Source organism: Salvelinus fontinalis, chromosome 18, assembly GCF_029448725.1.
Source record: "Salvelinus fontinalis isolate EN_2023a chromosome 18, ASM2944872v1, whole genome shotgun sequence".
Classification (NCBI taxonomy): domain Eukaryota; kingdom Metazoa; phylum Chordata; class Actinopteri; order Salmoniformes; family Salmonidae; genus Salvelinus; species Salvelinus fontinalis.
The window spans coordinates 1,706,139-1,823,396 of record NC_074682.1 but is presented as its reverse complement, the minus strand read 5'-3'; the positions used below and the strand labels follow the sequence as shown (position 1 = coordinate 1,823,396).

Sequence of the window (117,258 nt, the reverse complement as noted above, 5' to 3'; positions counted from 1 at the left end):
GCCTGCCTTGGGGGAGGGACAGGCCACAGCACGAAGCATGTTCAGATCTCTCCCCCCCCCAAATACACTGGAAGTTGTCATGGGGTGAAGGCCTATTGTTTGGTGCGCAAAGCCCTCTTCATGGCCAATTATGTGTGAAACACATCTCACTGACCTAGAAATCCCTAGGACATGATTAAAACAAACCCAGGTGTCATAACATAAAATTGCTTTGATATCATGTGAAGATTAGACTACAAAAGGAGCATGAAAAAAAGGAAATTGTGGGAAAGTGTTTATGATTATAGGCCAAGGTCATTACAATGTAATTTGTGGTGAATTTTTCTCCACCAAAAAATGCAATTATTTAAGGTGCGTGTTCGGGCATGCGCGCATCCATGCCATCAGTGCGAGTCTGACGATGATGCACGCGCACAGGAGAGTAGCCTCGGTTCCTCCCTCCTCTCGAATGTAGTATGGATTTTAGAAGGGTTGTCGAAAGGATAAACAATAACATGACTTACTTAGCCTATTAAACGCCGCATGTTTAGTCTATCACGTTGTGAATTCATTACATTTTTTTTGTATTAAAATCCGTGCTCTTTTTAAGATCAAAATGCCGGAGTTTATCTCTGTCGACGGGTTTATCGCCGAGACCTTGGAGGACTATAGCTCTCCTACAACCTCGTCCTTCACCACCAAAATGTCAAGTTGTAGAAACGCAGTAGACAACATCGAGGAGGTAAGTTAATCGTTTCTGTACATTATGGCTGTCATAACCTGTAATCATTTGAGAAACACTCTTTTCACGTCACTTCGATACAGAAACGAATGGGAGTTTTTGGGAGGCTTGTCAAGGTAACGTAACGTGCCCAGCACAAAGGTGTGCTATACAATTCAGGCATCAACCAACTGACGTTATCGCTCAATCTATGGACTGGGGTAGTAGACAAAGCGCCTGACGGCTTTCTTTGTGTCGGCCGCATCTTTTTTCTCGTTTGTTCATGGATTGATTTAATTCCACAATACATAAGCATGGTCTTTGTCACGAAAAGGCTCAATGTTGCATTAGATTTCACCAATATGCGTAAAAGCATCTACATTGAGGTGATGTCCTTTGTTTATCAGATTGTGTCGCTCGTGCTCATTGTATGGAACGCGAGGAAAATCATTCAAATGTATTCTATATCAATAACCATAATAATAACCACTGCTATTATTTGATGGTGTGCAGGCAAAACGTCCTATTTATGTTGCCTTTGAATCCATTGTCACTGGTTTTATTGTTGGACTGAGAACGTAATTTTACCACTATACTCAACAGTAAATCGACTGCTGTAGCACAGTCGATTCGTTAGGAAAGTGATGAAATTAACCATTTAGACAAATACGCCCATGGCATAGAAAAATGACAACACAACTTTGTCTACTCAATTTTTCTATCCTAGATATCAATTCAATAAAGTTATTTTTATAATAGTCATAATTTACACTGCAGTTTTTATGATTTTGATTCAAGCTACTTCTCATAATAGGAGGCTATCAAGGCCCATATAGCAATATATATATAATATATAATATAATATATATAATATATATATATATATATATATATATATAAAAATCGGTCTTTTCTTTTAAAGATTAATTCATTAATTAAAGATTTAAAACCATTATTTAGTGTAGGCCTACTGTATATCTATCCATGATCATAAATGCTGGACAGCTGTTTTTGACCAGCCGTATTTGACATCCCAGATACCTCAGAGGTAATGTTTGAATTTTTTTTGTACTTTTACCCCTTTTTCTCCCCAATTATATAATATCCAATTAGTAGTTAGTCGCTGCAACTACCGTACGGACTCGAGAGAGGCGAAAGTTGAGAGCCACGTGTCCTCCGAAACACGACCCTGCCAAGCCACACTGCTTCTTGACACACTGTTCACTTAACCCGGAAGACAGCCGACACCAATGTGTTGGTGGATGAAACGCCGTACAACTGGCGACAAAAGTCCGCTTGCACGCGTCAGTCAGCCAAACCCTCCCCTAACCTGGACGGCGCTGGTCCAATTGTGCAATGGGTGTCTGAGCTGTGTGCCAGTAGTTTAAACAAACCGCTTGGTGCATTCAGCTTGTCAACACTTCTTACAAAAATAAGTATTGATCAAGTCAATCTCTCTTCCACTTTGAGCCATCGGAGATTGACAAGCATATCATTGTTAGCTCTCCGTGTACGTTTAAGGGCCAGCCATGCTGCCCTGTTCTGAGCCAATTGCAATTTTCCCAAGTCCCTCTTTGTGGCACCTGACCACACGACTGAACAGTAGTCGAAGGTGCAAATAACCAGGGCCTGTAGGACCTGCCTTGTTGATAGTGTTGTTAAGAAGGTAAAGCAGAGCTTTATTATGGACAGACTTCTCCCCATGTTAGCAACTGTTGTATCAACATGTTTTAACCACGACAGTTTACAATCCAGGGTTAGTCCAATCAGTTTAACTTCTTTGGGATATGTGGGACGGTAGCGTCCCAGTTGGCCAAAAGCCAGAAAAAATGTAGCACGCCAAATTCAAATATATTGCTATAAAACTCAATCTGTCATGAAATCGCACATGAAAGACACCAAATTAAAGCTACACATGTTGTGAATCCAGCCGACATGTCTGATTTCAAAAAGGATTTACGGCGAAAGCACACCAAACGATTGTTAGCTCAGTACATAGCCACAGAAAAACACAGACATTTTCCCAGCAAAAGATAGTAGTCACAAAAAGCAGAAATAGAGTTAAAATTAATCACTAACCTTTGATGATCTTCATCAGATGACACTCATAGGACATCATGTTACACAATACATTTATGTTTTGTTCGATAATGTGCATATTTATATCCACAAATCTCGGTTTACATTGGCGCCATGTTCAGAAATGCCTCCAAAATATCCGGAGAAATTGCAGAGAGCCACGTCAAATAACAGAAATACTCATCATAAACTTTGATGAAAGATACATGTTTTACACAGAATTAAAGATACACTTGTTCTTAATGCAACCGCTGTGTCAGATTTAAAAAAAAAACTTTACGTAAAAAGCACACCATGCAATAATCTGAGACGGCGCTCAAAAATAACAACATTTCTCTGCCATGTTGGAGTCAACAGAAATACGAAATTACATCATAAATATTCCCTTACCTTTGATCATCTTCATCAGAATGCACTCCCAGGAATCCTAGTTCCACAATAAATCGTTGTTTTGTTCGATAATGTCCATTACTTATGTCTAAGTAGCTACTTTTGCTAGCATGTTTAGTGCACATGTCCAAACGCTCGCGCAGATGCAGGAGAACTCGGACGAAAACTTCAAATAGTTCTATAACAGGTCGAATAAACTGGTCAAACTAAGTAGAGAATTAATCTTCAGGATGTTGTTATCATAACTATCCAATAACGTTTCAACCGGAGAATTCCTTTGTGTCTATAGAAGTTATGGAAAGCAAGACGATATTGTTTGGAACGCGCGTGACCAGGAACTGGCATTCTGCCAGACCAATGATTGAAACACCTCCCATCCGGCCCCACATCACACTAGAGGCTTCATTCCACGATCTACAGACTGTTAACATCTAGTGGAAGGTGTAGGAAGTGCAAACAGATCCATATCTTACAGGGAATTGAATAGGCGATGAGTTGAACATTGACCATTCTCAGAATTCTCACTTCCTGTTTGGATTTTTTCTAAGGTTTTTGCCTGCCATATGAGTTCTGTTTTACTTACAGACATCATTCAAACAGTTTTAGAAACTTCAGAGTGTTTTCTATCCAATAATAATATGCATATATTAGCATCTGGGACAGAGTAGGAGGCAGTTCACTATGGGAACACAATTCATCCAAAAGTGAAAATGCTATCATAAAGAAGTTAATCACCTCTACTTGCATAATTTCACATTATTCATTACAATATTTAGTTTAGGTTTAGGGTTTAGTGAATGCTTTTAGTTTTTAAAATATTTAGGACGAACTTATTCCTTGCCACCCATTCTGAAACTAACTGCAGCTCTTTAAAAAAAAAGACCCCTCACGATGAGACAAGGATATCCTTACCGGCCAAACCATCCCTAACCCGGACGACGCTAGGCCAATTGTTCTTCGCTCTGTCACCGGCTGCGACAGAGCCTGGGCGCGATCCCAGAGTCTCTGGTGGCACAGCTAGCGCTGTCAGCCTGTAACCAGTGCCTGCAACCTGGATCAGGCTTTCAGTCAACCTACCAGGGTAGTTCCAAACAGCACAGGAATTAAATCGTCAACATGTATTGATCACTTCTTTACTAATGCTGTAGACATTTGCTTTAAAGCAGTATCCAAATCCATAGGATGTAGTGATCATAATATAATAGCACTAAGCTTTTACCAGGTTCACTTTATATAAGTCCACATCTACTAGTTTTTGTAGTTCAGAATATGTATGTTTTATAAGAAAATGACTGTAAAAACGGTTAAATTCCCTTGGATTTATGAGGAATTCAGATATTGTATTGTTGAGAGGGATGAGGCAAAAGGTATGGCAATTAAGTCTGGCAGCCTAACTGCTTGGCAAACGTACTTCAAATTTAAGAAATCATGTGACTAAACTAAATAAAAATAAAAATGATCTACACTATGAAACAAAGATACGTTATATAAAGAAGCTTTGTGGCACCTTAAATTAAATTTTGGGGGAAAAAGCCTCCTTCATTCGTTGAATCAAATGGCTCGTTCATTACAAAGCCCACTGATATTGCAAACTACTTTGACTTTTTCATTGGCAAGATAAGCAAACTTAGGGATGACATGCCAGCAACAAACACTGACACTACACATCCAAGTATATCGTACCAAATTATGAAAGACAAGAATTGTACTTTTGAATTCTGTAAAATCAGTGTGGAAGAGGTGAAAAGAATTGGCTATCAACAATGACAAGCCCCCGGGGTCTGCCAATCTGGATGGAATATTACTGAGGATAAGAGCAGATGATATTGCTACTCCTATATGCCACATATTCAATTTAAGCCTCTTAGAGAGCGTGTGCCCTCAGGCCTGGAGGGAAGCTAAAGTCATTCCGCCACCCAAGAATAGTAGCCCTCTTTACTGGTTCAAATAGCCGACCAATCAGCCTGTTACCAACACTTAGACAATTTTTCCAGAAGTTGGGCAATGCTATTTCACAGTAAACAAATTGACAACAGAATTTCAGCATGCTTATAGGGAAGGACACTCGACAAGCACAACACTTACACAAATGACTGATTGGCTGAGAGAAATTGATGATAAAATGATTGTGGGAGTTGTTTTGTTAGACTTCAGTGCAGCTTTTGACATTATCAATCATAGTCTGCTGCTAGAAAAATGTATGTGTTAGGGTTTTACACCCCCTGCTATAATGTGGATAAAGAGTAACTTGTCTAACAGAACACAGATCTTTACCATTCTTTAATGGAAGCCTCTCAAATATAATCCAGTTAGAATCAAGTTAGAATCAGGAATTCCCCATGGTAGCTGTTTAGGCCCCTTGCTTTCAAAATTTCTACTAACGACATGAGTAAAGCCAGAGTGTTGTGTATGTATGCGGATGACTCAACACTACCCACGTCAGCTACTACAGTGACTAAAATGACAGCAACACTCAACAAAGAGCTGCAGTTTCAGAGTGGGTGACAAGGAATAAGTTAGCCCTAAATATTTCTAAAACTAAAAGCATTGTATTTGGAACAAAACACTCACTAAACCCTAAACCTCTACTAAATCTTGTAATAAATAATGTGGAAATTGAGCAAGTTGAGATGACTAAACTGCATGGCTTAACACTAGATTGTAAACTGTGGTCAAAATATATTGATGCAGTAGTAGCTAAGATGGGGAGAAGTCTGTCTATAATAAAGCGATGCGCTGCCGCCTTAATAACACTATCAACATGGCAGGTCCTACAGGCCCTAGTTTTGTAGCACCTTGACTACTGTTCAGTCGTGTAGTTAGGGGCCTCAAAAAAGGACTTAGGAAAATTGCAATTGGCTCAGAACAGGGAAGCACGGCTGACCCTTGGATGTCGACAGAGAGGTAATATTAATAATATGCATGTCAATCTCTCCTGGCTCGAAGTGGAGGAGAGATTGACTTCATCCCTACTTTTATTTATTAGAGAGATTGACATGTTGAATGCACCGAGCTGTCTGTCTAAACTACTGGCACACAGCTCAGACATCCATGCATACCCCACAAGACATGTCACAAGAGGTCTCTTCACAGTCCAACTACAGAGCAGACTATGGGAGTCACAAAGTATTACATAGAGCCATGACTACATGGAACTCTATTCCACATCGAGTATCTGACGCAAGCAGTAAAATTAGATTTAAAAATAACAGATAAAAAAATGACCTTATGGAACAGCAGGGACTGTGAAGCAGCACAAACATTGGCACAGACACATGCATACACACGATAACATACGCACTATACATACAAAGGGATTTAGTACTGTAGATATGTGGTAGTGGTGGTGTAGGGGCCTGAGGGCACACAGTGTGTTGTGAAATCTGTGAATGACAAATAAACTTTGATTTGATGTATTTTATTAAAAAAAATTAAAAAAAAGTTGTATAAACGATCTTAATTTTGATGGACACCAGGAAGAGTAGCTGGTGCCTTGGCTAATGGGGATCCATAATAAATTCAAATACACCCGATGAGCGTCCGAGCTGGTGTAGTACGATTTGATCTTAATCTTGTATTGACGTTTTGCGTGTTTTATGGTTCATCAGAGGGCATAGCGGGATTTCTTATAAGCTTCCGGGTTAGAGTCCCACACCTTGAAAGCAGCAGCTCTACCCTTTTAGCTCAGTGCGAATGTTGCCTGTAGTCCATGGCTTCTGGTTGGGGTATGTACGTACGGCCACTGTGGTCGATGACATCGTCGATGCACTTATTGAGGAAGCCAATGACTTATGTGGTGTACTCCTCAATACCATTGGAGGAATCCTGGAACATATTCCAGTTTGTGCTTGCATCTACTTCATCTGACCACTTTTTTTATTTATCTAGTCACTGGTGCTTCCTGCTTTAATTTTTGCTTGTAAGCAGTAGGGTTGGGCGATATGGCCAAAATATTATATCACGGTATTAAAAAATAAATGGACGGTATGACTGTTTTTGACGATATTTTTTAGTTTTTGAATAATAGAAGTTCTACATTTGCTTTATTAGTAATGAGTGATCCTAGGGTGGCAACACATACATTCTTAGTGATTTCAATGAGTATTTCTCCATTGTGATTTGTTTTATACTGTTCAATTCAACTAAAACCAAAACAAATTTCAGCACTTTTATCATTATATGATCATTATATGTTAATAGAAAATTACTCAAGTAAAAGTGAAAGTCACCCAGTAAAATACTACTTGAGTAAAAGTCAAAGTATTTGGTTTTAAATATACTTAAGTATCAAAAGTAAAAGTATAAATCATTTCAAATTCCTAAGCAAAGCCAGATGGCACCATTTACATTTCTTATTTTTTATTTACGGATAGCCAAGGGCACACACTCCGACATAATTTACAAACAAAGCATTTGTGTTTAGTGAGTCCTCAATATCAGAGGCAGTAGATGACCAGGGATGTTCTCTTGATAAGTGCGTGAATTTGACCTTTTTCCTGTCCTTCTAAGCATTCAAAATGTAGCGAGTACTTTTAGGTGTCAGGGGAAATGTATGGAGTAAAAAGTACAGTATTTTCTTTAGGAATGTAGTAACGTAAAAGTTGTCAAAAAAAAAGGTAAAGTACAGACACCAAAAAAACGACTTAAGTAGTACTCGGAAGTATTTTTACTTAAGTAGTACCACTGCTCAATTGAGAATTTCCACACTGCCACGTAGGGGTGCACGATATGGGCAAATAATCTAGGATTTATGTTTAACCAGATGTTGCAATTACGATTTGACTTGGGAATTAGAGCAAAACTGTTGGAATCATGGAAACAGAATGACTTCTAATTATATAGTTAGAATATAACAGTGGGCACTTTGAATACACAAATTAAAATGCCAGGGAGGTGTTATTGTGACCGGGTAGGAACTTAATTGTTGATACGTGTTTCCTAGGGGACGCTATAAGCTTTGGCTACATTGCATGTTTTCTCTTAGCTACTTCTTGTAGCTAACATATTCTTGCTTTGCATATTCCTCTTTAGAAGATTTAGAAGATACTGTTACACAAACAACATCCTGATTTAGGTTGTATTAGCTAGCTATGTTTGCTCTTACTCAGTACATTTATTAGCTAGTTAGCTAGCTATTAGCATTAGCGTCTCACAAGATTTAAGGCAACTTGCTAAGAAAAGACAAACTAGCTGTTTGCTGATGTAAGAAACACAAACGAATAGTGTCATTTATATTAAGAAGCTAAGTGAAAACAGCATTGTTGTCATCAACATTATTGCATGTGCTGCATTGACCATGCAGACTGAACGCAATTGTCTCGTGGTTGAGGAACATTGAATTCGCTTCTTGAGTGACAGGGCTAGGCTAGGTCTGTGTGGAAAGAGGTGTAACCGATGTGAAATGGCTAGCTAGTTAGCGGTGGTGCGCGCTAATAGCGTTTCAATCGGTGACGTCACTCGCTTTGAGACCTTTGGTTCCCCTTGCTCTGCAAGGGCCGCGGCTTTTGTGGAGCGATGGGTAACGATGCTTCGTGGGTGATGGTTGTTGTGTGCAGAGGGTCCCTGGTTTGCGCCCGGGTTGGGGCGAAGGGACGGACTAAAGTTATACTGTTACAGAGGCACAGGGAGAAAGAGCAGAGTGAGATGACTCCAAGTAGGGAAGTAAACTATAAAAATGAACATTACACATGGCGTGTCACATTTAACAAACCAAACATTCAAATATCGGTAGTGAAGGTAAAGTAAAAACCCAAACCGGTCCCTGCATCAAAACCGGTATAGCATAAAAAAAACAGTATACTGCCCATCCCCAGTAAACAGGAATTAGGAGGATAGAATTATGGTCAGATTTGTCAAATGGAGGGCGAGGAAGATCTCTGTATGTTTTTATTTTTTATTTTTTTTATTTTACCGTTATTTTACCAGGTAAGTTGACTGAGAACACGTTCTCATTTGCAGCAACGACCTGGGGAATAGTTACAGGGGAGAGGAGGGGGATGAATGAGCCAATTGTAAACTGGGGATTATTAGGTGAGCATGATGGTTTGAGGGCCAGATTGGGAATTTAGCCAGGACACCGGGGTTAACACCCCTACTCTTACGATAAGTGCCATGGGATCTTTAATGACCTCAGAGAGTCAGGACACCCGTTTAACGTCCCATCCGAAAGACGGCACCCTACACAGGGCAGTGTCCCCAATCACTGCCCTGGGGCATTGGGATATTTTTTAGACCAGAGGAAAGAGTGCCTCCTACTGGCCCTCCAACACCACTTCCAGCAGCATCTGGTCTCCCATCCAGGGACTGACCAGGACCAACCCTGCTTAGCTTCAGAAGCAAGCCAGCAGTGGTATGCAGGGTGGTATGCTGCTGTCTCTGTGTGCGGAGTAAAGGTGGTCCAGAGGTTTTTTCCCCTCTGGTTGCACATTTAACATGCTGATAGAAGTTTGGTAAAACAGATTTAAGTTTTTCCCTGCATTATAGTCCCCGGCTACTAGGAGCGCCACCTCTGGGTGAGCGTTGTCTTGTTTGCTTACGGCAGAATACAGCTCATCAAATGCTGTTTTAGTGCCAGCCTCAGACTGTGGTGGTATGTAAACAGCTATGAAAAATACAGATAAACTCTCTAGGTAGATAGTGTGGTCTACAGCTTATCATGAGATACTCTACCTCAGGCGAGCAATTGCTTGAGACATAGTCCGCCGCCCCTTGTCAGACGCCGCTGTTCTATCCTGCCGGTACAGAGTATAACCAGCCAGCTGTATGTTGATAGAGTCGTTGTTCAGCCACTCTAAGGTAACCTGCTTAATTGACGTCTTTAGCCATGAAGTACTTCGAAAGGCTGGTCATGGCTCACATCAACACCATTTTCCCAGAAACTCTAGACCCACTCCAATTTGCATACCACCCCAACAGATCCACAGATGATGCAATTTCTAATGCACTCAACACAAAGGAACACCTATGTGAGAATGCTGTTCATTGACTACAGCTCAGCGTTCAACACCATAGTGCCTTCAAAGCTCATCAATAAGCTAAGGACCCTGGGACTAAACACCTCCCTCTGCAACTAGAACCTGGACTTCCTGACGGGCCGCCCCCAGGTGGTAAGGGGAGGTAACACATTGGCCCCTCAGGGGTGCGTGCTCAGTCCCCTCCTGTACTCCCTGTTCACTCATGACTGCACGGCCAGGCAGGACTCCAACACCATCATTAAGTTAGACGATGACACAGCAGTGGTAGGCCTGATCACCGACATTGACGAGACAGCCTATAGGGAGGAGGTCAGAGACCTGGCCGTGTGGTGCCAGGACAACAACCTCTCTCTCAACGTGATCAAGACAAAGGAGATGATTGTGGACTACAGGAAAAGGAGGACCGAGCATGCCCCCATTCTCATCGACGGGGCTGCAGTGGAGCAGGTTGAGTGCTTCAAGTTCCTTGGTTTCCACATCACCAACAAACTATCATGGTCCAAGCACACCAAGACAAATTCCTATTTGAAAAGGGCACAACAAAACCTATTCCCCTTCAGGAGACTGAAAAGGTTTGGCATGGGTTCTCACATCCTCAAAAGGTTCTACAGCTGCAATATAGAGAGCATCCTGACTGGTTGCATCACTGCCTGGTATGGCAACTGCTCGGCCTCTGACCGCAAGGCACTACAGAGGGTAGTGTGAACGGCCCGGTACATCACTGGGGTCAAGCATCCTGCCATCCAGGACCTCTACACCAGGCGGTGTCAGAGGAAGGCCCTAAAAATAGTCAGACTCCAGCCACCCTAGTCATAGACTGTTCCTTCTGCTACTGCACGGCAAGTTTTACCGGAGCGCCACAACGTGAGTTTCTACTGTAAGTGTTATAACTGCTGCCACAACGTGATGTATCAGACTCAAAAATATGTCTGTGGGTGAATTGTTTTACCTTAAACAATAACATACTACACACACCATACTATGTCACATTCTTAGTGTACGTTTTTGTTTGGGTCAGTCTTATACAGTCTAATATGTGTTTGGTTTTCTGAATTAGGCTTTGACATGTTGAATTGCCTCTTTATTGGTTGTATTTTTCTGTGTAGAGCAGAAAAGCAACGGTAGAAGCATGTTTCATTGACCATAGCCTTTTATTCAGAAGCCTCTTCACAAGTCACCACTTTTTTATGGATGCGATCAATCATCAAGCCATGCACATCAAAGAACAAAGTTTTAAGATTAGCTGTGCTGGTTTATTGTTGGGCTTATATATGGTGAAATGCATGGTTAAAAGGGGAAAAGAGCAGTGAATTCTTGTAGGGCTGGGCGATATATCTTATTTTAAAGGGATAGTGCGAGATTTTGGCATGTAAGGCCGTTTTTGGCTTTGTCTCTGCATGCTTTGAAGGAAGTTGAAATTAGTTTCATGAGCATGCTAGCTGTTCAGGTAGACTTCCAGTCATTGCGCTAATCGTAGTTAGCAATGGCTCGTGAAAGTACCTTCAACTTCCTTCAAAGCATGCAGAGACATAAAGATAGTCAGATGAGCTCATGGATACCATAGGTAAGCAGAAAAGGGGCTTAATTACCAAAATCGTGCACTATACTTTTTGGGGTGGTTTCCCGCACACAGAATAAAGCCAAGTCCTGGACTAATAAGAAAGCTCAACGGATAATATCCATTTTAAAGTGTTTTTTAGTCTAAAACTGATCTTAATATGTATCCGGGAAACCGCCCCTCAAGGTGTACCAGTATGGATACACATACCGTTATGAATTTTTACAATACTATTTATAATTATATTTTGATACAGTTACTAAATAAATAAAAATTCGACACATTGGACTACTTCACTGTCAATTTTAGCCTAGTTTGGTTGAGAACCAATCAGAATAGAGAAAGCCCATTAAATCCACTAAGAATTAATTTGTTGCCATGCTAGGGTCATGTACTACTCATAAAACATATATTTAGAACTGTTTTCAGAAACATAAAATACAATTCTGGCCAAGCCCTAAATGATTGTTTTGTATATGTTTTACAGGCGTTGGACTGTGACAGAACAGTCTTGCAGAAAATGAAGAAAGCTGCGAAAGCCAAGTATGCTTCAGGTCAAGGTAAAACACAATCATATTGAATAAATCATCATTTTGTTTGGTACATTTAATAGAACTGGGGAACAGTGCAAAACAAGTGCCAATTGTGCCTATTATTCTATGTGATTTGCAGCACACATAATAGCACCTTTTATCCAAGATCTATAGCACAAATGGTAGCCGTTACCTAGAGTACCGTGTAGGAATCATGTGGGCCTGTTAACACTGATCTAGTGAAACCTGTCATCTGCTGTTATGTATGTGTGCTAAACGTATCGTCCCTTTCTCCCTTATAGATCATATCTCCCATCTGGAGCTGTACATCAGTTCCATGGAGAAACTGGTTGTGAATTTCCGCTCCAATGGAGAGAAGGAAGTGGCCTCTGCCTTCACGAAGTTTGCTGAATTTTCCAAAGAGCTGTTGACGCCAATAAAGAACTTGGTGAGAGAGAAGATTGCTTTCGAGAGTATAAACAAACAAAAAAACGATTAGAAAAGGTCAGACATCTCATTAGGCGAGAAGAGAACTCACTTGGCAGATAATGTGCGTTGCTTTTTGTTTCAGTCCTCTTTCAGCTCTCTGTGATAGTATCTGTGATACTTTGTCTCATTCAAAGTTCTGACGTAAACCTCTCAAACTTGAAAAATCAGTTAGAATGTGTTTCTGTTGTGTCTACTTCAAAGCTCCTCAGTGACAGTGTGACATTGTGCGTATTGTAACCCACCACAACTGGACGTGAACTGAGTGTGTCTTCCCATCAGTTAAAGAGCATGCTGCACAACATCAACTTCTTCCTGGACTCTCTAGTAAAAGGAGACCTGAAAGAGGTCAAAGGGGTAAGTCTAAAATGTCAAATAGCTGATCTTGCCTACCTCAATATCATTGTCGTATTGCTTATTTGTGATGACCACTTTAAAATAATGCAACATTTCTGTTCTCTTCTCCGTCAGGATTTGAAAAAGCCGTTTGACAAAGCATGGCGGGACTACGAAAATAAATTGTGAGTGTACATCTGCCCAATAGCTAAATGGTCCTGGTGAGGGACCAATGATTTTACCTGGCTTTTACATTTTCACACCAGTGCCAAATGATGCATTTGCTCCATATCAAAACAATGCATTGCATTCATACTTCCTACAGTCAACTGAAATATTGCTGTTTTTTTTTCTTCTTCTGTATAGCTGTTTTAATTAAGTAGACACAACAGGCTGGTTTATTGCCAGGCCAATGGGCTGGAGGATATTGTTTTGATTTGTGGTGCAAGAGTTATTGTTCATGTCACAAATTTGGTCCAAGAGACAAGAGGCAAGACAGGAATGTCAGTGTTCAGCCATGGCCAGCAAAGAGCCCGGATCTCAATCCCATTGAAGCACGTCTGGGACCTGTTGGATCGGAGGTTGAGGGCTAGGGCCATTCCCCCCCAGAAATGTCTGGGAACTTGCAGGTGCCTTGGTGGAAGAGTGGGGTAACATCTCACAGCAAGAACTGGCACATCTGGTGCAGTCAATGAGGAGGAGATGCACTGCAGTACTTAATGCAGCTGTTGGCCACACCAGATCCTGACTGTTACTTTTGACCCCCCCTTTGTTCAGGGACACATTATTCTATTTCTGTTAATCACATGTCTGTGGAACTTGTTCAGTTTGTCTCAGTTGTTGAATCTTGTTATGTTCATACAAATATTTACACATGTTAAGTTTGCTGAAAATAAACGCAGTTGACAGTGAGAGGACGTTTCTTTTTAAGCTGAGTTTAGAATAGCAATTTTGTCCAATTCTCTCAACTTTATGAATCAACCAACCGTAATGAGCGGTACCAGTGTGTTTATCTCTTTGACTGACCTGAGAGGAACTACTATTATATTGTATCACTCAGCACCAAGATCGAAAAGGAGAAGCGGGAGCTGGCCAAGCAGTATGGCATGGTGCGCACAGAGGTGAGCGGGGGAGAGATCGCAGAGGAGCTGGAGAAGGAGCGCAGGATGTTCCAGCTACAGATGTGTGAGGTGAGCGGGATCTACTGTATAGAGGGGTTCTTATTCAAATTATATGGGGGAGTCTCAAAGTTTTGACATCTGATTAACAGTTCTGGCTTTGAGCTTTGGCCAACATTTGTGCCTTCTGAGAATGGGGTGTTACCTCAGGGTTTGACCTCTTATCCCGTAATGACGTAGAGTTTCAGATATGAAACCTTTCTGAATAGCTCCAGGGTCTTCCATTGGAATCTGTAGTTTCTCTTTCTTAACGATTGCTCGACGGACACATTGGCTAATTCAATGGATGAGTAACTCAACCAAAAGAAACGTTTGCTTCTCCTCTGTGTTTCTTGTAGTACCTCATCAAAGTGAACGAAATCAAGACTAAGAAAGGTGTCGACCTGCTTCAGAATCTCATCAAGCACTATCACTCCCAGTGCAAGTAAGGCAATGTGGTCTCTGTCTAACTAAAAGTCAGGGGGAGAAAAAGGGGGAGAAATTAACTTCTCAGCTAAACGTGAGTGTGTCTCTCTGTTGCTCTGAGGTTTATTGAGCAAAAGGAGAACCTTAGGTGGTAAAAATAATGGGGAGAGTGGAGTGATTGTATACTGTACTGTAAGTACATTGAAAAAAAGCTATTGCCTAATGATCTTACTTCTGCTTTCCTGAAAAAGCCAGTAACATTTTCAATCATATGACTTTATATCTTATTGAAATATGTAAATAATGTCCGTCCCACATACTGTATTACTGTGCTAGCTCAAAGTGTTTTATAAAATACATAACACTTATGGTTTATCTAGATTATGATATAATAAAACCTGTTGGGGAAATTCAGGCTTGGACTCCAGAGGGTTGATACACGTATTGATGCATTATATTGAGTAAAGGGTGATTTATTAAAAAATGCTTTTGAACAAGATAAGTGGTTGCGAAATGAGTTGACATAATGGTTGCGGTTTTAGATTTGCCCGAGGGTCATGCAGTAGCAGTATGATGGCATGATCATATACAGATAACCAGATGAGAACCAGCCTATTGTAGAACTCATTTTTCAGTAGAGCTTCAATTGCGTGTGCCAAACACATCAGTTAGATGTTAAACACAATATCCTCTGTGACTGACTCTCCCTCCCCTCTATGGCCGCCATGCGCCATCATATGTGACCAGAATCGGGAAACATGCTAGCCCATCCTGCAACACATCCAAACACTCATTCACTCATTCTCACATACACTCACACATACTCTCACATACACACACAATGTGGCAATAAACTGATATTTCCTTTTGTCAGTTTCTTTCAGGAGTGCCTGGTGGCCACAGAGAAGCTCAAGCAGTATATTGACGAGCTCACAGGAGCGCTGGGCACTGTGAGTGGCATTCCACAATGAATGTGTGTCTAATTCATTTTATTTAACCTTTATTTAAGCAGGGAGTATATTGAGACCACGGTCTCTTTCACAGATGAGCCCTGCACATTCTGGTGTTCGATCAAATGGCAACTTGCAACGGTGATGTTCACTACAAACACCACCTACTGCAGTCTCAGAATGAGCAGTTTGCAATCAACTGCGGTTTTGCTTTTCTGTTGCAACCATCCCCCACACATCTGATTGATTTTGGTTTTGCTACAAACCCGCCTTGAACAGATGTAAGGATTCTCTCCAGAAACCATATAAAAGATATAATCTGAACTAATTTTTTTACTCCTGTCATCAGTAGTCAGTGACTGTCCTCTCTCCCAGCTGTTGGGTTCCATTAAGATTCTATTGAGATAAACAGCCCACGCTGTTAGCCCTTTACTCACATTTAGAGTAGATAGAGATAATCAGCTCAGTTAGCCTCGAAACCACTACAGCTCTATTCAGAGAGCCATTCACGCTGCGCTATGGGCAGAAAACTTGCACATGTGACTGAAGCAGGGCATCTGCATTCTGAACACTCCCCACCCTACAGCTCACACAGACAGTACAGCCCTTTGATCAACAACCAACTGGATCAAATCCATCAGAGTAGACACTGCACAATGGTTGTTCGTGTAGATCATAGTGAGCCAGTAAACGACCAAACGTGCTCTGTTTGACTACTCTATGCTGCACGGTGAAGGGCTATGAGGACTTTTGCTGTCGGAACACCTGTAATGCCTCTGGCAGATTTCCTTGGGCTAAATTACAAATGTTTTACCCCTAGTCTCTAGCTCCTACCCCCTAAACACTGCTGTAGAACTGAAATGTTTGGATGGGTTTAAGCAATACATTTTCACAACCATTGGGTATTAAAGGAAGATTTTTATACTCAACGAGATTGTTTTAAAGCAGCCATTCACGCAATCAATTTGTGCGACCTGGAATGTGTTTGGAGGGAAAGGATGTGAGGGGTGGTGTGTGTGGTCTAGAGTGTGTGTGTGTGTGTGTGTTTGGAGGTGATGATGAGGGTATTATTGAATGTGCTCTGTCTCTGTCCAGATCAAACACAGACAGGACGAGGAGAAGAGACAACTCTGCTCTCTGAGAGACCAGCTCCGGCCCTCACTGCAGCCTGAGCTCAAAGAGGTGAGGGCACACACACACACCATACATATAGGTTTGATTGAAATTCTAAATGTGCCTGTCTATGTAAAAAAATGTGACATTTGAGGTTGTTTAAGAGTAATATATATATTTTTAAATGCTTCTTGAGTAAAGCATTTATCTTCCATGCTCATATGGGGTGAGTAGAATCTCACTAAATGTGGATGTTGTAATTCATTATATAGAAGTATTAACATTGTGGTTTTATTTCAATCCTGCAAGTCGTCCAGTCAAGGAGAATAAGTTGAATTTGATTTACTTGATATGTACAGTACTTGCATATGCTAAAAAATTAAGTTAATAACCAAAAACCTGGAAATGCAGTGCATTCGGGAAGTATTGAGACCATTTGACTTTTTCCTCATTTTGTTATGTAACAGCCTTATTCTAAAATGTATGATTGTTTTCTCCCCCCTCATTAATCTACACACAATACCCCATAATGACAAAGCAAAAACAGGTGTTTAGAAACTTTTGTAAATGTATAAAAACGGAAATTAGACATTTACATAAGTATTCAGACCCTTTGCTCCTTTGACAGTGATTACAGCCTCAAATCGTCTTGGGTATGGCTCTACAAGCTTGGCACACCTGTATTTGGAGAGTTTCTCACATTCTTCCCTGCAGATCCTCTCAAGCTCTGTCAGGTTGGATGGGGAGCGTCGCTGCAAAGCTATTTTCAGGTCTCTCCAGAGGTGTTCAAGTCTGGGCTCTGGCTTGGCCATTCAAGGACATTCAGAGACTTGTCCCAAAGCCACTCCTGCGTTGTCTTGGCTGTATGCTTAGGGTCGTTGTCCTGTTGGAAGGTGAACCAGTCTGAGGTCCTGAGCGCTCTGGTAGCAGGTTTTAATCAAGGATCTCTGTACTTGGCTCTGTTAATTTTTCCCTCGATCCTGACTAGTCTCCCAGTCCCTGCCTCTTAAAAACATCCCCACAACATGATGCTGCTACCAACATGCTTCACAGTAGGGATTGTGCCAGTTTTCCTCCAGATGTGACGCTTTGCATTGAGGCCAAACAATTCAATCTTGCTTTCATCAGACCAGCGAATCTTGTTTCTAATGGTCTGAGTCCTTTAGGTGCCTTTTGGCAAACTCCAAGTGGGGTGTCATGTGCCTGTCAAATGCATACTGAGGAGTGGCTTCCGTCTGGGCACTCTACCATAAATGCCTGATTGGTGGAGTGCTGCGGAGATGGTTGTCCTTCTGGAAGTTTCTCCCATCTCCACAGAGGAACTCTGGAGGTCTGTCATGGGTACCACCACCTCCCCCGATTGCTCAGTTTGGCCAGGTGGCCAGCTCTAGGAAGAGTCTTGGTGGTTCCAAACTTCTTTAATTTAAGAATGATGGAGGCCACTGTGTTCTTGGGGACCTTCAATGCTGCAGAATTGTTTCGGTACCCTTCCCCAGATCTGTGCCTTGACACAATCCTGTCTCGGAGCTCTACGGACAATTCCTTTGACCTTATGGCTTGGTTTTTGCTCTGACATGCACTGTCAACTGTGGGACCTTATACAGACCGGTGTGTGTTTTTCCAAATCATGTCCAATCATTTGAATTTACCACAGGTGGACTCCAATCAAGTTGTAGAAACATCTCAAGGATGAAACAGGATGACCCTGAGCTCAATTTTGAGTCTCATAGCAAATGGTCTGAACACTTTTGACAATAAGGTATTTCATTTTTAAAATTAAAAATAAATACATTTGCAAACATTTCTAAAAACATTTTTTTGCTTTCATTATGGGTTATTGTGTGTAGATTGATGAGAAAAAAATAATCTTTGATCAATTTTAGAATAAGGCTGTAACATAACAAAACAAAACATTTTTACATTCAAGGGCTATTTGTACTTTTTATGAATCACCCTTTAAATTTTTTTTTTTTAAACTTTTGATTTGTATATGTTATGATGTTATGGCTGATCTTAGTGGTATATGACAAGAAGAGATTGTCTGACCTACCACTCAGCTACTACTGTACTTGCATGCATACGTTAATCTGTCTTGTTTGTCACATCACATTTCTGCTTTCCGTGTTCCTCACTGCTTGAGTCACAGGATCTAGATATCGAAACTTGAGTCATGATATGTTAATATGGAAATGTCAAATAAAATAAATGTTTATTGGTCACATACACATGTTTAGCAGATGTTATTGCAGGTGTAGCGAAATGCTTGTAAAGGGATAAATGGTGACTCTCTGTACATTATAGAAAATAATGGATGACGTGGTAGGGAATCTTGTAAATGACCTCCATCTCTTTGTCAAACCCAGGACTCCTTGAGCAAGCAGACATTCTACAGCATGCACCAGCTGCAAGGCAACAAACATTATGGCACAGAGAAAGCGGGATACCTCTACAAGAGAAGTGACGGGTATGAACACTTTATCTGTGTGAAAGTCATTATCCCAAGCAGAATTGTCATACCTACAGTGGCAAGAAAAAGTATGTGAACCCTTTCGCATTACCTGGATTTCTGCATAAATTTGTCATAGATGAAGATCAGATAACATTTTAAGTCACTACAATAGACAAACACAATGTGCTTAAACTAATAACACACAAACAATTATACATTTTCATGTCTTTATTGAACACACCGTGTAAACATTCACAGTGCTGGGTGGAAAAAGTATGTGAACCCTTGGATTTAATAACTGGTTGACCCTCCTTTTGGCAGCAATAACCTCAACCAAATGTTTTCTGTAGTTGGCGGAACAGACCTGCACAACGGTCAGGAGGAACTGTGGACCATTCCTCTTTACAAAACTGTTTCAGTTCAGCAATATTTTGGGGATGTGAACTGCTCTCTTGAGGTCATGTCACAGCATCTCAATCGGGTTGAGGTCAGTACTCTGACTGGGCCACTCCAGAAGGTGTATTTTCTTCTGTTGAAGCTATTCTGTTGTTGATTTACTTCTGTGTTTTGGGTCGTTGTCCTGTTGCATCACCCAACTTCTGTTGAGCTTCAATAGGAGGACAGATAGCCTTACATTCTCCTGCACAATGTCTTGCTGAACTTTTGCATTCATTTTTCTGTCGATGATACTAAGATGTCCAGCCCCTGATGCAGCAAAGCAGCCCCAAACCATGATGCTCCCTTCATCATACTTTACCGTTGGGGGAGGTTTTTATGTTGGTGTGCAGTGCCTTTTTTTCTCCACACATAGTGTTGTGTGTTCCTTCCTTCCAAACAACTACATTTTAGTTTCATCTGTCCACAGAATATTTGACCAGTAGCGCTGTGGAACATTTTGCGAACTTCAGACATGCAGCAATGTATTTTTTGGACAGCAGTGGCTTCTTCTGTGGTGTCCTCCCATGAACACCGTTCTTGTTTAGTGTTTTACGTATCGTAGACTCATCAACAGAGATGTTAGCGTGTTCCAGAGATTTCTGTCTTTAGCTGACACTAGGATTCTTCTTAACCTCATTGAGCATTCTGCGCTGTGCTCTTGCAGTCATCTTTGCAGGACAGCCATTCCTAGGGAGAGTAGCAACAGTGCTGAACTTTCTCCATTTGTAGACAATTTGTCTTACCGTGGACTGATGAACATCAAGGCTTTTAGAGATTCTTTTGTAACCCTTTCCAGCTTTATATAAGTCTACAATTCTTAATCTTAGGTCTTCTGAGATCTCTTTTGTTTGAGGCATGGTTCACATCAGGCAATGCTTCTTGTGAATAGCAAACTCAAATTTTGTGAATTTTTTATAGGGCAGGGCAGCTCTAACCATCATCTCCAATCTCGTCTCATTGATTGGACTCCAGGTTAGCTGACTCCAATTAACTTTTGAAGTCATTCGCCTAGTGGTTCACATACTTTTCCTAACCTACACTGAATGTTTAAATGATGGATTCAATATAGACAAGACAAATACAATAATTTGAGTGTTCTTAGTTTAAGCACACTGTGTTTGTCTATTGTTGTGACATAGATGAAGATTAAATCACAATGTATAACCAATTTATGCAGAAATCCAGGTATTTCCAAAGGGTTCACATACTTTCTTTCCACTATACAAGTGAAATCCTATTTATACTAGACGGATGTAGTATTACTATATGTATAGTGAGAATTTCATTTGAGCTTCCGTACAATTACAGCACAGTACCTCAGTCAGTTTGTAGGCTGAAAAATGTTCACTCTTGGTATTTGTTCCGTGTAGGTTGAGAAAGATGTGGCAGAAGAGGAATTGCACGGTGCAGAACTGCTACCTAACTATTGCACATGGAACTGTGAGTTCAATGTTGTGGATTATCTTCTGACACAATTGATGATAACCTGGTACCAAATAGTGCCTGGTGTGGCTTTTTTAATGAATTCCAAAGAATCAAACGTGATAGTAATAACATACGTGATAACCATTCTACCATGTCATCTCTTAGTAAATACCTGCCGATTTCTGTACCCTAAAATAAAGTGCAACTAATGCTTAAAGTGCAACTGACAGCATTTTAGCAACATTAAATATTATACAAATCTGGTCATATACACCAGCAGGAAGTAGATGACAATTTTGTTTTTGTTGCATTTTCTGACAAGCAAACACTTAGATATGGTCATTTTCACGTGTTTTCATAAATTCTTAGTATAAGTAATTCCTAAACATTCTAAGGCATTTGTGAAAATTCTATAGCAATATAGAGTGGGAATTTGGACAATTGACACTGCAGTAAGTAAATAACACCTAATAAAGACATCTGTCTCGTCCAGAACCAGAGTCTACGCAGACCGATGCGCCATAGCCAATCAGAGGTACAGTAGGCCTATATGCAAACAAGCTGTTTGCAACAAGGGCATGCCATCATTCTCTTTGAACTGGACTATGTGTTTACAGGCAGTTGCAACATCCGACTTTAGATCATTACAATGCATTCGGCAAAAGCCACAAAATACACTTGAGATGATTTCTGCAAATATGTAGCTAAATACCACGGGAGTCCTCTTACATTTGGGAATTTTGCAGTCCTATTTATCAAACAACCATAAAAAAGTATGCTATCTTTCCTTATATGCACATCAACAAGATCAACTAATGCTAGCCAGAAGAAGGTGAGCTAAAATCAAATGAAGGAACATTTTAGATAAGCCCTCTCAAACTTTTTCAGCTAGTTGGCTGTCAAAATTGCACTGGATAAACGATGGAGAAAAGCCTCCTCGTCCTTCTGCAGCTTGCCTGTCAATGCATGCGTTGTCTCACCCAAGCGAACTGGCTAAAGTTGGCTAGCTATCTAAATTCATACACAAACGAGAACACCTCAATGACCATTTTACTCGCCCAAACAGAGCTGGTTAGGCTGTTTACATGTTATGCAGAGCGTTTGTGACTAACTTGGTTACGTTTACTGATGCCGGTCATATTCAGCAGAACTTGCGTGTTCGTAAATTCATCAGTTTTTCTGCGCTATGGCACACTCAGACGAGAGTGCTCTGAAATCGGAGTAGATGGCTAGCAAGAGTGAATTTGCGACACATGAGATAAGCTAACTGGATAAGAGTCGTTCAGCATAGCTAGCTAGCAATGCGATTCACATTTCTTGCTAGCTAATCAAATGACACGTGCATCATTAGCTGTTTAGCCACCGAAAAACGATATGAGGAGAAAAAGTCAGTCACTCACCCACTCCAATGACATGACGTCCTCTTAGCAGCTAGCTAAACGCAGCAAAAATTAAACGTCCCTTTTTCAGAACCCTGTCTTTCACATATAATTCGTAAAAATCCAAATCACTTCACAGATCTTCATTGTAATGGGTTTAAATACTGTTTCCCATGCTTCTTCAATGAACCATAAATAATTAATGAACTTGCACCTGTGGAACGGTCATTAAGACACTAACAGCTTAGACTGTAGGCAATTAATGTCACAGTTATGAAAACTTAGGACACTAAAGAGGCCTTTCTACGGACTCTGAAAAACACCAAAAGAAAGATGCCCTGGGTCCCTGCTCATCTGCGTAAATGTGCCTTATGCATGCCTCAAGGAGGCATGAAGATGTGGCCAGGGCAATAAATTCCTATGTCCGTACTGTGAGACGCCTAAGACAGCGCTACAGGGAGACAGGACGGATAGCTGATCGTCCTCGCAGTGGCAGACCACGTGTAACAAAACCTGCACAGGATCGGTACATCCGAACATCACACCTGCGGGACAGGTACAGGATGGCAACAACAACTGCCCGAGTTACACCAGGAACGCGCAATCCCTCCATCAGTGCTCAGACTGTCCGCAATCGGCTGAGAGGCTAAAACTAAAAGATGATTTACCTTAATTGGTTGAGATCAGAGGGACCTCGATTTAACCCGCTCGCAGGATTGCTTTGGTTCTTTTAGATGTTAGCAACGAAGTTAGGAAAGTTGGAAGCTTGGGTAGTATGGCTTTGTAAACAAAAAGAGAGTAATGAATTGATTTACGGGCCTTTAATGAAGACCAGCCAACCTTTTGATACACAATGCAGTGGTGAGTATTAAAACTGTCACCAGTGATCAAACGAATGCTGCTATGGTAGACAGTATCCAAAGGTTTAAGAGTAGTGGCTGCTGCAATCTGGTAAATGGTGTCACCATAATCAAGAAATGGCAGAAAAGTTCACGGTTCAAGTTAGTCTTCCTGCTATTTAGGGAGAGGCAAAATCTATTTCTTAAAAAGAAGCCCACTTTAATTCTTAGCTTTTTAACTAGCTCATCTGTATATCCTTCAAAATGTGGGCCGCGGTCCGCCCGTTCCTGCTCTTATAGTGTTCACAATTTCCAGCCATGAAACAGCATTTGAATGTCATTGAAAGCAGTGTTTTTTTAACTGTACACATTTTAAACCAACTAGGGCTTTCTGTAAGGTAACAAAGTCAGATTTCAGCTTTTAACATAGCTTGGTCAACAGTTGGGGCAATGGCATACATAATTGTCGTCTGCAGGAGGGACTTCCCTGGAAGTAACCATGCTATCCTTTCCTCAGCCCAACAAACCACCAGCCAAACTCAACCTGCTCACCTGCCAAGTCAAGCCCAGTCTGGAGGACAAGAAGTGCTTTGACCTCATTTCTCGTAAGTCAGCCTCCCTAAACAGGATTGAAAATATACGTACAATGTAACTTTCCGGTCTAATTTACATCTGTAATTTGTTCTCCTCTGTTAGTCTAACAACCAAAATTCAATAAAATGTTTTAGTCCAAATAATTTGGAAACATCGCTGTTTGAAATAATCATGCCTGTCAATAATAATCATAATTATTGCGAATGCCATATAAAACACACACACACACACACACACACACACACACACACACACATACACTTTGTCATGCAGACTTTGCTATGTTCCGGGTAGCCTCGGATAATAATATTGATGTATACACAGACACAGTGACATAGTTCATCAGGAAGTGTATAGGGGATGTTGTTCCCACTGTGACTATTAAAACCTACCCAAACCAGAAACTGTGAGTAAATGGCAGCATTGGCGCTAAACTGAAAGCGCAAACCACCGTACTTAACCATGGCCTGGTGACTGGGAATATGGTTGAATACAAACAGTGTAGGTATTCCCTCCGTAAGGCAATCACACAGGCAAGACGTCAGTACAGATACAGTGGAGTCGCAATTCAACGGCTCAAACACGAGAGGTATGTGACAAGGTCTACAGACAATCACGGACTACAAAGGGAAAACCAGCCACATTGTGGATAATATCTTGCACCCAGACAAGCTAAACACCTTCTTCTCCCGCTTTGAGGATAACACAGTGCCATCAACGCGACCCGCTCCCAAGGACTGTGAGCTCTCGTTCTCCGTGGCCGATGTGAGTAAGACGTTTAAGCGTGTTAACCCTCGCAAGGCTGTCGGCCCAGACGGCATCCCTAGCCGCCTCCTCAGAGCATGCACAGACCAGCTGGCTGGAGTGTTTGCGGACATATTCAATCTCTCCATATCCCAGTCTGCTGTCCCCACTTGCTTCAAGATGTTCACCATTGTCCCTTTACCCAAGAAAGCAAAGGTAACTGAAATAAATGACCATCGCCCCTTAGCACTCACTTCTGTCATCATGAAGTGCTTTGAGAGGCTAGTTAAGGATCATATCACCTCTACCTTGCGTGACACCCTAGATAGAGCCACAGATGATGCAATCGCCATTGCACTGCACACTGCCCTATTCCACCTTGACAAGAGGAATACCTGTGTAAGAATGCTGTTCATTGACTATAGCTCAGCCTTCAACACCATAGTGTTGATGCTCGGGGCCCTGGTCCTGAACCCCGCCCTGTGCAACTGAGTCCTGGACTTCCTGACGGGCCGACCCCAGCTGGTGAAGACAGGATACAACACCTCCACTTCCCTGATCCTCAACACAGGCCCCCCACAAGGGTTCGTACTCAGCCCCCTCCTGTACTCCCATGACTGAGTGGACACTAGAGATGAAATGGTATGAAAATTTCATATCATGATTATAGATACCAAAAGTATCACGGTTATCAGTATTATCACGGTTTTGTTAGAATGTGCTGGAAATGATAAAAAAGTACTGATACACACACTGAAATCATTTCACCAAGTTTTATATTGAAAACCAGCAAACAACAAATAAAATTAGCAGCACTATGCACTTTTTGTGTGCATAAACATTAAAATAATAACATTAACATTAAAGATGGCACCATATGGCCATGAGAGGTAAGTTTCCCTAGTGCAGGTTTAAATGAACACAACCTTAAGTAAGCAAATCAAGTAAACAAACAACAAATAAAATGAGCAGCACTCACTTTGTAGTGAGGCATGGCAACCTTCATCAGCCTCAGAAAGCTTCAGGCCTCTCAACAATTTGAAATGGCATCATGTCCTTTGCAATGTAATATGAAAGGGCTGCAGTGAGGTCCTGAGCATTTTTTTTGATGTGGGTGCATAAACAGCCTGTCTTTTTAAATGCTTGCTCAAGTGTCTGTGTCACAACTGTAGAGGGACCAGTAGCATCACTGGGTTTGCCTGCTCTATAAACAAGGGAATAGCAAATGTATTATTATTATGTTATAACACAAAAATGTGTTACATTATTATTCACTTACCCACCCACACAGTCTATCTTCTCTGTTGCATTTGAACATATGTAATGACCCCATGCACAATTTACATAAATACAAATTAGTCTTAAGACAGTGATAGTAATTGCAATGAGCCCAACAATTGACATAAATATGGGAGTCTTGTATAGGAGTCTATAGTGTTTCTCCTGTTGGAAAACTTTTACAACCAAGTCGACGACTGCCAGATTTTAAATGAACAAAATATGTTGTTTGGGTGACTAAACTACATAACGTGTTATCGTGTGCAATGGGCAAATGAGTCCTCAGACACACGACGCGTAGAGCAGCAGAACAACGTGTAGTGTTTTTACAAGAGAAGGTAACAGTGAAAGCTTCAGTTTACATTATTTACATTTACATTACATTTAAGTCATTTAGCAGACGCTCTTATCCAGAGCGACTTACAAATTGGTGCATTCACCTTATGAAATCCAGTGGGACAACCACTTTACAATAGTGCATCGAATCTTTTAAGGGGGGGGGGGGAGGGGGGGGTTAGAAGGATTACTTTATCCTATCCTAGGTATTCCGGTGGGGGGTGGGGTTTCAGGCGTCTCCGGAAGGTGGTGATTGACTCCGCTGACCTGGCGTCGTGAGGGAGTTTGTTCCACCATTGGGGTGCCAGAGCAGCGAACAGTTTTGACTGGGCTGAGCGGGAACTGTAATTCCTCAGAGGTAGGGAGGCGAGCAGGCCAGAGGTGGATGAACGCAGTGCCCTTGTTTGGGTGTAGGGCCTGATCAGAGCCTGATCAGAGCCTGAAGGTACGGAGGTGCCGTTCCCCTCACAGCTCCGTAGGCAAGCACCATGGTCTTGTAGCGGATGCGAGCTTCAACTGGAAGCCAGTGGAGAGAGCGGAAGAGCGGGGTGACGTGAGAGAACTTGGGAAGGTTGAACACCAGACGGGCTGCGGCGTTCTGGATGACTTGTAGGGGTTTAATGGCACAGGCAGGGAGCCCAGCCAACAGCGAGTTGCAGTAATCCAGACGGGAGATGACAAGTGCCTGGATTAGGACCTGCGCCGCTTCCTGTGTGAGGCAGGGTCGTACTCTGCGAATGTTGTAGAGCATGAACCTACAGGAACGGGCCACCGCCTTGATGTTAGTTGAGAACGACAGGGTGTTGTCCAGGATCACGCCAAGGTTCTTAGCGCTCTGGGAGGAGGACACAATGGAGTTGTCAACCGTGATGGCGAGATCATAAGAACGGGCAGTCCTTCCCTGGGAGGAAGAGCAGCTCCGTCTTGCCGAGGTTCAGCTTGAGGTGGTGATCCGTCATCCACACTGATATGTCTGCCAGACATGCAGAGATGCGATTCGCCACCTGGTTATCAGAAGGGGGAAAGGAGAAGATTAATTGTGTATCGTCTGCATAGCAATGATAGGAGAGACCATGTGAAGATATAACAGAGCCAATTGACTTGGTGTAAAGCGAGAATAGGAGAGGGCCTAGAACAGAGCCCTGGGGGACACCAGTGGTGAGAGCACGTGGTGTGGAGACAGATTCTCGCCACGCCACCTGGTAGGAGCGACCTGTCAGGTAGGACGCAATCCAAGCGTGGGCCGCGCCGGAGATGCCCAACTCGGAGAGGGTGGAGAGGAGGATCTGATGGTTCACAGTATCAAAGGCAGTCGATAGGTCTAGAAGGATGAGAGCAGAGGAGAGAGAGTTAGCTTTAGCAGTGCAGAGCGCCTCCGTGACACAGAGAAGAGCAGTCTCAGTTGAATGACTAGTCTTGAAACCTGACTGATTTGGATCAAGAAGGTCATTCTGAGAGAGATAGCAGGAGAGCTGGCCAAGGACGCCACGTTCAAGAGTTTTGGAGAGAAAAGAAAGAAGGGATACTGGTCTGTAGTTGTTGACATCGGTGGGATCGAGTGTAGGTTTTTTCAGAAGGGGTGCAACTCTCGCTCTCTTGAAGATGGAAGGGACGTAGCCAGCGGTCAAGGATGAGTTGATGAGCGAGGTGAGGTAAGGGAGAAGGTTTCCGGAAATGGTCTGGAGAAGAGAGGAGGGGATAGGGTCAAGCGGGCAGGTTGTTGGGCGGCCGGCCGTCACAAGACGCAAGATTTCATCTGGAGAGGGGAGAAAGAGGTCAAAGCACAGGGTAGGGCAGTGTGAGCAGAACCAGCGGTGTCGTTTGACTTAGCAAACGAGGATCGAATGTCGTCGACCTTCTTTTCAAAATGGTTGACGAAGTCATCCGCAGAGAGGGAGGAGGATTCAAGAGGGACGAGAAGGTAGCAAAGAGCTTCCTAGGGTTAGAGGCAGATGCTTGGAATTTAGAGTGGTAGAAAGTGGCTTTAGCAGCAGAGACAGAAGAGGAAAATGTAGAGAGGAGGGAGTGAAAGGATGCCAGGTCCGCAGGGAGGCGAGTTCTCCGACATTTCCGCTCGGCTGCCCGGAGCCCTGTTCTGTGAGCTCGCAATGAGTCTTCTAACCACGGAGCAGGAGGGGAGGACCGAGCCGGCCTGGAGGATAGGGGACATAGAGAGTCAAAGGATGCAGAAAGGGAGGAGAGGAGGGTTGAGGAGGCAGAATCAGGAGATAGGTTGGAGAAGGTTTGAGCAGAGGGAAGAGATGATAGGATGGAAGAGGAGAGAGTAGCGGGGGAGAGAGAGCGAAGGTTGGGACGGCGCGATACCATCCGAGTAGGGGCAGAGTGGGAAGTGTTGGATGAGAGCGAGAGGGAAAAGGATACAAGGTAGTGGTCGGAGACTTGGAGGGGAGTTGCAATGAGATTGGTGGAAGAACAGCATCTAGTAAAGATGAGGTCAAGCGTATTGCCTGCCTTGTGAGTAAGGGGGGAGGGTGAGGTCAAAAGAGGAGAGGAGTGGAAAGAAGGAGGCAGAGAGGAATGAGTCAAAGGTAGACGTGGGGAGGTTAAAGTCGCCCAGAACTGTGAGAGGTGAGCTCTCGGGGTGTGCGAGAACACGTGGGCAGACGAGGAGAGAGCAGTAGGAGGAGCAGTGTTATCTGTGGTGATCCATGTTTCCGTCAGTGCCAAGAAGTCGAGGGACTGGAGGGAAGCATAGGCTGAGTTGAACTCTGCCTTATTGACCGCAGATCGGCAGTTCCAGAGGCTCCCGGAGACCTGGATCTCCACGTGGGTCGTGCGCGCTGGGACCACCAGGTCAGCGTGGCAGCGGCCACGCGGTGTGAAGCGTCTGTATGGTCTGTGCAGAGAGGAGAGAACAGGGATAGACAGACACATAGTTGACAGGCTACAGAGGAGGCTACGCTAATGCAAAGGTGATTGGAATGACAAGTGGACTACACGTCTCGAATGTTCAGAAAGTTAAGCTTACGTTGCAAAAATCTTATTGACTAAAATGATTAAAATGATACAGTACTGCTGGCTGGTAAGTAGGCTATTACACTATTACATTGACTTTGTTTGAAAGTGTTGCTGGCTAGGTAGCCTCGATAATTACTCTAAACTACACAATTATCTTAGATACAAAGACAGCAAAGACAACTATGTAGCTAGCTAACACTACACTAATCAAATCGTTCCGTTGTAATGTTTCGGTAGAAGTTGGCTAGCTGGCTAGCTAGCAGTGATGACAACGTTAGGATGACAAATAGCTGGCTAGCTGACTTTGTTTGAAAGTTGAGCTGGCTAGGTAACCTCGATAACTGGCTAGATAATTACTCTAAACTACACAATTATCTTAGATACAAAGACAGCAAAGACAACTATATAGCTAGCTAATACTACACTAGTCAAATCGTTCCGTTGTAATGTTTCGGTAGAAGTTGGCTAGCTGGCTAGCTAGCAGTGTTGACAACATTAGCAGTTAGCAGTGTTGACAACGTGGCTAGGTAACCTCGATAATTACTCTAAACTACACAATTATCTTTGATACAAAGACGGCTATGTAGCTAGCTAAGAAAAAAGTGCTAAGATCAAACAAATCAAACCGTTGTACTGTAATGAAATGAAATGTAATGAAATGTAATACTACCTGTGGAGCGAAGCGAAATGCGACTACTTGCTCCAACCCGGAAGTGAAAAAAAAAAATGAAAAAAAAAAAAAAATCTTGACAAGCTATTCGCAAGTTAGACAGACAATCCATGACATTTTCCCCCCTTCCAAAGTCCCCACATCATGCATTGAGCTAAAAGTTAACTTACCTTGCATTCGCTATAAAGTGGAGGTCACGAAGATGACTCAAGAGATTTGATGTTGCCCCTTTTCACAGCGTTTTCTTTTTGTTGCTTGTTCTGCAGACTTTTTATTATTATTTTATTATTTATTACAAAAAAAACACAAGGAAAGGGTAACATTAAAGTATTAGAACATGAAGGACAAACAATACAGCATCAAGACACTATCAAACATGTATCAGTCTTTCCGCAACAGAGCCATCCTTATGTGTGAGGGTGCGTGCGCATGATAGAGATATAAAATATATGTCGTAGTTTCCTTTTCCATGATCACAGTCTTGTGAAACCCAAACCATCCAAGATCCCCCCACAGTTCCCCAATAGCTGTCCCTCAACCATTCGAGACCCCTCCCACAGTCGCCCCCCCCCCCCCCGGGAAAAAACCCCTAATACAATTAATACCATTCCCCACCCTCAACACCCCACAGCAAACAACAATGCAAAAGAATTCAACAAAATAATACATTTAACACAAAGGACAACTGAAATTGTAACAGCAATGCCAACTGTATATGTTTGTGTGCATGTCTGGCACTATTACATGTATGTGTGTGTTCTTGTATGTGTTTGTTTGAATGAGAGTGTGTGTATATGCATGTGTACAAACACATGCAAGGCATCAGCCTCTGGCAAACCGGCATTAGTTGTTAAAACCCTGCCACTTAGTGTCATTCCAATGTACTTTTGTAATGTTTTATTTTGACTTTTTTTCCCTTTATCTTTTGACCATCTCTCTCTCACACAGCAACTCCACGCCCACTTGTCTCCAATTCCACATACCTTCCCAGCCCATCCCATCTATCTCTGCTGGCCACCCACTTCGTGTTTCTACGCAACACATCTTTCAACTATGCTATGATGTTTAACGTACAATTTCAATTTATCTAATCGACTAGAATCTACAGATTCCGTGTTGAAAATAAATACTTTTACTAAGAGTATTAGTAATTGACTGACCCGGTCTCTCCAGATCTCCTAACAGTACTATTTCTAGGGTCAATTTTAGATCAATGCATTTTCAGCCATTCCTGAACCTGAGACAAGAAACAGGCTACCTGAGAGCAATACCAAAATAAATGGTCTATTGATTCTGTATCCTCACAACAAAATCTGCAGAGCTTCGATGATTTTATGCCCCAAATATTCAACATTTTGTTGGTGGCAAGAATTCTATATAATATTTTCAGCTGAAAAGCACGAAGTCTTGCGTTGTTTTATAGATCAACTCATACACCCTGTACCATGGAATCGGTACATCAAAAATCTCTTCCCAACTATTTTGCAATCTGTATGGCACAGTTGTCAACATCCTGGTCCTCAAATGAAACTGGTATACATTCCTTTTTATGCTATTTTTATTCCTCTGCCAGTTTTGATTCTTTATATTGTGCAGACAGACCAGTTCACTACCTCCTCCCGCTGCCACCTGCCTCCTCCATTTTTGGGGCAATGCTGTAATCAATTGGTTGTACTCTTGGATTGAGCAGACCTTCCCGTACAACTCTGATAACTCCATGAAGGTCATAACTCTACCATTACAATTTACAATATCATTTAAGAACAAAATACCCTTTTCAAACATCTTTCCCATAAATACAGGTATCTTATCAACCAGCACATTTGGTAACCCTGCAGACAGAGTTACCATCTTCGATTAACTTTTCCTCTGCACTAATGTAAAACCCAAAATAGGACCACACTTCAGATTTGGTTCTCTCTAAGAAGGCGGAAAAATCTCCCGAGCGCTGTCACTGCCTTCCTCCATGTTTTCACACAAAACCCACATTGCATGCTGCGCCGGCGTCAAACTGTTGCTAACTTTGGTTGATGCTGGACAGTATTTACCGGGAGTTTTTCAAACCGTGGTAATCAAACACGTTTTTTAATGATAATAAAAATTTGAAACGGTAATACTAATCGTCAGGAATTTTACTGTGGATTATCGTGAAACTGGTAACCGTTTCATCCCTAGTGGTCACGCGCCTCCAACTCAATCATTAAGTTTGCAGACAACACAACCATAGTAGGCCTGATGACCAACAATGACGAGACCGCCTACAGGGAGGAGGTGAGGGACCTGGGAGAGTGGTGCCAGGAAAATCACATTTGATTTGACTATCTGAAATGGTCGACCCACACAGACAGTGTGGTGAAGAAGGCACAACAGTGCCTTTTCAACCTCAGGAGGCTGAAGAAATTTGGCTTGTCCCCTATGACCCTCACACACTTTTACTGATGCACAATGGAGAGCATCCTGCCTGCCCTCCAGGACACCTACAGCACCCGATATCACAGGAAGGCCAAAAATATAATCAAGGACATCAACCACCCGAGCAACACCTGCACCCCACTTTCATTCAGAAGGCTAGGTCAGTACAAGTGCATCAAAGCTGGGACCGAGTGACTGAAAAACCACTTCTTTCTCAAGGCCGTCAAACTGTTAAATAGCCATCACTAGCCGGCTACCACCCGGTTACTCAACCCTGCACCTTAGAGGCTGCTGCCCTATATACAGTTGAAGTTGGAGGTTTACATACACCTTAGTCAAATACATTTAAACTCAGTTTTTCACAATTCCTGACATTTCATCCTAGTAAAAATTCCCTGTCTTAGGTCAGTTAGGATGACCACTTTATTTTAAGAATGTGAAATGTCAGAATAATAGTAGAGAATTATTTCTTTCAGCTTTTATTTCTTTCATCACATTCCCAGTGGGTCAGAAGTTTACATACACTCAATTAGTATTTAATAGCTTTGTCTTTAAATTGTTTAACATGGGTCAAACGTTTCGGTTAGCCTTCCACAAGCTTCCCACAATAAGTTGGGTGAATTTTAGCCCATTCACCTGACAAAGCTGGTGTAACTGAGTCAGGTTTGTAGGCCTTCTTGCTCGCACACGCTTTTTCAGTTCTGCCCACAAATGTTCTATAGGATTGAGGTCAGGGCTTTGTGATGGCCACTCCAATACCTTGACTTTGTTGTCCTTTAAGCCAGTTTGCCACAACTTTAGAAGTATGCTTGGGGTCATTGTCCAATTGGAAGACCCATTTGCGACCAAGCTTTAACTTCCTGACCGATGTCTTTCAATGTTGCTTCAATATATCCACATAATTTTCTGCCTCGTGATGCCATCTATTTTGTGAAGTGCACCAGTTCCTCCTGCAGCAAAGCACCCCACAACATGATGCTGCCACCCCTGTGCTTCATGGTTGGGATGGTGTTCTTCAGCTTGCAAGCGTCCCCCTTTTTCCTCCAAACATAATGATGGTCATTATGGCCAAACAGTTCGATTTTTGTTTCATCAGACCAGAGGACATTTCTCCAAAAAGTATGATCTTTGTCCCCATGTGCAGTTGCAATCCGTAGTCTGGCTTTTTATGGCGGTTTTGGAGCAGTGGCTTCTTCCTTGCTGAGAGGCCTTTCAGGTTATGTCGATATAGGACTTGTTTTATTGTGTATATAGATACTTTTGTAGCTGTTTCCTCCAGCATCTTCACAATGTCCTTTGCGGTTGTTCTGGGATTGATTTGCACTTTTCGCACCAACGTACGTTCATCTCTAGGAGACAGAACGCGTCTCCTTCCTGAGCGGTATGACGGCTGCCTGGTCCCATGGTGTTTGTGCAGATGAATATGGTACCTTCAGGCATTTGGAAATTGCTCCCAATGATGAACCAGACTTGTAGAAGTCTAAATGTTTTTCTTCTGAGGTCTTGGCTGATCTCTTTTGATTTTCCCATGTTGTCAAGCAAAGAGGCACTGAGTTTGAAGGTAGGCCTTGAAATACATCCACAGGTACACCTCCAATTGACTCAAATGATGTCAATTAGGCTATCAGAAGCTTCTAAAGCCATGACATTTTCTGTAATTTTCCAAGCTATTTAAAGGCACAGTCAACTTAGTGTATGTAAACTTCTGACCCACTGGAATTGTGATACAGTGAATTAATCTGTCTATAAACAATTATTGGAATAATTACTTGTGTCATGCACAAAGTGGATGTCTTAACCGACTTGCCAAAACTATAGTTTGTTAACAAGAAATTTGTGGAGTTGTTGAAAAACGAGTTTTAATGACTCTAACCTAAGTGTTTGTAAACTTCTGACTTCATCTGTACGTAGACATGGAGTCACTGGCCACTTAAATGATGGAACACTAGTCACTTTAATAATGTTTAGACACTGCTTAACTCATTTCATATGCGTATACTGTATTCTATTCTATTGTATTTTAGTCAATGCCACTCCGTTGCTCATCCTAATATTTATATATTTCTTAATTCTATTATTTTACTTTTTAGATATTACTGTACTTTTGGAGCTAGGAACTTAAGCATTTCACTACACCTCCAATAACTTCTGCTAAATATGTGTATGTGACCAATAACATTTGATTTGATGAGAGCTCCTTTCATTTAAATGTGAAACATGTTCTTTGGATGCAGACATTCTGATTTAACATATTTTCTCTTGTGTTCTAGATAATCGCACATATCACTTTCTTGCTGATGACGAGCCAGTGTGTGTTGCGTGAGTAACCTTTCTATAGCAGGAACAGGCAACTTTGTTGGGGGTGGGGGCCACAAAAAATCTTAACTCATCGTAAGGGGCCGCAGTTGCTCGCTGGTCTTTAAAAAAAGTATTAGAATTTTTTGCCCGTTTTTTTTTCTCCCCAAGTTCGTGGTATCCAATTGATAGTTACAGCCTTGTCTCATCGCTGCAACTCCCATATTTTTTTGTTCTGGGCCTAGGTAACCACAGGTTGTTTTCCTCACAGGCAAGCGGGCCGTGACATTCTATCTAATACCGACTGGGACTATGGAATAGACCTTTACTTTCCCTCTTCTTTTTTATCATGCAGGTGGATCTCAGTGCTGACCAACAGTAAGCAGAAAGCCCTTAACGTGGCTCTGGATGAGCGGAAGTCCAGTGGAGACAACAGTGTCGAGGACCTGACCAGAGCCATTACCGAGGATATCCGCCGCATGCCCGGCAACAACATGTGCTGTGACTGTGGGGCGCCAGGTCAGACCATGCCTACAATGTGCTGCAGCCGGTTAGGTGTCAGTTCTATTTCAAATCAGTCAATTGGGAAAGTAAACTGAAAGTACAATTTCTCAAACAGGAGTTTACTTCCTCAATTGAAATGCAATTGACCCCAGCTCTGGTGTGCTGTCAGAGGAAGATTAGATTTGTCAGAGGAGTTTGGTTCCCAGCAGTTAGGGTGCAATGTATTTCTATTTATTATGGATCCCCATTAGGGCAGTTTATACAATTTTAAAACATTTCACAACACACTGTGTGCCCTCACAGGCCCCTGCTCTTTGTTGAGTGTCGGTCATTTCAGAAACTCTGGCTTTGTTCAAAGTCAGTGGCATGTTGTTAGTAAAAATTGAAAAAAGCAAGGGGCCTAAACAACTACCATGGGGAATTCCTGATTCTAACTGGATTATATTTGATAGTCTTCCATTAAAGAACACCCTCTGTGTTCTGTTAGATAAGTAACTCTTTAACCTCATTATAGAGGGGGTGTAAAGCTTTAACACATACGTTTTTCCAGCAGTAGACTATGATCAATAATGTCAAAAGCTGCACTGAAATCTAACAAGACAGCCCCCACAATCATTTTATCATCAATTTCTCTCAGCCAATCATCAGTCATTTGTGTAAGTGCTGTGCTTGTTGAACGTCCTTCCCTATAAGCATGCTGAAATTCGTTTGTCAATTTGTTTACTGTAAAATAGCATTGTATCTGGTCAAACACAATTCTTTTGTGTATGGTGCAATGTGCACCTAGCTCTGTTGACCCTGCTTAAGAACTGACCTCTATTTGTTTGGATTGAAAATGTTGGTGTTGCTTCATGGGCCTTTGCACCCTGACCAGAAAAAATAACCTTGGAGAAACACTGTAAATGGTTTCTCACAAGTGTTAGCGTGCGACTGTCTTCCACAAGGCATCGTTTTGCAAATGACAAACCTTATACTGTCGGCATACTATAAACTATGCCCACGTCTCTCTTTAGACCCAACCTGGATCTCCACAAACCTGGGCATTCTGACATGTATCGAGTGCTCTGGGATACACAGAGAGATGGGCGTGCACTACTCCCGGATCAAGTCCCTTTCCCTGGACAAGCTGGGTACCTCAGAGCTAATGGTGAGTGCCTCTGAATCTTTAGTTGGACAAAACAACTATGAATGTTAAGAATACCATATGAAGGGTAAGACTAGGTAAAGGGTGAATTTGAAAAGTACTCTCAGAATAAACGGTTAGAATAGTTCCCCAAGGGTGTTCATTTTCTCCTCAATTTGTGATGAGGTGGAATGTAACAATAGTGATTTAAATGCAATTAAATATGCAGCAGACATGGCATTAATTGCATGCTTTGAGGACAAATAAGTTATTGATTTAAAAAAAAATCTATTCAACAATAACTCAGTGATTGTCACCAACTGGATCAGTGTCCTGTATGCTTCAGTGTTTGATGTGAAATCAGTTTTAGTAGTTGGTCAAGCTCCTCTCAACTCTATTGTGAATGGTTTTTCATGATTTTTTCCCCCCCTTCTCTTTTTAAGCTGGCAAAGAACATGGGCAATTCAGGCTTCAATGAGATAGTGGAAGCCAATGTCCTGAGTCCCTCACTGAAACCCACGGCAGAAAGTGACATGTGAGTGACGAGCAGGGCTGGAATTACTCCCCAGTCCTCAAACTGCAACCAATCACCTACAGCTGTATGATTCCCTAGAACTGCTCAGCTTGCTATGGGACTTTAGAGATGGCTATATCAAAGTTAAGCCTAATCTTATTCCTCCGAACTCCTTTAAAAGATAACTCGTGGAACATTTTATACATTACATTTTTATAAATACATTACGTTTTGGAGCATGCATTGAGATTTAATAGTGCGCTGTGTTGAAAAGCTCACTGTCAAAAATATATTCTAATTGTATTTTGATATTTACTATTTCAAACTATGAGAAAATAATTAAGATGGGACAGTGTGTTGGGATAACATAAAAAATGCTTGACATGTCTGTGAACCCCTTATTAGTAAGGTCCTGTCTAGTGGTTACTGTGTGTCAGAAAAGCATAACTACAGCCTTGTTACATGTGGACGTGCGCCATAAGCACAATCCATTTCCATTAAGAGAGTGACACCCCCCCCCCCCCCTCAGTGCCGCCAAGCGTTTTTATATGGGGAGAAATCAGCAAGTTGACGGTATGTTCTTTCACCAAATGGCATTGGCTGCTTTTGTCATGGTAGCCTGTCACAGCCACGTTCCCACTGCATCAGAACAGCTGGAGCTACTTCTCACTGTAACCTTGATGTTTCCCCCGTGGACTTTTATCACACAGAGAACACAGCCACTGCTACTTGTTCAGAGCAAGGGCCAGAGATTGGGCTACACAGGGACAGATTAAGCAATTTGCTGACAGAACAAGGACCTGGTGTAGGCCCTATGCAAGTACTGACCTTGGAGACCCTGACCCTGCTAGTTTTAACATTAATGGCAGAATTGTGACTCACACACTGATGTTCAGTTCATATTTGCATGAGTGAATGTACCCATGAACTGAAAATGTCATTCTTTCAGTGCTTTTAGGAAATAGTAGTTTCAACAGGGGCTCCCGTGTGGCACAGTGGTCTAAGGCACTGCATCTCAGTGCCAGAGGCGTCACTACAGACCCTGGTTCGATTTCAGGCTGTATCACAACCGGCCGGGATTAGCAATCCCATAGGGTGGCGCACAATTGGCCCAGCGTCGTCGGGGTTAGGGTTTGGCCGGGGTAGGCCGTCATTGTAAATAGGAATTTGTTCTTAGTTCTTAACTGACTTGCCTAGTTAAATAAAATAAAAAACAGACTTACTGTTTGTCTTAGATGTTGATCATAGTAGCCTACTATCTCTCATTGAAATGTATGAATGGCTGTTTTTTTACTCTTCATATGGCTCTGATTTCCTAATTGCAATACCCATCTGTATCGTGTAATGAGTGCGTCCTCCCTGCCTCTCTGTATCATTAGGATGGTGCGTAAGGACTTCATCCTGTGTAAGTACATGGAGTGTCAGTTTGCCCAACACAGCAGCAGCTCCTTTTCCACTTTGAGAAGGAATTTACAGGAGGCGGTGTGCAGCCGAGACATCTTCAGCCTGCTCCAGCTCTATGCCGTGAGACTGGACCTCAGCCAACCTCTGGCCAACCCTGTGCAGGTAGACCCAATGACTAATCTAAACTCTAACCTGATAAACTTAGTACCTAACACTGACCTCATCCAGCCTTTAGCCAGCCCTGTGTAGGTACGTACTGTAAGTATACTTACACAATGACTAACCATCACCCGAGACAAAACCTTACTCCATACCCCTGTGCATGTAGACCCAGGCCCTGTCCAGAAACAACCCCCAAGACACCTGTGGAGTTCTGAAAGTATTTGATAGGTTTACATATATGGTGATAGCTCCATCCTGTCCTCTGATAGGCTAGGTGGAATTTTAGCCACATTGCTTACGCCTGTCCTTCCCTCTGTGTCAAGTGGGTAGGGGATAGGGATTGGTTCTGGACAGGGCGCCGGACTCTTAACATAACCATAACTCAACCCTCCCATGTTTGTAGGAGAATGGGGAAACTGCACTCCACCTGGCTATCCTGCTGGCTGATAGGACCTCGCTTCACATTGTGGACTTTCTTGTTCACAACTGGTAAGTCATTTTATGCAGCATTAATACAGATTTTTTATTTCAAGGGACAGTCAAGAGAGCTGTAATGCATGAAAAAGGAAACGGAAGAATGCCATTAGTAATGTCTCTATATTCCTATAGCTCAAAGGGACAATCCCATCCAATGTGGCCCTTGCCCTTTGTTAATTCTAAACTGTTAACTGTGCTCTGAACTCTTGCATGATGTTTGTTGTGGCTTTAAAGAGATTCTCTGGTACTTTTGTATACTTTGTAGACAGTAGTTCTGAAAGTAGCACCCACGAGCCAAAGGTGGCCCCCCAAAAATTGCGTACTACGTCACATATGTGCTGATATGTGCGCCACGTCAGTGCTCTCTCTCTCTCTCTTACTCTCTGCTGTTTCCACTGAGCTGTTGGGCCCGCCCTGCAACCTCATTGGATAACGCTGGGCAGGTATCTTGATAGCTGCCACTCTTTATCCACAATATAGCAGGGGGTGTAAAGCCATAACACATATGTTTTTCCAGCAGCGGACTACGATCGATAATGTCAAAAGCTGCACTGAAGTCTAACAAGACAGCCCCCACAATCATTTTATCATCAATGTCTCTCAGCCAATCATCAGTCATTTGTGTAAGTGTTGTGCTTGTTGAATGTCATTTTCTATTAGCATGCTGAAAATGTATTGTCAATTTGTTTACTGTGTAATAGCAGTGTATCTGGTCAAATACAATTTTTTCCAGAAGTTTACTAAGAGTTGGTAACAGGCTAATTGGTTGGCTATTTGAGTCAGTAAAGGGGGCTTTACTATTCTTGGGTAGCAGAATTACTTTAGCTTTCCTCCAGGCCTGAGGGCGCACACGTTCTAGTAGGCTAAAATTGAAGATGTGGCAAATAGGAGCGGCAATATCGTCTGCTATTATCCTCAGTAATTTTCCATCCAGATTGGCAGACCCCGGTGGCTTGTCATTGTTGATAGACCACAATCATTTTTTTACCTGTTCCACACGGATTTGACTGAATTCAAAAGTATATTTCCTGTCTTTCATACTTTTGTCAGATATACTTGGATGTGTAGTGTCAGTGTTTGTTGCCAAGTGGAATAATCAATTTCATAAAAGTTTCAAGTGCAGTGTCTGGTTGCTCTTCATTACACACCACAGACCAGCAAATATTCTTTACATCATCAACATGTGAATCGCTACAAAACTTACTGTATGACCTCTTATACACTATATTAGGCCCAGCCTTTGGAACTTTGGTTTTCCTAGATATGGCTACTATATTGTGATCACTACATCCTATGGATTTGGATACTGCTTTAAAGGAAATTTCTGCAGCATTACTAAAGATGTGATCAATGCATGTTGATGATCTCATTCCTGTGCTGTTTGTAAATACACTGGTAGGTTGACTGACAGCCTGAACCAAGTTGCAGGTACTGGTTATTGTTTGTAGTTTTTTCTTGAGTGGGCAGCTTGATGAGAGCCAATCAATATTTAAATCACCCAGAAAATATTATTCTCCGCTGATTACACATGCATTTCACAGATATTATTCATATACTGACTGTTAGCTCTTGGTGGTCTACAGCAGCTTCACACACGAATGAGCTTAAGGTGAGGCAGATGAACCTGTAGTCCTATTACTTGGTTCTGAATATAGACCGCAACACTGCCCCCGTTGGAATTTCCGTATTTTCGGTAGATGTTATAACCGTGTATTGCTACCACTGTATCATCAAAGGTATTATCTAAGTGAGTTTCAGAGATAGTCAGAATATGAATGTCATCTGTTACAAGCACGTTATTGACTTCATGGACCTTGTTTATCAGGTTGCTTATGTTAATATGGGCTGTTTTCTTGCACTTTTCTGGGTTGCTTGATTGTTTTTAATGCTTTACTGGGAAGCTTATCAGAAGTAGACTTGCTCGTGTTACTTATATTGGAGCTGATAGTGCAGGGTGAGCTGCACACAGTGGTCTTCCTACTAGGGCACACCGCCTCAGTGCAAACCGTATAATTCTGGTTCATAGGCTCATGATTACTGCATACAATAGCTGTAGGATCAACAGAGGTATTCAGGGCAATTAGAGGGACATAAATTAAGTTACTTACGTTGTGTCTGGCAAAGCCCCTAGGATAATTTACATTTGATGCCGCATTATGACGACTCATTGTCACAATGGTAGGGATTAGCTGAGCTGGTCTTGGGTCATTGATAAGTCATTGTTTCAACGCTGCTTTGAAATGCGTGGACAGAGTTCCAGGAGCCAAGGTGATTAGGATGGACTCCGTCATTCCTGTAGAGCAGTGGATCCCAAACTTTTTATTGTCCCGTACCCCTTCAAACATTCAACCTCCAGCTGCATACCCCCTCTACCACCAGGGTCAGCGCACTCATAAATGTTTTTTTTTCCATCATTGTAAGCCTGCCACACACACACAATATGATACATTTCTTAAACACAAGATTGAGTGTGAGTTTTTGTCACAACCCGGCTTGTGGGAAGTGACAGAGCTCTTATAGGACCAGGGCACAAATAATTTAATAATAATAATAATTTTGCTCTTTTATTTAACCATCTTACATATAAAACCTTATTTGTTCATCGAAAATGGTGAATAACTCACCACAGGTTAATGAGTACGGTGTGCTTGAACGGATGCTCGTAACTCTGCAATGTTGGGTTGTATTGGAGAGTCTGAGTCGTAAATCATTTCCCACACACAGTCTGTGCCTGTATTTAGTTTTCATGCTAGTGAGGGCTGAGAATCCACTCTCATAGCCAAGGCAGGATACTCTGAGCGCAGCCCAATCCAGAAATCTGGCAGTGGCTTCTGATTTTAATTCAATTTTCACAGAACCCCTTGTTGCATTTTCGATGAGGCGCTCTTGTTCAGATAACGGTAGGTGGACTAGAGGCAGGGCATGAAAGGGAAAAACGAATCCAGTTGCTTGTGTCATCCATTTCGGGAAAGTACCTGCATAATTGCACACCCAACTCACTCAGGTGCTTCGCTATATCACATTTGACATTGTCCGTAAGCTTGAGTTCATTTTCACACACAAAATCATACAGTGATGGAAAGACCTGTGTGCTGTCCTTGTTAATGCAGACTGAGAAGAGCTCCAACTTCTTAATCATAGCCTCAATTTTGTCCCACACATTGAATAAATATAGTTGCGGAGAGTCCCTGTAATCCTAGATTCAGATCATTCAGGTGATTAAAAACATCAACCAGATAGGCCAGTCGTGTAAGAAACTCGTCATCATGCAAGTGGTCAGACAAGTGAAAATGAGGGTCAGTAAAGAGAACTTTAAGCTCGTCTTTCAATTTAAAAAAAAATTGTCAATACTTTGCCCCTTGATAACCAGTGCACTTCTGTATGTTGTAAAAGCGTTACATGGTCGCTGCTTTAACAAAGTTAACCATTTTCACTGTAGTGTCCAAAACGTCTTTCAAGCTGTCAGGCATTCCCTTGGCATCAAGCGCCTCTCGGTGGATGCTGCAGTGTACCCAAGTGTCGTTGAGAGCAACTGCTTGCACGCACGCGCGCGCATTACCACTCCACTATGTTTCCCTGTCATGGCTTTTGCACAATCAGTACAGATACCAACACATCTTGACCACCAAAGTCCAGTACTTAAAAAAAATATCCTCTCCTGTTGTCCTGTTTTCCAGTGGTTTGCAGAAGAGGATGTCTTCCTTAATTGACCCCACATAAACGTGCCAGGCCCACCACGTCTGTTGCCTCATCCAGCTGTAACGCATAGAATTCACTGGCTTGTATGCGAAGCATCTCCTGCCATGTCACTGATGCGCCGTGAAACAGTGTTGTTTGACGAAGGCGTTGTCTGTGTTTTTCTTGGGGCCTTTTCCCCTAGCATTGTCCCAGCCATATCCGCGGTAGCAGGAAGAATTAAGTCCTCCACAATAGTATGGGGCTTGCCTGTCCTAGCAACTCGGTAGCTCACCATATAAGACGCTTCTAGCCCCTTCTTATTAATCTGTTGCTTTTATAAATGTCTTACTACTCAAAAGTCGTCTTAATTCTCACTCAAAAAACTTCTGTGGCTTATTTTTCAAATTGGCATGTTTTGTTTCTAAATGTCTGCGCAAGAGTGAAGGTTTAATCGACTTGTGAGATAGTACTTTTGCACATATAACGCACTGTGGCTGAGGAAAGGCACTACTCCCAATATGAGTGAACCCCAAATCAATGTAGTTCTCATCATATTTGCGCCCCATCGATGTTCCATCGTCCCTGTCTGTTGTTCGGTGCTTTCCCGTTTAAGGGGGCAGTAGCTCTTCGGCTGCATCAGATTCACAACTGTCAGTGTCAATGCTAGCTGGGCTAACAACAAATGTAGATTTACTGATGCCAGCATTGGATGTGCTTCTGTAGAAGCAGAACAACTTGTGCGCGTACCCCTGGTAGAGTACCTGCTGTAGAGTACCTTCTGTTTCCAGAAGGTGTCAAAGTTATCTATTAAAGTGATTCCAGCAGAGCTACAGTACAGTTAGCCAGATGTGTAATGCCAGCAGCCTGCTGAATCGTTCACACCCTCGGCCCAACGATGGTACTGAACTTGAAATGATTGGCCGTTTTTTGGAGTCTTTAAATGCTAAAGTCAGTTCTTTAAAATACATTTTCAGATGTTCCGAGCTAGCCCTTCTGATGTCGTTCGACCCCACATGAACTACGACCAACTTCAGCTCCCGGTATCTCAAATCAAATAAAAATGTATTTGTCACATACATGGTTAGCAGACGTTATTGCGAAGGTAGCGAAATGCTTGTGCTTCTAGTTCCAACAGCAATATCTAACAGGTAATCTAACAATTCCACAACAACTACCTAATACACAAATCTAAGTAAAGGAATGGAATAAGAATATGTACACAGATGCATATATGGATGAGCAATGACCGAGCAGCATAGGAAAGATGCAAGATGGTATAAAATACAGTATATACAGTGGGGATAACAAGTATTTGATACACTGCTGATTTTGCAGGTTTTCCTACTTACAAAGGATGTAGAGGTCTGTAATTTTTATCATAGGTACACTTCAACTGTGACGGAATCTAAAACAAAAATCAAAAAAATCACATTGTATGATTTTTAAGTAATTAATTTGCATTTTCCCTCTGCTGTTTCCTGAAGTCCACGATCATCTCCTTTGTTTTGTTGACGTTGGGTGAGAGGTTGCTTTCCTGACACCACACTCCGAGGGCCCTCACCTCCTCCCTATCCCCACCTCCTCCCTGTCTCGTCGTTGTTGGTAATCAAGCCTACTAATGTTGTGTCGTCTGCAAACTTGATTATTGAGTTGGAGGCGTGCAGGGCCGCGCAGTCATCAGTGAACAGGGAGTACAGGAAGGGTCTGAGCACCCACCCTTGTGGGCCCCCTGTTTTGAGGATCAGTGAAGTGGAGATGTTGTTTCCTACCCTCTCCGCCTGCGGGCGGCCCGTCAGGAAGTCCAGGACCCAGTTGCACAGGGCGGGGTCGAGACCCAGGGTCTCGAGCTTAATGACGAGTTTGGAGGGTACTATGGTGTTAAATGCTGAACTGTAGTCAATGAACAGCATTCTTACATAGGTATTCCTCTTGTCCAGATGGGTTAGGGCAGTGTGATTGCAATTGCGTCGTCTGTGGACCTATTGGAGCGGTAAGCAAATTGGAGTGATTCTAGGGTGTCAGGTAGGGTGGAGGTGATATGATCCTTGACTAGTCTCTCAAAGCACTTCATGATGACAGAAGTGAGTGCTACGAGGCGATAGTCGTTTAGCTCAGTTACCTTAGCTTTTTTGGGAACAGGAACAATGGTGGGCCTCTTGAAGCATGTGGGAACAGCAGACTGGTATAGGGATTGATGGAATATGTCCGCAAACACACCAGCCAGCTGGTCTGGGCATGCTCTGAGGATGCGGCTAGGGATGCCGTCTGGGCCTGCAGCCTTGCGAGGGTTAATATGTTTAAATGTTTTACTCACATTGGCCACGGCGAAGGAGACCCCGCAGGTTTTGTTAGCGGGCCGTGTCTGTGGCACTGTATTGTCCTCAAAGCGAGCAAAGAAGTTGTTTAATTTGTCTGGGAGCAAGATGTCGGTGTCCTCGAAGGGGCTGGTTTTCTTTTTGTAGTCTGTGATTTCCTCTAAACCCTGCCACATACGTCTCGTGTCTGAGCCATTGAATTGCGACTCTACTTTGTCTCTATACTGATGCTTAGCTTGTTTGATTGCCTTGCGGAGGGAATAGCTACACTGTTTGTATTCGCTCATGTTTCCGGTCGCCTTGCCATGATTAAAAGCAGTTTTGCACGATTGCTGCCATCAATCCACAGTTTCTTTTTGGGGAAGGTTTTAATAGTCACCGTGGGTACAATATCACCGATGCATTTGCTAATAAACTCACTCATCGAATCAGTGTATACATCAAATCAAATGTATTTATATAGCCCTTCTGATATATCAAAGTGCTGTACAGAAACCCAGCCTAAAACCCCAAACAGCAAGTAATGCAGGTGTAGAAGCACGGTGGCTAGGAAAAACTCCCTAGAAAGGCCAAAACGTAAGAAGAAACCTAGAGAGGAACCAGGCTATGAGGGGTGGCCAGTCCTCTTCTGGCTGTGCCGGGTGGAGATTATAACAAAACATGGCCAAGATGTTCAAATGTTCATAAATGACCAGCATGGTCAAATAATAGTAATCACAGTGAACAGGTCAGGGTTCCATAGCCGCAGGCAGAACAGTTGAAACTGGAGTAGCAGCACGGCCAATGTTGTCTGAGGCTATCCAGAACATATCCCAGTCCACGTGATCGAAGCAATCTTGAAGCGTGGAACGACCAGTGTTGAACAGACCTGAGCACAGGCATTTCCTGTTTTAGTTTCTGTCTATAGGCTGGGATCAACAAAATGGAGTCGTGGTCAGATTTGCAGAAAGGAGGGCGAGGGAGGGCTTTGTATGCGTCGTGGAAGTTAGAGTAGCAATGATCCAGAACGCTGCCAGCCCGGGTCGCGCATTCGGTATGCTGATAAAATTTAGGGAGCCTTGTTTTCAGATGAACTTTGTTAAAATCCCCAGCTATAATAAATGCAGCCTCAGGATATATGGTTTCCAGTTTACATAGAGTCCAATGAAGTTCTTTCAGGGCGGTCGAGGTGTCTGCTTGGTGGGGGGGATATACAGGGCTATGATTATAATCGAAGAGAATTCTCTTGGTAGATAATGTGGTCGGCATTTGATTGTAAGGAATTCTAGGTCAGGTGAACAAAAGGACTTGAGTTATTGTATGTTGTTAGGATCACACCACGACTCACTAATCATAAGGCATACACCCCGGCCCTTCTTCTTACCAGAGAGATGTTTGTTTCTGTCGGCGCGATGCGTGAAGAAACCGGGTGGCTGTACCGATATGATAACATATCCCGAGTGAGCCATGTTTCCGTGAAATAGAGAATGTTACCAATCTCTGATGTCTCTCTGGAAGGCAACTCTTGCTCGAATTTCGTCTACCGTGTCAACATTCGTCTACTAAGTCTGCCCCTTATGCGGCGCCGTTGTTTTAGATTGCCTACTGGGATCCGATCCATTGTCCTGGGTGGTGGTCCAAACAGAGGATCCGCTTCGGGAAAGACGTATTCCTGGTCGTAATGTTGGTAATTTGACGTTGCTCTTATATCCAATAGTTCTTCCCGGCTGTATGTAAGACTTAAGATTTCCTGGGGCAACAGTGTAAGAAATAATACATAAAAAACAAAATACTGCGTAGTTTCCTAAGAACGCGAAGCGACCATCTCTGTCGGCACCATCTTCAAGAATGAAAGGATCCGGCGGCGAGTGGGTAATTTGCCTTTATCATCAGTCCTATTAACCAACATACAATCATTGGAAAATAAAATAGACGAACTACAAGCACATATATCTTAACAAATGGACATTAAAAACTTTAATATCTGACGTGTCACCGAGTCGTGCCTGAACGACGACATGAATAACATTCATCTGGTGTGCTATACACTGCATCGGTAGGATAGAACAGCAGCTTCTGGTAAGACAAGGGGTGGCAGTCTATGTATATTTGTAAACAACAGCTGGTGCACGATATCTAAAGAAGTCTCGAGGTTTTGCTCGCCTGAGGTAGAGTATCTCATAAGCTGCAGACCATACCATTTACCGAGAGAGTTTTCATCCATATTCTTCGTAGCTGTCTATTTACTACCACAAACCGATGCTGGCACTAACACCGCACTCAATGAGCTGTATACGGCCATAAGCAAACAGGAAAACGCTCATCCAGAGGCGGCGCTCCTAGTAGCCGGGGACTTTAATGCATAGAAACTTAAATCTGTTTTACATCATTTCTGCCAGCATGTTAAATGTGCTACCAGAGGGGGGAAAAAAATCTAGACCACCTTTACTCCACACACAGAGACGCATACAAACCTCTCCCCCTCACTCAACGAGCTGTGTAAGGCCATAAGCAAACAAGAAAATGCACATTCAGAGGGGCCGTTTCTCTACATTTTATAAAATCTGTTTTACCCTTTGTTGCTATAACTGGTAAGGCTTTCCACTAGATGTTGGAACATTGCTGCGGTGACTTGCTTCCATTCAGCCGCAAGAGCATTAGTGGCTCGCATTCGGCCAGGTCTCAGTGCTCAACCTCACTTCCAATTCATCCCAAAGGTGTTCAATGGGGTTGAGGTCAGGACCCTAATCTGGATATTTATAAGTAATCCCATTACGACTTCCGTCGAACCATCAAACAGGCAAAGCGTCAATACAGGACTAAGATTGAATCCTACTCTGCCGCACGATGGATGTGGCAGGGCTGGCAAACTATCACGGATTACAAAGGGGGACCCAGCCATGAGCTGGCTCACTTGTTTCAAGCATAGTCTCCGTGCCCCAAAACACCAAGGTATCCTCCCTAAATGACTATCGCCCCGTAGCACTCACATCTATAGCCAGGAAATGGTTTGAAAGGCTGGTCATGGCTCACATCAAAACCATCATCCCAGACACCCTGGACCCACTTCAATTTGCATAACTCCCAAACAGAACCACAGATGATGCAATCTTAATAGCACTTCACATTGCCCTCACCCACCAGGCCAAAATGAATATCTATGTAAGAATGCTGTTCATTGACTACAGCTCAGCATTCAACACCATAGTGGTTGAAGTTGGAGACTTTTATCTCCCTCAACAACTTTAAAAATCTGCTATCCGAGCAGCTAACCGATCGCTGCAGCTGTACATAGTCCATCTGTAAACTACCCACCCAATTTACCTACCTCACCCCCATACTGCTTTTATTTATTTACTTTTCTGCTCTTTTGCACACCAGTATCTCTTCTTGCACATGATCATCTGATGATTTATCACTCCAGTGTTAATCTGCTAAATTGTAATTATTCGATTTATTGCCTACCTCATGCCTTTTGCACACATTGTATATAGATTCTCTTTTTCCTACCATGTTATTGACTTGTTTATTGTTTACTCCATGTGTAACTCTGTGTTGTTGTCTGTTCACACTGCTATGCTTTATCTTGGCCAGGTCGCAGTTGCAAATGAGAACTTGTTCTCAACTAGCCTACCTGGTTAAATAAAGGTGAAATAAATAAAAAATAGTCCCCTCCAAGCTCATCACCAAGCTCAGAAACCTGGGAGTGAACACCTCCCCTGCAACTGGATCCTGGTCTCCCTTACGGGCCGCCCTCAGGGGTGTGTACTTAGTCCCCTCCTGTACTCCCTGTTTACCAACGACTGCGTGGCCATGCACGACTTCAACGCCCTCCTCAAGTTTGCTGACGATACGCCGGTGGTTGGACTGATCACCAATGACAATGAGGCAGCCTATATGGAGGAGGTCAGAGACCTGACCGTGTTGTGCCAGGCCATAACCTTGCCCTCAGCGTCAGCAAGACAGAGGAGCTGATTGTGGACTACAGGAAATGGATGGGCGAGCACGCCGCCATCCACATCAATGGGGCTGTAGTGGATTGGGTCGAGAGCTTCAAGTTCCTTGGTGTTCACATCACTAAGGAATTAACCTGGTCCACACACACCCACAGTTGTGAAGAGGGGACGACAGCGCTTCTTCCCCCCTCAGGAGGCTGAAAAGATTTGGCATGGACCGTCAGATCCTAATAAAGTTCTACAGCTGCACCATTGAGAGCATCTTGACTGGCTCCATTACCGCACCCGACTGCAAGCCACTACAGAGGGTGGTGATTGTGGCTCAGTACATCACTGGACCCCTCTATACCAGGCGGTGTCCGAGGAAAGATAAAAAATGGTAAAAGATTCCAGTCACCCAAACCATAGACTTTTCTCTCTGCTACCGCACAGCAAGCAGTACCAGTGCACCAAGTTTGGAACCAACAGGACCCTGAACAGCTTTTACCCCCAAGCCATAAGACTGCCATAGATAATCCAATGGCTACCCGGACTACCTGCATTGACCCTTTTTGAACTACTTCTCTTGCACTGACTATGCACACACACCGGACTCTATGCAAAAACTCACACATACTTAACTGACACCCCAACACACACACTACATATTTTTTTGTAAATATACACTGAACAAAAATATAAACGCAACATGTAAAGTGTTGGTCCCATGTTTCATGAGCTGAAATAAAAAATCCCAGAAATGTTCCATTGTTATTATTATTTCTTAAAAATGTTGTGTACACATTTGTTTACATCCCTGTTAGTGAGCATTTCTCCTTTGCCAAGATAATCCATTCACATGACAGGTGTGGCATATCAGGAAGCTGATTAAACTGCATGATCATTACACAGGTGCACCTTGTGCTAAGGACAATAAAAAGTCACTTTAAATTGTGCAATTTTGTCATAAAACAACCACAAACCCTAATTGTAGTAAACTAATGGACAACAATACTTAGGCGTCTACTTCCAGCTTATACGTACTATATACATTTTAAGGACAGTATATTTTATATTAGTTATCTTTTTTTTTCTTTTTTTTGTCCCAGCCTCCATCTATCTCTGAAGACCATCCAGTTATGATTTCTAGCAGCCATATAGACTACATGACCAAAAGTATGTGGATACCTACTCATCGAACATCTCATTTCAAAACCATGGGCATTAATATGGAGTTGGTCCCCCCCCCCCCCCTTTGCTATAACTGGTGTAAGGATTTCCACTAGATTTTGTAACATTGCTGCGGGGACTTGCTTCCATTCCGCCGCAAGAGCATTAGTGAGGTTGAGCACTGATGTTGGGCGATTAGGCCTGGCTCGCAGTCGGTGTTCCAATTCATCCCAAAGGTGTTCAATGGGGTTGAGGTCAGGGCCCTGTGCAGGCCAGCCAAATTCTTCCACACCGATCTCGACAAACAATTTCCGTATGGACCTCACTTTGTGCACAGGGGCATTGTCATGCTGAAACGGGAAAGGGCCTTCCCCAAACCGTTGCCACAAAGTTGGAAGCACAGAATCATCTAGAAGGTCATTGTATGCCGTAGCATTAAGATTTCCCTTCACTGGAACTTAGGGGCCTAGCCCGAACCATGAAAATCTGCCCCAGACCATTATTCCTCCTCCACCGAACTTTACAGTTGGCACTATGCATTCGGGCAGATAGCGTTCTCCTGGGGTGTCCACATACTTTTGTGTGTATATATAGTGTATTTTCAACTGTGCTGTGATGTTTCACAAAAGTTCTGAACGTTTCTATTCTCATAGTTTCTACAGATTGTAAATTAAAGATAGAATTTTTTTGTTAAGAGTATTATTATATTCTTGATCGATTTGACTGACATTTCAAATTCACCTGGCAGTGCTTCAGAGTTAAATCCAAGTAAATATTGCAATTTTTTTGCCACTTGCGACCAAAAACAAGCAACATATGTGCAGTACCAAAACAAGTGATCTAATGATTGTCTCTTCGCAGCTAAATCTGCAGAGATGGGTTGGTTGTATCCCCATATACAGTATATAACATTATATTGGTTGCAAGGAGTAAATGTCAGTTGGCATTTAGAGGTTGAGACAACAGGTGGGGAGGGAGAGGGAGTGAGTGGGTCAAAAACAGCAGGTTCGGGACCAGGTATCACGTCCGGTGAACAGGTCAGGGTTCCATAGCCGCAGGCAGAACAAGAGTCATCAGGTCAGGTAGCCAGGTAGGCATTGGCTCAGGGCGAGCGAGAGAGAAATACTTAAGTTCACACAGGACACCAGATAAGACTGGCGCATAGATTAGATGTACTGCATGTCTTCTAAGTTATGGTACCATGTCAAGGATGCTGGCCAAACATGCCGAGTAGATAGTTGTTATTCATCATGGATTTGTCAGACAGTGGCTCCTGTGTTCTTCTTAGTCAGTCTAACATGTCAAAGGTTTATATCCCAGTGTATTGTATGAGTATAACTGTGTTGTGTTTTGATTTTATTACAGCAACAATCTGGATGTCCAGACTGCCAGGGGAAACAGTGCGTTGCATTACTGTTGTCTGCACAACAGAACAGAGTGTCTTAAATTGCTTCTCCGAGCCAAGGCCAACATACATAACAGTGAGTGTTATGAGTCGTCCCTTGCTAAAGACCAGGCCTGCACCCTAGTGGTCCTCTCCTGAGATCAGAAATGCCTTCTCTATTCAATGTCTATCCATGTTCTATCTATGCTTCTCTGTGTGAGGCATAATTCACTTTGACTGTAGTCCATGTCATGCATGCATTGATGTCAATGGGACTGTGATTTTTTTTTATTTTTTTACTGTGAATTAATCTTCTCTTAATTGATCTTCTTTTTAAAAAGCCTCAAGGATTTTATTTAACATTTTAAGGTCCCTTTTAGATGAGCCCTGTATAACACAATACACATCAAAATACAATATACACGTCAAACTACACATTCATATATACAATACACGCAAAACACAATCATAAAAAACAGACATTCTTCAGTAAAAAGGTCCCCTAACAACCATCTGAAATGCCCTAGAGGCACCAATTCTTACATTTGACATTTTAGTCATTTTAGCAGACGCTCTTATCCAGAGCGACTTACAGTAGAGTGCATACATTTTTTTTGACATTTTTTTTTTTTTGACATATTACATACTGAGACAAGGATATCCCTACCGGCCAAACCCTCCCTAACCCGGACGACGCTATGCCAATTGTGCGTCGCCCCACGGACCTCCCGGTTGCGGCCGGCTGCGACAGAGCCTGGGCGCGAACCCAGCCCAGCCTGGGAGCGAACCCAGAGACTCTGGTGGCGCAGCTAGCACTGCGATGCAGTGCCCTAGACCACTGCGCCACCCGGGAGGCCAATTATTCCAATTCTTCAAATTTTAAAGTGTATTGTAGATCATTCCTCACATAAGGTGCAAGAAATTTAAAGGCTGATTTACCTCACAGGCTGACTATACCGCTCACGTCGCGTGCGCTGCAAAATACATTTAGAAATCTATATTATTCAATTATTGCACCCACACTGCTCGCACGCGCCAACGAGCGTCTCCGTTGCCAAGGGCTAAAATAGAAGTCAGTTCTATTTGTGTCGCATATCGCGCTGCAAGTCCCGCCTCTCCCATCTCCTCATTGGATTATAGAAGCAGGTACCCACGTGCCATCACCTCATTGGTTATACCCACGTGGGTGACTGAAAGACGAACGAGGTCGGTGGCGGTAATAAACCTAATTTATGAAAGTTGCCAATCGCAATATAAAGTCCAGAGAAGAAAACTAGAAACGATTTGGTTGACCGTTTTATGTGTGGATTAATTGTCGGAGTAGAGGACCTTGTGCATTTCAGGTAAAATAACAACTCATTGTTTATATCCCAGGACAAATTAGCTAGCAACAGCAAGCTATCTAAATAGGACAAATTAGCTAGCAAGTGCAAGCTAGCTAGCTAAATTGCCATAAATGTATAATGTTTTTCGACCTGTCCCCAAATTAATGTTATTGGTTGAGTTTGTTTTGATATTTTAACCTGTGTGTCATGATCGTGTTTGGTGTGGGGGGACACAATACATTTATGCAGGATAGCGCACGACCAATTTGGGTTCCGTGTCACTCTGTAGTCTCCAGAGTTAACCAACCCTGTGAACAGGTTTGATAACTTGTCATTTTAAAGTCAGAAGGTTGTGGAGCAGGGCTTTGTAATCTACGTGACTTCAGAGGTCCAACCAACCTTTTGGTAAAGAATACAGTGACGAGTAATAAAACTGTCTCCTGTGATAAAACGAAGGGCGCTATGAAAAAGTGCATCCAAGGGTTTAAGTAGAGGCAGCTGCACTTTGATAAATAGTATCACCATAATCAAGAACAGGTAGAAAGGTTGACTGCACAATCTGCTTCCTGCTGACGAGAGAGAGACCAGATCTGTTTCTATAAAAAAGAAGGCCCACGTTAAATCTTAGTTTATTAACAAGCTGTTGTATGTTTTTTTTAAACGATAAATACCAAGGTATTTGTTTGCAGCAACTTGTTCGATTATTTAACCATCCGATGAGTAAAGAGAATGCAATTGAGACAATCTTAACAGAACTTGAAAACAACATGTATTTTGCCCGTATTAAGTACGAGTTTTTGAATCAGTAAGGACTTCCTGCACAACTGCAAAATCGGACTGTGGTCTTGTCACAGCCAGGTGAGCAGATGGGGCAATTACGTACATAATAGTATCAGCCGCATTTAGATTATATATATATTTTTTTACAGATTGACCAATAACATTTATATAAATAATGAAAAGATCATGTTCTAGTATCGAACCCTGCGGAACACCTTTATGTGCTTCAAGAAATTCTGACTTAACCCCATCAATCACGATGTCCTGAGTTCTGCCACTAAGATAACCATGAACATGTGTCGGAGCTCAGGCCTATCGAGGACAACTTATTTCATAAAATGTTAAACAGTATCAAAAGATTTTCAAAAGGGTTATTGAGCCCACAATGAATGGATCCAGCGAACATGGATCCAATTGGTTAGCCCTGTGGATTTCTTGTTGTCTATTGCTAGCAAAGCATCCAGGACTTTTTTTCTTCTGTAAATAGCCTAAAAGAAGCTTTGAAAAGCATTTATCTTATCATTCAGCAAGTTTTCCCTATCAAAATCCAGCCCGGTATCATTGTGAATAGACTTAGAAGTTATTTCAAAAAGAGAGCTCGCTGAAATAAAATGGTGATTAAATACATCAATGATAGCAATTTTTTGTGTCTGAATTAATGTCTTGTGACAGAGAGGAAGAAGTAGAACCCTTTAGGGATTTGACAGTTTTCCAGAATTTTGCCGGGTTCCCATTACAATCCGAAAGAGCGGTTACATAATCAGATTTAGCCTTTCTGATTTGTCTTACTCAATGATTCCTCAATTGCTTAAACGCTTGCTAGTCCAGACCTAATCCTGTGTTCCTGGCCTTGACCCAAGCATCATCTCGTTTATGAATGACTTCTGATAATTCTGGAAAGTACCATGCATTTGATCTACCTTTAACCCTTCATTATTTGAAGGGAGCATAAATATCCACAATAGCATAGAAAACATCTGCAAAAAGGCTGAGTGCTAAATCTGGTTCAGGGATAGCTGAAATACAATCCGGGTCATTAAAAAAAGATAATGTAAAAAAAATCCTGTTCACTGAAGTTTTTAAAGTTCCTCTTTGTGATGACACAAGGCTCTCTGACACAAACAACTGGTCAATGGTCACTAATATCTTGGTTGAAGAAACCAGTAGAAACATATTTCTCTGGTGTATTCGTTAAAACAAGATAAATCAGAGTTGACTTTGAAGGATCTTTAATGTTGGGCTGTGTCTGAAATTCCTTATCTATGAAATGCCCTGTCTGGAATGCCCTTAAGGCATTTGGAGATCATTCCACACGTAAGGTGCAAAAAAACTGAATGCAGATCTACCGTCAGTGGAATCGAAGGGATCTCCAGCGTTCGCCATCCCTGTGATCGGGTCTGGTGACTCGTATATCTGTAATTTAACAATGGAGTTTGGTATGGCTAAAGTTTGCACAAGATGGCCTTATAAACGAAAAGAGAGCAGTGCATTGATCTACGAGACTTGAGAGGGCCGAACCTAACAAAATGGCACTGATAGGAGACGTGAACAGGGCGACCATGTCTAAGTGTTATTTCTCACATTATCAGCTCAGAACATCCTTTGCACTATTACTTACAGCCAGAAAGAACTTTTGGAGATGAGAGCGGCTGTAACTCCCCAGAATTTCTACAAGAAATATGACTTTCCTGAATTGGACCCTTTTATTCGTACCCCCCAAGGCAATTCCACTTATCCCAGAGACTGCTCTAAGACTCTGATTCAGGAGGCGTGCATCCCATCCAACGCTTACCAGTATATTACTCGCTAATGGTCAGGCCGTGGACAATAAAGTAGACAAGCTCAAGGTGAGAATCTCCTTCGAGAGACACCAGGGACTGTAAAATACAGCCGTGGCCAAAGGTTTTGAGAATGACACAAAAAAAAATCACAACGTTTTCTGCCTCAGTGTCTTTAGATATTTTTGTCAGATGTTACTATGGAATACTGAAGTATAATTACAAGCATTTCATAAATCTCAAAGGCTTTTATTGACAATTACATGAAGTTGATGCAAAGAGTCAATATTTGCAGTGTTGACCCTTCTTTTTCAAGACCTGCAATCCGCCCTGGCATGCTGTCAATTAACTTCTGGGCCACATCCTGACTGGCAGCCCATTCTTGCATAATCAATGCTTGGAGTTAGTCCGAATTTGTGGGTTTTTGTTTGTCCACCCGCCTCTTGAGCATTGACCACAAGTTCTCAATGCGATTAAGGTCTGGGGAGTTTCCTGGCCATGGACCCAAAATATCAATGTTTTGTTCCCCCGAGCCACTTAGTTATCACTTTTGCCTTATGGCAAGGTGCTCCATCATGCTGGAAAAGGCATTGTTCATCACCAAACTGTTCCTGGATGGTTGGGAGAAGTTGCTCTCGGAGGATGTGTTGGTACCATTCTTTATTCATGGCATTCTTTATTCCTTGGCTGATAAGCAACCCCACACATGAATGGTCTTAGGATGCTTTACTGTTGGCATGACACAGGACTGATGGTAGCGCTCACCTTGTCTTCTCCGGACAAGCTTTTTTCCGGATGCCCCAAACAATCGGAAAGGGGATTAATCAGAGAAAATGACTTTACCCCAGTCCTCAGCAGTCCAATCCCTGTACCTTTTGCAGAATATCAGTTTGTCCCAGCAAGACAAAGGAGATGATCTTGGATTACAGGAAAAGGAGGGTCAATAAGGCCCCCATTAACCCGCCCCACTACAGCCCGATCGATGTTAAGATTTTCAAGTTCCTTGGTGTCCACATCACCAGCAAACTATCATGGTCCAAACACACCAAGACTTTCGTGAAGAGGGCGGAGACTGAAAAGATTTGGCATGGGTCCCCAGATCCTCAAAAGGTTCTACAGCTGCACCATCAAGAACATCCTGACCGGTTGCATCACCTCCTGGAATGGCAACTGCTCGGCATCTGAGCATAAGGCGCCACAGAGGGTAGTGCATACGACCCAATACATCACTGTGCCCAAGCTTCCTGCCATCCAGGACCTATATACTAGGCGGTGTCAGAGGAAGGCCCATAAAATTGTCAGACTCCAGTCACACAATTCATAGACTGTTCTCTCTGCAACTGTACGGCAAGTGGTACCGGAGCCCCGGATCCAAAAAGCTCCTTAACAGCTTCTACACCCAAGCCATAAGACTGATGAACAATTAATAAAATTGCCACCGGACTATTTACATTGACCCCCTGTGTATAGCCTCGTTATTGTTATGTAATCTTATTGTGTTACTTTTTATTTTATATTTTACTTTAGTTTACTTAGAAAATATTTTCTTAACTCTATTTCTTGAACTGCATTGTTGGTTAAGGGCTTGTAAGTAAGCATTTCATGGTAAGGTCTACCTGCTGTATTTGGCGCATGTGACAAATAAAATGTGATTTGATATGGATATCTCATTGGAGTGTGTTAAGTCTCTATATCCACTTTTTGTTGGATTTTCATTTTCGAGAGGTCAATTGAGATTCTTTATTTTTCTGCCTTGGGTTTCTCAATGAAGAGCAGCATCAAATCCAAAGAGCATTTATTCAAGACATGTTTTCATTTGCGCAAAAACTCTTAATAATTTTTGCCAAAAGCTGGTGCTTTGTGAATCCGTAAACACCTCTGAATGTGTTTCTAAGTCAATAGTATGTCTAGGAGCTCAATACTCATATTTTTTTGTGGATTCTGCACGTTCAGGTACTTGTGCCAGGTCATTAAACAGGGAGTGCGGTAGGAAAGTGTTTTGTGCTTATTAATCCGTAAAGGATAAAGGTTCTGCCGTATTAGCTCTGATTTCAGCAAACTAAGTCATTCTTCATTAATTCAAGTATATTCCAACAATAGTGGTAGATCCTCCTTTATGTTTAGTCAGAAATTGTGAGCGGCGTCAGGCCAGATAGACTGTCAAAATGCCAATAAATAGGTAAGCGTTCAGGTGGGCCTTAAGCAAACAAAAGAAAGGAGGGGTGCTCAACAACAACTGACAAAAATCTCGAGAATGGTTTACCAAGAAAAACTTCTAAAAGGACTAATTTGAGATAAAAAGGAGTTGTAATGTATTTCATTGTTGTTTTGTGCCACATGAAAATGAAGGCTTCATATATTGTGGCTCTGCCTACAAGTGGTTGTTGTGCCAGCCATTAATGCTTGATGATGATCCAGCTGTGCTCTTCGTTGTTTCTCAGAGAATGCGGTGGGCGAGACTGGGCTGGATATTGCTAGCAGATTAAAGAACACGCACTGTGAGGAGCTGGTGAGTCCACCCTGACTACAGCTGACTCACAGCTACACTGTTCAAGGACTAGGCGCTTTAAGTCATTTACTAAACCAATTCACTCGTTATTCATAGCACCTCCTTATCAATATATATTTTTTCTCCTTAGTCTGTGGACACCAAAGGAATCTTGATTTATTTTGTATTGATAGATTGATTTCCATAGCTTAGACAAAAAAAATTGTAAATTGCTTAGTGCAGAGGCAGTGACGGTTCCAGTCCAAGTTCATGCTATCCTCAATGTGATATATATATATTTATATATGGAAGGCAGTGGCTGCGTTTCTATATAGTATGATACATGATGATTGGCACGCGGCAATTCTCCTGTTGTGTGTTGTGTATCAGATCAACCAGTCCCAGAGTAACCAGTTCAACATGCACGTGGAATACGAGTGGCAACTGCGTCAGGATGATCTGTACGAGAGTGATGATGACCTGGATGACAAGGTCAGCAATATTATGGTCATGTTCATTTGGGGTCAAATGGAGGAAAAAACTGAGTAAAACAGGGAGGAGCTATTTGGTAAATTAACACTTTTTTGGGGTATTAAATGTTTTTAAATGTATGTTTTCAGTTGCATGCCCTAATCAATACGACCGAGTCCTTCACAACTCTATGTTGTCTGCTGCGATCCTGATTCTGAGGCGGTAGTTAGTCAGAAAGATTATTTGTAGCAGTCTATTATTACTGTCTGTTATGACTGCTGAGTATATAGAGCGAGACCGAGAGTGTTTTGTTTGTTTGTTACTTACTTAGACAGGTCCAGTACAGAAGGGCCGCTCTTCTCGGCCCTTCAATCTGTACCAGACCCACACCAGCTCCTCCACCCTGGACCGAGGAGGAGGTGGACTCTTCAGTGTGGGTCGCAGGCTAGCACTGGCCCACAATCAGAAGCGGGAGGTGTACGCTAGTCCATGCCCTCACACGCGCAGCTTGGACAGCCCCCCGCCCGCTCCACTCTTCTCACCTGCCCCGTCTCTCCCTTCTAGGGTCAAAGGTGAGTCCCACGCCGTCTTCTCTTCTTCAACCCAGACTGTAGTTTTCTAGGATTTAGAACCGGACTATATCTATCCCATATTAATAATTATGTATGCATTTATCTCTCTGATGAGATAAATGCATAAATAGAGCTGGAATGGCTTTCGACGAACTCTGACTGCTTTCCCAGTTTATTCTACCTGTTTGCCTTTTACCAGGGTGGGTGTGAACCGTGTTTACTCAACCTTCACCAGGGTGTGTCAGAACTGTGTTGTCTCAACCTTTAAGTACAGTTGAAGTCGGATGTTTACATACACCTTAGCCAAATACATTTTAAACTCAGTTTTTCTCAATTCCTGACATTTCATCCTAGTAAAAATTCCCTGTCTTAGGTCAGTTAGGATCACCACTTTATTTTAAGAATGTGAAATGTCAGAATAATAGTAGAAAATTATTTTTCAGCTTTCCCAGTGGGTCAGAAGTTTGCATATACACTCAACCAGTTTTTGGTAGCATGGCCTTTAAATTGTTTAACTTGGGTCAAATGTTTCAGACAGACTTCCACAAGCTTTTTCCCACAAGGATTGAGGTCAGGGCTTTGTGATGGCCACTCCAATACCTTGACTTTGTTTTCCTTAAACCATTTTGCCACAACTTTGGAAGTATTCTCCGGTCATTGTCCATTTGGAAGATCCATTTGCGACCAAGCTTTAACTTCCTGACTGATGTCTTGAGATGTTCCTTCAATATATCCACATCATTTTCTGCCTCATGATGCCATTTATTTTGTGAAGTGTACCAGTCCCTCTTGCAGCAAAGCACCCCACAACATAATGTTACCACCCCTGTGCTTCACGGTTGGAATGGTGTTCTTCGGCTTGCAAGCCACCCGTTTTTCCTCCAAACATAACGATGGTCATTATGGCCAAACAGTTCAATTTTTGCTTCATCAGACCAGAGGACATTTCTCCAAAAAGTACGATCTTTGTCCCCATGTGCAGTTGCAAACCGTAGTCTGGCTTTTATATGGCGGTTTTGGAGCAGTGGCTTCTTCCTTGCTGAGTGGCCTTTCAGGTTATGTCGATATAAGACTCGTTTTTACTGTGGATATAGGTACATTTGTACCTGTTTCCTTCAGCATCTTCACAAGATCCTTTGCTGTTGTTCTGGGATTGATTTGCACTTTTCGCACCAACGTACGTTCATCTCTAGGAGACAGAACGCGTCTCCTTCCTGAGCGGTATGACGGCTGCGTGATCCCATGGTGTTTGTACAGATGAACGTGGTACCTTCAGGCGTTTGGAAATTGCTCCCAAGGATGAACCAGACTTGTGGAGGTCAACAATTATTTTCTGAGGTCTTGGCTGATTTCTTTTGATTTTCCCAAGATGTCAAGCAAAGAGGCACTGAGTTTGAAGGTAGGCCTTGAAATACATCCACAGGTACACCTCCAATTGACTCAAATAGATGTGATTTTCTGGATTGTTTTAAATTACAGACCCTTACATGTAGTAGGAAAACCTGCAAAATCGGCAGTGTATCAAATACTTGTTCTCCCCACTGTATATGAGCGTAACCACGTGACAAATAAAATAACTCGATCACTTTTTTGATGTTTGCCGTCTACTGTATTCTCTCTTATGAGTAATGTAAGATATGTAAATATTATTAAAGTGGCATTGTTTAAAGTGACTAGTGATCCATTTATTAAAGTGGCCAGTGATTGGGTCTCAGTGTAGGTAGCAGCCTCTGAGTTAGTGATTGCTGTTTAGCAGTCTGATGGCCTTGAGATAGAAGCTGATTTTCAGTCTCTCAGTCCCAGCTTTGATACACCTGTACTGACCTCGCCTTCCGGGTGGTAGCGGTGTAAACAGCAAGTGGATCGGGTTGTTGTTGTCCTTGATGATCTTTTTGGCCTTCCTGTGACATCGGGTGCTGTAGGTGGCATGGAGGGCAGGTAGTTTGGCCCCGGGTGATACGTTGTGCAGACCGCACCACCCTCTGGAGAGCCTTGTGGTTGAGTGCGGTGCAGTTGCCGTACCAGGCTGTGATACAGCCCGACAGGATACTCTCAATTGTGCATCTGTAAAGGTTTTGGCTGACAAACCAAATTTCTTCAGCCTCCTGTCGTTGAAGAGGCGCTGTTGCACCTTCTTCACCACACTGTCTGTGTGGATGGACCATTTCAGTTTGTCTGTGATGTGTACGCTGAGGAACTTTAAAACTTTCCACCTCCTCCACCGCAGTCCCTTCAATGTGGATAGGGGGGTGCTCCCTCTGCTGTTTCCTGAAGTCCACGATCATCTCCTTTGTTTTGTTGACGTTGAGTGAGAGGTTGTTTTCCTGACACCACACTCCGAGAGCCCTCACCACCTCCCTGTAGGCTGTCCCGTCGTTGTTGGTAATCAAACCCACTACTGTTGTGTCGTCTGCAAACGTGAGGATTGAGTTGGAGGCGTGCATGGCCACACAGTCATGGGTGAACAGGGAGTACAGGAGGTGGCTGAGCACGCATCCTTGTGGATGTCGGTACAAGAACTGTTTGTCGGGAGTTTCATGAAATGGGTTTCAATGGCAAAGCAGCCGCACAGGAGTCGCTGGAGCGCGATGAGACAAGGATATCCCTACCGGCCGAACCCTCCCTAACCCGGACGACGCTAGGCCAATTGTGTGTCGCCCCACAGACCCCCCCGGTCGCGGCCGGTTGCGACAGAGCCTGGGCGCGAACCCAGAGACTCTTGTGGCGCAGCTAGCACTTCTTGCCTTTGACGAAATGATTTTGTTGGCACTCCAATATGTTCCATAAACATCACAAATGGTCCTTTTGTTCGATTAATTCCGTTGATATATATCCAAAATGTCCATTTATTTGGACCGTTTCATCCAGAAAAACACAGCTTCCAACTATCGCCACTTCTCTACAAAATATATCAAAAGTTACATGTAAACTTTACCAAAACATTTCAAACTAATTTTGTAATACAACGTTAGGTATTTTTAAATGTTAATAATCGATCAATTTGAAGACGGGATGATCTGTGTCCAATACAAAAGAAAACAAACTGACGCAACTTTTTTTCGTAACGTGGCTCTCTCAAAGAATTTACTTAATGTGACCCTCATTTACGATAGCCCTACTTCTTTAGTACACAAAGGAATAACCTCAACCAATTTCCAAGGACTGGTGACATCCAGTGGAAGCTGTAGATACTGCAACTAAGTCCATTAGAAATCTGGAGTCTCTAAAAAAACTAATTGAAAAGACAGTGACATCAAAAAAATACAAATTCTGAATGGTTTGTCCTCAGGGTTTTGCCTGCTACATAAGTTCTGTTATTCTCACAGATATGATTCAAACTGTTTTAGAAACTTCAGAGTGTTTTCTATCCAAATCTACTAATAATATGCATATCTTATATTCTGGGGATGAGTAGCAGGCAGTTGAATTTTTGCATGCTATTTTTCCGAAAGTGAAAATGCTGGCCCCTGCCCACAAGAAGTTAATGCCCATGATTTTGGAATGAGATGTTCGACGAGCAGGTCATGTAGTGTACACCTGTATGCAGATGGCACTGCTGTGTATGCTATTGCCCCCACGGGTGACCAGGCTTTCTCGGAGCTTGAGTTGTTTATTTTTATTTTTACAGGGACAGTGCACATTAATCAACATTTCAGTAAAAGTGCTGGTTTTAGCCAGCCGGCTAATTTTCAACTACAGTCCCTGGGCAGGTTATTAAAAACAATTAAAATACAGACAATCAATGAGCAGTAAGCACACGCAGAGCAACATAGGACAAGCAAGACATAGCATGCAGACAGAGCAACATAGCACAAAAAGCAACAAGACAAAATCCATAAAAGCAACAAAGTGTTTCCACACCTCACAAGCTACAAAGACAACATGGAAAGCGGCAATACACAGCTCGGGATTATGTTCACAAATCTGATTGACCTTTAGCCATGTCTTCATGTTTTTTGTGAAAGTGTGATAGGTGGTGCAGTGTATTCCAGACATGGGAAGCTCTAACAGAGAAAGCAGATTGACTTAAGGTGCTTTTCCTTAAGGGAACTATACAGTCACCTCTCATGGCAGACCTTGTGGATCTGCTGCCATATGTTTGGGTTTTCTGTTTAATGATTTAATGAGCCAGGCCATTTTTGATCTTGAATACAAGACATGCGGCGGTGTATTGCACAAGATTTTCGCAACTCAGGAGTTGATGATGGCTATTGGCCTTCCTATCAAGCACTTTGAGAGCCTGTTTGTAGACCGACTGAATGGGTTTTAATGTTGTACAGCAAGCTTGCGCCCAACTAGTCAAGCAGTATGTTAAGTGGGGGAGTATCATAGATTTGAAGTACAGTTTTGCTACCTCTGTAGTCAAACAATTTCGTAAAAATCGGAAATTAGCCAGGTTGAATTTTGTTATTTGAATTACCTTTTCACATGCTTTTTAAAAGAGAGGTTGGAATCAAGTATGATGCCAAGGTACTTAAAATCGGATACCACCTGGAGCTTCTCCCCTGACACATAGACATCTGGCTCAGTAGCATCTGCTGCCCTCTTTGTGAAGAACATGCAGATATTTTGTTTCACATTGAGATGTGCAGCTTGTTGTTTGCTCTTTGCATGCACATATATCACTGTATCATCTGCATACATTTGAAATTCAGACGAGGGACAGACAGAAGGCAGATCATTAATGTACAGGCTGAACAGGAGGGACCCCAGTATTAACCCTTGGGGCACACTTACATCATAGCTAAGAGTGGGCGACAGCTCCATTCTCACTGACACACTGAGTTCTGCCTTCAAGGTCTGATTTCATCCATCTCAAGGCATCGGGGAAAAGTTGACCTTGAACAATTTTGTGATGAGAACCTCATCACAAAACCTTTTTTATCAACATGTGTTTTTTGTCAGAAAGGCCTTCTGGAACATGTGAACTTTCATGTGCCCCAATAACAGACTTGTATGCCATCTGTAAATACAAATAAAAAGCCTAGTAGGTTTAGCCACGGAAAAAGGCAGGAACCTTCCTGCTAGCCATGATTGGACGAGATAATGGTTGGGATAGACATACCAAGAGATTAGTTTTAATTGGTCTTCCATTAAGCACACTTCTGTCAATAACATAAGCTCCTTAGTTTGTGTAGGTTATCCTTTCTAACACATTTATTTTGAAAGATAACACAACTGCATACGTGTTGCTAATGCTCTCCACTTTCTGGACTACTGAGTTTTGAAATCAGTGGAAGAGAGTCTAGCTAGTTGCGTTTTCAGATATACATTTCTCATTTGGTCAAAGTCCTTTTCATTGTAAGTTGAACCGTGCTGTTAGTTAGCTAGCTAGCTAATTTTAGCTGGCTGGCTCGCTAGCTAACATTACGTGTATGATCTGTGTAGTTATGTTATTTGTATCTCAGAGCCATTTGCATTGCTAGTTATAGCTTAATGTTACCTAGCTAGCTAAGATTGAACCTAGCTAGTTGGTTAGCTTTATCTACAAGCAGATTCATGCAGGGTAGTAACGTTATGAGTTGGGATTATGGTTAATTGTTTAGCTAGTTATCTACATGTCTAAACAAAATACTCCACTATGCAAGTAACCATTTCACTGTACCGTTTACACCTTCTGTATCCTTTGCATGTGACAAATAAACTTTGATTTTATTTGATAGTGTGTGTGTGTTAGGTTCTAAATAAACAAGAGTAAAAGTTATGGACGACTAGTAAAGCTAAAACCAAGTTTATTCACCCACTGGGTCAAACAGCTGAAAAAGACAGACATGTTTACGCAAGTACATATATTTATACCCTCTACTGGGCGGAGTTAACTCCTTACACATCTAGACAGCCAATACATCTCTGTTACTAGGCAGTAACTTTAGTGGTTCCTCTCATTGGTGTAGTCATGGCCCTGCCTCCTATGTGTGTATGTCATAGGACTGTTCCTCTTTACTTCATCTGACCTGACCTCTGCCCACATTCCTCACTCCTCCCTAACTCACGGCTGTCCTACCTTATCAGTTACCTGAAACCAGGCTGTGGCCCTTCTCCTTTCCGTAGGATACCTGAGATTTAACAATAACATGTTCTTCCTGCACTCCCTTTTCTCACGCAGTAGATTTCCATACCCTCAGTTCTAATATGGTAACATAAATAAGGATATTTCAAGTTTCAAGTTTAGAAGTTAAGAACCAACAGTCCCCCCTTTTTAACAGTAACTTCATACTGTTACATAAACTTGGAAATCACTTATATGAACAAAAAATTTAACGTTAACAAAATAATAAAACATGATTGACATTCACAACTGATTTGTATAAACTCAGCAAAAAAAGAAACATCCCTTTTTCAGGACCCTGTCTTTCAAAGATAATTTGAAAAAATCCAAATAACTTCACAGATCTTCATTGTAAAGGGTTTAAACACGGTTTCCCATGCTTGTTCAATGAACCATAAACAATTAAGGAACATTAATGAACGGTTGTTAAGACACAAACCTCTTACAGGCAGGCAATTAAGGTCACAGTTATGAAAACTCAGGACACTAAAGATAACTTTCTACTGACTCGGAAAAACACCAAAAGAAAGATGCCCAGGGTCCCTGCTCATCTGTGTGAACGTGCCTTAGGCATGCTGCAAGGAGGCCTAAGACATCGCTACAGGGAGACAGGAGGGACAGCTGATCATCCTCGCAGTGGCAGACCACGTGTAACAACACCTGCACAGGATCAGTACATCCGAACATCACACCTGCGGGACAGGTACAGGATGGCAACAACAACTGCCCGTGTTACACCAGAAACGCAAAATCCCTCCATCAGTGCTCAGACTGTCCGTAATAGGCTGAGAGAGGCTGGACTGAGGGCTTGTAGGCCTGTTGTAAGGCAGGTCCTCACCAGACATCACCGGCAACAACAAACCCACTGTCGCTGGACCAGACCGTACTGGCAAAAAGTGCTCTTCACTGACGAGTCGCGGTTTTGTCTCACCAGGTGTGATGGTCGGATTTTAAGTTTATCGTCGAAGGAATGAGCGTTACACCGAGGTCTGTACTCTGGAGCGGGATCGATTTGGAGGTGGAGGGTCCGTCATGGTCTGGGGCGGTGTGTCACAGCATAATCGAACTGAGCTTGTTGTCATTGCAGGCAATCTCAACGCTGTACATTACAGGGAAGACATCCTCCTCCCTCATGTGGTACCCTTCCTGCAGGCTCATCCTGACATGACCCTCCAGCATGACAATGCCACCAGCCATACTGCTCATTCTGTGCGTGATTTCCTGAAAGACAGGAATGTCAGTGTTCTGCCATGGCCAGCAAAGAGCCCGGACCTCAATCCCAATGAAGCACGTCTGGGACCTGTTGGATCGGAGGGTGATGGCTAGGGCTGGGAACTTGCAGGTGCCTTGGTGGAAGAGTGGGGTAACATCTCACAGCAAGAACTGGTAAATCTGGTGCAGTCCATGAGGAGGAGATGCACTGCAGTACTTAATGCAGCTGGTGGTCACACCAGATACTGACTGTTACTTTTGATTTTGACCCCGCCCCCCCTTTGTTCAGGGACACATTATTCAATTTATGTTAGTCACATGTCTGTGGAACTTGTTCAGTTTATGTCTGTTGAATCTTGTTATGTTCATACAAATATTTACACAAGTGACGTTTGCTGAAAATAAACGTATTTGATAGTGAGAGGACGTTTCTTTTTTTGCTGAGTTTATTTACACTTCCGAGACTTAAGGCCTCTGATCTATAATTACACTATACACACTCTTATTTCCTTCTCTTGTCGAGCAACTGATAACATTTCAGCTCTAGCTTTTGACTTTCTCCATTGGTTCCTAAGATAGTTATAGCACAAGACTTGAAAAGCAAAACAAAACACAAAACATAACAAGTATTAATAATGCGTTAATAAGCTGTGCAGAATTATATATGCAAAGAAAAAGCAATTCCCACTCTCTCTTCGCCTGACACTATGCCTTCGGGATAATTTTCTGCTGGGTGCCAGAAAAATGAAGGCCCTAAAAAACCTCATGCTTTCACCAAGGTCTTCCCCCACTGTCAGGCCACAGGTTACAAAAGGTGTTTCCAAGCCAGGTCATGTTCACTTCGCTCCCCATCTCCTCCTTCCTCCATGGCCACCCGATGTACACGTGTGGTGGCCTTAATCAACTTTACCTCATTTTGAGGTAACTCAGCACTGTATATACGTTTCATCATCAATGCCCTCAGAATATGATATCCCAACAATGCTAGCAAGGTAACACCTGCTACTACTAACACTGCCCATGATGCATACTTCACAATCCCCCTCATTTGCGCCGTAGTCAAGCACCATGCTGTTACTTTAGCATCCATCACCACTACTACTGCTTCTTCAGTTACTGTCCCTACAGCGACTGCTGTGAGAATAGCTATTACATTGACTCTGTCTCCTGTTCCTAATCTCTGTCATAGTTGAAGTGTACCTATGATGAAAATTACAGGCCTCTCATATTTTTAAGTGGGAGAACTTGCACAATTGGTGGCTGACTAAATACTTTTTTTGCCCCACTGTATACCTGACCCAGAGTTGGCTCTGAACCACTTCTCAAATGTTTTCAATTGTATTGTAGATAAACAGGCTCCCTTTAAAAACGGAGAATTTTTCCCTTGGTTCAGTCCAGAGCTACCTGAAGTCATACACAAGACATGCTGCCTGAGCCAAAGCTAGATTCACAGACTCGGGCCCAGGCTGGCAGTCTTTCAGGTAATTGAGAAATCGGTGTGTAAAACTAGTTAATAAAGCTCAATCAGATTATTATGTTAATACACTATTTGAATGTACAGGGAACCCAGCTACATTTTGGAAAGCTGTTACGTCACAGAAGTGTTGGGTGTCTCCTCTCCCAAAGAAAATTTCAGTTCTGGCCCTATTACTGACAAAATTGACATCATGAATGCATTTAATCACAATTTTATCTCTGCAGGCTATATATTTGAATGTATTTCAAAGCCAGCCCTTGAAAATAGGAGTTTGGATGTAAATGGTGAAATTCTATTGAATGATACTGAAAATGCTGGTCATGAGTTTTCTTTTAGGAAATTCACTGATTAAGATGTCCTAGATGCCACAGCGGCTGATCATTTCGAGCCTGGTGTGCTTAAGCGAGCAGCTCCCCTTATTGCTGGCTTAGTAGCCCACCTTTTTTATTTAACATTCTTATCAGGAAGTATTCCTTAAGCATGGATATCCGCGTATGTGCTGCCACTCCTTAAATGATCTTGACAACGCCCCATTTCAAGACTACCTTGTTTAGCTAAGATTCTTGAAAACGTGGTTAATGTACAACTTTGGTTCTTTTTATCTGATAAATGTATTTTTAATATTAACCGGGGTTTAGGCCTGGGCATAGTACTACCACAGCAACCACGATAGTTTTAAAAGATCTTGTCAATGTCTTGGATGAAAAAAAGAGCTAAAAAGAGCTGTGCTGCCTTGTATATTGACCTGTCAAAGGTGTTCTGTCGATTCATTCTGTTTTACTGAAGAAGTTATCAAGAATAGGCCTGGGAAAACAGCCTGTTTATGGTTTCAGAACTATTTTAGCGACAGAACTCAGGCCATCTTGACAGATGGGGTTAAATCTTAATTTCTTGAGATTCACAAAGGTGTTCATCAGGGTTTGGTTTTGGGTCCATTATTGTTCACCTTGTATATTAATGACATAGGAAGCAGTGTTAATACTTGTAGCGTTAATCTCTATGCAGATGACACAGTGTTGTATTCCTGTGCCACCTCAGTGCAGCAGGCCATTCGTGAACTTCAATATGACTTAAGTACAAGTGTTCAATACAAGTAAAACCGAGCTCATGCTGCTCTCTAGGTCACGAAATGTTGACCCTGAGGACCTGCATATTTGCACTACAAATGGAGCCCAGAATGAGCTTGTTTCTCAATATAAGTACCTGGGTGTCTGGATTAATGACAAATTGTCCTTCATAACGCATATAGAAAATCTGACTAAGAAGCTAAGATCCAAGATAGTTTTTTTATTTCAAAATAAATCATGCCTCAGTATTGAAAATAGGAGAAAGATTGTTCAAACAACGCTTCTCCCTGTATTGGACTTTGCTGATATTGTTTACATGCATGCAGCAAACCTCTGTTTCGAAACCCGTGGACGCAGTCCTCCATTCCGCAATACGTTTTATCACAGGCGACCATTTTAGAACTCATTGTAATCTGTATACAAGTGTGGGATGGACCTCTATGTAAGATATAAATATTTTCTTTATTGACAAAGCAATCTTACAGAGACTCCCTCTATGTAACTTCATTAATTAAGTTAAGATCATAAGTTACCAAACCTGTTCTCTGAAGGGATCTCTAGTGTTATCCATTCCTGTCGCCAACAGTTCTTTTGCCCCTAATCACTGCAGTTAGATGTGCTGGTGCCACTCGGGCAGTTTCAATTATTGTTTGAGGACCTCTATGTAGTTGAATGGGATTGCTTTTTATTAAATATGTTTATTTTGGTTTATTGTGTGCTGAATGTTATTGTTTTATATACATGTATGTTATATTATTTCCATTTTATTGTAATGTATACAGGGGCTCTCTGTAAAATTAGATTTTTAATCTCAATGTGACTCCCAGTTTAAAGGTTAAATAAACACGACAACACTATCTTTACTACTCCCACCATGATCAATTTGTATTTGTCACATACACGTGTTTAGCAGATGTTTTTTTGGGTGTAGCAAAATGCTTGTGTTTCTAGCTCCAACAATGCAGTAATATCTAACAATTCACAACAATACACACAACCTAAATGGAAAATAAGGGAATTAAGGAATATATATAGATTAGGATGAGCAATGTCGGAGTGGCATAGACTAAATACAGTAGAATAGAATAGAGTATATACATATGCGATGAGTAAAGCACATATATGTAAACATTATTAAAGTGACAAGTGTTCTATTATTAAAGTGGGCAGGGATTTCAAGCCTATGTATATGGGGCAGCAGCCTCGAAGGTGCAGGGTTACGTAACCGGCTGGAAGCTTCCTAGTGATGGCTATTTAACAGTCTGATGGCCTTGACATAGAAGCTGTTTTTCAGTCTCTCGGTCCCAGCTTTGATGCATCTGTACTGACCTCTGGATTATAGCGGGGTGAACAGGCAGTGGCTCAGGTGTTGTTGACCTTGATGATCTTTTTGGCCTTCCTGTGACATCGGGAGCTGTAGGTGTCCTGGAGGGCAGGTAGTTTGCCCCCGATAATCCGTTGGGCAGACCACACCACCCTCTGGAGTGCCTTGTGGTTGCGGGTGGTGCAGTTGCCGTACCAGGCGGTGAAACAGGATGCCCGACAGGATGCTCACAGTTGTACATCTGTAAATATTTGAGGGTCTTAGGGGCCAAGCCAAATTTCTTCAGCCTTCTGAGGTTGAAGAGGCGCTGTTGCGCCTTCATCACCACACTGTCTGTGTGGGTGGACCATTTCAGATTGTCAGTGATGTGTATGCCGAGGAACTTTAACTTTCCACCTGCTACACTACGGTCCCGTCTATCTGGACAGGGGTGTGTGCTCCCTCTGCTGTTTCCTGATGTCCACGATCAGCTCCTTTGTTTTGTTGATGTTGAGTGAGAGGTTATTTTCCTGACACCACTCTCCCAGGGCCCTCACTTTCTCCCTGTAGGCTGTCTCATCATTGTTGGAAATCAGCCCTACTACTGTTGTGTCATCTGCAAACTTGATGATTGAGTTGGAGGCGTGAGTGGCCACACAGTCATGGGTGAACAGGGAGTACAGGAGGGTGCTGAGCACCCACCCTTATGGGGCCCCTGTGTTGAGGATCAGTGAAGTGGAGGTGTTGTTTCCGACCTTCACCACCTTGGGATGCTCGTCAGGAAGTCCAGGACCCAGACTGAGGGCTCCGAGCTTAATTATGAGCTTGGAGGGTATTATGGTGTTGAATGCTGAGCTATAGTCAATGAACAGCATTCTTACATAGGTATTTCTCTTGTCCAGATGGGATAGGGCAGTGTGCAGTGCGATGGCAATTGCATCGTCTGTGGATCTAAGCATATTGAAGTGGGTCTAGGGTGTCAGGTAAGGTAGAGGTGATATGATCCTTAACTAGCCTCTCAAAGCAATTAATGATGACTGACGTGAGTGCTACGGGGCGATTAGTCATTTAGTTCAGTTACCCTTGCTTTCTTGTGTACAGGAACAATGGTGGACATCTTGAAGCAAGTGGGGACAGCAGACTGGGATATGTGGAGATTGAATATGTCCGCAAACACCCCAGCCAGCTGGTCTGCCATGCTCTGTTGATGCGGCTGGGGATGCTGTCTGGGCCGGCAGCCTTGCAAGGGTTAACATGCTTAAATGTCTTACTCATGTCGGCCACTGAGAAGGAGAGCCCATAGTCCTTGGTAGCAGGCCATGTTGGAGGCACTGTGTTATCCTCAAAGTGGGCGAAGAAGATGTTTAGCTTGTCTTGAAGCAAGACGTTTTTGTCTGCGACGTGGCTGGTTTTCCCTTTGTAGTCCGTGATTGTCTGTTGACCTTGCCACATATGTCTCGTGTCTGAGCCGTTGAATTGTGACTCCACTTTGTCTCTATACTGACGTTTTGCCTGTTTAGTTGCCTTACGGCGGGAATAACAAGTGGTTGTATTCGGCCATATTCCCAGTCACCTTGCCACGGTTAAATGCTGACATCTAACCACGATTTCTGGATCTGGGTATGTGTGACGTTCAATGTACTTCATAGTAGTCTCTATATTGTGCACAGTTAGCAGTCCTTCCTCTCCTACAAGCTATCCCCTGATATCAGTATACACAGAGGAGTGGTATTGTTCCCCAGAGACTCTATAATACCACTTTCCTTAATTTATGAGCCACGCAGATCTCCACCCCAGTCACATTCCATTCCGCTTTCCCAATAACGTTAACGCCTTGGTTTTTGGTACTCTACTGAATGCACTGATGTCAGTCCTGCCAGACTCTGCAACTAACACCAATATGCAAACAGTCTCAAACACATGCCCTGTATGTACTTAGCCCCGGCGACAAATACATTTGCACATAAATCATCATAAATCAATCATTCCATCTAACCATAACACGTTAGTCACTACTGCTAGTCCACTTATTTAGTTATAAACATACTATAACATGCTCAAGTCAATTAGTCAATAGCCAACAATCCCTCATCTGGAACAGTGATCACGCACATGTTCCACAACACCTAGAAAACAGTGTATACAGTTGTAGTAGGTTCTTAATGTGGAGAAAGGATGCACCTTAAAGGGCACACAAATGACATTTTCTGAAGTATCTATTGTTTGAATGTTGGTTGCACCCATGTAAATTCTACTGAAAAACACAATGTACTGAGACACCCAATGTATACCGGGTACGCAGACTGATGGAAATGTTTAAAATGTTTTTAAATGGTTTCTGAAGTACAGGGAAAGAAAAAGGAAAGAAAGTACTTAATGGAGTGACCTTTGTTCTGACTTTCTGGTAAGGCCTGATCAACCTCGCTAGAAATTAGAGACAATGGGTGAGATTTAAGTATAATATGAAGAAGTGTATTGCTGTTGTTGGTTTTCAATGTTTTATTATGTCTGTTTCAATACAAACCTCACCAGATTGGGTATGGTGTATGGTCGGGGTTTCTCTCTAAGGGTTAGCCCTTTAACTTCTTATGGCTGGGGGATGAATAAGGTGCCCAGAGTAAACTGCCTGCTACTCAGGCCCAGAAGCTAAGATATGCATATTATTAGGATTTGGATAGACAACACTCTGAAGTTTCTAAAACTGTTTGAAGGATGTCTGTGAGTATAACAGAACTCATATGGCAGGCAAAAAGCTGAGAAAAAATCCAACCAGGAAGTGGGAAATCTGAGGTTTGTAGGTTTTCAAGTCTTTGCCTATCCAATATACAGTGTAAAATTTGGTCCGATTGCACATCCTAAGGCTTCCACTAGATGCCACCAGTCTTTAGAACCTTGTTTCAGGCTTCTACTATGTAGGGGGAGCGAATAAGATATGTTTGACTAAGAGGTCTGGCAGAATGCCATGAGCTAAGTCAGGCGCGCGGCCGTGAGAGTGAGCTGCATTCCTTTTCATTTCTAAAGACAAAGGAATTGTCCGGTTGGAATATTATTGAAGATTTATGATAAAAACATCCTAAAGATTGATTCTATACATCGTTTGACATGTTTCGAACTGTAATGGAACTTTTTGACTTTTCGTCTGGACTAAGTGCCTGCGCCTCTTGAATTTGGATTTGTGAACTAAATGCGCGAACATTGGACATAAATGATGGACTTTATCGAACAAAACAAACATTTATTGTGGAACTGAGATTCCTGGGAGTGCATTCCGATGAAGATCATCAAAGGTAAGTGAATATTTATAATGCTATTTCTGACTTCTGTTGACTCCACAACATGGCGGGTATCTGTATGGCTTGTTTTGGTGCCTGAGCGCTGTACTCAGATTGTGCTTTTTCCGTAAAGCTTTTTTGAAATCTGACACAGCGGTTGCATTAAGGAGAAGTATATCTTTAATTCCATGCATAACACTTGTATTTTCATCAACATTTATGATGAGTATTCATCTCTGCAAAATGAATCACCGGATGTTTTGGAAGCAAAACATTACTGAACATAATGCGCCAATGTAAACTGAGATTTTTGGATATAAATATGAACCCTAACCCTAACCCTAACCCACAATGTATCATACACGGAATTAACACCACTAACAAATATTCATAACCTGTGGGTTGTGTGTGCATGTCCTGGTGTGTGTGGTAAAACGTAGGGTAAAAACACACACATGGCCAGGCCTTACTTATCTGGAAGCTCCTTTTACAGCTGGATCCGGATACCTTTATACTCTACAAAACTTTCATTAACTTCTCTCCCGAGACAACAGTCTCGGGAAACATTTCAAAGAGAGAGATAAGGACACCCCATCCTCTCCTGGAAGAGAAAGTGTACATTTCGTTAGTATTCACTATGATACGTCTTAATCAGCAACCCAAAAGTTTTAATTACAAACAAAACATGGTAATGAAGTCCACTGTCCTTCATGTTCATGAAAAACATTTTAAAAGTTCCTTTTAGGTTTGGTAACCCTAATGCGGTCGCTTGACAGAATAGCTTTTTCGAAACTAACAATTTTAACTCCTCTAATTTCTTGTGTACCTTCCTCCCTTTCGTCAATTCTATAAATCTATTTAATAAGACAAAATAAAATGTAAATATATTTCAGAATAAGATTAAATCAAATGTCTCACCAGATTTAAAAAAGTTTTCTGAGCTTGTAAGGAGTGTTTGGCCGTACCAATTCTGTGTTACCTTTTAGAATCCATTCCCCTGGCATTTTGCATAGATTCTTTCAACCCCAAAATTGGTTCCACACCCGCCGCCATGTAATATTACCCAGGTATTGTTACTGGTCCTATGGTCAGAGACATGGGTAGTAGTTGTATCGCTTTCGATTCTGCCCGTTACCTTGCTGAATGTAATACTTTTCCCTGTCGTAAATGTAGCCTATTTCGAGCTCCCTTGCCCCGCTACACTCAATCTTCCAATGACCAACAGCCCCACACCTAAAACAGAGCTCTGTCGCTCTGCTCCTGGGGATAGATTCACTGCTCTTTCCTCCCTGTTTCTTTGTCTTACCTTGGCCGGTAAAACCACTGTTAGTGACTTTCACAGTGTATGTATTAACCACACGCACGGCTGCAAAGTGAGCGGAATTGGATTCTACTCTCAAAGCCTCCTGCACTATTTCATCCCAATGAAAATGTTGGTCCACTACCCCCGCAATAGCTGTTTTGATAACAGGTTTCAAACCTGTCATCAAAGCAGACATACACCTATCATTGTACTCACGTAACCAGTCTTTTTGCAGCTGAGTACATCTACTCATTTTGTTTATCGGTTTTTCTTTTTTTGTTGATAGAACGCTGACATCAAAACGCTGGTGTATTTAGCTTATGATTTTCTTTTGTCATTATGCCAAGTCACAATTGCATCTCTGAATTCTTTATTAGATTAGAATTTTCCGTCAGCAGGGAAATGCTGACCAATTTTATCCAGTTTGCAATTTTTTTCCCATATTTGAGCCAAATTGGTAAAATGCACGTCCACTTCTTTTATCGCCTCTATGGCTTAATTCAACATTCTTCCTCTAGCCCCGCCTTGAAGGGAGAATCGTGGCGTCGGTCACCAATTCAATTGTGATTCTTCCGACGCCTCTCCTGACGGTGTCGAGGATGTTTAAATTTCCTCACCCACGGCTCTAATACATGCCGATTTTAAAGATTTTTCAGGTAGTTATACCCACTTCCCAGAGAGTAGTTAGAGTATAGGTGCCCAATAATTTGGTCACGGGACCTGATACCTTGTATTAGAACCAAAACTGATGTGTCTGTCAATTTATTATGGAGAATACGGGAGACCTAATGTCTTCTACCAGCGAAACACAGCTTCTTTGCTTGACATCATGGGAAAATCAAAAGAAATCAGTCTGGTTCGCCTGAAGGTAAAACGTTCATCTGTTCAGACAATAGTACGCAAGTGTAAACACCATGGGACCGCGCAGCCATCATACCGCTCAGGAAGGAGACGCATTCTGTCTCCTAGAGATGAACATTCTTTGGTGCGAAAAGTGCAAATCAATCCCAGAACAACAGCAAAGGACCCTGTAAAGATGCTGGAGGAAACAGGTACAAATGTATCTATATCCACAGTAAAACGAGTCCTATATCAACATAACCTAAAAGGCCGCTCAGCAAGGAAGAAGCCACTGCTCCAAAACTGCCATAAAAAAGCCAGACTACGGTTTGCAACTGCACATGGGGACGAAGATCGTACTTTTGGAGAAATGTCCAAAACTGTTTGGCCATAATGACCATCGTTATGTTTGGAGGAAAAAGGGGGAGGCTTGCAAGCTGAAGAACACCATCCCAACCGTGAAGCACAGGGGTGGCAGCATCATGTTGTGGGGGTGCTTTGCTGCAGGAGGTACTGGTGCACTTCACAAAATTGATGGGGTCATGAGGAAGGAAATTTATGTAGATATATTGAAGCAACATCTCAAGTTATCAGTCAGGAAGTTAAAGCTTGGTCGCAAATGGGTCTTCCAAATGGACAATGACCCAAGCATACTTCCAAAATTGTGGCAAAATGGCTTAAGGACAACAAAGTCAAGGTATTGGAGTGGCCATCACAAGCCCTGACCTCAATCTTATTGAAAATTTGTGGGCAGAACTGAAAAAGTGTGTGCGAGCAAGGAGGCCTACCAACCTGACTCAGTTACACCAGCTCTGTCAGGAGGAATGTGCCAAAATTCACCCAACTTATTGTTGAGTGTATGTAAACTTCTGACCCACTGGGAATGTGATGAAAGAAATAATAGCTGAAATAAATTATTCTCTCTACTATTATTATTTCACATTCTTAAAATAAAGTGGTGATCCTAACTGACCTAAAACAGGCCATTTTTAATCGGATTAAATGTCAGGAATGGTTTAAAACTGAGTTTAAATGTATTTGGCTAAGGTGTATGTAAACTTCCGACTTCAACTGTATCTCCTATTCTCCAAGGTACCCACTTCCTGCCTTTGTCCCTCTACATGGACTACTTCTCTATAACCTATCGTACTAGTACATGGATGTGCCAACATCTTCATATACCATTTAGCCTACAGACACTTAAACAGACTCCAACCCCTAATCTAACCTATTACGTTTGGCTATTTCCCTCCTGAACACGCTGTGCCCACAGTGCTCACAGTGCTCAAGTCTAACCTAGTAGAGGGCTAAACCCTCCTGAACACGCAGTGCCTACTCTAACCTTCCGGTGGCTAAACCCTCCTAGGCACGCAGTGCCTGCAGTGCCTACTCTAACCTTCTGGTGGCTAAACCCTCCTAGGCACGCAGTGCCTAGTCTAACTCTACAGTTCGACTGTAAATGGTGGTGAACCCTGCTCGCAGCGCAAACTGTTAGGTTCTAAATAAACAGCCTTCCATGTGTGTTATTTCATAGTTTTGTTGTCTTCACTATTATTCTACAATGTAGAAAATAGTCAAAATAAAGAAATGCCCTTGAATAAGTAGGTGTCCAAACTTTTGAATGGTACTGTATATTTATACCCTCTACTGGGCGGAGTCAACTCCTTGCACATCTAGACAGCCAATACATCTTTGTTGCTATGCAGGAACTTAAGTGGTTCCTCTCATAGATGTAGTCGAGACAGTTTCCAAGTTCTACAATTCTCAGGTAGAATGCCCTGCTTTTATTTCGTCACACTCACAACCATAAGCTATTTTCTGTAATTAGTGTGCCATTATCTTGTAAATAGTGATCTTTCTGTGAGTTCCCTTCGATCTCCACTGAGTTAGGTAAATCTGCTTTGTTTCTTTGCACCCCATGTATGGAATGATCTACAGAGTTCCCTGCAACTTGATGTTCTGGTACCTCTGGGGCAGTTCAAATTGTTGATTTAAAGACTTATTTGCTAAGGAATGGCTTGTAAATCCTGTTTTATTATGATGTAATTGTATAAATCAAATAATCTTTTTATGGCTTGGGGGTGCTATTTTCACGTCTGGATGAAAAGTGTGCCCAAAGTAAACTACTTGCTACTCAGGCCCAGAAGCTTGGATATGCATATGATTGGTAGATTTGGATAGTTTCTAAAACTGTTTGAATAAAGTCTGTGAGTATAACAGAACTGATTTGGCAGGCGAAACCCCGAGCACAATCCAAAGAGGGGAATTTTTTTTTGAGGTCAATCTGTTTTCCATTGGGTTTCTATGGCAAGGCCGTTTTAATAGAAATATTCTTGCAGTTCCTATAGCTTCCACTAGATGGCAACAGTCTTTAGAAATTGGTTGATGTTTTCCTTTAGAGAAATGAAGAAGTAGCCCTGTTATTTTCCTGTGTCACTCCAGGTGCACTCTAATGATTTGGTGCGCATGAACTGGAACATGCTTTCTTTGTTTTCGTCCAGTATTGAACACAGTTTCTCCGTCTGAAATTGTATCGATTATATACGTAAAAAAATACCTAAAGTTGTATTATGAAAGTTGTTTGAAATGTTTGGACAAAGATTACAGGTAACTAATGAGATATTTAGTAGTCATGTAGCGAGTTGGAACCGGTGCAAACGCGCCAAATAAATGGACATTTTTGATATATAACGACGGAATTAATCGAACAAAAGGACAATTTGTGATGTTTATGGGACATATTGGAGTGCCAACAGAAGAAGCTCGTCAAAGGCATGAATTATATCTTTATTTCTGAGTTTTGTGTCGCGCCTGGCGGGTTGAATTGTCTGTCTTTGTTTGATGAGGTGCTGTCCTCAGATAATAGCACTGTTTGCTTTCGCCATAAAGCCTTTTTGAAATCTGGATTAACAGCAAGTGTAGCTTTAATTTGGTGTATTGCATGTGTGATTTCATGAAAGTTTAATATTTATAGTAATTTAATTTGAATTTGGCGCTCTGCCATTTCACCGGATGTTGTCAAATCGATCCCACTAAAGGGATTTGATCCATAACTGTTTCAGCCTGGGACCCAATTGAGAAATTCTGTGTTTTCCTGGGACACAAGCTTAGGAAAATATGCAACTATTCGTAAATATCAATACATTTCATTGCCCTTATGCCTAAAAAAATATAGACAAAAACAAATAACAATGAAATACCCATATCTTTTCATGTTTATTTTCCCCCATTAAAAACACTTTTACATACCTGTCTAGGTTGGAACTGTTGCTGTTAAAATACAATAAATAATTTAATTCTGAACTGGAATAAATGGATTGATCACATCACACAGATGTACAACAGAACACACACACAGGCTTTTTGATCGTGCCTAACCCTAAGTAACAGTACAGATAAAAAAATAGCAGGCCTACTGTACATCTTACTATATCAATTATTGTTGATAGAAAGTCTAGGTTGGAACTGTTGCTGTTAAAATATATATTTTTAATTCTGAACTGGAATAAACTGATTGATCACATTACACAGATGTAGACCAGAGAACACACACACACACACAGTCCTAATGAGAGGTGAATGGCTGGTTGAAGTTTTCAACAAGCATGTCTATTCTGGGCTCAGTTTTTCACTGTGCAACACTGAGGTCATGCTCAGCATTGACACTGTTTCTGTACTTGAGAACCCTGACTTGCATAGGTGTATGTGGTGCCAAACTGGATCAGAACATCTACTGCTTTCTCAGTCAGGCAGGAGACCGCTTCCTGCTGCAGATGAGCAACCCAGAACTGTGTGAGTGTTTGTGTCAAAAAGCAGCTTGCTTCAATCAGGATAATTATCAGGATCCACTTTCGAAGCACTGTTTCCTGACGCATTCTGCCCTGTTCTGAAAGAACTCCCTGGGTTTACCGTCATGTTGTCCCTGGATGTTTGATCAGGACGTGTCATTTTATTAATTTGTTAGTTTTGAAACTCATTACTAAGCACTTCACCACACAAAACACATTGTGGACGCTGCTCATTATTTCTCAAAGTTTGTAAGAAAGAGACAAGAAGTCATCACTGTATTTGCGTTTCATGACCATTGAGCTCAGTCAGAACTTGTGGCTAGCATGAGTACATTTCATGACAGCGGTGAGTGATGGTTAGTGGGAATAACAAGTCAGTGACTTGAATGACATCGCTGCAGCGTGTGGGTCGCGGAGTGATCTTCAAGAAAACTGCAGAAAAAAGATCCGATAAACTGCGAAGAACACAGGCATCTCCCTCTATCTCTCCCGCTCCCACAGCTGCCAAACTGAGCAGGGAGCACACTGAACCGAGTAAGCAGTTGCACTTGGCCAAATCAGTTCCAGTAATTAATGAAATAATTATACATTTACGTAGCGACCCACCATTAACAGGTCTGCGACGACCCATACTTTAAGAAACACTGGTATAATTTGTGTATATGAAGGGCTTCCTAGGGAAATAGAGTTTCAATGGGACTTCCTGTGAAAATAAAACGCAAAAAAATTGATCTCGACCCGGAGTGGGCAATTAAATAAATCCGGGTTTCAAAATTCAACGGAGGGTCAAACAAATTATTTTTGGGGGTTGATTTGTTCATGAAAATGAATTTGTTTGCTGTAAAAATAGTGTACGTATTATAGGTATATTATAATTTCTTCATACTTTCTATCTGGTTTTAGACGCTCAAGTGTAGCCTTTAAAAATACATTTAATTGGCTTTATGGGCCTTACTTTGGCCCTGATATAGACAGTACGCAAATGTGCTTTGTTGAAAGACATAATTTTAAAACTCCTCATAGGAGATCAGGCAATATTATTGACACAGTCACAGGGGCTTAAAAAATGGGACACTATTTTATGTGATGTACTTTAGTGCTTTTAGCTCCTAGTGCAAAAAAGTTCTTCAACAATCAAACCGCCTTGTGCAGTTTTCTTCACTTCTATTCCAGATGGTTTCTGCATCAATCTGCTCTTCATCAGATCCTCTGTCTTTTATGGATTGCCAATGCTAAAACCCTGTTATTATAACTTGTGTTTTCCAGCTCCAAATGTCCCACCCCCTCCTCCCCCGGTTAGCCCACCAGTGGGCTGGGGTGGTATCATCATCCCCACCACCAGTAGCAGCAGTAGCAGTAAGAAGAGGACCCCCCCTCCGCCTTTGGATATCCGCCACAAGCGCACCTACTCAGAGCCAACCCCCCAAGTGCCCCACAGCCCCCATTCCTCCCGACAGAGCCACGCAGGTATGTCACATCACAGCAGCACCTTTTGCTCTTCATTGTAATCAGAGGGCTAATATTAATACTATGCATGCCAGTATTTCTTGGCTAAGAGTTGAGGAGAGATGGACTGCATCATTTCTTCTTGTTGAAAATCCCAAATTATTTGCATAGTCAACTTACACACAGCTCTGACACACACACTTATGCCACCAGACATGCCACCAGGGGTCTTTTCATAGTCCCCAAATACAGAACAAATTCCAGAAAACGTACAGTATTATATAGAGCCCTTATTGCATGGAACTTCGATCTCATATTGCTCAAATAAACAGCACACCTGGTTTCAAAAAACAGATAAAGAAACACCTCGTGCACAACGCCTCTCCCCTATTTGACCTAGATAGTTTGTGTGTATGCATTTATATGTAGGCTACGTGTGCCTTTTAAAAAATTTATGTAGTTCTGTTCTTGTCTAATGATGTTCTGTATTATGTTTCATGTTTTGTGTGGACCCCAGGAAGAGTAGCTGCTGCTTTTGCAACAGCTAATGGAGATCCTAATAAAATACCAAAAAATACCTTCCGTCTTGTGTAAACAGTATGCTCACTTCTGAATGATAGGAAGTCTCTTTGGGTGTACGGTGCTAAAAAGCACATAATAATAGGGAAAAAACCTGCACTCACTGGTAATAGTCTTGTAATATTTAATTTATTTTAGGCATTATGTCCGTTGACCTTTTTTTATCTCTGGGGCAGGGACCTGTGGAGACAGAATGGTGGGCTCTGACTTACTGTTAAATGTGATCTGTTAATCCTCTGTATAGATTATGGGGTACCATCAAATTCAACAGGCTACAGTGGTCCAGAGTCATCCTTCCAGAAGTGTGTGTGAGTATGCCAACTTCATTTAGATATTTTGTTAAGATATAGACCAGGGGTGAAAGTAGATTTAATTTCTTCCCGGTACAGGACCTCCTATGCTTGAAGAACTTTTGGGGGCTTAATTATAGAATTCAGTGGCGGTCAGTGCCCTTTAAGATGAGGGAGGATGATTGAGCCTGGCCTTGTTTCTATTACATCATATTGGATGACTGTCATTCATATTCCATTCACCTAGTTCAATGTAACAGCGATAAGTTTAGGCGACTAAATGATACTTGAATTTTACTCTTAAATGGAAGATTTTTGTAAATACTAAGACTCTTCCTAGAGTCTTGGTGCAATCGGGGGAGAAGAGCCTTGGCCAGGTAGGTAACCAAGAACCCAATGGTCACACTGAGTTCCTCTGTGGAGATGGGAGAACCTTCCAGAAGGAGAACCATCTCTGCACCACTCCACCAATCAGATCTTTATGGTAGAGTGGTGAGATGGAAGCCACTTCTCAGTAAAAGGTGCATGACATCCCGCTTGGAGTTTGCCAAAAAGGCACCTAAAGGACTCAGACCATGAGAAACAAGATTCTCTGGTCTGACGAAATCAAGATTGAACTCTTTGGCCTTGAATGCCAAGCGTCATGTCTGGAGGAAACCTGGCACAATCCCTACGGTGAAGCATGATCGTGGCAGCATCATGCTGTGGGAATGATTTCAGCTGCAGTGACTGGGAGACTTGTCAGGATCGAGGGAAAGCTGAACAGAGCAAAGTAGAGAGATCCTTGATAAAAACCTGCTCCAGAGTACTCAGGACCTCAGACTGAGGTGAAGGTTCACCTTCCAACAGGACAATTACCCTAAGCACACAGCCAAGACAATGCAGGAGTGTCTTCGGGACAAGTCTCCCAGCCAGAGCCCGGACTTGAACCCGATCAAATCTTTGGAGAGACCTGAAAATTGCTGTGACGCTCCCCAACCAACCTGACAGAGCTTGAGAGAATCTGCAGAGAAGAATGGGAGAAACTCTTCATACAGGTGTGCCAAGCTTGTAGCGTCGTACCCAAGAAGACTCAAGGCTGTAATCGTTGCCAAAGGTGCTTCCACAAAGTACTGAGTAAAGTGTCTGAATACTTATGTAAATGTGATATTTCTGTTTTTAATTTTTAATAAATGATTCAAACATTTCTACAACCCTTTTTTTGCTTTGTCGTGATGGGGTATTGTGTGTAGATTGATGAGGGGGGGGAAAACAATTTAATCCATTTTAGAATAAGGCTGTAACATAAATGTGGATAAAGTCAAGGGCATATACTTTCCGAATTCACTGTCAATATATCCCAAGATTTACGCCCATTGGTTGAGAGAGAGAGAGAGAAAGGTAATATTTGCAAGAGTGTACCAACAGGTTAAACAGCAAGCGTGAGGAATGTACGTGATTTTACCGTGCTCATAGGCTGTAAGGTAGATAGGTGAATGACATTCCCCACGTGGCTAATAGAAGAGAAGGGACATTAAGCTATGCTGATGATACATTTGTATACATTCTCACAACATGCCCGTAGAACAGAAAATGTCAATTATATTATGCTTACTATAAATCAAATCACATTTTATTGGTCACATACACCTATTAAGCAGATGTTATTGCAGGTGTAGCAAAATGCTTGTGTTCCTAGCGCCAACAGTGCAGAAGTAACTAACAATTCACAACAATACACACACACATCTAAAAGTAAAAGAATGGAATTAAGAAATGTATTTTATATATATATATATATATATATATATTAGATTGAGCAATGTCAGAGTGGCATTAACTAAAATACAGTAGAATAGAATACAGTATATACAGTACCCGTCAAAAGTTTGGACACCTACTCATTCAAGTGGTTTTCTTTATTTTTAAGATGTTCTACATTGTATAATAATAGTGAAGACAACAAAACTATGAAATAACACATATGGAATCATGTAGTAACCAAAAAAGTGTTAAACAAATCAAAATATATTTTCTATCTTAGCTTCTTTAAAGTAGCCACCCTTTGCCTTGATGACAGCTTTGCACACTTTTGGCCTTCTCTCAACCAGCTTCACATGGAATGCTTTTCCAACAGTCATGAAGGAGTTCCCACATATGCTCAGCACTTGTTGGCTGCTTTTCCTTCACTCACTGTGGTCCAACTCATCCCAAACCATCTCAATTGGGTTGAGGTCCAGTCATTGTGGAGGCCAGATCATCTGATGCAGCACTCCATCACATTTAACATTTACATTTAAGTCATTTTGCAGACGCTCTTATCCAGAGCAACTTACAAATTGGTGCATTCACCTTATGATATCCAGTGGAACAACCACTTTACAATAGTGCATCTAAATCTTTTAAGGGGGGGGGGGTTAGAACGATTACTTTATCCTATCCTAGGTATTCCTTAAAGAGGTGGGGTTTCAGGTGTCTCCGGAAGGTGGTGATTGACTCCGCTGACCTGGCGTCGTGAGGGAGTTTGTTCCACCATTGGGGTGCCAGAGCAGCAAACAGTTTTGACTGGGCTGAGCGGGAACTGTACTTCCTCAGAGGTAGGGAGGCGAGCAGGCCAGAGGTGGATGAACGCAGTGCCCTTGTTTGGGTGTAGGGCCTGATCAGAGCCTGAAGGTACGGAGGTGCCGTTCCCCTCACAGCTCCGTAGGCAAGCACCATGGTCTTGTAACGGATGTGAGCTTCAACTGGAAGCCAGTGGAGAGAGCGCAGGAGCGGGGTGACGTGAGAGAACTTGGGAAGGTTGAACACCAAACGGGCTGCGGCGTTCTGGATGAGTTCTAGGGGTTTAATGGCACAGGCAGGGAGCCCAGCCAACAGCGAGTTGCAGTAATCCAGACGGGAGATGACAAGTGCCTGGATTAGGACCTGCGCCGCTTCCTGTGTGAGGCAGGGTCGTACTCTGCGGATGTTGTAGAGCATGAACCTACAGGAACGGGTCACCGCCTTGATGTTAGTTGAGAACGACAGGGTGTTGTCCAGGATCACGCCAAGGTTCTTAGCACTCTGGGAGGAGGACACAATGGAGTTGTCAACCGTGATGGCGAGATCATGGAACGGGCAGTCCTTCCCCGGGAGGAAGAGCAGCTCCGTCTTGCCGAGGTTCAGCTTGAGGTGGTGATCCGTCATCCACACTGATATGTCTGCCAGACATGCAGAGATGCGATTCGCCACCTGGTTATCAGAAGGGGGAAAGGAGAAGATTAATTGTGTGTCGTCTGCATAGCAATGATAGGAGAGACCATGTGAGGATATAACAGAGCCAAGTGACTTGGTGTATAGCGAGAATAGGAGAGGGCCTAGAACAGAGCCCTGGGGGACACCAGTGGTGAGAGCACGTGGTGCGGAGACAGATTCTCGCCACGCCACCTGGTAGGAGCGACCTGTCAGGTAGGACGCAATCCAAGCGTGGGCCGCGCCGGAGATACCCAACTCGGAGAGGGTGGAGAGGAGGATCTGATGGTTCACAGTATCAAAGGCAGCCGATAGGTCTAGAAGGATGAGAGCAGAGGAGAGAGAGTTAGCTTTAGCAGTGCGGAGCGCCTCCGTGACACAGAGAAGAGCAGTCTCAGTTGAATGACTAGTCTTGAAACCTGACTGATTCGGATCAAGAAGGTCATTCTGAGAAAGATAGCAGGAGAGCTGGCCAAGGACGGCACGTTCAAGAGTTTTGGAAAGAAAAGAAAGATGGGATACTGGTCTGTAGTTGTTGACATCGGAGGGATCGATTGTAGGTTTTTTCAGAAGGGGTGCAACTCTCGCTCTCTTGAAGACTGAAGGGACGTAGCCAGCGGTCAAGGATAAGTTGATGAGCGAGGTGAGGTAAGGGAGGAGGTCTCCGGAAATGGTCTGGAGAAGAGAGGAGGGGATAGGGTCAAGCGGGCAGGTTGTTGGGCGGCCGGCCGTCACAAGACGCGAGATTTCATCTGGAGAGAGAGGGGAAAAAGAGGTCAAAGCACAGGGTAGGGCAGTGTGAGCAGAACCAGCGGTGTCGTTTGACTTAGCAAACGAGGATCGGATGTCGTCGACCTTCTTTTCAAAATGGTTGACGAAGTCATCCGCAGAGAGGGGGGAAGGGGAGGAGGATTCAGGAGGGAGGAGAAGGTGGCAAAGAGCTTCCTAGGTTTAGAGGCAGATGCTTGGAATTTAGAGTGGTAGAAAGTGGCTTTAGCAGCAGAGACAGAAGAGGAAAATGTAGAGAGGAGGGAGTGAAAGGATGCCAGGTCCGCAGGGATGCGAGTTTTCCTCCATTTCCGCTCGGCTGCCAGGAGCCCTGTTCTGTGAGCTCGCAATGAGTCGTCGAGCCACGGAGCAGGAGGGGAGGACCGAGCCGGCCTGGAGGATAGGGGACATAGAGAGTCAAAGGATGCAGAAAGGGAGGAGAGGAGGGTTGAGGAGGCAGAATCAGGAGATAGGTTGGAGAAGGTTTGAGCAGAGGGAAGAGATGATAGGATGGAAGAGGAGAGAGTAGCGGGGGAGAGAGAGCGAAGGTTGGGACGGCGCGATACCATCCGAGTAGGGGCAGAGTGGGAAGTGTTGGATGAGAGCGAGAGGGAAAAATATACAAAGTAGTGGTCGGAGACTTGGAGGGAGTTGCAATGAGATTAGTGGAAGAACAGCATCTAGTAAAGATGAGGTCAAGCGTATTGCCTGCCTTGTGAGTAGGGGGGAAGGTGAGAGGGTGAGGTCAAAAGAGGAGAGGAGTGGAAAGAAGGAGGCAGAGAGGAATGAGTCAAAGGTAGACGTGGGGAGGTTAAAGTCACCCAGAACTGTGAGAGGTGAGCCATCCTCAGGAAAGGAACTTGTCAAGCTCATTGATGAACTCTCCAAGGGAACCTGGAGGGCGATAAATGATAAGGATGTTAAGCTTGAAAGGGCTGGTAACTGTGACAGCATGGAATTCAAAGGAGGCGATAGACAGATGGGTCAGGGGAGAAAGAATGTCCACTTGGGAGAGATGAGGATCCCAGTGCCACCACCCCGCTGACCAGAAGCTCTCGGGGTGTGCGAGAACACATGGGCAGACGAGGAGAGAGAAGTAGGAGTAGCAGTGTTATCTGTGGTAATCCATGTTTCCGTCAGTGCCAAGAAGTCGAGAGACTGGAGGGAAGCATAGGCTGAGATGAACTCTGCCTTGTTGGCCGCAGATCGGCAGTTCCAGAGGCTGCCGGAGACCTGGAACTCCACGTGGGTCGTGCGCGCTGGGACCACCAGGTTAGAGTGGCAGCGGCCACGCGGTGTGAAGCGTTTGTATGGTCTGTGCAGAGAGGAGAGAACAGGGATAGACAGACACATAGTTGACAGGCTACAGAAGAGGCTACGCTAATGCAAAGGAGATTGGAATGACAAGTGGACTACATGTCTCGAATGTTCAGAAAGTTAAGCGTACGTTGCAAAAATCTTATTTACTAAAATGATTAAAATGATACAGTACTGCTGGCTTGTGAAATAGGCTAGCTAGTAGTGGCTGCGTTGTTGACTTTGTTTGAAAGTTGACTAGCTAGCTAGCAGTTGTTGACTAGGTAGGAGAACGGTGGCGCGGCGCGGCGGACGAAAATGGCTGGCTAGCTAACCTCGATAATTACTCTAAACTACACAATTATCTTAGATACAAAGACAGCAAAGACAACTATGTAGCTAGCTAACACTACACTAATCAAGTCGTTCCATTGTAATGTAATAGTTTCTACAGTGCTGCTATTCGGTAGAAGTTGGCCAGCTGTTTAGCTAAAAGTGTTGACTATGTTAGAAGGACGAAAATAGCTGGCTAGCTAACCTCGATAATTACTCAACTACACAATTATCTTTGATACAAAGACGGCTATGTAGCTAGCTAAGAAAAATTGCCCAGATCAAACAAATCAAACCGTTGTAATGAAATGTAATATTGCCTGTGGAGCGAAGCGAAGTGCGACTACTCGCTCCAACCCGGAAGTCCTCACGAACTTTCAAGAACTTTGAATGTTTCTTCAAGTGTAGTCGCAAAAACCATCAAGCGCTATGATGAAACTGACTCTCGTGAGGACCGCCACAGGAAAAGAAGACCCAGAGTTCCCTTTGCTGCAGAGGATAAGTTCATTAGAGTTAACAGTCTCAGAAACTGCAGACCAAATAAATGCCTCAGAGTTCAAGTAATAGACACATCTCAACATCAACTATTCAGAGGAGACTGTGTAAATCAGGCCTCAAGGCAAAGGGTGGCTACTTTGAAGAATCTCAAATAGAAAATATATTTAGATTTGTTTAACACTTTTTTGGTTACTACATGATTCCATTTGTTATTTCATAGTTTTGATGTCTTTACTATTATTCTACAATGTATAAAATAGTAAAAATAAAGTGTCCAAACTTTTGACTGGTACTGTACAGTCATGGCCAAAAGTTTTGAGAATTACACAAATATTAATTTCCACGAAGTTTGCTGCTTCAGTGTCTTTAGATATTTTTGTCAGATATTACTATGGAATACTGAAGTATAATTACAAGCATTTTCTCAGTGTCAAAGGTTTTTATTGACAATTACATGAAGTTGATGCAAAGAGTCAATATTTGCAGTGTTCCCCCTTCTTTTTCAAGACCTCTGCAATCCGCCCTGGCATGCTGTCAATTAACTTCCTGGCCACATCGTGACTGATGGCAGCCCATTCTTGCATAATCAATGCTTGGAGTTTGTCAGAATTTGTGGGTTGTTGTTTGTCCACCCGCCTCTTGAGGATTGACCACAAGTTCTCAATGGGATTAAGGTCTGGGGAGTTTCCTGGCCATGGACACAAAATATCGATGTTTTGTTCCCCGAGCCACTTAGTTATGACTTTTGCCTTATGGCAAGGTGCTCTATCATGCTGGAAAAGGCATTGTTCATCACCAAACTGTTCCTGGATGGTTGGGAGAAGTTGCTCTCGGAGGATGTGTTGGTACCATTCTTTATTCATGGCTGTGTTCTTAGGCAAAATTGTAAGTGAGCCCACTCCCTTGGCTCAGATGCAACCCCACACATGAATGAATTGGTCAGACCAGCGTTGAATAGACCTTAGCACATGTTCTTTCTGTTTGAGTTTCTGCATATAGGAAGGGAGAAGCAAAATGGAGTCATGATCAGATTTGCCGAAGGTAGGGCGGGGGAGGGCCTTGTATGCATTTCAAAAAGGTGTGTAGCAGTGGTCCAATGTTTTTACAGAGCGAGTACTACAGTTAATGTGTTGGCAGATCTTCGGTAGCATTTTACTCAAATTTGCTTAGTTAAAATCTCAAGCTACAATAAATGCAGCCTCGGGATATGTGGTTTCCAGTTTGCATAAAGTCCAGTGTAGATCTTTGAGGGCCGTCGTGGTATCGGATTGAGGTGGGAATATACACAGCTGTGACTGTGTATAGAGAATTCTCTTCGGAGGTAATACGATCGGCATTTGATTGAGGTATTCTATGTCTGGTGATCAAAAGGACTTGAGTTTCTGTATGTTATCACAATCACTCCATGAGTAGTTAATCATGAAACATACATACGCCTTTCTTCTTCCCGGAGGAGAGTTCTTTATTCCTGTCAGTGCGATGTACTGAGAACCCAGCTGGCTATATTGACTGTGACAGTATATCCTGAGAGAGCGATGTTTCCGTGAAACAGAGTATGTTACATTCCCTTGTGTCTCTGGAAGGAGATCCTCACCCTGATCTCGTCTACTTTATAATCCAGAGACTGAAAAGATTTGCGAGTAATATACTCGGAAGAGGTGGATGCACACTCCTGAGCCGGACTAAAAGCAGCCTCTGGAATAAGTTCAATTCCCCTATAGGAACAAAGGATCCAATTCAGGAAAGTCCTAGTCGTAATGCTGTATGAAATTAAATGGAGCAAGTCATTCAGAGAAGCCTTACTGATTGAGCCATCGTAAACTACATTCAGTAACTGTCACCAGATACATCAATTTATTCTGTCATAACACTGTGCCAACTACTGTATACATCGTCTTTCCCCGTCCATTTCAGCTCAGGGTCTCCAAAATACTCTGTGACTGCCCTCAACTCCCTATCTGAAGTGCCAGAGAGAGGTAAACTATTCTATCTATATTTTACAGATTGAATCTATTTTACTTATGTTTGTATCACACAGATGAAAGCACATACTTTTCAGGAGCAACATTGGGTAACACCTATTTCTTGAAGTGGTTGGTAGTTGTAAAACCACACATGATCATTCTCCATAGTATGCTCTCTACATAGAATTCAACCACATTTATTTCAGACATAACGGGCGAGTGTCTTTTATTGATCGCTCTCCCCTTTGTGCCCCCCAGGATTCCGCGCAGATGGAGAGAGCAAAAAGTCCCACTTTGTCTATCAGATGCCTCAGCCCAGCAGGAGACACCCTCCTCTAAACTCCACCATGGCCCCCTGCTCCATCAGCCTGCAGTCCAATGGGGCCTTCTCCCACCAAGGCGATCCCCCACACCCCATGCCCAGGAGAGCACTGGTGAGAGGGGGCAGACTGACTCTTTTCCTTACATTATTTTTGTTAGGGTGGACAACAATTCATTTTCATTAATCCCCCCGCTCCAGTTTAAGTTTCATCATCAATTGTTTGATTTGGTTGGTATTTCCATTTAGTAGAGGTCAAGGCATAGCAGACTATATTTAAGTTGGAATTTTACTGTATACGTCCAAAGGCCAGCCATTTTTATTCTGTTTCGATAATGTGTTTTTTAGGCAAGCAGGCCTCGCATACCTCAAGTTGGCAATAGCTCTATCTGCTGGGACGCAAAGACTCCGGCAAATAGTTGGCAACTCCAAGTCTTAGTCACCACACCAGGATTAGATGCTCAATTTGAGATCTTTACTTACTCTAATGACAGAAAAATACGTATTTTGACATTTTCCCTGACTCATTACTGTGGGGCATACACCTATTCATCTCTATTGGGTGTTTTCCCCCTCAGAACAAATATGTTATTTTGGTTAAGCACAGGTTTAGCTTAGTCACCCTTAGGGATGGTGTAATGTTTCTATTTCCTTACTGGTGTGGTGTTTTGTCACTCGGTAGTGCTGTTGTGTCTCTATCTGCTTGTTTTCCAGCCCAAGCCAAAAATGATGCGGGTCCAAGCCATCTATGGCTGTGTGGGTGACCACCATGATGAGCTCACTTTCAACGAGGGCGAGGTATTGGTTGTGCTTGGAGAGGACGATGCTGATTGGTGGGTAGGTACCTCTCGGTTACAGATAGAAGTTGCCCTCAGACACAGATTTCAGTATCAGATTACCCTCCACAAATCTGTTTTGGCAGTAGGCCTTCTTCAGTGTGTAGGTTCAACGTTTTGAGAAATATGAAGAAAAACAGACACAGTTAACTCAGCTGCTTGCAATTAGCGCTGCCCTTAACCATTCATTGAAGGGGTAAACCATTTAGTGATCGCTCTTTAGGAAGGGACTCGTACATTCTGTTTTATCCAGTCTGGTCAGTCGTGCATAGCCACAGGATTGGGTCTGCTCTTCTGTTTCTGTTGTGTAAATAATCCCAAGGTTTACAAGCCAACATGCACCATTAGAGAGCCAGCGGGGCCAATCTTGTTTCCAAACCGTAACATCTGTATCAAAACACTGGACCCTCAGACTTTTTCTGTTCTTACCTCCAGTATCATATTTCTTCTGTCTGTAAAAAGCCAAGTGATTTACAGTAAATGCTCCTCCTCGTGAATTGTGACAGAAATCCCTGTTCAAATCACAAGTTTCCCTTTCCTGTCAGCTAGAATATCTGTGCGATAATTGACAGAATCAATTACTGATTGAGTAAGGAGATGGACATCCAAAAGAGATGCTTGTCAGTTTGCGAAACGAAAAGTGAATAGTTCGCAGACAGACAGCGGGACAGCTGGAATTGGTTCCGACCGGATTCTTCTCCGTTGACTTTGTTTCATTCAGTCTCCATATCTGCATCAATGAGTCGTCGACAGAACTTCCAACCAGGTCATCATAATGCCTTCCAGATTAGGTTTTTACCCTCAAATGTCCTACAGATTGCCCTGGCGAAGAAATACACTACATGGCCAAAAGTATGTGGACGCCTGAACATCTCATTCCAAAATCATGGGCAGTAATATGGAGTTTGTCCCCCCTTTGCTGCTGTAACAGCCCCCACTCTTCTGGGAAGGCTTTCCACTAGATGTTGGATCATTGCTGCGGGGACCTGCTTGCATACAGCCAAAAGAGCATTAGTTGGGCACTGATGTTGGGCAATTAGTCCTGGTTCGCAGTCGGTATTTCAATTCATCCCAAAGGTGGGGTTGAGGTCAAGGCTCTGTGCAGGCAATTTATTCCACATTGATCTTGAAAAATCATTTCTGTATAGACCTCGCTTTTTTGTACGGGGGCATTATGCTGAAACAGGAAAGGGCCTTTCCCAAACTGTTCCCACAAAGTTGGAAGCACAGAATCGTCTAGAATGTCATTGTATGCTGTAGCGTTAAGATTTCCCTTCACTTGAACTAAGGGGCCTAGCCCGACTCCACCAAACTTTAGAGTTGGCACTATGCATTTGGGCAGGTAGCATTCTCCTGGCATCCACCAAACCCAAATTAGTCCGTCGGACTGCCAGTTGATGAAGCGTGATTTATCACTCCAGAAAACGCGCTCTCACTGCTCTCCAATGGCGGCAAGCTTTACACCACTCCAGCTGACGCTTGGCATTGCGGATGATGATCTTAGGCTTGTGCGCAGTTGCTAGGTCATGAAAACCCATTCATGAAGCTCTTGAGGAACAGTTATTGTGCTGACATTGCTTCCAGAGGCAGTCTGGAACTCGGTAATGAGTGTTGCAACCGAGGACAGACGATTTTTAAGCGCCTCGCGTTTCAGCACTGAGCGGTCCCGTTCTGTGAGCATGTGTGGCCTATCACTTCGCGGCTGAGCCATTGTTGCTCCTAGATGTTTCCACTTCACAATAACAGCACTTACAGTTGTCCGGGGCAGCTTTTGCAGGGCAGAAATGTGAGGAACTGACTTGTTGGAAAGTTGGCATCCTATGACAGAACCACGTTGAAAGTCAATGAACTCTTCACTACGGGCCATTCTACTGACAATGTTTATCTATGGAGGTCGCATGGTTGTGTGCTTGATTTTATTCACCTGAGTTACAGATTACAGACAGAGTTACAGATTCCGCAATAAAAATGTTAGTCATTTCCGATTGAGCCGACATATGCAGAGTTTACCTTGTAAAGCTGAACTTCTGCAATGTGGATTGAATAGTTAAGAAAGAAAACACAAGTAAGATGGAAAGACAAGTATAGAATGTCTAGTCCAACCCAAAGGTCCCCTTTCATACAGGATACAAACCTGGGTTCAAATACATGTGTATTTGAGTATGTGGTATTCAAATACTTTTTTCTGTGTATTTTAGTATTTTCAAATACACAGCCTGAAAACAAAACAAATACTTTTATTAAGAGTTCTTGAATGGTTATTTGTAAAAGCAAATAAATGGGTTTAAAGCATGGGACCGTATTTGAGTCGGTATCTTGTATTTTCAAATGCTTTCCGTGTGTATTTCCAAATACATTCCAATATTCAACTACTTTTTTTTTTTTCAAATGTGAAAGTAATTGAGATATTTGAAATAGTACTAGAACCCAGGTCTGACAGGATATTAATGTCCATTGTATTCTTTATCTTCTAGAGCTGTGATATAACTATGCCAGAAACCCTATATAGGAGGGCTATAGGATAAACAGCTTCCTCCTCCTCTGGATACTCAATAGGCCATCTGGTTTTCCAATGGAATCTCCCCCCGTAGTCACAAAAGCAGACAACCTGATCTAACAAACATACAAATGGGGTGTAGATGGGTCAACGGTCAATTATTTTTTTTTTTGTGCAAACCATCAATATTTTGTTCTTTTGTCCTCACAGCATGGATACGTTGAGGGCCAGCCAAACAAGAAAGGCCTGTTCCCTTCATCTTTCGTCCAATTGTTGTCTGACTGACACGAGCCAAAAAGCTGGAGGACATGTTCTGTAAAGTAACCTGGCAACCTGCCACCCTTCCCCAATGACTTCAGGACCAGGCTCAAACTTATTCCATACCTTAACTAACTGTTAACCTATAGATGTAGGGGCTACCGGACCTGGGCTCAGAGATGGTTAACTCTGGACATTCCTTTGATCTCCAATGAGTTGTTAGGGAACCTTTTTTCCTGAAAAAATGTCTGTTTTTTCTGGTTGTGTTTTGCTTTTTCCGTGTTGTGTATTTTAAATGTGTAGTTTAATGTGTTTAGTGTATTTTGATGTGTATTGTGCTATACATGGCTCATCTGGGAAAGAGACCTGGGTTTCAGCCATGACTCCCTATCAAAATAAAGGTTTTTCGAAAAAATACCCAAGGATCATGGGGCACACCGGGAACTTCGGTTCTGATCATGAATGTACGCCGATGGAGAGAACATTGTTTGAACATCACCGCTCAAGTTTTCTTCATCTTGGGGAAGCCATATGTTTACATTTTTTGCTTTAGTTTTTTTGTGACCAAATCTTTTTTTTCTTTTTTTTTTCTTTTTCTTGAGGGGGTGGGGGGGGGGGGGGCTACACGCACAATACATATATTCATATTATTGAATAGTTAAATCGCATCCAGACTTGGGCTGCCAATCAAAAATAAGAAAAACAATTTAAAAAGCAACACAAATACAAACTGTTAATCACCATGATTATAACACAGAGCCAACAAGTAACAATACATTTAGTATGTAAAAAATGAAATAAGTAAGTGAGCCTGTTTGTATGTTTGGACTTTATAGATTGTTTATTTGGATGTGTTGGGCTTTAGCTGGGGTTATTCTTTAGAGTCAAGTGTATTTGTCCAGGCCTCAATTGTTTCTTAATTAGCACCATTCATTCTCACTGTAGATCATTCTAATGGTATAATTTCTTATAGTAACTGTATCTTCTGAGGAATTTGGAGAGAGTGAGGCTATTGCCATTTAGGAGCCAAGATCTTTTTTTTGCGGCAGTGCTGCATGCCAGCAGTGATCATCTCTGATTTATTGAGAGATTCAAGGACCTATCATCGTTAAGTAACATAGTATATGCAAAGCATTGAATATTTAAATTCATGCCCATACATTTTGTAACTTTGTCCTAGCAGCATTTAAGTGCAGACCACTCCCACATCATATGAAAGAATGTGCCTACTTGATTTAGGGGACACAGTGGACAGTTGGGAGTTGGGGCCTGTTTCATCGTAAAACGTTTCCTTGGTGTTAAATACAGTCTGTGAACAAACTTAAAATGTATAAATTGATGGTTTTGGATTGCAGGATACCGAGGTCATATTTTTTGTTCAAATTCACTTAGATCTGTGGACAATACTTTTTTAATGGCTCGCTCAGAATATGAGCTTTCCAAAAGTTGTTTATACAGGGCACTCGGAAATTATTCAGACCCCTTGACTTTTTCCATATTTGGTTACGTTGCAGCCTTATTCGAACATGGATTAAGTATTTTGTTTCCCCTCATCAGTCTACACACAATACCCCATAATGACGAAGCAAAAACAGGTTTTTAGACATTTTTGCAAATGTATTAAAAATAAAAACTGAAATATGACATTTACATAAGTATATTCAGACCCTTTACTCAGTACTTTTGTTGAAGCACCTTTGGCAGCGATTACAGCCTTGAGTCTTCTTGGGTATGACGCTACAAGCTTGGCACACCTGTATTTGGGGAGTTTCTCCCATTCTCTGCAGATCCTCTCAAGCTCTGTCAGGTTGGATGTGGAGCGTCGCTGCACAGCTATTTTCAGGACTCTACAGAGAGATTCAATTGGATTCAAGTTCGGGCTCTGGCTGGGCCACTCAAGGACATTCAGAAACAAGCCACTCCTTCGCCCTAGTCGGAGGTCCTGAGCGCTTTGGAGCAGGTTTTCTTCAAGGATCTCTCTACTTTGCTCCGTTCATCTTTCCCTGGATCCTGACTAGTCTCCCAGTCTCTGCCACTGAAAAACATCACCATGATTCACCATAGGGATGGTGCCAGCTTTCCTCCAGACATGACACTTGACATTCAGACCAAAGAGTTCAATCTTGGTTTCATCAGACCAGAGAATCTTGTTTCTCATGGTCGAAGAGTTGTTTGTGGGCCTTTTGGCAAACTCCAAGCAAACTGTCAAGTGCCTTTTACTGAGGAGTGGTTTCCATCTGGCCACTATACCATAAAGGCCTGATTGGTGGACTGTTACAGAGATGGTTGTCCTTCCGGAAGGTTCTCCCATCTCCACAGAGGAACTCTTGAGCTCTGTCAGGTTCTTGGTCACCTCCCTGACCAAGGCCCTTCTCCCCCGATTGCTCAGTTTGGCCCGGGCAGCCAGCTCTAGGAATAGTCTTCGTGGTTCTTAACTTCTTCCATTAAAGAATGATGGAGGCCACTGTGTTCTCGGGAACCTTCAATGATGCAGACATTTCTTTTGTACCCTTCCCCAGATCTCTGCCTTGACACATCCTGTCTCTGAGCTCTACGGACAATTCATTCGACCTCATGGCTTGGTTTTTCCTCTGACATGCACTGTCAACTTTGGGACCTTATATAGACAGGTTTGTGTGTGTACCTTTCCAAATCATGTCCAATCAATTGAATTTACCACTGGTGGACTCCAATCAAATTCTAGAAACATCTCAAGGATGATCAATGGAACAGGATGCACCTGAGCTCAACTTCGAGTTTCATATAAAAGGGTCTGAATACTTATGTAAATAAGGTATATTTGTTTTTTGTTTAATACATTTGCTAATATTTCTTAACCTGTTTTCGCTTTGTCATTATGGGTGAATTGATGAGAGAATTTTTTTTTTAAATCAATTTTAGAATAAGGCTGTATGAAGCAAAATGTGGAAAGGTCAAGGGGTCTGAATACTTTCCCGAAATGCACTACATGATATAGAGAGATCAGTCCTTTCGGCAGCCCAGATCATTTATTCATAAATCCCATTATTGGATAGTTCGGTAGTTGGGTTTCCCAAGGGACTCCATAGGCTAGCATAGTTGAACTAAATTGTAATTAGGAAAAAAATGAGTTGCCTGGTAATGTTTTTCAAATCTTGGAATATACTCAAAGCATTACTGTCCATGACATCGGCAAGGGTACAGATTCCACATTTGACCATGGGGGGAATGCAAAAAGGTCACAAGGTATTATTGTGAAATATTGGAGTATGGGCGTGACGTTTTGATTCCCAGTTACACTGAACAGAATTATGAATGCAAGATGGAAAGTGCTGTTCCCATGTTTCATGAGCTGAAATAAAATATCACAGAAATTGTCCATATGCACAACAATATTATTTCTCTCAAATGTTTGTGCACTAATTTGTTTACATCCCTGTTAGTGACCTATTTTATCCTTTGTCAAGATAATCCATAAAGAAGCGGATTAAACATCACTACACAGGCGCACCTTGTGCAGGGGACAATAAAAGACCACTCTAAAATGTGCAGTTTTGTCACGCAACACAGTGCCACGTGCAATTGGCATGCTGACTGCAGGAACGTCCACCATACCTGTTTCCAGATAATTGAATGTTAATTTCTCTATCATAAACCGCCTCCAACGTCGTTTTAGATCATTTGGCAGTACGTCCAACCGGCCTCACAACCGCAGACCACGTGTAACCACACCAGCCCAGGACATCCGGCTTCTTCACCTGCGGCATCATCAGAGGGGGGAGGTTGGAGTGCTGAGCAGTATTTCTGTCTATAATAAATCTCTTTTGTGGGAAAAAAACATTCTAGTTGTCTGGGCCTGGCTACCCAGTGGTTGAACCTGGCTTCCATGTAGGCCTATGCCCTCCCAGGCCCACCCATGGCCGCGCCTCTGCCCAGTCATGTGAAATCCATAGATTAATTAATTAATTTCAATTGACATATTTTCCTTATATGAACTGTAAATTGTTATGTTTATATTTTTGTTCAGTAGACATAGTTTCAAAAATGTTGCACCAAATAGAGATTGTGTGAGCAATAATGGGACCAAAGAGTAGTTGAGGGATATATCAGTGAAACCGCACAATAGCCAGAAGGGGGAGACGAGAGAAGCATTGACCTACATAAATTCAGCCGTGGAAATATATATTTATTTTGACAATAGATATTCTGCCGACAAACACTAGAACCATCATAGGCCACTGACGTTTGATTTCGTAAATTTTCACCTGTTTTCTTCACACCTGTTATCTACTTAACATGCCAAGACAATGCACTAGGACGTTGGTACCCAGTCAGGAACTAAAGCGTCTCTCTCTCCTCACTGAATGGTTGATAATTGTGCACGTTAATACACATTTGAATTTAAATTAAGCCTAACTGGATGATGAGGAGCGTGAAGAGGTTGTTTTAATTTAGAAATACAATAGTGTAATGAGTTTATGCCTGTTTATCAGCGTTAGCACTTATGTTTACAGCAAATAATTATATTTTCTTTTACGTTTTACTTTGTAAAAATAAGCTGTTTTATTTACTATAACTATTACTAATCAAATGTATTGTAAGGTAAAAATGAAAACATGGTACGTGTTGCAGTAGTCCTTTAGAATAATGCAAAACATATCCTTGACTCTTGTTATCCAAGTTGATGAGCAAGGGGAAACAAACGATGCCAGTCAGCCTGCATAGCCGGCCCATCGAAACTACACCTACGCTATACCAAGACTAATTCCACACATAAGAGTTTGCCTATAGACAAGTTGGCAAAAATTGGCAATAGTCTGATGACTGACAGTATTATCAGTTGTCAAATTGCACATGAAGAGAGGGGTGCGTCTTATCAAATCCACCTTCAGTCACATGCAGGTAACTTTTTGATTTCCTTGTAGTATGAGAAACAGCATATTTCTATGACACTTACTTTTGTCAAATAGTTCTCAGCTCTATTTCCAAACTTCACTTTTTCCAAGAGTGTCTGCGCTGTCCATGTGTTTAGAACATGACCGCTTGTGTGGCAGCATTGCTCTGCCTACTAAGCAGACCAACATAATAAACGTCAAATTCACTATTCTGTTTTCTTTTAAACACATTTTCTTATTTCCACATGTTTCTTTAGACCTGGCAATATGAAATTATAATGGACTTCTTGAACTAGTGTTTTTTTTTTACTTATAGCCCTAGAGTAACAAACTAAGACATGCTATGTTATTTGAAAGAATAGTTTTTTCGTTTTCTAATGTTACCTTAGACCTTTATAAACACAACAAAAGTATTATTCTTCCCATAGCATGTATGAAATGTATTTATTAGACTGTTAGAATGTTGATAGGCTATCGGCCAGGATGTGTCAAATTGGCTTTAGGCCTACATGTTTATTAGGACATAGTCAATGATATGTTTTATATAATTCTACAATCTAAACAAATAACTCTTGTTTTATTTTTACAATAATATATTTCTTCATACAAGTCATGCTTTACAATTGTTTAAGTGCTATTTATCAAGCCTTGGTGCTTATGTTTGCACACCTTGCGGTTTCATTTGCATCCGATGCGTATGGATTGGAGGGCGCCTCTGGAGGCTCCGGACTGGAGGGCGCCTCTGGAAATATTACTCCTGCTTATTATGAAGAAAAAATACATCTGTTTAACTTTGTAAACTAAACTTGTGTTTAGAATTATTTTTGTTGTATTAATGCTATTTAATCTCTCCTCAGACTAATATTATTCTGTTTGTCCTGTGGGTACCTTTGCCACTGTTCCGCCCCTTGTGTATTGCGCTGTCATGGTGTATGTGTATTAGTGTATTAGTTTAATAAAGCAAACTTTAGTGCTACCTTGTGTTCCGACAAGGCATGAGATTACAGCAAAAACATGTTCAGGGATAGATTCAGCCGCAAGCTTTTTTTTTTTTTTTTGGAGGGCGCCGTTGGAGGCTTCGTGCCATGGATCACCACTGGAGGCTTCTTGCCATGGATCATCACTGGAGGTTTCGTGCCATGGATCATCACTGGAGGCTTCTTGCTATGGATCATCACAGGAGGCTTCTTGCCATGGATCATCACTGGAGTGGAGAGACACACAGGAGGCCTGGCTCTGGGAGCAGGCACAGGACTCACCAGGCTGGGGAGACATGCAGGAGGATTAGTTCTTAGCACAGGCACAGGACTCACCAGGCTGGGGAGATATGCAGGAGGCCTTGTCCTTGGATACACTGGGCCGTGGAGGCGCACTGGAGGTCTCGAGCGCAGAGCTAGCACAACTCGTCCTGGCTGGATACCAGGATACCAAATTTTCTAAGGATAATAGCAGATGATATTGCCACTCCTATTTGCCATATCTTCAATCTAAGCCTACTAGAGAGCATGTGCCCTCAGGCCTGTTGGGTAGGAGAAGTAATTCCGCTACCCAAGAAGAGTAAAGCCCCCTTTACTGGCTCAAATAGCCAACCAATCAGCCTGTTACCAACCCTTAGTAAAGTTTTGGGGAAAATTGTGTTTGACCATGTACAATGCTATTTTACTGTAAACAAATTGACAACATACTTTCAGCACGCTTATAGGGAAGGACATTCAACAAGCATGGCACTTACACAAATGACTGATGATTGGCTGAGAGAAATAGATAAGACGATTATGGGAGCTGTTTTGTTAGACTTCAGTGCTACTTTTGACATTATCGATCCTAGTCTGCTGCTGGAAAAACGTGTTATGGTTTTACAACCCCTGCTATATTGTGGATAAAGAGTTACCTGTCTAACAGAACACAGAGGGTGTTCTTTAGAGGCAGAGAATCCCAGTGGAGAGAGGGGAACCGGCCAGGCAAAGACAGCAAGGGCGGTTCGTTGCTCCAGTGCCTTTCTGTTCACCTTCACACTCCTGGGCCAGACTACACTCAATCATAGGACCTACTGAAGAGATGAGTCTTCAATAAAGACTTAAATGTTGAGACCGAGTCTGCGTCTCTCACATGGGTAGGCAGACCATTCCATTAAAATGGAGCTCTATAGGAGAAAGCCCTGCCTCCAGCTGTTTGCTTAGATATTCTAGGGACAATTAGGAGACCTTTGTCTTTTGACCGTAGCATACGTGTAGGTATGTACGGCAGGACCAAATCGGAAATATAGGTAGGAGCAAGCCCATGTTGTCACGCCCTGACCTTAGTTTTCTATATTTTCTGTATTATTTTGGTCAGGTCAGGGTGTGACGAGGGTGGGTATGTGTGTTTTGTCTTGTCTAGGGTTTTTGTTTATCTATGGGGATTTTTGTATGTCTAGGAAATGTAGGTTTATGGTGGCCTGAATTGATTCCCAATCAGAGGCAGCTGTTTTTCGTTGTCTCTGATTGGGAATCCTATTTAGGTTGCCATTTTTCCATTTTGGTTTTGTGGGTAGTTGTCTGTGTGTAGTTGCATGTCAGCACTCGTTGTAATTAGCTTCACATTCGTTTTGTTATTTTTGTTAGTTTGTTTAGTGTTTTAGTGTTCTTCATTTATTAAAGAAGAATGTCTTCAAATCACGCTGCGCCTTGGTCTCCTCACTACGACAAACGTGACACATGTAATGCTGTGTAGGTTAGCAGTAAAACCTTGAAATCAGCCCTTGCCTTAACAGGAAGCCAGTGTAGGGAGGCTAGCACTGGAGTAATATGATAAAAAAAATGTGGTTCTAGTCAGGATTCTAGCAGCTGTATTTAGCACTAACTGAAGTTTATTTAGTGCTTTATCCGGGGAGCCGGAAAGTAGAGGATTGCAGTCGTCTAACCTAGAAGTGTCAAATACATGGATACATTTTTCATCATCATTTTTGGACAGAAAATTTCAGATTTTTGCAATGTTACGTAGATGAAAAAAAAGCTGTCCTTGAAACAGTCTTGATATGTTCGTCAAAAGAGAGATCAGGGTCCAGAGTAACGCCGAGGTCCTTCACAGTTTTATTTGAGACAACTGTAAAACCATCAAGATTAATTGTCAGATACAACAGAAGATCTCTTTGTTTCTTTGGACCTAGAACAAGCATCTCTGTTTTGTCCGAGTTTAAAAGTAGAGCATTTGCAGCCATCCACTTCCTTATGTCCGAAACACAGGCTTCCAGTGAGGGCAATTTTGGGGCTTCACCATGTTTCATCGATATGTACAGCTGTGTGTCATCCGCTTAGCAGTGAAAGTTAAAATTATGTTTTCAAATGGCATCCCCAAGAGGTAAAATATATAGTGAAAACAATAGTGGTCCTAAAACGGAACCTTGAGGAAGACCAAAATTTACAGTTGATCTGTCAGAGGACAAACCATCCACAGAGACAAACTGATATCTTTCAGACAGATAAGATCTAAACCAGGCCAGAACTTGTCCGTGTAGACCAATTTGGGTTTCCAATCTCTCCAAAAGAATGTGGTGATCGATGGTATCAAAAGCAGCACTAAGGTCTAGGAGCATGAGGACAAATGCAGAGCCTCCAATGATCTGCTCCTGCTTCGCATCAGATGACCCAGCTTGGTACACCCCACGCCTCAGATGGTAAACCATCGATGCCAGGGGCTCGGCCTGATGAGAGCTGCTTAACTGCTGTGGACAGCTCTTGCAGTGTAATGTCAGAGTCCAATGCGACTCTCTGCTCAAGTCCCAATTGAGGAAGACCGTGTAACAACTGTTCAGTACACAGAGAGTCACAATCCTCCGCCTTATAGAGGGCAGAGTAGAAATCCACGGCATGTTGACGCATTTCACCGTCATCCGTGGTCACCTTCCCATCAGGGAGACGAAGGCAGACCATCTGTTTACGTTGCAATGTCGACTGTCCTAGTTGTTTTTTTAAACGCTAGGAGGATCCATATCCTTGAGGGAAGCTAAACGAGACCTAATCAAGGCACCCTTCACTCTTTCATGCAGAAACGACCTCAGTTCATGCCTCTTGTCCTGTAAGTTCATGACTAGTCCAGGGTCGTTCTGAGTAAGCAGCTTCAATTCAATAGATTTGATGTCCTGTTCAAGGGCCTTGATAGTCTCTTTAACTTCAATTTGAGACAGAGCAGTATACTGTTGACAAAATAATCGCATTTGGGCCTTCCCAACCTCCCACCATTGTCTCAAGGACTCAAAATTCCCTTTTGTAACGCTCCATTTTTCCCAAAACAACAAAAACCTTTCACAAAACATGACATCATGTAACAATTTAACATTAAGGTGATGACCTTCGTGGACAGGACAAGTTAATATCAACAGTAACAATATGGTGATCAGAGAAACCCACAGGAGTAATGTCACACCTTCCAACCTTACTACAGTATTGCTCAGATACATACAACCTGTCTAACCTTGCTGCACTGACACGACCTTCATTAACTTTTAGCCATTGTACTGCCTAACTTTTGCATTCCTAACTCTCCACACATCAGAAAGCTCAAACTCAGTTAATAGGCCAGACAGGCAAGTGGCTGACCGCAGTGAGGTTCTTCAGCGGTGAGATCAACAGTAAAATCCACTTTACAGATCCAGTCCCCCCCTAAAACCATACACCCCTCTTGGTCACACTGTCTTAAGGTTTCCTTAATTTTATCAAAAACAACAATATGCTCTGTACCCTCATTAGGAGCATAGACATTCAGAAAAACAAACAAAAACCCCATAACATCCACCTTGACCAATAAAACCCAACCCTTTACAATCTCTGTTGTAGATACCACAGTCACCCCTAAGCCTGAGGAAAACAAGATTGCCACCCCAGCTCTGAAATTAGTACCATGACTGAGTATATGCTGCCCCTCCCACCACATACCCCAGTCAACCTCATTTTCCTCATCACTATGTTTTTCCTGTAGGAAAACTACATTAAGCCTTTTCTGTTTTATTACTTCTAATACCCAAGCCCTCTTATTCCTGTCCCTTCCCCCATTAATATTGAGAGGACCTACCCTTAGTACCTCCATATAGAAAAGAGAAAAGAAAAGCAGAAGAAATCACAGAGAAACCAATGAGGAAAAAGACACCCTATGAAGCATGATCATCATCATTATTTAAATGTTCTCTTATTAACCAGACTACGTTTCCCACCACCGTTTGCTGCTGCAACAGCAGTAACAAATTTCCTCAAGCGAAACCGCTTCTTCTCACTCAACTGGTCTAACCGCACCGTCTTCTGTAACATCACAGCTGACCTCACAAACTTATCAACATCAAAATAATCTGCCAATTTGACAGATTTCCCAAAAGTCTGATCCAGAAACCCATTTACCTCCTCTAGATCGTAAATTGAGTCCTCACCACCTGCTATCATATCAAAAGAGATATCCATACCCTTCTCCTGATCCTCCTCAGCTGAGGCCACAGACCCCTGACTCCCCTCTACCACATCCCTTTCAACACTCCCCACTTGCACCCAATCACTCGTACCAAGCATCTCCTCCACTACCTGGAAGACTAGCCCCACCTGAACCCCATTACTTGTAGTGGGCATCTCCTCCACTACCTGGGAGCCTAGCTCCACATGAACCCCCTCCTGTACCCCATTACTCGCAGTGGGCATCTCCTCCACTACCTGGGAGCCTAGCTCCACATGAACTCTCTCCTGTACCCTATTACTCGTAGTGGGCATCTCCTCCACTACCTGGGAGCCTACCTCCACATGAACCCCCTCCTGTACCCCATTACTCATAGTGGGCATCTCCTCCACTACCTGGGAGATTAGCTCCACATGAACCCCCTCCTGTACCCCAGCACTCGTACTGGGCACCTCCTCACCAGTCTGAGGAACTGGCTCTTCAGATCCATCCTTACCTTCTACAACAATATTTTTCTGTTGCATAACATTTCCCTCTAATACAAGTTGCAACTCCGTGCCCTCAACACGGATAACTTGTTCCTCAGCAACAGGTGCTTGTGGCTGCTCCACCACGGTCGGCCCACCTCTCCCTACATCAGTGGGCCCAGGTGTTACGATGACCACCTGCGCCCCTCCCTCTGCCTTCTCCCTTTTCGGGCAAGCATGTCGCTTATGACCAACATCCCCACACTCAAAACACTGTTGACTACCCGTACTAGCATAAGCCATATACAGTCTATTGTCATACTTGACAAAAACATAAACACCTGTCGCCGAAACGACATAACCTGTTTCAACGCCGGATGTTTGCAACCCAACGGGACAATGGAACTTGCAAACTTCCCAAAGCGCAATAACTCGCGCTCCAATAGCTCATTTGGAATAAACGGCGGTACATTTGAAATTGTTACCCTTGTTAATGGAGAAAAAAGCGGCGTAACTTGAATAAACATTCCTTTAAGAAGTACGCCATGCTCAACCATACGATCTACAAGGCGCTCTTCTTTAACCTCTTTCAGCTAGAGGGCACTATTTTTATGTTTGGAAAAATAACGTTCCCAAGGTAAACGGACTATTTCTCAGGCTCAGATGCTAGAATATGCATATAATTGACAGACTAGGATAGAGAACACTCTAAAGTTTCCAAAACTGTCAAAATATTGTCTGTGAGTATAACAGAACTGATTTTGCAGGCGAAAACCTAAGGAAATCCAACCCGGAAGTGCCTTTTATTTGGAAAAATCACTGTTCCATTGCCTGCCCCTCCTCAATTTAAAGGGGTATCAACCAGATTCCTTTTCCAATGGCTTCCTCAGGCTGTGACCAGGCTTTAGACATAGTTTCAAGCTTTTATTTTGAAAAATGAGCGAGATTTATCAAAAAAGCGTCAGGTGTCCTTTGATTAGTTAATGCGCGCGAGAGTTGTAGCTCGACATTTTCTTTCTCTGTAGTATTGAATAGTTTACTGTCCGGTTGAAATATTATCGATTATGTATGTTAAAAACAACCTGAGGATTGATTATAAAAAACGTTTGACATGTTTCTACGAACATTACGGATACTTTTTGGAATTTTCATCTGAGGAGATGGCAAAGGAGTTGTCTGTCATCAAGAGGGTGCTACAGCACAGAGAACAGACTGTAGAGACTCCCAGAGAGAAGCTGCAGCCCCTCACCACCCCTAACAACCCCACTGACCCACCTTTACCCACAACCCCCCCCCCATATTGACAACACTTTACCCACACCCCCAGTCAACAAGGAGGCTCACATGGAGACACCTACTACAGAGAGAAGCTCTCTGGCCCCCCCTGACACACCCCCACACACCCCTCCATGTACACAGGCCCTGTGTACTCCAGCCCCAGACTGTAAACGCACTAATCTGGTAAAACCCACTGAGGTGGCCATCCTCATTGACTCAAATGGGAAATTCATCCAAGAAGATAAACTCTTCCCCCAACACAAGGTGTGCAAAATATGGTGCCCAAAAACACAGGATGCACTCCACATCCTGTCCCAGCCTGACTTTGGCACACCAGGCCACATTATTATTCACACTGGCACCAACAACCTGCGAGAGGAGCAGGAGAGAGTAGGCAGCCTGGTCAACAGAGTAGCAGAGAGGGCCTCTGAGCGGGTTCCCCAACTCCCACATCTCCACTCTGCTGCCCCGCAAAGACTTTCATCCCCGTACCATTCAGAAAGTCAACGCTGACATCACCAGAGGGTGTGGCCTACTCCCGAACGTACACGTTGCTCACCACCCAACAATCACCCCAGAGCATCTGTACGACCACTCCCACCTGAGAAAGCAGACAGTAGGGATGTTTGCCAAGTGTCTAAAGGACGTGGCACTTGGTAGACAAACACCCCATGCCGCACTGGACAGAGGACCACCCAGAGACCCCTACCAGACCACTGCACCACCAAGGAGCCCCAGGCCCTTTCAACGCCACACCAGACCCAGCGCACCCCACAGGCCCCACCCACCACCAGAGCATCACCACTTCCATCGGCTTAGCCAGACCGGACCCAGCCTACTACCCCGCACCACACCACCACCCCTACCAGACCAGAGAGGAAGCCCCACGGCCCAGAACTGGCCCTCCTCCACTCCACAGGGCCCAACAGCAGGACCAGCACAGCTACGCGGAGGTCGTCAGAGGACAGGAGAACCCTGTACGATTAAGTGAGATTAAACAGCTCATCCAATACATCTGCACTAAACTACACACACACACACACACACACACACACACACACACACACACACACACACACACACACACACACACACCTATTGTACTAGAATTTACTTGTTCAATGAATAGGAATATTTATATATATAACAGAAAAAAAGTTAGCTGTTATCCTGTTTATCTCACTCTTAACAACTTATTAGTTAGTAGTTACTGTATTTCTGACTGCTATTCTTTCTTTTGGAACATGAAATCACTATCAGTTAGCATATTGAACATTCAGGGCCTAAACTCATCAACCTTTGGACTGAAGCACTGGAGTTCAACAAAAATCTTAAAGATGTTGACGTCATCATTCTGCAGGAGACATGGTGTAAAGGCTGACATTGTCACTCACTGCCCCACAGGCTACAGAGAGGTAATTGTGCCGTCACAAAAACACAGCTCTGTCAATAGAGGCAGAGACTCTGGAGGACTGATCATTTGGTACAAATCCGAACTACAACATCTAATTGATCCCCTCAAAATTGGCAAATATCACATTTGGTTAAAACTGAAAAAATAACTTGTACTGACAGAAAAAGATGTGTTCCTTTTGGGCAATATATATCCCCCCCTCAGAATCCCCATATTACTCAGAGGAGATCTTCCCCACCCTTGAGGAAGAGACGTGCCATTTCCAGGCCCAGGGAAATGTGCTTATCTGTGGGGACACAAATGCGCCCACAGGAACACTACCTGATCTAACGAGCACACGAGGGGACAGCTTTATTATAGGCCATACTGTTTCTAACTGTCTTAATCTCCCCCATAGAAACAACAGTGACAGCACCGTCAACAAAAACGGAAGGGATCTTTTGCAGCTCTGTAAAAGCCTGGGTCTGTACTTTGTCAATGGTAGGTTACGGGGGGACTCTTTGGGGAGATTCACCTACTGCTCACCTCTTGGCCACAGTACAGTAGACTATATAATCACAGACATTGACCCTTTCTCTCTCAGCTCATTCACTGTCAAGCCACTAACAGCTCTGTCTGATCACAGCCAAATTACGTTGTTCCTCAAAAGAACAGACATGGAAACAACCACACATTCACAGCCCAGTAAGCTGTACAACATCAGAAATTCATACAGATGGGCCCAAAACAACACAGAAGAATACCAGAAAGCAACCTGGAACCAAAATATCCAAACACTCTTAGATAACTTTCTGGATACCACATTCACTCACAGTAAAGAAGGCATCAATCTAGCAGTACAAAACATCAACTATATATTCAGGCAAATGGCAAAAGAAGCACAATTGAAATTGATTTGAATTATTATTATTTTTTTTAAAGATCACAGATGACAACTGGTTTGATGCAGATTGTAAAATTATAAGGAAAACACTTAGAACACTATCCAACCAAAAGCACAGAGACCCAAATAATGGTGAATTATGCCTTCATTACTGTGAGACTTTAAAACTCTATAAACGTACACTCAGAACCAAAAAAGCACAATACAACAGCAAGCAGCTGACACTAATTGAGGAGTCCATAAACACAAACAACTTCTGGCAAAATTGGAAAAAATGAAAAAAATCTAAACAAGAGGAATTAGCGATACAAAATGGTGACATATGGACAACCCATTTTAAAACACTCTACAACACCGTTCAAATTGACACAAACGCAGAACAACGCCAAATTCATGAGAAGTTGAATGGATTAGAAAAAGCTATAAAGGACAATCAAAATCCACTGGACTCCCCAATTACTGACCAGGAGCTCTATAAGAAACTTCAGGCTCTCAGATTCAAAAAGGCATGCAGACCTGATGGCATACTAAATGAGATGCTCAAACTCACTAGTGCAAAATTTCAATTGGCTATATTAAAACTGTTTAATTTGATCCTGAGTGTAGGTTATTTCCCTGACATCTGGAATCAAGGACTCATAACCCCAATCTTTAAGAACGGAGACAAATTTGACCCTAACAATTACAGAGGCATTTGTGTGAACAGTAACCTGGGGAAGGTTTTCTGTAGTGTTATCAATGTAAGAGTTCTGAACCTCCTTAATAAGCACAATGTCTTGAGTAAAAGCCAAATTGTATTTATACCAAAACATCGCACAACTATTCATATTTACACCCTACACACCCTGATAGATAAACATGTCCACCAAAATAATACCAAAATATACGCTTGCTTTATCGACTTCAAAAAGCATTTGATTCTATTTGGCATACAGGACTGTTCTACAAAGTTATTGAAAGTGGTGTAGGGGGTAAAACATATGACATAATTAAATCAATGTATACTGGCAATACGTGCAGCATTAAAATTGGTAAGAAAATAACAGAATTCTTTAACGAGGGGCGGGGCCTTCGCCAGGGTTGCAATCTGAGCCCTGCACTCTTCCATATTTACATTAACGAATTGGCCACTATTCTAGAAAAACCCTCAGCTCCTGGTGTTAGTCTCCACAATTCAGAAGTTAAATGCCTACTCTTCGCAGATGACCTATGCCTGCTGTCACCCACAGCACATGGCCTACAGCAGAGCCTGGACCTGCTAGAGCAGTACTGCCAGACCTGGGCCCTGGCAGTAAACCCCAAAAATACTAAAATAATGATTTTCCAGAGAAGATACAGATCTCAGGGAATTAGACCAAAGTTCTCAATTGGTACAAAATATATAGAGTACTGTACACACTACAATTACTTAGGTTTAAAAATAAGCTCAACTGGACACCTTAATGAGGCAGTGAATGAACTGAGAGAGAAAGCATGCAGGGCATTCTACGCCATTAAAAAGCTAATTCAAATTGAAATACCTATTAAAATTTGGCTAAAACTTATTGAATATGTCATTGAACCAATTGCACTTTATGGCAGCGAGGTGTGGGGTCCACTTGAAAAACAATATTTCATCAAATGGAACAAACACCCCATTGAAACCCTGCATGCAGAGTTCTGTAAGATTATCCTACATGTCCAGAGGAAAACTACAAACAATGCATGCAGGGCAGAATTAGGCCAATATCCACTAATGATAAAAACTCAAAAAAGAGCAATTAAGTTTTGGAAACATCTAAAATGCAGTGACCCCCTCTCATATCATTACCAAGCCCTGCAATGCCAAGAGCTGAGCAAAGAAAAGAGTTCCCTCATCCAGCTGGTCCTGGGGCTGAGTTCACAAACCTGTTCTACTAACACACTGAAGCCTCAGTACCAGAACATCCAATCAATCAGAATAAACCAAATTACAACACAGTCAAAACAAAACTACATTGCTTATTGGGAAACACAAGCACAAACACAAAGCAAAATGCAGTGCTATCTGGCCCTAAATCGACAGTACACCGTGGCTAAATATTTGACCATGGTTACTGATCAAAACCTTAGAAAAACCTTGACAAAGTACAGGCTCAGTGAGCACAACCTTGCCATTGGGAAGGGTAGACACAGGAAAACCTGGCTCCCTGTAGAAGAAAGGCAGTGCAACCACTGCACAACAGCAGAACCTGAGACGGAGCTGCATTTCCTGACAAAATGTCAAAAAGATAAAACAATAAGTGTCATTTTCCCAAATTTAAAACCCTTATTCAAGGTGTTGGTGTCAAAGAGGGCAGGTAGTTTGCCCCCGGTGATGCGTTGTGCAGACCGCACCACCCTTTGGAGAGCCTTGCGGTTGAGGGCGGTGCAGTTACCATGCCAGGCTGTGATACAGCCTGACAGGATGCTCTCGATTGTGCATCTGTAAAAGTTTGTCAAGGTTTTGGGTGAAAAGCCACATTTCTTCAGCCTCCTGAGGTTGCCCACTACTGTTGTGTCATCTGCAAACTTGATGATTGAGTTGGAGGCGTGCATGGCCACGCAGTCGTGGGTGAACAGGGAGTACAGGAGGGGGCTGAGCATGCACCCTTGTGGGGCCCCAGTGTTGAGTGTCAGCGAAATGGAGGTGTTGTTTCCTACCTTCACCACCTGGGAGCAGCCCGTTAGAAAGTCCAGGACCCAATTGCACAGGGCGGGGATGAGACCCAGGGCCTCCAGCTTGATGATGAGCTTGGAGGGTACTATGGCGTTAAATGTTTAACTCTAGTCAATGAACAGCATTCTTACATAGGTATTCCTCTTGTCCAGATTGGATTGGGCAGTGTGCAGTGTGATGGCGATTGCATCGTTTGTGGATCTGTTGGGGCGGTATGCAAACTGTAGTGGGTCTAGTGTGGCCGGTAAGGTAGAGGTGATATGACCCTTGACTAGTCCCTCAAAGCTGTTAATGATCACAGAAGTGACTGCTACGAGGCAATAGTCATTTAGTTCAGTTACCTTTGTCTTCTTGGGTACAGGAACAATGGTGGCCATCTTGAAGCATGTGGGAACAGCAGACTGGGATAGGGAGAGATTGAATATGTCCGTAAACACACCAAGTCCACAAGTTGTGACTGGAAATGACGTATCTACACACACACCTCTACACAACCACTCAATGCATGTGTATGGAAGAGAGTGAAGAGCTCTGAGAAAAAAGGACCCTTGTATCCTGGTGTTGGACTTTCTTAGGAGCACAGGCTGCCAGTTAAACCTAAATGGGGGCACACTGAGCTTCCAGGGAAGGCCGGCAGTCACCATGCCCCCCCCCCCCCCCCCCCCCCCCCCCCAATGTCACATTCACACAACCCAACAACCCCCTTACACCAACAGTTAAAGCAGCAGAGACTGCCCCCCTCCCTACATCTGTGTGTGACTTTTCCCAAGCCCCTCTGTCACCTACGGCTGTGTGTTACATTCCCCCAGCTTCCTCCATAACACATCCCTCCGCTAGCCCAGATGGGAGAGGAGAGGACACTGTCTGCAGTGAGGGAGATAAGGGCCTCCCCCTTATCTCCCTCACTGCAGACAGTGTCCTCTCCTCTCCCATCGTTGGGGGAGGAACCAAGCAGCAGAAAGGGTTGTGGAAGTTTGAGTTCAGAGACAGCTTTCCTCTGAGTGAGGAAGAGGTGGGTCAGACTCATCTGGTGCAGCATGAGATCAACACAGGTGATGCTCGGCCCATCAAGATGCGTCCCCGCCGTATCCCGCTGGCACGCCAGGAAGCGGCAGACAAGGCTGTGTAAGAGATGCAGCGTACAGACTTCATCAAGCCCTCAGACAGCCCCTGGGCGGCACCAGTCGTCATGGTTCCTAAGAAGAGGGGCAAGCTGAGGTTCTGTGCGGACTACAGGCGGCTGAATGAGGTAACCAGGAAGGACTCATACCCCATACCATGCATCGATGAGTCGCTGGACCTGGTTTGGAGATCCTCCTGGTTCTCCTCACTAGACCTCACTTAGGCGCTATGGCGTGCGCAGGAGAGGGTGGCTGCCGCAGGCCTGAAGCTCTGACCACGATAAGTGCCATTTCATGAGGAGAAGGGTGTCCTTCTTGGGCCATTATGTGGGGAGGACGGTATCAGCACCATGGAGGACAAAGTGGGGGCTGTCCGAGACGCTCCCCTGAGGGACAAGGCCTTCACTTGGACAGTGGAGTGCAAATAGGCCTTCAACACCCTCAAACGTGCACTGATCGGGGCCCCCGTGATTGCCCCCCCCTGACCTCACCTTTATCCTGGACACAGACGCAAGCAATGTGGGCATGGGTGGGGTGCTGGCCCAAGTGGGGCCAGAGGGGGAGAGAGGGGTGGTGTACTACAGCAAAACATTCAACAAACATGAGCGCCGCTACTGTGTCACCCGGCGGGAGCTCCTCGCTGTGGTGGCTTCCATCAAACACTTCAAGTACTACCTGGGTGGCCTGCCCTTTACTGTAAGGACTGACCACTCTGCTCTCCAGTGGCTCATGTCTTTGAAAGAGCCAGACGGCCAGGTTGCACGCTGGTTTTAGGACTTCACAGTCCTCCACAGTCCGCACAGTGGTGCACAGCCGTACGACTTCACAGTGCAGGGGCACGCCACTCCAACGCCTTGTCCCGTCGGCCCTGTACTGCAGACGGGTGCCACCACTGTGAGCGGAGAGAGGCCATGAGAGAGAGCTGTGTGCAGAGGAGGGGGTCTGGGCCACAGTGTGTCAGTCGAGCGAGCCTGTCTGCTATCAGCTGCAGACTGCCAACGTGGCTGAATCGGGGCAGCAGCAGGGACGGGACACAGCCTTAGAGCCAGTGCTACGGTGGGTAGAGGCACAGCTGAGACCACCGTGGGAAGAGGTGGCAGCGCCGTGGCAGCGCTCTCACTCGCGACCAAAGGGTTGTGGTCAAGTTTGAGAGACTGCGGCTGGCTTATGGCGTGCTACAGCGGGCATGGAAGGAGCCAGCTACGGGAGAGGAGAGGTGGCTGGTGGTGGTACCTAAAGCTCTGCAGGAGGCTGTGCTCCAGGGCACTCATGGGGGGGTGGGGGACTGGACACTTTGGGGTCACAAAACCCCCCGCCGCCTCCGTCAGGGATTTTACTCGGGGCAGCACAAGAGGGATGTGTCCAGGCCGTTCTAATGCTCAGCTCCAACAGTTCCCAGTTAGGGCTCCCATGGAGAGGGTGGGAGTGAATGTGGTTGGGCCGTTCCCCACCACACCACTTTGAGTCCTGTGTGTTTGCCACCATGTGTGAGAGGCTGGGTATGCACAAGACCCGCACTACTTCTCTCCATCCTCAAAGTGATGGCCTTGTGGAGCGATTCAACAAAACGCCTGGACAGCAGCTGGCCATCGTCTCTGCCAAACACCAGCATGACTGGGACAGGTACCTGCCCATGGTCCTCATGGCATGCCGCTCCGCTGTCCAAGATTCCACCTCCTGCATGCATGCCCTCCTCATGCTAGGGAAAGAAATCCGCACCCCTGCAGAGATGGCGTTTGATCGGCCCCTGGGTAGAGATAGATATGCCCGGAGACTCCAGGACCGCCTGGAGACAGCCCACATCTTCGACAGAGAGCAGCTGGTGAAAGCAGGTGTGAGGCAGAAGAGGAACTATAACATGTACTTCTGGGGTAGGCACTTTGTGGCTGGGGAGCTGGTCTGGGAACGGCAGATGCCCCAAGTTGGACAGCCGCTTGGTGGGGCCCTGCAGCGTCCTGGACAGGTTAGGGGAGGTTGTGTACTGGGTGCAGGTTCCTCCCAGGGGGAGAAAGGTGGCACTGCACTGGGACAGGTTAGCCCCATACAGAGGGTCCTTTTTTCCTCAAACCCCAGGGACCCCACAATCCCTCCCTCTGGCAATGACAGCCCCAAAGCACTTTGACTTTGTTGTGCGGGGGCTGTGTAGCGACCAGCACAGACAGATTAGTGTTATGAGTTATGCTGTTCATTTGTTGTGTTGTACTTACCAGTACCCAGCGTTCGCAGGGTCCGACATGCCAGTCAACCTGCTATCTGCCAACCACTGGAATGCCTGGAGTGTTCCGATTCGGGGCATCCTTGTGGTTGGTGGTGCGGCGGGGGGGTTTGGAAGGGGGGTGGAGCACCGCAAGTTTAAGACCATGCTTAGCCATTGTTCTCTCTCTTTACGTCTGGTCTTAACAAGAGATGGGTCACCGTTGTTTGATACTGTTTTCCTTGGTTTATTTGGTGTGTGCTACGGCCAAACAGTAGCCTGTGTTGAGTTTGGTTAATAAACCGGGAATTTGGAAACACAATCCTCTGTCCGGACATTTGTTCATTTATGATCTAGCCAGGTCATTACAATATAAATCTGTGTCTGGAATAAATCCATTCAGTAGTATCCAGACATGCATTAGGCTATTTATTGATAATTTGATAATTTCGGGGATAATTAAATAGGACTAAGTAAGTAAATTATGTGCATTTTCATCTGTCGGAGTCGTTTACCTTTGAACAATGTGTGTGAATCTGAAGGAACATAACGATGCTCTCTGACGGGTTGCCCAGTAAGGTGCACTTGAGATCCACTCTATAGCGCAATTGAAATTTAAAGGCGATGTTCCTGTGTTCGCGTAGACCACATTCACGGTAAATGCTGCATATGTCAGCTCAATTGGAAATGACCTTAAATTTCAAAAGCGCTATAACACGGATCTTTAGCCGTATGGATTGAATCTAGCCCTTTCCTATTGGTTGTCACTCTTTGTTGCTGCTGGAAAATCATGCTGAAGAGGAAAGGTAGAAACAAATAATGGTTGTTGCTAAGACACAGTTAATAATGCGCAGATCCTACAGCCTTCATTGGAGAAATATACTTTTTGGTTGCCAGGATTTTGACCCTTCAGGGCAAGAATGTTTCAGAATTAAAGGGAGGCGGTGTGTTGATTGGTAATTATGCTTTTATTAAACATGAACAAAAATAACACCACAGCTTGATTTATAGTCACACACACAAACAAAATCCAACCATATGTACTCACAAATTCAACTTTCTTTCACTCACACACAGACACACACAGACATTTGGGATTTCAAATGCAAATGCATTACAAATAAGGTACATCTTCACACTGGGTTACAAATGGTCAATGTGGACATTAAAATGTAAAGTATGAAAGTGCATTGAGCAACAAGGACAATAACTACTCAAAATAATGCGTACAGTATGCTCATATCACATTTGCTTCGTAAGGTTTATTTAAAGTCAGTGTTTAGTATTAATACATTTCGATGTGTGTATGAATGTGTGCTCCATGTCCAAGTCTTTGGGGTCACACCATGGTCCAAGAGTAATAATATTTTAAATCGAATTATACCACACTGTTTTTAAATGATTAATTTGTATTTTAGCATTTGTATTTATTAAGGATCCTCGTTTTATAATTACGAAAAAATAACAAACCACTCATTTCCAGAGCATACAAAACAACAAGTCCATCTCGGAAATAGTTGTAACAGCAATCAACCACATACATAGCTATCTTTACCTCATCTACCTGCAAACCAGTAGACAAATAATGAGATCACTTTGAACTGTGGTGTGGGAACAGTTTAACATGATTCACCCCACAGACACATCCACATGGATTTTGTACTCTTCCTGTGGTCCAGCAACATTAAGGCAGTTATGTATAACTTAAAATATTACATTACATTATATTTCAAAACACTTTTCACAACACATTAAGTGTGTTCTCTCAGGGCTATACTCTACTACCACTTATCTACAATACAACATCCATGTGTACGTGTGTGTAGAGTGCGTGGTGAACCGTGTTAAACTGTGCAGGGGAGAATCATTTTAAACTGTTCGAGGTGTAGATTTACATTCCAGTGTTCGAACTTATAAACAACGCATTGAAATGATGCAGACAATCTATCTGCAATATTAAAGCTAATCCCCCCCCCCCCCCCAGGCTGAATGCAAAAAAAAATGGCAATGTTCTCTTTAGATATAATGCCAGGAGCCGCTTGTGGATTTGACAGCTCAAGATTTGTATTCTTTGGAATACAACACGAGTGAAGTTTCCATAGTTTAAAGCGCATGTTATTAGATCAAATGAAGGTCAACCTAATACTGGGCAACATACTGTAAATGTGTACATTTCTCTGGAATACAGAAACTGATTATGAAAGCTGTAAAATAATATGGTACAGATTGACTACTAATGGCAGCTCAAAACTGTCTCAAAAGAGACATTCAACTGTAAAACTCCTTATTAAATCCATCCTTATGGTTCCATTGCAGTGAAAATGCTTGAATTAATTTGACTCAAACATTGCCCTTTTATGTCCTCACAAAGAAGAAGAAATATATATATATGGTTTTTACACTCTCGCAAACACAGGGCTTTTGTCCTTAATGCTTGTTCTGTGGTTGTGGTTTAACCCGTCGTTCGAAGGCTCTCAGGTTCTTGAAGGTTCCTTCAGCATAAGTCTAGTTCAGTGCAGCATGACAACATGTACAGAACAGGGAAAGAACTTTACTGACGTCAGAAAGTATTCATACCCTGCGACTTATTCCACATTGTGTTGTGTTACAGCCTGATTTCAACATTTATTTCAAAATAAAAATTCTCACCAATCTACAAACAATACCCCATAATGACAAAGTGAAAACAGGTTTTTTGATATTTGTGCAGATTTCTTAAACATAAAAAAACAGATACCTTATTTACATAAGTTTTCAGCCCCTTGGCTATGAGACTCGAAATTGAGCTCAGGTGCATCCTGTTTCCATTGATCATCCTTGAGATGTTTCTACAACTTGATTGGAGTCCACCTGTGGTAAATTCAAATGATTGGACATGATTTGGAAAAGGCACACACCTGTCTATAAAAGGTCTGACAGTTGACAGTGCATGTCAGAGCAAAAACAAGCCAGGATTGTGTCAAGGCACAGATCTGGGGAAGGGTAACAAAAGAAATTGCTGCAGCATCGAAGGTCCACAAGAACAGTGACCACCATCATTCTTAAATGGAAGATGTTTGGAACAACCAAGACTCTTCCTAGAGCTGGCCGCCTGGCAAAACTGAGCAATCGGGGGAGAAGGGCCTTGGTCAGGGAGGTGGCCAAGAACCTGATGGTCACTCTGACAGAGCTCTAGAGCTCCTCTGTGGTGATGGGAGAACCTTCCAGAAGGACAACCATCTCTGCAGCACTCCACCAATCAGGCCTTTATGGTAGAGTGGCCAGACGGAAGCCACTCCTCAGTTTAAGGCCCACTTGGAGTTTGCCAAAAGGCACCTAAAGACTCTCAGACCATGAGAAACAAGATTCTCTGGTCTGATGAAACCTAGATTGAAATCTTTAGCCTAAATGCCAAGTGTCACATCTGGAAGAAACCTGGCACTATCCCTACAGTGAAGCATGGTGGTGGCAGCATCATGATGTGGGGATGTTTTTCAGTGGCAGGGACTAGGAGACTAGTCAAGATCGAGGCAAAGATGAACAGCACAAAGTACAGAGAGATCCTTGATGAAAACCTGCTCCAGAGAGCCCAGGACATCAGACTGGGGCAAAAGTTCACCTTCCAACAGGACAAGGACACTAAGCACGCAGCCAAGACAATGCAAGAAGGGCTTTGGGACAAGTCTCTGAATGTCCTTGAGTGGCCCAGCCAGAGCCTGGACTTGCTCCTCAGTAAAAGGCATATGACAGCC

At 42.9% G+C, this 117,258-nt stretch overlaps 1 protein-coding gene across 2 annotated transcripts; it reads left to right on the top strand.

Moving 5' to 3' along the window:
* The first annotated feature begins 392 nt into the window (after nucleotides 1-392).
* unm_sa1614 (un-named sa1614) lies at nucleotides 393-96,562 on the top strand. 2 transcript variants are annotated; one of them, XM_055867826.1, is made up of 28 exons: nucleotides 393-721; nucleotides 12,189-12,261; nucleotides 12,537-12,682; nucleotides 13,003-13,077; nucleotides 13,192-13,241; nucleotides 14,117-14,246; nucleotides 14,573-14,658; nucleotides 15,514-15,589; nucleotides 16,685-16,771; nucleotides 19,066-19,166; nucleotides 20,960-21,029; nucleotides 23,750-23,837; nucleotides 34,516-34,564; nucleotides 34,896-35,059; nucleotides 36,058-36,191; nucleotides 36,611-36,702; nucleotides 38,061-38,247; nucleotides 38,651-38,736; nucleotides 51,167-51,282; nucleotides 57,510-57,577; nucleotides 57,947-58,048; nucleotides 58,359-58,599; nucleotides 80,177-80,377; nucleotides 81,180-81,243; nucleotides 89,245-89,306; nucleotides 89,553-89,728; nucleotides 90,328-90,450; nucleotides 93,157-96,562. In XM_055867826.1, exons 1-28 carry the CDS (start codon nucleotides 596-598, stop codon nucleotides 93,229-93,231), a joined length of 3,048 nt encoding a protein of 1,015 aa, XP_055723801.1. In that variant the 5' UTR covers nucleotides 393-595; the 3' UTR covers nucleotides 93,232-96,562. The 2 variants fall into 2 exon arrangements, with proteins under 2 accessions (XP_055723801.1, XP_055723799.1); XM_055867824.1 differs by having other exon boundaries at nucleotides 13,003-13,241.
* Nucleotides 96,563-117,258: the final 20,696 nt, after the last annotated feature.

Bases quoted from the DNA above. Each gene is read 5' to 3' on its own strand.
- unm_sa1614 (XM_055867824.1), top strand. From the start codon at position 596: ATGCCGGAGTTTATCTCTGTCGACGGGTTTATCGCCGAGACCTTGGAG. The intron at 38,248-38,650 runs GTAGACCCAATG...CCATGTTTGTAG, and splicing joins CTCTGGCCAACCCTGTGCAG to GAGAATGGGGAAACTGCACT. The intron at 58,600-80,176 runs GTGAGTCCCACG...TGTGTTTTCCAG, and splicing joins TCTCCCTTCTAGGGTCAAAG to CTCCAAATGTCCCACCCCCT.